Genomic DNA, 129,930 nt, shown 5'->3' with positions numbered 1-129,930 from the left:
CCGCCAGGAGATGCGCCAGTTCTTCACCATGGGGTAGGTGCCCCGCCCGGGAACCGCGCTGCGCTCCTGGGCCCTGAGCACTGACCACCTTAACACTGCACAGAGCAGCGCAGACCACCTTAACACGGCACAGAGCAGCACGGACCACCTTAACACTGCACACACCAGCACAGACCACCTTAACACTGCACACACCAACGCAGACCTCCTTAACACTGCACACACCAGCACAGACCACCTTAACACTGCACACACCAACGTAGAGCTCCTTGACACTGCACACACCAGCGCAGACCACCTTAACACTGCACACACCAGCACAGACCACCTTAACACTGTACAGACCAGCACAGACCAGCACTGACCACCTTAACACTGCACAAGCACCTTAACATGGCACAGACCAGCACAGACCACCTTAACACTGCACACACCAGCACAGACCACCTTAACACTGCACACACCAACGCAGACATCCTTAACACTGCACACACCAGCACAGACCACCTTAACACTGCACACACCAGCACAGACCACCTTAACACTGCACACACCAACGCAGACATCTTTAACACTGCACACACCAGCACAGACCACCTTAACACTGCACACACCAACGCAGACCACCTTAACACTGCACACACCAGCACAGACCACCTTAACACTGCACACACCAGCACAGACCACCTTAACACTGCACACACCAGCACAGACCACCTTAATACAATGCATACACCAACGCAGACCACCTTAACACTGCACACACCAGCGCAGACCTCCTTAACACTGCACACACCAACGCAGACATCCTTAATACTGCACACACCAACGCAGACATCCTTAACACTGCACACACCAGCACAGACCACCTTAATACTGCACACACCAGCACAGACTACCTTAACACTGTACACACCAACGCAGACCACCTTAACACTGCACACACCAACGCAGAGCTCCTTGACACTGCATAGACCAGCGCAGACCACCTTAACACTGCACACACCAGCACAGACCACCTTAACACTGCACAGAGCAGCGCAGACCACCTTACCACTGCACACACCAGCACAGACCACCTTAACACTGCACACACCAACGCAGACCTCCTTAACACTGCATAGACCAGCACAGACCACCTTAACACTGTACAGTCCAGCACAGACCACCTTAACACCAGCACAGATCAGCACTGACCACCTTAACACTGCACAAGCACCTTAACATCGCACACACCAGCACAGACCACCTTAACACTGTACAGACTGGCACTGACCACCTTAACACTGCACAAACACCTTAACACCGCACAGACCAGCACAGACCACCTTAACACTGTACAGACCAGCACTGACCACCTTAACACCAGCGCAGACCACCTTAACACTGCACAAGCACCTTAACACCCCACACACCAGCACAGACCACCTTAACACTGTACAGACCAGCACTGACCACCTTAACACTGCACAAGCACCTTAACACCGCACAGACCACCTTTCACCAGCACAGACCACCTTAACACTGTACAGACCAGCACTGACCACCTTAACACTGTACAGACCACCTTAACATCAGCACAGACCAGCACAGACCACCTTAACACTGCACAAGCACCTTAACACCGCACAGACCACCTTTCACCAGCACAGACCACCTTAACACTGTACAGACCAGCACTGACCACCTTAACACCAGCACAGACCACCTTAACATCAGCATAGACCAGCACAGACCACCTTAACACTGTACAGACCACCTTAACATCAGCACAGACCAGCACAGACCACCTTAACACTGCACAAGCACCTTAACACCGCACAGACCAGCACAGACCACCTTAACATCAGCACAGACCACCTTAAGACTGCCCACTTCCATTCTTCGCTAACGGCTGCATTTGTTGTAAGCAAACACACGCAAACATGCTGCCGGGAGAAGCCTCCCTTTCCGAGAGAATCCGAGCTCTGAATTTCACACCATAGTTTACAGAATTAGGAGAGAGAGAGAGATTCAGAAAGAGACAGAAAGAAAGAGAGGGGGAGAGAGAGAGAGAGAGTCCTCCAGGTGTTCACACTTCAGCTAGAAATTCGATGGCTTGAGGTTCTCTCCAGCTGAAAATAACAGGCGATGGGGCACGAGCCAGAGATGGGCTTCCTATTATGGAAAACAGGGAAGCTTAAACAACCATTTAATTTAGCAACGTTCTGGGAGGACTGATCCAGACGCATTAGCAGTAAGTATGTACTGTATAGAAAGCTGTGGTTAATCTCCTCATTTAGTGTCTATGAATTAGAGGGGCCTGAGGCTTGAGCAATGTCTTCTTTTGGAATTCCTTGTAAGTTGTTGGCTCAGTGAGTAGCTCCGGGTTGTGGCAGATGTGGCTTTTTTCTCAACATAGCCCTGTAACAGTACAGCCTAAAATCATCAGTACAGCCCTACAGCAGTACATCTCTATAGCAGTGCAGCCCTATAGCAGTACTGCAGTATAGCAGTGCAGCCCTATACCTTGCGCAGTATTGCCCTACAGGCCTTGTGCTCTGTACCCAACTGTATCCCTCTCTGCCATTGGCTACCTGTTCCGTCCCCAACTGCATCCCTCCCTGCCATTGGATGCCTGCTGTGTTGCTAACCGTCTCTCCCTTTTCTGTCATCGGGTCCCCTCGCAGGCAGCAGCCGCCAATCCCCATCAGCACCAGCGGGGGGGGCGTGGTCTACCCTGGTGCCATCACCATGGCAACCGCCACCCCCCCCTCCCCGCAGATGACGTCGGACTGCTCCAGCGCCTCCGCCAGCCCGGAGCCGGCCGTCCCGGTGATCCAGAGCGCCTACGGGCTGAAGCTGGAGGCGGGGCCGCTGCCCGGGGGGGGCGGAGCCGTCAACGGCCAGGACGACATGGACATGTACGAGGACTACGAGGACGAGCCCAAATCGGACTACAGCAGCGAGAACGAGGCGCAGGACCCCGTCAGTGCCAACTGAGCCTCGCACCACCTACCACACCCCCACCCCCCACCCCCCCCACCCACCCCCCCACCCACCTACTCCACCCTAAAAAAAAAAGTAAATAAACCCCAGACGCTGTGGGAGACGATGAGATGGGCGCAGCAGAAAGAAACCAGGAAGAGAAAGAGAAGGGACTACAAGGAGAGGAAGAAGGCAAAGGAAAAAAAACAGATTGAAAGAGTGACTCCTTTTTTTTTTTTTAAACGTATTTTTCTGGAGCCTGAGTACAGATTTTCGGCTCTTGGTCTTAAAGTGTTTCTTCATGTGTGAAGCGGTTTGTTTTCATTTTTTATTTTCTTCATTTTTTTTGTTTTTTGTTTTGTTCATGGACATTGTACACAATTTTGATCATTGCCTGTAAAAAAAAAAAATGTCAGATGTCAGGACTTGAAGTTTAACATTTTAATATGAATCCATAGCTCTCAGTCTTACTTTTATCTTATGAATATATTTACATACCGGTATTTCATTTTCTCTTGAATGCTTTTTCGTAGCTTACGTTACTGTTTCTGATGGGGGTTATATTATCACTCAGGTATGCTGTGCCAGCCTACAGCTTGTGAATGTGTTTTTAATCTGAACTATTTAAGAAACAGGAGAGGAAAACACTTAGAAATTTCATTAGAGATACAAACAGAACAAATCTACAGATGTGCAAAAAGCACAGACAGAAAGCATTAGACTCCCAGATTTTCCTTTATTATTATTATTATTATTATTATTATTATTATTATTATTGATACATGTTTTTTTCATTTTGTACAGTTCAGTTTTAACTTCGGATGTGCCAAACATTTCATAATCTTCCTTCACAACACGCATCTTAAATTTCTGTTCAGTCTTAAAACAGACACTGCGAAGAGTCTTAGACAATCTTTTGTATCTGAAGGAGAAGGCATAAAATGGCCGAGATGTCCCTCTTTTTCTCACTTTGTACTTCCCCTCCATTGCCGTAGTCGAGCGCTCTGGCGTCTGCGGACAGGACGGGGGGGGGGGGGGGGGTGTTGGGTGACTGTCCCGAATCTACGGCCCAAATGGTCTTAAGTCTCCCTCCCGTTGAGTCTTACCCTCTTAAAGAGGTCTTAAAACCGGAGACTTTGGTAATGGGTCCAGTTCGCCCAGGGGCCAAAGGGTTCCAGTCTGTGGAATTGGGACAGTAGCGAGAGAGACCGATTTTGGAGGCTTTTGCGGTTGCTGCAATGTGACGGGTGCAGTACAACCTCTTAAACGTCCTAGCCCCTAGTGGGACACCAATTTTTAAATTCCTTGATCTTAAAATCAGATTGTTTTTCTGCACTTAAGTCTGTACAGACGCCGAAAAGCTTGATCAACACAGGAAGTCTTAACGCTGTCCTCTCGGAAGCCTGAGCATCATTAATAAAAGTCTTAAAGAGAAACGGCGGTTTTATTTTCCCCAGAACCGGCAGCTGCTCTTCTGCGTTTCAACACCACTGTGTCATTACAGGTCACTGTTGACTCGATATCCCCCCCACCCAAACAGAGCAGATTACAGTGTATGTTCTAAACAGAGAAAGAGACGGGGGACTAGGATTTTGACGTTGTGAAGAGCTTGCGGTTTGTTTCCATGGTGATAGTTCACCGTGAGAAGGTGAGTGGTCCGAGGCCAGCCTTTGGCTTTTGGTCCGTCACCCTTTAACTCCCCCCTCCCACCTTCACCACCCCGCTTCCTTCTCCTCCAACGCCATTGAGGTCCTCTTAGCCTTCCAAGTCTAGCCAGCCACACCCTCCTGGTCATCCCTGCCCATAGGGGGCGCCATCTGTCTCTGAGCTCCGTCAAGGAGCGCACGGTAAAAAAAAAAAAAGAAGAAACATAGTGGGATATCCGCCGCGTCGATCTTTCGTTCGTTCGCTCGCCTTCGCTCGCGCGAGCAGAAGTGCGCCAAGCTCCAAAAGGGGGGGGACGAGAGAGTATCGCCTGAAACTCGCGTTTATGATGCGCGATTCGTCTTACCGTACGCGCGGTACGGTACGTCCTTCGACCAAGAGCATCGTAAAAATAATTTATAAAAATAAAATATGGATCATCACTGTTTATCTGCTGTGGCTGGTCACTGTATTGCGTTACATTCAGTAAAAAAAAAAAGGTACTGATAGCTTTCTTAATTTTAAAAAAATTTCCATGCCCTCAGAGCTTCGGTTGTTGTATTATGATCGACTTTACGCTACCCTTCTTTAGCAAACAATGTATTTATTATGGTATTGAACAGTTTTAAACATTTCAGAGTAAGATCTCCACGATCTCCTTGATTTAAATTTACTGTGTTGTTTATTTTCGTGTTATGTTTTGGATGTTTGGAGGTTGGATTTTTCTTTTACAAACTGAATTTATTCTTCCCCCACACAGGCCGATATGTTGTGGTTTTACAGATCTACGCTGTTTGCTGGTTCTTTTGTTTGTATATTCTCGAAGGCCATGCCAAAATAATATTTTGCAGGCTGGTGGTACACCTAAGGACTGTTTTTGGGACTGAAACTTGATTGCGCTTGTATTACAAAAACAAACAAAAAAAAAATAAGAAAAAAGTTAATTCACACAGATATATTTCATAAGTGTTACAAGCACTGGATATAAATGGTATTTTTTATCAGTTCTGATTAATGTGAAGCTGTTGTATGAAAAAAAAAAAAACAAGTTACCCGTTTGGACTCATGTGAGCTTGTTCTCACAGTTGCCAGATTCATTTGAGTCATTTTTTTCTGTCTAGTTATTTTGTTTATTTATGCAAAAAAAAATCATGTTATGAATGGACACTTTGTTTTGGCTCCAGAGCTGCCTGGCCAACCTGAGGGGACTTGTTGAGGTGCGGACAGAGACTGGCCAACTGAGATTTGCTGGACTCCAGAAATGCAGTTTTTTTTTATTTTTTATTATCCCGTATGTTTGTGTTGCATATTGTATTTGAAAGCTATATAGTACATATGGATATTTTATAGTATTTATTAGCCAGTCTTGGCTCTAAAAGTGTCAGTGCAAACATGATAAAAAAGGACAATCAAAATAAAGATTAAAACAGTGAAATTTAAACCCGGAATTGGAGCTCAAAACAAAGTTTGTTCAGTTTTTTTTTTACCTGATAAAATTCACCATCTCATCATAGGTTTTCTTTTGTAATTGTAAATATAACATAGGAAAATAGATTTCTATTTTTGTTCATGAATATGTAGTGAAGTATAAGTTATGTATTTTACTGTTTTTTTTCTTCTTTTTTTGTTACATCAGCGTATGTAATAAACATGGCAAGTCACTGTACCTTTTAAACGCTGAATTTACAACCATGATGGAGAGAGTGCAGTATTGGGCCCTGTAGCAGAGACGGTTTGGCTCCTCCCTTGTTTGTGTTTAAAATACGGCTTCCTGTTCAGGCAGGAAGTAATTCAATATGAGTGTTCTCTGGGGCATTCATTAATACATATGGAAAACCGGATTCGTACCCTACAAAGCATTTGAGATAATTCTAGCAATTTTTAAAAAGCAGCCTAATCCCTTATTGGCAATACAAATTTCACTTACATACAAAAACAACAAAAAAAAAAACCCCCTAAGCAATCGGAACAATGTCAAAAGATTCCTTGCGGTGGCTGGTGTACACAGCAAGCACTTAACGTGTAGATGTTTTCTATACAGAGTGTGTGTTTACAAGTAATGTAAAAATAAATAAATAAAAAAGACTTGATCTGATCTCAATCGCTAGACTGGTAAGTTGTATTTTAAGCAGCAGTTAAAACTAAAATTGTAAAATAATTAAAAAAAACAAATGTAGAAATACTTTTTAAATACAGATGTGCATGCATTGTTTGCATATGGTTCTTTTTGTTTTGTTTTTTTGCTTTTTAATAATGGAAATGAATGGGTGATGAGGCTAAACGAAACAGACACAAAAGTTTTTTTTATTGAAAAACGCAAGTGAGGTTCTTGGTGAGCTTGTGATATGGGCCACGTGCAAATATGTATCGGTGTGTGCGCTGCATACGGCAGCGATGTGAGGACACTTTCTGCCCGCCCTACTCGGTCCCCTTCGTGATTTCGATCTGACGTCACGCTAGCCTAGCGTCACGCTAGCCCGGCCGGCTGCTTGCGAGCAGCTTTTCTTCTTGTCGTTTATTTTTCTCCATTATGGTCTTCGCCTGTGTATTTAAAAAAAAAAAAAAAAAAGAACAAAAAGAAGACAGGTGGATGAAGACAAGTGTGTGTGTAAGCTGTTACTTGCAGAATTTACTGTAACCCCCCCTCCCCTCCCCCCCCCCATCTGACCCCCCCCCCCCCCCCCCCCCCCCCCCCCCCCCAAACATTGAAATTTGTTTATGATGTATTATTGTGAGATTTCGTTGTTTATTTAAATCAGCACAATTCACGGACATGCTGGACTGACATGCTAGCTGCTGTTCAGAAGAGCGAAGACTTGCTGTCGGGGGATGACCCGTGCTGTCTTCTATGGTACTTTGCTTTTTATTTTATTTTATTATATTTGAGTTTTTTTCCCAGCAACGGCACTTGTGGCTCTAGGCTTCTGTCTCTAGGGCTGCTGACCAGGCTCTTATCAGAGTAGAAATTGTGTTCTCAGCAGAGGTACCATGGACATTACTAGAGATAATAAAATTAGTGTCTGTTGCTGCTTTGACAGAAAGAAAAAATAATGTTTTAAATCTGAAAATGTACATAGTTTATCAGAATATCTTGTACAGTCCAAGTGTAAAGTTTTTAATTGAACTTAAAAAAGGTTGCCATCACATTTGTGTTCATGCCCTTTATACAGTAAAAAAGACAGCTATTTGCTAAGGATATTATTGTTTTAAAACAAAAAGAAAACAATACAAAAAAAACTTGTCTTTTTTTCTGTTTTGTTTCTGTTTTGTTTTTTGTTTTTTTTTTTGGGCTTGGCTTCAAATGTAAACCAGCAAGTCATCGGTTTTCATGTGCAGTATTGTCGTGAGATAAACTTAAAGGTAAAATAATTCTACAGTGGTACGTACAGAGACCTGTCTCCTGTTTTGTTAGTATTAATATATCAAAGACAAAACACCAGTTGAGTGACACATTCAGGTGTATTTAGACACCTTAGCTTTGTGTACAAATTCTTTGGCCTGTTTTCCCACAGGATCAATTATTGACATTGTATTGTATCACCATCAAAAATATGTATATACATATGTACATATATACACCTGTCCAGTCGACGGAACATGGCAGGGGAGGGTTCTTTTTTTGGGGGGGAGAGGGTAGGTATGTGTTACTGCCTGTTTAAGCTCATTTTACCTCAAGAATACCCTCCTTTCCCTAAAAAAACAAAAACATCAACAAAAACCCGTCTCACCATCACTCCATCTTTTGTACTGCTGTTGACACTTACAAATTAAAGAGAAATTTTGTTTTAAGATCTGACCCTTTTGTGTTCTTGTACATGCGTTATTTTCATTGTGTTGTGTTAACTTTAAATACAGGAGCCTATCGTTTAAAAACTGGCTGGATCAGAACTTAAACAGGAAGGATTATTTTCCTTTCATAAAACAATATCTGCCAGAAAGAAAGTAACTCAAACGGGGACACACAAATAACTTTTAAATGGCATTCTGATTCGGATCTGAATGCATTTTCTGTTGAGGCTCAAAACTTTTATTGTTTTGCAGAAAGATTCACTCACAAACTACTTATTCAATTAGTAGAATTTTTATTTTAACTAAGGTAAAAAAATGATGTAATTGCGGAATCACAGCTGAACTTACGTATTGAAATGCGAATATTTAAATAACCATTACTTTTTCGTCATTTGTATGAATATTACATTTACGGTCTTCTCCATATGATTTGTATAGGCAAGATGCAAATTTGTCGGGACACTGGTGAGTGACCAAGGTCATTATAAGCACGAATTCTGTACAACTTTAAGATTCTCAAAAATAACATTGAAAGGGTCACTGCAACACCTGACGCCAAGCAATGCGGGAGGCGTGGCTATGTATATTATAATTTAGGGGACATATTTAGCTAATTTATGCGATTGGTCTGGATTTATATACGAAAATATATAATGCGAACTGCCAATAATACGGAGCAGGGGATATTAGTATTTATTTAATAGTATCGTGGCAATTGGTTTAAAAAAAAGTGTTGAACCTTGAAATCAATTTCTCCGCAGCTCCCTTTTCCACGTGACCAATTAGTTAAGTTCCTCGTGCAGCAGCTGACGTCAACTTTAATTTGTCCGTTTGAGACGCGTCATATATACGGTCCGTTTTCATGATTAATTGTTTGTACGTCTGCTCGAGTGTACTTTTCAGTATTGCAAACATAATAATAAAACCACAACTGTATGTATTTTTCCAGGTAAATATACTAATAGACTACGTAGTGTTTTTGTTTTTACCTTGAATGTAAATTAGTGTGTGTGTCCGCTGTTGTTACGCGTTTTGAATTGTAGCTAGTCTACCTTAGCTAATGACGACGAATATTCTCTTTGTACAACAGCGGCAGTGGTGTAAACTGCACAGAGACTGACAAAATAAATATAACTGGAAGATTCATATTTGCAACACCTTAAAAGTAAGCCGTTGCCTTGAAGTTTTAATAATGAGAAACGAACTACCCTTAAAGGAAACTCAGTGTAGATTTTAGGCTATCACTAAACTGGGTTTGCACTAAAGAAACTTTAAATTAGAGACAGATTAGCCCCACTCCAACGCATTCTCCTATTTTTAAAGGTAATTGAACTACCGCAGCAAATCGTTAGTCGACGTTACCAATTCAGATAGCGAGCAATTGTAACCTACATTAGCTAGGGGAAAAGAGAAATTATACTCCTAATAGGCTATGAATGAAACCCATTTACCACGGGTGGATAAACAGTATGAAGCTAATACTTTCGCTGCTTCAGAGTCTGACTTTCAGGTAGTACAGCAGCAGGTGAAAAGTAAATATGTAGTTCCCCAAACCCGTTTCTTTCTTATACGAGCTGATCTTCTGTGTTCAGTTTCTTTCATTTTGATGACTCATGTTTAATCGTGGAGAAAAAGAGACGAGATGTTAGTTTCCAAACAGCCGTATCCACGGCGCCTTAATGCAATCGTTGTAAGACTAATATAGCCTATTTAAAAATGACACACACACGCATATATAAGGCAGTGCTACTATGAATTAAGTATTAAATCCCTTTAAATTTAATGGAGTTCCTTTAGATTTAACGGGTTGAAGCATCGTAACGTTGTGAAATTATCTGTATCCTAGCCTCCATTGCTTCAGCGACTTTTGCACCTTCAGACTCACCTGTGACTACCCAGAAAGTGTATCGTCTGGTACATGGCCAACCTCACCGTCTTGACTTTATGGCCGTTGTACTAGCTTTACTATATTGTTCCGTTTTAACGGAAATAAAACTTTAATTTTAAATGTATTTTTCTCTTACTGTGTGTTCAGCTCGGTGAACGTGATTGAAGGCACTGCGGGAGATGTAGTCCTTTGGCCTGCGCCCACCCGCCGCACATCCCCGAGACTGTCCGTCTTGGAATCGCCGCTTCGGCTGAGCAGCGCAGAGACACGGCGCGTGCAAGAGGTAAGTACTCAGGGGCCTACGCCCACTGAGTCTTCTCTCCGCCGGGCGGCCACCGTGGCCAGGACATGTGGTACTGTAAAGCCTTGTTGGAAATAAATCGCTGTATGCTGCAAGCGTTTATTCATCTGTCGGACTCCTGCCAACTGTCTCCTCTCTGCTGGCACAGGTTGCCGCTGTCGTTCACTCACAAAGAGCTGAGATCCCCTGGTTTAATACTGTTTAAATATCGCGCAGATGAGTGGCGCTATTCCAGTGTTCCAGTTCGCTATTCGTACAGTTAAGAACTGAGGGGTTTTTGGTCTGTGATTGTTCTAAGTGTGCTCTAAACCACCGCACCATAAACCGAAATTAAACGACCGACTCAAGCCAAGGACAATTATATGAAAAAAACTGAGTTCCAGCAGTGTGTGTGGGCGCGCGCACGAAATAAAATGCTGCTTTGGGACAGCTGCTTTTAAACAGCCTCTAACCAGTTTAACATCAGAGCAGAGAATAATAGAATATATAGGCTGATACACTTTTTATCCCCAGAGGGAAAAACTACCTTGTCACCAACAGCACGCGTAAAATACACAAACCAAGCAGTTAATACAGATATAAAATATAAATAACATGTATATATATTCATATAAATATTCTGGGTATGTTGACAGTCACCCCGTTGAACAGTTGCGTTTATGGATGGATTTTGAATTTGCCGGAATGACGGGATGCTGCCTGCCTGTCCTCTCCTGCTGTGTGCTGCCGCGCGTACAGTATGACAAATGATCAAGAATAAAAGAAGTGCGTAAAGGGACTGTGGAGGCCTGTTGGAAAGCCATCTTAACGTGAGTTTTGTTCTTTCCATCAATCATTTGTATTCCCCTGCGTGCTGCACGCGGTGAGCTCGCGCGCTCGTTCCTTTGGAGAGCACGTGAAAAAGCTGCACTTAAACTTAAACAGTGCGAATAACGGGCGCCCGTGTTAGCTCCTCCAGCTTGGCGTCCTCGCGCCGGGTGGAAAATTAGACACATGCTGCTGCACCGTAAATCTTATTATAATTCACAAGGCTAGCATCACCGAGAGGAACGCTGTGTGTGTGTATGTGTGTGTGCGTATCTGCGTGCGCCTGCCTGCATACGCGTGCAGTGTGCCAGTGCCATATTAATCACATGAAATAAATTATAGTAATTTACACTTCTGTCTCCGCCTCCTCTTTATGGTTTAACATGTTTTACTGTCTGTGCCGTGCGAAAGGTGGGTGGGAGACTGCGTAAGGTCGGAGAGTGATGAAGCACAAATTGAGTGGACTGTTTCGGTCGAGCTGTCACAGTGGGAGTGCAGCGATGTGGCGTTTTAAGCGAAAGTGATTAATACTGGTTAGCTGTGCTGTGCGCCAGCGACCGAAGCTGCTATTGCACGACCCCGATGACTAGACATATCGGAGGAGTCCCGCGGAGCAGTATTTTTCTGTTCTGGATATCTGCCTGTGTTTGAGACCTTCCAGAATACGTTCGGCGCGTGCGGCCCACCGTCGTCATCTTCAGCCGTGTTGCCATTTGAGTTCCTCGTCAGATGCGAGTCGTAGCTTTATTGTTTAGCGTTGTGCTGTAGAAGGGGGTTCCTTTAGACGACTGGCCTGTGTGGCAGTATAAAATAGCATTTCCATCGACTGACTATTTTCCACTTATTTATAACCCAGAGGCCTCTGTTCTAAAAAGAATGTTCACATCGGAATAGCTGCTGAAGTGCTCTGATGCAACAGCCTGCTTCAGGGACAGCTATCGCTAAAAACATAGCATCATACAGTATATATATACTTACGAGAAAAAGGCATTGTACATTGAGCAACACGTTTTGTTTTGTTTTTTGAAGCTGAAGTTGGGGAAATGTATTTCTTTAGTTTCTAAATTTATGGAGTGAGTGTATTGCGGTTCGTCTGAATAATGTGTTGGTAATGTTCACGGATATAATACTGATCCAAATGCTTAAATGATTGAAGTTGTTGGTATGTTTTTAAATCTCCATTTTTCTGAAGCTTTATCATGAATTGTGCAGCAGTGTGTGAAATATTTATGACTGTATATCCTCTCTGAGTCTGTGCACATCGGGGCTGTTTGTGTGATTTCTGAGTTATGCACGAAGGCCTATGTTTGTTGATATTCCAGAAGCCTGATTCCAAACACAAAAGCTCAGTGACCTCACTGGACGTCCGGTGGGAGGCGGGTGTGCGTCTCGTGAGGGCCAGGTGCTCACACCGCCCCTGAGCCCTGCGTGCGCACCTTTATCCCCAAACCGTGCATGTGCTCCGTTACCCCTGAGTGTGCGGCGTTACCTTTGTGTGTGCATAGTTACCCCCTCAGTCTCATGTACACACTGTCACTGAGCCCTGTGGGTGCAGCGTGTCCTCTGAGCCCGGCGTGGGGATCTCGCGCTCGTGCACACACACACACGGTACGTGAGGCTGGCAGGGGCCCAGAGCGATTTTGTGCTCCGCGGAGGTGAAGGACTGGAGGAATGTGGCCACTCTCACAGATGGTTTTAAATGGATTAGTGTGGAATATGAGCTTCCAGGAGGCCTGTCTCTGTGCCAGCTTCCTCAGCCCACACGCGCTCACGCCTTCCCAAAGTCCTGCAAGGTTAAACTCAACTTTATTATACACAGGCACCGGCTGATTTACTCCTGCCCCTCCCCCCATCACACCCCTCCAACACCACCCCTCCCACGTGTGTGTGTGTTCCTGAGCGTGGTGGATACTGACTTCCTGTGTTTGGACGGGTACCTCTGTCATTCCCACTGTTTTATTAAAGCCCGGACATTCCAACGTTTCACTTTCAATTTTGTTTTCCAAACCCATGACCCCCCCCCCTCCCCCCCCCCCCCCCCCCACCCTGCCCCCCTGGGTCGTGTCCTGTTGTAAAACGTGGCCTCTGTCATGAGCTGTTAGGCTGTTATTTTCACACAATTTTTTAAGATTGAGCAGGTCAGAGCCCCTGGGCTTCGGGGGTTGGGGGGGGGGGGCGGCATCATCTCTTCCTCCTTGATCTCCAGCCTTTTAAAAAACGGTGATTGTGGAGCTCTGACAGATTTGGTCCACACTGAAATGGCAGCCATGATGTTTTGGCCTGTGTTTAACTTTCCCCTCATCTCATCTGTGGCCTGGCATGGGTGCCCGTCCTGAAGCGGTCACTCAGAGAGGGAAGCAGGGAAAAGAAAACGAGGGAGAGAGTTGGGAGGGGAGAGGGAAGAAGGGAAGGGAGGGGAGAGGGAAGAAGGGAAGAGGAGGAAGGAGAGTTGGAAGGAGCGAGGGGTAAGGGAAGAGGGGAAGGAGGAGAGAATGAAAGAGAAGAGGAAAGAGGGAAGGAGAGAGGAGAGAAGATCAGGAGCGGAGACGTGCATGATGTGGTGCGTAGCCCATAGGAGAAGGAGGAAAAACTCTAGAAGGGCCTCAAAATGCCCAGGGTGGAGTTACCGTGGGAACGCAATGGGACAGACCCAAATGGTGTTCTGGGTTGAACTTGTCACTTGTTTGTGCTTAGTTGTGAAGAATGCCTGAAAGACCTGCTTTTTTTTGTCAGCCAGCTGGGATGCTTTGGTAGATTTTTTCAACGGAAGGATGTTTTTAAAAAAATAATAATTAAAAGACATCCTGTGACTGCGGCCATGAGCTCCCATCCTAAAATTGGGCTCCAAAAAAATGGATGACGTGCGGGGTGACAATGGAATGCAGTGAATGAGTTTGGCTGTGGGGGGGTTAAAAGGGGGGGGGGGCAGGTTGTAGCAGGGGGATGTATGCAGTAAACTGGCTCTGTTCAGGAGAACGCCCTTCGTTTTATGTTCTTTTTTAAGTGAGTGGAAGGAAATTTGATGTAATGCAACCTTCCCAGGATTCCAAACGTACATAAAACAGTAAATTGCTCTCGCGGAGAAGTAATGTGTGGAAATGGGGGGGAGGAGGAGGAGGAGGAGGAGGAGGAGAGGGAGGGGAGCAGCAGCAGCAGGAGTGGGTGAGAGTGTGGAGCTGGGGAGACGGGGGGGGGGGGGGGTGTGGGGGAGAGAGTGACATCACTGGGATGGGGGTGGGTGGTGGTGGGTAGGGGGTGTGAAACTTTAGGGGGGTGGCTGCTGATCAGACACAGGCTTGCCGGTTGCCTTTCATACATTAGCCCCCTACAGGCTGCTGTTGGTACAGCAGCTTTTGGCACAGAGCCCTGGTTATTTATTCTGAAGAAGAGGCTGTGCGTTTGCGTACGTGTATGCATGCGTGCGTCTGCCTCGCTCTCCTGTTAGTATAACGGGTGAGGAGCTGGTCTTGCAACCTAAAGGTCGCAGGTTCGTTTCCTGGGTAGGACACCACTGCCGTTGTACCCTTGAGCAAGGTCCTTAACCTGCATTGCTTCAGTATACATCCAGCTGTGCAAATGGATACAATGGAAATGCTGTGTGAAAAGTTGTGTAAGCCACTCTGGATAAGAGCGTCTGCTGAACGCCTGTGATGTGATGTAAAAGTTTAAGCTGAGCCAATCAGAAGCAGCGCTGAATGCCCCGTGCAGGCCCGGCGGTTATGACGTTCTGATAGGCCGCTGGCTGTGTGACACGCCGGCTCCTGGTCAGTGCCCTGGGTCGCTGGATCACTTCCGCAGCGTAAACATCTCGTTTACACAGAACCCCTCTGCCCCACGCTGACATGTATTACTCGGGTTTTCGATGCGGACGGCAAAATAAACTTTTGAAAGTGAATCTCAGCGGGGCGTAAATTCAGAAAGTGATTTTTTTTTTAATGTATCGATTCAGCGCCGCTGCACTGCCTGCATTTTTCTGCGTAAAAGTTAATGGATGTTTTAAAAAATTTCACCTCTTTGGCTTTTTGAAGATTTTTAAATCCCCCCCCCCCCTTTTTTTTTTCTTCTTTCCAATTTGGAATGCTGTGTGCAGTTCTCTCTGTTCCCCTGTGTGCAGTTCTCTCTGCTCTCCTGTGTGCAGTTCTCTCTGCTCTCCTGTGTGCAGTTCTCTCTGCTCTCCTGTATGCAGTTCTCTCTGTTCCCCTGTGTGCAGTTCTCTCTCTCTGTTCCCCTGTGTGCAGTTCTCTCTCTCTGTTCCCCTGTGTGCAGTTCTCTCTCTCTGTTCCCCTGTGTGCAGTTCTCTCTGCTCTCCTGTGTGCAGTTCTCTCTCTCTCTGCTCTCCTATGTGCAGTTCTCTCTGTTCCCCTGTGTGCAGTTCTCTCTCCCTGCTCCCCTGTGTGCAGTTCTCTCTCTCTCTCTCTCTCTCTCTCTCTCTCTCTGTTCTCCTATATGCAGTTCTCTCTCTCCCTGCTCTCCTGTGTGCAGTTCTGTCTCTGTATTCCCCTGTGTGCAGTTCTCTCTGTTCTCCTATGTGCAGTTCTCTCTCTCTGTTCTCCTGTGTGCAGTTCTCTCTCTCTCTCTCTGCTCTCCTGTGTGCAGTTCTCTCTGCTCTCCTGTGTGCAGTTCTCTCTGTTCCCCTGTGTGTAGTTCTCTCTCTGCTCTCCTGTGTGCAGTTCTCTCTCTCTCTCTCTGTTCTCCTATGTGCAGTTCTCTCTCTCTCTGTTCTCCTATGTGCAGTTCTCTCTCTCTCTGTTCTCCTATGTGCAGTTCTCTCTCTCTCTGTTCTCCTACGTGCAGTTCTCTCTCCCTGCCCTCCTGTGTGTTTGAGTGGGCAGCACATGACGTCTGAACTCCTCTGCACGCAGCGCGATGCTCCCTGCAGCTGCTCCCCTTAAACATGAAACAGTGCTCTGTGCTGTAGGTGAGGAAAGCTCTGAGATCCCGCACACGTATCCAATTATCGGGCTGCTGCCAAACACGCTGCCCGCACCTGTTGCGGCGCGGATCAGAACATCTGTTCTGCGGCACTGCGCGCACACTCTCTGGAAACCAGACTTAAAATGCCGAAATCCTAGAGTTCGACAGAAGACCGCATCCCAAGGCTTCCCCTCTGCTTCTCCAGTCTTCATATTTCATATGGCCTACGTTCTTTTTTTCTCACCACAATACTGAAAATAAGTTTCCATTCAAAGTGCGTCCCCTCGTCAAGTTTTTTTTAAAATTGGATAATCACTGCTTTGTGAAAGAAAAAATGCGATACTGTCAAATATATGTAATCTCTTCTTGGCGAAGAGTGGAGGAACAATGCATGGTAAATGATGCCGTGAGGATCAGAAACAGTCTGTTTTGTGCAGACACGGAGAGGAAAGGCCATTGTGTTTAAGGGGAATAAGGGGGTATACTGCTCATTGTGTTTTAGGGGAGTAGGGGGGTATACTGCTCATTGTGTTTTAGGGGAATAAGGGAGTATACTGCTCATTGTGTTTTAGGGGAATAAGGTGGTATACTGCTCATTGTGTTTTAGGGGAATAAGGTGGTATACTGCTCATTGTGTTTTAGGGGAATAATGGGGTATACTGCTCATTGTGTTTTAGGGGAATAAGGGGGTATACTGCTCATTGTGTTTTAGGGGAATAAGGGGGTATACTGCTCATTGTGTTTACAGGGAATAAGGGGGTATACTGCTCATGTGTGCAGTGTTAGCAGGCTCATTGTTCCCATTCAGGCGTACACTTTTTTGGCTATCGCTGCCTTTTCCCCACTAACCTTCTCCTTCACACCCCAGTTAAAAAGTTTGACACGCTGACAAGCTGATGTTAATTAGACGCACTTTAAAATCCTTTGTTCGCTTACTTCCGTTGCACACATCCAGAAACTGGTGGCTTTTTAAAAATCATTTGCTCCTCTTGGGTGATCTGCTTTTGAAACCAAGCTTGACCGTCCAGGCACAATTCTATTTTGTATTTCACTAATAATACTTAACTTTTCCTTTATTTTTTTTTTACCAGCACATTTGGCTCATGTTCAGGAGAATTGTAAATCATTGTTACACAGACAGACACTGTCAAACATGAAGTCTGCTCTTTGTGACATGAAAGAAAATGCTATGGCTGATTGTAGCAGTGTCATGCATCCGTTAATTAATACATTAGTGCAGCTTTATTAACATTAATATTATTAACATGCTTCTCTGTTGCTTTATTAAAAGCCTTTGTTGCAACCAGAGGGCTGTTCAGTCCCAGTATTCTATTAGAGGAAAGAACAAATACTTGTATTGTGTAATGAATTAGTGACGATTGGAAAGATCAAAACATAATTTATTAGTACTTACGAACTTGACACCAAGGTAAATCTTAGGGGATTTTACGTGGAGGACTCCAGAATATATTCTACCATTGTTTTGTGTTTAAAAAAAATAAAATAAAAAAAAGGTTTTACACAGTCCAAACTGGACCAAAATCTATCCTTTATTTTCTCTGAAGTTTTGCTGTCTCCACTGAAGCTATTACTTGGATCAGTCTTTAGAGCTGTTGCCTTTCTCCGCAAATCAGTTACTCTGCGGTATGTTAATGGGGGAGAATATTAGGATTCTCTTGATGGCCGTACAGTAAATAAAAGCTGTTTCATGTCATGAATGCTTCTGGCAATTTTTTGTACAGGGTGGGAAGGAACAGCCTTCATTTTGTAAGATAAGCCTCTGGTCCGTACTCCTTTCTGAAAAAGATTTGTACAGAATGTCTGTACTTACATCACTCTTTTTAAATTCAATTTGAAATGATTATAAGAGATTTGCATTGAAATCCAGAGAAGAAAGGTTAATGAAAAATCCCATTTTCTACTTAATTCTAAAGGCCTTGGTCTCTTTTTTTTATGTTCTGTCTTTTAATTAAATGTCATGTATTCAACAAATGATGTACCATAGAAAACGGTCAGATTGTTTGCCTTGAAGGCATAGTTGCGGCCTTGATCAGTGTAATTGTGCGGCACTGTAGTTCCAAAAGTTGTTAAGAACTGCATTGTTGTCGCAAATGTGTTCCCTCTGACATGACCTGTCATACAAAAACTGGCCCCGACACCAATCGCAATTGTACAATAGTTTAGCCTTGTCTCTCCTGTTCATTATACCAAGTACAAAACATCTGAAGGCAGTTAAATTACCCTCCACCCTGGGGTGTCACTGCCTTTCATTCTTTCGTCCAAAAAAAAAGAAGTAATATTACAATTTAAAAATGCCCCTTTAATGCAATGTTAAAAGTGTTTATTCTCTTTCCGCTCGGAAGCGGCGAAGTGCGAACATTATTAAAGTTAATGTCAGCGCTGCTATCGAGTATTGGACTGCCGATTGGTGCAAGTCACAATTTGAGGGGGTAATTCTTTCTCTGTAATATCAGTTTAAAAACAAAAGTTTTATCTATATAAATGCAAACATACAGCAATCCACATACTAAGCTGGTGATTAGTCAAAGTTATTGGGTTTTTGGAAGTCTCCTTAGGCACTGATTATCTATTTGTAACCTTGAGTTATAAAGAGAGACTGCAGTGAACCCAGGATTGCTGCCTTTTGTAAAGAGGGAGTCAATTAAAATAAAAATAGTTCCGAGAAGTTCATATTTTAAAAATCTGGTCAGTAAATTAACTTCTCATATATAGTCATAGTTCTAGATCTAGGTCATACTAGATCTAGAGAGTTTATATATTACTATTGACAGCATGGTAAGATGATCTATAAAATATTAACAATAATGAATAGAATCTTCCTTGTCAGCAAAAACAGACCCAGAAACATTTCCTCTGTATAATAAATGTCGGAGAAGCCTTTTGGACTGTTCCTTGGCTCATGTTCTTAAACCTTAAACTAAACTGTATCATAGCTTGGCCTGGATTTCTAATTGAAGTTTTAAGATGTGGGCCGAAGGGTTTGAATGTTTAAAAAAAAAAAGGGAAGGATGACATCGTGATGGAAGCTTGCTGGTTTTTCTCATCTCAGTAAAAGCGCTTTTCATTTTAGAAACGGACCTCGTGGCCACCCCGCAGTCTCAGTGCAGCAGTCACCACAGCTTCTGTTAATGTGCAATAATCATAATCGCGTCCCAAAGTGAAGTGTGGCCCGGTTGTGCCGAGAAGAGGAGCAAAGGTGATGTTTAAAGAACTGAAACCCATTCAGATGTAGATCTCAAGTCTCCAATTGGCCTCCTTAAACTTGTAATCAAATTTTTACTTTAAGACATTGATGTTGGTAAACCTGTCATTGCAATTCTGCTGCAAAGTTTTCAGGCTTCATTTCCAGTGTGTGTAGAGGGTGTAGTGTTTGAATTGACTGCTGCTATTATTATTATTATTATTATTATTATTATTATTATTATTATTATTATTAATGTGCCATTCATGCAGCAACAGATGAACTGTCTAGAGGGCCTTAACCTGATCTGCTCATTCATTTTGGAGTTTGTTTATGTAATTTCTCAGAGCTGATTCTAATTAATAAAAATAAATTGTAGCCGGTAAGATTTTAAGAATGACTTATATTAGCTTTGATAATTAGCATTTGGCCCCTTTAGGCTTTATGATCCCTCTTTGTTCCTGTAGCTTTAAACTGGCCTAAAATAAGGAAACATTTCAAGGATGCGGATTTAGGAAGTGTGCCAAATCAAGTTTTATCTTGATTTTTTTTTTTGTCCCAAGCCTATTTTAGTCATGTAGAAATACAGAAACTCACTGCTCCACAATTGTCCAGGCTATTATATTTTCAGTGTTTCTTGTATGTAAGGGAATGGGAATTGTATTTAACATTTACCATCTGTTTAATAGTGATTTAATAAATATGCTTAATCTCAGGTTATAAAAATCCTTCTGATACCTGCCATTTTGTATTAGTGTGAATTAATGTTACTGTGTCGCTTAGTAATGATGATAGGATGTATGTAATGTCTTTATTGAGCAGCTGAATAGTGGTATGACAAGGTAACACAGGGCATGGTGTCATTCCTTTTTTGATTAATCAAGAAGTTTCATAGCAAAGTACTCGTCTTTCTTCTTAAAGTAATAGTTGAATCTTGCCCGGGCGTACCTGAAATTCAAACAAAGGGAAAGTCATGAATAAAAAAACGTATCATTGTGTTGCTGTTTAATTTTCAGTAGTATAGTGTAGGTTATATTTTAAATTTACGCTTTATATTGCGCTAAACCCTGTATTTCCATCAGTACTGGTGAACATTTTAACGGTTTAGATGCCGCTACAGTTTGAAAGCTTCTGATGATCCGTGAGAGTATATTGAAGCAAGCGTGTTACCAACCAAAACACACAGTTGCACAAAATTATTTTTGTTCTCATGAAAAAGGTTTTTAAAATGACAAGCAACCGACAGGAATTTGGCCGTTGTCTAAAAAGTGTTAAAGGATTTTAAGACAGCCTGCTTGTGAGCACGCTCGTTGTGCTCTTTCTGTGTTTACGGCATTTACAGCTTAGCGTCTCGTGGGTAGGGTGAAACCGTTCCGTAGTGAAGCAACCATGGAAAATGTTTCAAAGCGCTGTACAGTGTGTAAGAGAAAGAACCTCTCCGTCTCACGGAAAGGTTATCAAAAGCCAAGCAGTGCAGGCGGCGGGGGAAAAAAAAGGTTCCTAGGAGTTCATTTGGAAATGTATTCAAAAAATCTATGCCTTAAACACCCCCCCCCTCCTCCCGCCACACTCCGCCCCCCTCACTCCCCTCACTATGAAGTATGAAGATTAGAAGTAGAGTCACAGATTTATCTGAATTATCTGTCGCCCGGTGTCAGTGATCATTGGTGTGCCACAGGCCTGTCGCGTCACGTCAAAAGAGACGAGACCTAAATGAGCGGGACACGTCCTTTCAACCCCCGCTGAAGTAGCTGTGAACTCCGCCGCCGCGCTTTGATTTAAAAAAAAAAAAAAAAAAAAAGATTAAAAAAAAAAAAAACGTACTCATTTACATAGACGTGGCATGTTGCCATGACGCTTGCATTCAGGGGCTGAACATTATTCATTTAATAACCATTATTACAAACTCCTTTCAGTAATGCCACATGAAAGTGGTTCCTTTCAGATACAAAAAGGAAGTGATTATGGGGGGAGAGAGAAAAAAGCAGAAGAAGAAAGAAAAAAAAACCGCTTGTAATTCACCGAGCGCTCGCTCACTCGTTCGGCTTTCTCTCTGGAGCTTGCGGGAACGACGACGACGTTGGCGTGCTAATAAGGTGATGAAGGGGTGGGGGGGGAAGGAGCGCAAGATGAAGGTGGGATGAAGTTAAATGTTTAGTAATGAAAGAGTAGATTGAGACTGTAGAGATGAACAGAAAGATTGAATGAGAGCAGGGAAGAAGCGAACAGGAAGCAGATGGTTGCGCGACAAGCATCTGAATACATTTAAATTTAGCGTATTGTACGACAAACATTTGAATGTATTTAAATATGGTGTGTTGTGGTGTTTCACTCCAGAACTCAGAACGCCAAGTTCAGACTGTTCACACGCACATCCTCACACACACAAACACACACGCTCACAAACACACGCACATGCTCACAAACACACGCACTCACATGCTCGCACACATGCGCACACACACACACACACTTTCTCAGTTTTAAAGTCTTGTTTCCAGGGTGTCATGAGAAGCGAGCGATGGGCCTTTTTTGGCCGATCTTTGATCTCTGCTTTATATTTAATATTTGTATGCAGAGAGAGGGCAGGCATTTGAATTTGGTGTTTATTGAATATAAAATCATGTAATTATGAGGTGCCCCATTATTGGAGTTTTATTTACAACTAAGAAAGAGGTTTACAGACAGTACCACAGGCCATTACCTTTACCAGCAAAACATTCCCCAGGTATAAGGTGTTAACCAGGTCACCCTATACTTCCACGTCAACTGTTACCTCCACACCACCTCCAGGCTCCTAGCCCAAGATCTAAAGCATCAACTCTAATAATTCACTGCCACTAAAAATAAAATTAAACCCTTTTCTTACGAGAATTCTTATGAGAATTTCTATTCTTGAATTTTAAATATAGATTCATCATATAAATATGTTCATCCATCATATGAACCTTGTGATTTCAACAGTGGCTTAGATTTGAAAGTAATTAATGTTTCCTTTGCCAAATGACCATTTAAAAAATAAAAATAATAAACAAACATTTGTAGCCTCATTTTGCTAAAAAGAAATCAAAATGGCCGCCATTTTGCAGCCGTCTGTGTTGCACAGTGTTTTCCCCGTGGTGTTAATGTGGCACTGATGTGTTAAGGTTCAAATGGGATCAGATGGACTTCACTATCCTCTTCCTGAGTAGATTTTGCGCTGACCGTTTCGTCGTGCTCCCGATTTTTTTTCCCGATGGCCCCGTAACTATGGAGAAGAAACCCTGCCTGGAGACCAAGGCCATCTCCCTGTGTTTTTTTTTTTTCTCCTTCACCGTTTCCTCTTTAGACGCTTACATACGCGTGACAGGAGTAAGCTAACGTTTGTTTGTGTGTTCGCACGGGGTCATAGGCCCTGTTGTCCACATGCATTTTTTTTTTTTTACTGCAGTTAAAGCTGCCTTTTATCAGAAGAAAGAGATCGCTAGTCGTATTTGTTTGCGGGCTGAGAGGTGCATTGTGGGATTCCGTTCCGGCAGTCCTTGAGAGAACGGCTCCCGTTTCTGAGCCGCGGTCTTCGGCTCGGAGGTGCTGAAAGGTGCGAGAAGTGAAAGGGTTTTTTTGAGGCATTGTGTTGTGTCACAGCTGCCGTACACCAACGAGGTGTGAGTGACAGCGCCCTGCCGGTGGTAACCGTGGGGACCGCGGTGCGCCGTGGCGACGTGCGGCTGCGTTCGGTCGAACGGCTCACCTTTCCGGAGAAAAGCGACCTAAACACAACCGCGAGTGGCTTTTTTTTTTTTTTTTTTTTTCACCACCGCGGAAATTCGGTCTCTCCCGTTTTTTGTGGTTAAATGGCAGCTTTTGCGGCTGTCACCTGTGCTGTTCACCTTCGCTGTAGTCGCACCTTAGGCTGTTCGCGTGGTCCTGTTTCATTATGAGTAAAACCCAGAACCCCTCCCAAATCTGGAACATAGCCTGAAGTGTAAATATATATATATATATATATATATATAAAATGAGCGGTTCTGGATTTTACTCAGGGAAGTTATCCAACTCGGTAATCCTGCTTCGTGAAATACCCCCCTGGTCATTTGTTTGAGGATTCCTCTGCATTTCAGAGTTTGAGATTTCATTTGGCACGGCTAGGATTTCTCCACTGATAAGTCAAGCGGTGCGGCGTCTCCGTTTACGTCTGTAAAAATTCTCCGCTTTTACTGAACGTGAGACGCAGCAGACGAGGACTGCAGGATGAGAGTTGTGTGTGTGTGTGTGTGTGTGCATGCGTGCGCATCACTGGACTTCCTCTCTCTCTTTCTCTCTCTCTTTTTCAGTTTTGTCTTTACACTGTGAGCGTGATATGAAATTAATACAGCCTAGATGTACCAGACCACCCCCCCCCCCCACTCCTGTAAGGGTCCTTATAGGGCTCTGGTTCTGCCTGTGCACCAGTGCAGGGCAGGAGGGAGTTTGAGATGCTCTCACCTGCTGCAAGTGCTGTTTTCTACAGATGTAGAACAAGGATCAAATTCATGCTGGTTCAGGGTAGTTTAGTGGCATCTCTCTTAAAAGGCCCTCTCTCTCTCTCTCTTACACATACCATCTCAGACACTCACGCGCACACACACACACACACACACACTCACACACACACACAGTACTAGGGCTATTTCTAGTGCTTACACACAGACTCCAGTGCTATTCAATACAATGTCACCTTGGACACACTAGCGACAGAACGGTAGCTTGGAGAAATTCGTAGACTTGTGAGAATATGTATTCTTAAAAATATATTATATATATATATTCCTATACAATGCCACTCACACTGAAAATGAATACTGTTCTCTGTGATGCATGGGCCCTGATCCTGAAAGGAGGTACGTCATACAGCAAATGACTAAAGATGACTATTCTCTGTTTTGTTGTAGTGAACAATATGTCTCAACGTGGAGCATCATACAGTATGTGATTTGATCAGCAGTACAGTCACCACTCCTCTTTGTGTAACATACTGTAGGTACTGAACACAAAGTCGACAATAACTCTTGTATTTTTTATGTGTTGTATTGAATTTTGTTGTTAGATCATCATACCAACAGTTCACATTGATGTAATGTCAGAAGGTTTTAATGGCATTTTTAAATAGCCCAGAATGTCTCCTTTGTTATAGTTCTGATCAGTTAATAATGGCAGAATGTTTTTGCTTAAAAAAAACCTACTGGCTAGTACAGTAGGTTTGAGGCCCAGAGCATTTCTCTCCTGCATTTCAGTGAAATGGTGTCCAGTGTCTTACAGCATACGGCAAATTTGGCATCTGTTTAAACCAAAAGTACTGTAGGCGCAAGTGTTCTTTTTTTTTTTTTTTTTGTTGAACAGGAGAGCCGTGTCTGACAAGCGTAGCTTAATGCAGCTGCCGCGTTTTCACAGCCGATGCCCAATCCGACGGAGCGAGAGAGACATCCTGCGAAAAACGCGTTTCTTGATTGAATCACAATCGTTTTGATTGGCCGCCGGGCCCGTGCGGTTCTAAATTGGGAGGACGCTCGGTTTTAGTGCTTTGAAAGGGCGTGACGGCCGGCTCAGATGGGGGCACGGCAGGACTGGCCGTGTGGGTCGGTTAATTGGACCTCGTGTTCTTGCTCTGCGGTAGAATCGCCCAGTGACTCACTGATTGGCCGGCCCTCATGCTGACACTTTCACGGAACCATGGGTATTCGCCCAAATCATTTATGGGAGACGTTGTAAGACTTCTGTTTGAATCCTTTTTTAAAAAAAATTTTTTTTAAATTATTTTATTACTAACGGTAAGGTGCCTCGATATTCTCTGACTGACGCGAGAACTTTAATGGACAAGCAACGCTAAAAGAAATCACCCCATCATTGAGCGAAACCTATTTAAGTGGAAATTAGTCTGAGGTTTATTTAAAAGTAATATTAAGACTCTGTGTTGGGTTCTATGCCCTCTTTCACCATATTTAATATTTTTAATAAAAAGCATGTAAGGTCAACCTTTTTTCAACAGACTCCAATTTTTTCTTGCAAGGCGGAAGAAATAAAAATATGATAAAAGGCCCGGAAGAGTTGGTGAGTAGCAGAAATGGTGAGGACAGTGAAATGTGAAATATTATTTGCAGATTATGCGCAATAGTCCAAAAGTTTAATCTGGGGGAGAAAACAGACTGGTGTGTCTTCTGGGTTTTTGAAATCCAATAATATAAATAAATAGTTAGCGAAGCAGTGAAGTGTCAGGGACTGATCACCTGTCTGCTGGTTCACATGCACCTTTAACCTCTAAAACATCGTGGAAATCGTGGCTATTGCTCTGCCTGTTTTGGACATCAGTTCTTATGTGCTCTTGAACGCCCCCCCCCCCCCCCACCCCAACAGCAATGTGCAGATTAGGACTGTGGTACTGCTGGTACTGTAACCCTTTAAAAGGAGTGTTGATACCCTGTATTTCTATGGTTCCAGCACATTATCCTGCATGTTTTTTGTTTTGGTAGCTCTGTCTGTATAGCTACAGTGAAGCTTTTCAGCTTTTTTTTTCTCTCTGACCTCTGACCCCTGTGATGGGGAGGGACAGCGCAGAGGATCCGCTTGGATCGGCAGAGCTAAGCTCTTATTTTGTTGGAGGTGCGAACCCTTTCAGACGTAATATTCTCACTCGAGCTCAGTAGCAGTTCTCTGCACACATTTCAAAAAAAAAAAAAAAAATTTTAAAAAGAGGGGTTAATATTAATTTGCACCATCACCCGGTGTGAAAAGAAGGCTGACGTTTGATCCACTTTTGGGGAGCGTGTAGAAAAAAATGATATCAAGCTGATGGTTCTTTTCATGCAATTGCAAAAAATGTGGCTGTTTGGCTGCTAAAAAAGCAAAACAAACTCAAACGGGGGGGGGGGGGGGGGGGGGGGGGGGGGGGGGGGGGGGGGTTCCTAAATCTCTCTGTTTTGTGACACACGCTGTTTAGTGTTTTCATATTTATCCAAGTAAAAAAGAAAAAAGAAAGTTTTTTTTTCCCACCCCGCTGCGCTGCGGAAGGGGGAAGCCGAAGTTTCTCCCCCCGCCCCCATCGTCGTCGCCATTTGGCTTCGATTAGGCCGCCGCCCGCAGGCGCCCCCCCGCCCCCCGCCGGCCCTGCCGCACGCCAGCCGCACCCCAGCCGGCAGTAATTTGCTTTATAGGGATCATATGGCCCGGGGGGGGGGGGGGGGCTGGGGGGGCTGGGGGGCTTGAAAGGGCCGGGTCCTCTGAGGAGCGCGTGCGGGTTTGATGAGCTTCCTGCCGTTTGAGGGATTTTTTACTCCTTCCTGTAGCGGAGTCGGACACTCGCGGTGCACGCGTCGCGGCGGTGGGGCGGGGCGGGGCGGGATGGGGTGGGGCGGCAGCTCAGACCCATTAAAGCACAATACGCACACTGTCTTCCTTCTCTCTCTCTCTCTGTCTGCCTTCTCTCTCTCTTTCTCTGTCTGTCTGCCTTCTCTCTCTCTTTCTTTCCTTCTGTCTGTCTTTCACATATCTCGGGTTGCGCTTCCTGTGAGGGGGTGGGGGGGACGGGGGTGTAGGGGGGGGCTCTGTGAAGGGGGATGACAGGCTATTTAGATGTGCTACTTCAGTTTGCGTTAGCGGCGCGCGGCGTTGGGAGCGAGGAGGTGTACCCCCCCCCCGCCCCCCCCCCCACCCGAGGGACCCTCTGCCTCCCCGGGCCTGGAGAGACGCATTGCTTACCTCAGGAAATCAAAGTCAATTGTGGAGTATCTGGCTTGGAGGAGCGCCCAGAGCCCCCATTGAAGGTGTGAAACCTGTAGGGGGGGGGGGGGGGAGGGAAGGAAGAGGAAGTCTGTTATCACAGAGCAGCCAGGGAGCGAGGAGGCAGGGCTGGCCCGTTTAACAAGGCCTTCTCCCCCGTGTGTGTGTGTGTGTGTGTGTGTGTGTGTGTGAGAGTGTCTGCCTGTGTGTGTGTGTGTGCATGTCTGCCTCTGTGTGTGTGTGTGTGTGTGTGTGTGTGTGTGTATGTGTGTGAGAGAGAGAGTGTCTGCCTGTGTGTGTATGTGTGTGTGAGAGAGAGTGTCTGCCTGTGTGTGTGTGCATGTCTGCCTGCGTGTGTGTGTGTGTGTGTCTGCCTGTGTCTGTGTGTGACATTTGCTTAATTGAAAACAAACAGGCAACATAATATACGGTGACATACGTGTCAGATTTTTGTCCCTGGAGCCATGGTGCACATAAACACATGTCAGTCTGATCCTGATTGAGTGGTCAATGCGGAAACATCATATGGTCTTTGCCTTATTTCTTATTTATTTATGTATTTATTTATGTATTGTTGCAGTTTGGGGGGGAGGGGGGATAACACAAATAAATCACATGGAATTGCTAACTGGAGCAGTCTTGTGTGTTTCTAAAGCTGCTTTCACGAGTACTGCTCATAGCTGAAGGATGGAAAGGGCCACTTCTCGCTGCTGAACAACCTTCCTGTTCGGTCGCGGCATGTTCTAGAAGCTGGGCTGTGCTTCTGCCGCTCAGTATTTCTGACTAAATAAAATATCCCACAGAGGGTAGGCTGTCTGAAGCTGTGGCCAAGCGGTCGGCTCAGCTAATCAGCACAGTGGCGCCGTGCACCTGAAGGACCAATCGGATGAGGGCAGACTGAACCTCAGCTTAATTCTACTTGCAAAAGACTTAATTTGGAGCTGAAGCAGATTTGGTAGTCTGAGTGCTTAATGTTTTATTTCTTAGGGGTTTGCAATGTGTTGTTGCTGCAGTACGCCGTTTCTAAATCAGTGCGTCAAATAAAGTGTCAGTCAGTGTTACAGTTTCATGCGTTTACCTGTATGCACAGGTGTTTGTGTGTGTTTGTGTCCGTCTGTGTGTGTTTAAAATTTTTTTAAAAAGATTCTGAAGCGGCTGCATTTTGAATGAGCAGTGGCTCCAGGGAGAATCCACCCAGTGTGCGACCTTTGACCCTTTAAGCTTCTGGAGTCTCTTAAAGGGGAGGGTTCAGCGTCTGTTTTTCAATGCGCTTTTTAATATTTCCCCTTTCATGCTGCGTCTCTGACCTCGTAGAGCCATCGGGGGCAAACCTCAGATCCCACGCACGTCAGGATGAGTGACCGAACACACCCTCATTCTGCGCGCGAGTGTATGTCTTCATCGATGGGGCTTTGTGTGAAACTGGAATGGAAAATTATATTCTACAGAAGGGTGAAATTGGAGGCAAAAGCCATTAAAGTATGTTGAATTTCATATGTATGTATATATATATATTTTTTTTTTCAATAAAGGAATTTGGTATTTCACTTTTTTGTGGGGTATATGCTGTAATATAATATTTTGAAGTAGTTTATGACATTTGCACAAATGTATTATGGTCACATGCATGCCTCTTTCAGATGAAGTTCTGAAGAGAAACTTGCCTCAAATGAGTTTCTATCTTGCCACATCTACACTACTTGACCAAAAGTATGTGGGCACTTGACATCCAACATCTTCTCCAAAATTATGGGCATTAATGTGGAGCTGGTCCACCATTTGCTGCTATAAGGACCTCCACTCTTCTGGGAAGGCTTTATACTAGATGTTGGAGTATTTCTGCAGGGATTTGCTTCCATTCAGCCAGAAGAGCATTAGTGAGGTCAGGCACTGATTGGGTGACTAGGCCCGGCTCCCAATGGGCTTTCCAGTTGATCCCAAAGGTGTTGGATGGGTTTGAGGTCAGGGCTCTGTCCTGGCCAATCAAGTTCTTCCACACAGTTCTCGACAACCATTTCTATATGGACCTCGCTGTGTGCCCAGGGGCATTGTGATGCAGAAACACGAATGGACCTTCCCCAAACTGTTGGGGAAGCACAGAATTGCCAATAATTGGATTGTATGCTGTAGCATTAAGATTGGCCTTCACTTAGAACTAAGGGGCCTAGCCCAAACCATGAAAAACAGCCCCAGTCAGACCAAGGGGTGTCCACATACTTTTGGTCATATAGTGTATCTTATCTTGTGCTGTTGACAGCGCCCCTAAATTTCCTAACAAAATCAATGCAGATGTCAGCCCCGTGGCCCAGTGATGTCATCACTGCTTTATTTGACAATGGGAATCGGGCCTGGAGTAAAATACGACCGTGTTTATGTTTTGGCAAGTTGTTGGCCTTTCCCACTGCGGGGCCACTGCCAGAATCTGCCAGACAGGGGGGTTGGGGGGGTCGGGGTTCCCAAATATCGCTGACAGCGATGACGTCACAGAACCGCAGTTTAATGACCTCGGGTTGTGGGGAAGCTGGGTTGTTTCCCTGGGTTACAGTGGCTCATCTGACGTCCCCTGTGACCCGAGGTTGAAAGCCCAGGGGTCAGAAAGGTGAAGTCCTGCCGCGGTGTTTCTTCCTCCCACAAACTCAACCAGCTGAGTTCACCAGTTATTCCTGCCTCCTGGCTGTGGAATTGTGCTAATTAGCAAAGCCAGATGATTGGAAGCTAAAAAACTGGGGAGGACTTTTTTTTTTTTACTTTAAGAAACCTGGATTTCCCTCATCTGCCTGTGACCGTTCTTGTCCCAGCAAAATGACATTCAGGAGCGTCCTTTCCTGGGGCCTCTTCATCAACACTCTGTTTCTGGGGACTTATGCCCTGTAATCGCTGTCCTGTGGCCTTTCAGCTGGGTCTGCAGTATGATGGGCTGGGATAGACATGAGTGGGATTATTATTATTATTATTATTACCCAGCAAATTTTAAACTGAAAACAGCTCCTCATTGTCACAGTAAACCAGATGATTGTTAGCTGCTAGTGCCAGAATAGGACAAAGAAAAATTCTTCAATTTTGTCTGGTTACTGCAGGAAAGAGAGTTTCATTGAAATATACTTTTGCATATTCTTTGTTTTAATGTTTATCTATGTGGTTAGGCAGCGTCTACCCCAGAGCCTTGTCTAACACAGGAGGTAAAATCAGATTTAAATTTGATATCACCACAGGCTTCTGGCCATAGATTTCACTGTGCCAGTTAATTATGTTAAGATATATATACAGTATTATTTATGTAGACACTATTATTTATACAGGACCACTTCAAACCTCTCAGACAATTCAGATGTATTCTGGCTAATAAACTATTTTTTGAAATAGGACTCGGGCCCCAAAAATGTTAAAGTTGCTCTTCAAACCAAGTGAAAACTTGGCAGGAGACTAAAGCTTCTCTTTCTAAGGTTCCAAACCAGGAACCAGCCTATAAAAATACTTGCACTATCATCCATTTTCAATCAATCAGTGTAAGGCCCACTTACAGTAACAGGAAAAATTAGGTTAATGTGCACTCTGTACCAGTGTTTCCTGTACTTTTGGTTTTTTAACTGACCGAATTTCTGCATTTCTGACATTTTAAATTTCCATATTGTAATGGATTAATTTTCATAAATTCAGACTCTTTCTTAGCTGCTTAATTTTTTATATTTTTATTTATCTTTTGCTATCAAAAAAAAAACTGTAAACTTTTGAGTTAACTATTTTAAATCCTTTTTTCCAAGGAGTTCTGAGTATGAGGTTCCAAGGACAGTAGACATTCCTCATTCTCTCAACTTGAAAGAACGATTTGAGCCCTCTCTTGTAGCCCAAAGGATCTCTCCTCCTTTCCTACCATTTGAGGGTTTCATTGTCTGAAACGATCTGGCTGGTGTTGGGTCCCCTTCCTCCCCATCAGATCTATTGCTTTGTTGCATTAATTTTCATTGCTTTGTTACATTGCGTTACATTACATTGTGGTGCAGTATTACGGTTTCATTGCTTTGTTGCATTACTTTTCATTACTTTGTTACATTGCGTTACATTACATTGTGGTGCAGTATTACGGTTTCATTGCTTTGTTACGTTGCGTTACCTCACATAACATTGCATTGTGATGTTGCATTCATTTGATTGCTTTGTTACATTGCATTACATTACATTGTGGTGTTGAACTATGCGGTTGTTCCCTGCACTTGGACCGGTACTCTCTAGGGGTTTCGTCATACTTGTTCCTGGTTATGGTTATACACTTTGTTGTACGTCGCTCTGGATAAGAGCGTCTGCCAAATGCCTGTAATGTAATGTAATGGTGCAGTATTACGGTTTCATTGCTTTGTTGCATTACTTTTCATTACTTTGTCACATTATGCTGCCATACATTACATTACAGTACATTACATGTGTTTAGCAGCTGCCTCTAAGCAGAGCCACTTATAACGCTACAGGACAAAAAAGCCCCTCAACTTGGCAACGGTGCTGGGGTGTGCACTGCGGGCAAAGTCTGTACCCCCAAATCACGCCCCCCACCCACCTCAGGAACGGGCTTCAGGCACATTCTGTGGGACGTCCGAATATAACAGCCTGGGGCGCTGGAGGGGCGCATGTACTGGGCGCGCACACGGGCTATATCGGGACGGGATTGGGCGAGAGGTCCCAATTTAAATCGGGTCCTAATTTAAACCAGCCTTCTGGTGTAACAGCAGGGTCTGTGTAAACCGCACAGCAACCCTGTGCTGAGGATTCAAACGATACGTCTACAGCTCCACAGCCAATACATCTACAGCTCCAGAGCCAATACATCTACAGCTCCACAGCCAATACATCTACAGCTCCACAGCCAATACATCTACAGCTCCACAGCCAATACATCTACAGCTCCAGAGCCAATACATCTACAGCTCCACAGCCAATACATCTACAGCTCCAGAGCCCGATAAACATTCACACACACACACACACGCGTGTGCACATACACACACGCGCACATACATATACACGCACACGCGCACACATTCACACGCGCGCACACACACAGTCACACACACAATCACACGTGCATGCACACGCGCACACATTCTCACACATTCACACATGCGCACACGCGCACATACACAGTCACACACACAATCACACGTGCATGCACACGCGCACACATTCTCACACATTCACACATGCGCACACGCGCACATACACGCACACATTCACATGCGCACGCACACGCTCACATACACACACACACACACATTCTCACACATATGCACACACACACACACACACATTCTCACACAGTCGCACACACATTCACACACACACACTCTCTCACACCAACAAACATTTAAAACATGTGACCTCAACCGCCTCATCTCCCAGCCTGTTCACACAGTGCAAAGTGGTCATTGGTCCAGACACCATTTTCAGGGCTGTCTTCTTCCCGCATCCAATTTACAGCCTGATTATGAACATAAATACATTTTTTTTGTTACAGTCAGATATATATTTTTTAATGGTCTTATAAACTACACAGCCAGGACTTGCGCATGCATGGGCATGTAGTGATGTCTTGGGCAGTGTGCATTTCAGTAATAAATATGAAACCAAAATTGAAACCATGGCACTCATGCAGCAGATGGTATCCATATTTCAAGGGCTGTCCCAGTGGATCTTGGAAAGCCACAGCCCGTTCATAACCGATGCTTGAAAGGCACAATTTATCCTACCTATTTTCACTCTGGTGAAAGAACATGTGGTGAAAACATTCGTGTTGAAATCATACGTAGCCTGCTTCACTTGAAATTGAATTAACATTGGCGCTAGACGGCAAGGCCTAGAGCGTGGCGATTTACTGTTTTGAGTGCTTTTCCTCTGGCCAAAACAGAGGCTAGAATGCCTACAAGGGAGGTCCTCCTTTTTTAATAAGGAACAGCGCTGTCCTTGTTTTAATCGCAGGGCCTGAAAAGGCAGCACCTGCGTGTAAAAAAGGCGGTCGAAGCGGAGGAGGGGGAGGACAGACAGGCCGTTGTTGCAGAGAACAGGTCAGCTGTGCCAGCCTGTAGCGCTGAAGTGCCGTGATGTCACATAATACTCCGTTTCCTGTTGGAAGTGCGGACCGAGCGTGCCGCCAGGAAGGGGGGGGGGGGGGGGGTCTGGAAGGGACTCCTGGAACCCTCCCCACCCCCGTTTCATAAAAAGCTCACTTTTGCCACATTCTTCCCAGAATGCCTCTCTGCTCAGCCCCCAGCCGTTTGGCCTGCTGAAGCCCGGGGATCCGATTCACGGCGGCATCGCGGATGTAATTTGGGGGGGGGGGAAGATCGGGGGGGGGGGGGGCATGGTGAGCCACGCCCCCCTCGGTGCCAGATGTCACAGCGAGTGCGATCACTTCAGGCTGGGAGGGGGGGGTGGGGGTAGGCGGAATTTTTTCTTTCTGCTGGAAACCTGTCAATTCAGTTCAAAATTTTCACTGAACAGAGCCAGTCCAGCCAAACTCAGTACACGGCTGTACTCTAATTATGCTGGAAACCAGCTTTGTGTGAACGGTAATAAGCAAACTCATAACTCATCTGGAGTCAGGCCAGCGTGCTAACGGAAGGTTCTCCCCCCTCACCTGTGCCCCCCCCTCACAGAATACAACAGGAGAGAAGTGGGGAGAACTGGTCCTGCATACAATGCTAGACCTTGAGATGGGGAGCTGGATTGGTGGTACCCCAAAATAATGCTGCCCCTCATCCCTCTTTGCCCATCCTGCCCCCCCCCCCTCCTCCCCCTTATCCCTGGCTGTCTGGCTGACGGGAGTGGGGGTGCATGGGGAGGGGGTGTGGGGGTCATGTTTCCTCTGTGACTTCCTCCATGTTCCTGGTGGCGTTGGAGTATTTCAGTAAAAGGAGACTATTTGCGGCAGAAGGTCTGGGCCCTTGTTCAGCACAGCTGTGGGGCCTGGCGTCAGAGAGCATCTAAACAGCAGCAATTGGCCCAGGTTTCCAGGGGAAGGGGGGTGGGTGGGTGGGGGGGGGGCGTTGTGTCTTTAGAGAATTTTGATTTTTTTTTTTTTTTTTTGGAGGAGGGGAAGAGAGAGAGAACGATCTTAACTAAACTTCCTGTGAGGTTTAGAGCGCGGTTCGCTCGCATTTGTTTTTCTTTGAGTCACCTGCGGTAAAAAAAAAACAAAAAAAAACAACAAACCATAAAACGCGCTGTAATTTTTCGACGCTGCAGAAAACACACTTGTTTTGTACATTTTTTGGCACGCCAGCTTATGAAGTGCTTTATACTTATTTTTTTATTTATTTTTTAAAATGGTAAACATCCCTTTTATGGGGGGAAAAAAGTCTAACGTGTGTGTGATGCCGTAAAAAAAAATAACCTTAGATACGCGATACGCCATGAAGGCATCGGTCTGCCCTCTTCTGTGGAAGCCCGTGCCAGCGCTGAGGGCGCTGCGTTTCCACAGATTGAGTTTTTTGGGTTTGTGAAGAAGAGGCCGGGACGCTGCGTAATTGAAGAGTCGGCTTCTCTGCGCGGGGCGGTTTTTAAGCCTGATTTCGTCCGCTCGAGCTGCGCCGCGTTTTTTTTTGAAGACGAGGAGCCGTTTTAATTTACCCTCGTTGCCGTGGAGTGAGCGCTGCGGCCTCTCGTCCTGCGCCTCTCTGCGCGGCTGGTTTTTTTTTTTTTTTCTCTCCTCGGGTTGCCAGACCACACAAGTTTAATGTGGGGAGCTGGTGCAAGTTGTAGGTACAAAGGAAAAAATATCAACTTCAAAAGGCTGTCTGCAGAGCCAGCGGCTCCTGTGCTGAGTGCAGCCGCTGCTGCGCGTTGAGCTCAGCTTCTGTGAGAGCTCTGTTCAGGCAGCTGCTGAGCTGGGGATGCTGGCTCAGAGCATTTGCCCCTTTGGTTTGATGCCCTCTGATGTCTGTGCTGGGGCAACTGGGGCAGTAGCTCTCTGTGCTGGAGTAACTGGGGCAGTAACTCCCTGTGCTGGAGTGACTGGGACAGGAGCACACTCAGCTGGGGCAACTGGGGCAGTAACTCCCTGTGCTGGGGCAACTGGGGCAGTAACTTACTGTGTTGCGCTAACTGGGGCAGTAACTCTCTGTGCTGGGGTAACTGGGGTAGGAGCACACTCTGCTGGAGTAGCTGGGGTAGTAACTCACTGTGCTGGACTCACTGGGGTAGTAACTCACTTTGCTGGACTCACTGGGGTAGTAACTCACTGTGCTGGAGTAACTGGGGCAGTAACTCTCTGTGCTGGAGTAACTGGGGCAGTAACTCCCTGTGCTGGAGTGACTGGGACAGGAGCACACTCAGCTGGGGCAACTGGGGCAGTAACTCCCTGTGCTGGGGCAACTGGGGCAGTAACTTACTGTGTTGCGCTAACTGGGGCAGTAACTCTCTGTGCTGGGGTAACTGGGGTAGGAGCACACTCTGCTGGAGTAGCTGGGGTAGTAACTCACTGTGCTGGACTCACTGGGGTAGTAACTCACTGTGCTGGACTCACTGGGGTAGTAACTCACTGTGCTGGAGTAACTGGGGCAGTAACTCACTGTGCTGGGGTAACTGGGGAAGTAACGCCCTGTGCTGGTGCAACTGGGCCTGTAGTTCACTGCTTCTTGCGCGATGTACTGCTGAAATGAACAAATTGCTCAATTTCCTGCCTCATACAGAGTCTTAGGCTTTTCTCTGTGATATACTGTGAAGACCAACGTGTTCTGGTCAAAAATCACTTCTGTGATTTTTCTAATGTGGATGCACAGAGGCATCAGATCTAGAGTGTCGGTGGGTCTGCGTTAGTGTGCTGTGTTCTGTTGGAGGTTTTCAAGTGAAAGCTCCATATGGAAAGAATCCTTATTCCCTGTGTGCAAAAAAAAAAAAAAAAAAAAATCCCTGATGTTGCTTAATAATAAATAAGCAAATAATCCCCAATGTAAAACCCGTATAAAAACCAAAACTGAAAACATTATTGACCCTTGGAAAAAAAAAAAAAAAAAAAAAAAAAAAGAGGTCCCGTTTAACACAGAGTTCATTGTTGCACTGTCAGCGCTGTCAGTGCTTCTGCTGAAGTGGGAGTAAAACATTACAGACCTGCACCTGTTCTTTATTAGGAAAGTAAACTTGGCGTGTCCCAGAGCGGGGGCCGAGCAGCCAGCGCCGTGTTTATCCTCCGAGTGGATGCTCCGCTCTCCGGGAGGAGCACAGCCTCCCAGAGTGGCAGCGTGCCAAGCAATGAAGCGAAGCCCTACAATAACAGATGAATTATAGACGTGCTAAACAGAATGTTTCTGTGAAACTCCATTGACTGGAAACAGATTGCTGGTTTATACCAACACGCGGGGAGTTGGGCGAGTGCACCTTGTAAATACGCTGTGAAAAAAAAAAAAAAAACTGCTTTTAATTTAATTTCACGAATCACATGCCTTCTGCTGAAGTCAAATTTGCTGGGGTGCACACACACGCACACACATACATACACACACATGCGGGCACACATACATGCACGCACGCACACACACACATGCACACATACACGGACAAAATCCCGGCCTTTCGAGACTGATATCTGAATTCTGTTTGAACGGGGGGGCTCGGTCCTCTCCCGCTCTCCTCCTGTATTGTGTAATATCATTAGTGGGGTGGGGTGGAGGGGTGTCGGAGGAGGGAGGGGAGGGGAGGGGAGGGGCTGGGGGCGGGCGGCCCTGTTAATGTTACTGCAGTGCAAATGAGAGAATTAGATTTGGCCTGGCACGCCACCAACTCTCCGCATGTTTGCAAACCTGGCATTAATGAGCTACAGGAGATTGCATGATTTACACCGTGTGGCAGCCCTTCTGCGCCCGGTGGAAAAAAACTACATCTCCAGGCCATAATTAAGAGAACTGTGACTCAACAATGAAGTCATAATAATGTCACTTACTGTAGTCGAATTAACGAGAGGGAGCCTGTCAGCCAATTAAAGGCACAGTCACCCAGGTTACAGAGGCACAGTCAGCCAGGTTACAGAGGCACAGTCAGCCACATTAGAAGCACAATCAGCCACAGTCTCATTTCAGAGGGGGGCAGAATGTTGGACATGGGGACCTGGCTTTTCAGATGCTGTATAATAAGGGATCTGTCTCAGACATGCTGTATGATCAGGGGTCTGTCTCAGACATGCTGTATGATCAGGGATCTGTCTCAGACATGCTGTATGATCAGGGATCTGTCTCTGACATGCTGTATGATCAGGGATCTGTCTCAGGCATATGCTGTATGATCAGGGGTCTGTCTCAGACATGCTGTATGATCAGGGATCTGTCTCAGACATGCTGTATGTTCAGGGGTCTGTCTCAGGCATATGCTGTATGATCAGGGATCTGTCTCTGACATGCTGTATGATCAGGGATCTGTCTCAGGCATGCTGTATGATCAGGGGTCTGTCTCAGACATGCTGTATGATTAGGGATCTGTCTCAGACATGCTGTATGATCAGGGATCTGTCTCAGACATGCTGTATGATCAGGGATCTGTCTCAGGCATGCTGTATGATCAGGGATCTGTCTCAGGCATGCTGTATGATCAGGGATCTGTCTCAGACATGCTGTATGATCAGGGATCTGTCTCAGACATGCTGTATGATCAGGGATCTGTCTCAGACATGCTGTATGATCAGTGATCTGTCTCTGGCATGCTGTATGATCAGGGAGCTGTCTCAGACATGCTGTATGATCAGGGTTCTGTCTCAGACATGCTGTATGATCAGGGGTCTGTCTCAGACATGCTGTATGATCCGGGATCTGTCTCAGACATGCTGTATGATCAGGGATCTGTCTCAGACATGCTGTATGATCAGGGGTCTGTCTCAGACATGCTGTATGATCAGGGGTCTGTCTCAGACATATGCTGTATGATCAGGGGTCTGTCTCAGACATATGCTGTATGATCAGGGGTCTGTCTCAGGCATGCTGTATGATCAGGGATCTGTCTCAGACATGCTGTATGATCAGGGGTCTGTCTCAGACATGCTGTATGATCAGGGGTCTGTCTCAGACATGCTGTATGATCAGAGGTCTGTCTCAGACATGCTGTATGATCAGAGGTCTGTCTCAGGCATGCTGTATGATCAGGGATCTGTCTCAGACATGCTGTATGATCAGGGGTCTGTCTCAGACATGCTGTATGATCAGGGAGCTGTCTCAGACATGCTGTATGATCAGGGATCTGTCTCAGGCATGCTGTATGATCGGGGATCTGTATTCCTTTAAGGAATGATCCCTCCGGTATTCCTTTAAGATCCCTCTCGTGTTCCTTTTGCGTCTGGCTTTCAGCTCTTTCAAACAAATCTCCTCATGTGTACACAATGATGCAATAATGATATAACATTAAGGTCTTCATTTACCATCTGTCTGTAAAACAAACCAGAAGCAGTAGTCTCAAAAGGCTGTTTAGGCTCCATTAACAACAAATCAAAACATTATCTGTTACTAAAATGTTATGGCTAAGTATGACAGACTAAACGCAAACAACCCGGCCTTTATTACGGTTTAAGGCCAGTTCTAAATTTAAACTCATCATCCTCGCCTTCGGAGAATCAATTTGTCATCTTCCGTAAGCGGGACGTTTGATGACCTGCCTTTCGTTCACCCGTTTAAATTACAGGAGCACGCATAGCCGTCCGCGTTCGCACATTGACAGCTATTGGCAGCAACGGGTTTACCGACAGCAGCTGCGGGTGTTTGATTCATTTATTTATGTCTCTTTTTTCCCTGTGCCTACGGCGCGCTTTTGGGGGAAAAGAACGTGAAAAATAAATACGGAAATTAAGACGTGAGATTTGGAAAAGGAGCGGGGGCGTGACAATGGAGCTAAGCGAAGACAAAAGGCCCCACTGAAGAAGAAAGTGATTTTACCCCCCCCCCCCACCCCACCCCACCCCCCACCCAACACTCCTTCGGTCCGCCGCTCCTATTCCACACGCGGGCGCAAGCTTTCCGCCACATTTCCCTTTTTTAAGAACACGTCTCCGCCCCCCCCCAAACGCCCCCCCCCGCGACCCTCTCTGCCGCCGGATCATCACGCCGCTGCCCCCCCCCCCCCCCCCCCCAGAACATCTGCACGCTGTCATACGCCATCTCGTTCATTTCTGCTTAATCTGCTCCTGATACGCGCTGCGCGGGGAGGCAGCTGCTGCCGCGGACCGAAGGGCAACCTGTGCGCGGAGTGTGTGTGTGTGGTGTGTGTGTGTGTGTGGGGGGGGGGGGGTGTGTGTGTGTGTGTGTTTGAGAGAGTCTGTGTGTGTGTGTGTGTGTGTGTGTGGGGGGGGGGTGTGTGTGTGTGTGTTTGAGAGAGGCTGTGTGTGTGTGTGTGTGTGTGTGGGGGTGTGTGTGTGTGTGTTTGAGAGAGGCTGTGTGTGTGTGTCTGTGTGTGTGTGTGTGTGTTTGAGAGAGGCTGCGTGTGTGTGTGTGTGTGTGTGTGTGTGTGTGTGTGTTTGAGAGAGGCTGCGTGTGTGTGTGTGTGTGTGTGTGTGTGTGTGTGTGAGAGAGGAACTGTGTGTGTGTGTGTGTGTTTGAGAGAGGCTGTGCGTGCGTGCGTGCGTGCGTGCGTGCGTGCGTGTGTGTGTGTGTGTGTGAGTGAGAGAGAGAGAGACTTTGCATGTGTGAGTATGAGAGAGAAACTGCGTGTGTGCACGTGCGTGTATGTGTGTGAGAGAGAGGGACTGTGTGTGTGTGTGTGTGTGTGTGTGTGTGTCTGTGTGTGTGTGTGTGAGAGAGAGAGAGAGAGGGGGACAGTGTGTGTTGAGCTTACCAGTGAAAACTTGCAGACCTTCACGTACAGCTGCTGCACCTCCTCATTAGAGACTGCCGCTGCCAGCCCCTGCATCTGCTTGTAGCTCTGCAGGTACGCAGTCAGCCAGTCCCTCTGCAGCTCCACACTGGGGTACAGGCTGTAGTCCATGTTCTCCACACCTGCGGATTTAAAGCCGTACAGCATATATTAGTTTAATAATTTTTATCCTTCTCATGGCATTGGTGCATTGGAATCGCTGGTCCCCTTTAAATCCGAAGCTGGAAGAACGTTTAAAAACGGCACTGACCTGCGAACTCGTTGAAGTGGTTGCCGATGTCGTACGCCTGGTAGTTGTAGTCGGCATACTCGTAATCGATGAACCGCACTGAACCTAAAGGATAAAAGCAGCCACATTCGCGCGTGAAGGACACTTGTTATTACTTGTTATAATACCTGTTATAACAACTTCATTTCACTTCAGCACTTTTCTTTGGGCTTTGCTTTCATTTTAAAATGGAGACAACATAATTAAAAAAAAAAGACACATGAAAAAGGCACTGAGAATGTCTGTGTAACACAGTGGGGATTGGAGGCATATAATGGCGCTATACAAGCTGCTTTTTGGAGTTACTTGAAATTATTGGATTCTATTAGTTTTTCCTTGAATCCTAGAACGTCCTAATACCAGCAGTTCTCACTGGTCATCAGAAACCTTTGTATTTCAAGTCCTTTGTAGGAATTACAGATGATGCAACTGAAAATATAAAAGCCTTGGGAAATCTAAAAGAGGGTAAATTGAAATGAACTTTCCGTTGTTAAAAGTATTAAATAGTAGTAAAAAATCCTTAAATCAAGAAGCCCTTTTTTCATATTAGAAAAAAATCAAAAGCAATCATTTTCTTTTACAAGTTGAAAGGCAAGTGGCTTTATTTACTGCAGTTTTAAGTGCATTATTTATATGTACAGGCACGTATGGGGTGCGTAGTTTAGTAAATGTCAAGGTTGTTTTACATCAGTTTGAATCACTTTAAAACCAGAACACAATTAGCCAGGGCTTTCTGTGCAGGTCAAGGCAAACTTCAGGTTTATAAAAATGTAATCTAGATGTACCTAATTATAAAATCTTTTTTTTGAGGGACAAAGACAGCAGCCACTAAGAAAAATACAGTGCATAAAAAATCAATGAAAACAATGACACGTGACATAATTACTACTACAATAATAATATTAATAATAATGCCATAAACAGGTAACTCGTGCGATGATGCAGTAAGATACGCTCGTCTTAAAGGGCAGGTTTACAGTCGCTGTCACGACAGGTGCAGTGTGGTGTCTTTGGACCGTCTCTGGAGTGTTTGCGCTCTTGTGGTTCAGACAGCACGCTCCAGAACCAGAGCCGGTAAGAAACCAGCCAATCAGCAGCCAGGGTCAGGACAGGAAGTCACATGGTCTCAGACCGCAGGACCCCCGCCGCCGGGTCTGAGACCGTGTGACTTCCTGTCCTGACCCCGGCTGCTGATAGGCTGGTTTCTCACTGGCTCTGGCTCTGGAGCGTGTGCTGATGAGCAGTGCCGCTAAAAGCTTTGGGTGGCCCTGGGGCTAAACGGCGCGCTGATGCTAACGGTCGCTGCCCCCTTCCTGCCCCCGCTGTCTGTTCTTAGATGCTGCAGCCGTGTAAGGCTCACGGGGGGGCAGTTACGCAGTTTAAATGAATCATGACGCCTGCCCCCCCCCCCCCCCCCCCCCCCCGGACCATCTCTCGATCTTAATGCACCCTGACATCTGCCTTCTGTTCTCATGGTGACGATGGTGTGAACACTGGAGAAAACGGACAGGATAAACTGGCTCTGGTGCTGTATTCAGAGATGGCCTTTCATTTATTTTATTTGCTGTACTCGGTGATGATGATGGAGTTTTTTTTATTTTTTTTATTTTTATGAGCGGCTGGACTTTTGTAAGTGCTCGGTTGTTACCCAGGTTCCCTTGGGCTCAGTAGGAGCTGAAAATGCAAGTGACCAACCTGCTTGGGATCAGTTTGTTGAGAGTGTTTATTGAACAGGGAAGTGGCAGATGCCCAAGGGTCATTTGAAAGGCATATTAAATATGAAATGTGGAAGGTACGAGGCTGAAAGGTACAATTTATGGAATAACTAATGAGAACGATGCCTTTTCTCTTCTCTTAATAAAAAACAACAGTATGTATCATCCATAATCACTTTTTGGGTTTCCTGATGGTACCAATTCCTGATAAAGTACATGTATGCGCTTAGGAGGGAAATGTGGGATAGGCTATTATCTTGGTGGACAGAAATTTGTTCTGACTCCTTATACTGTGTCCTGGTTCCAGCAGTACTGTCCATTTGGCTGTGAGTTCTCACAACTTCCAAAAATGAACTAATATTAGACTGCTTTACTGCCTACTGGCCACACAGTACTACAGGAGGGCAAGTGACTATTTTACACCCAGAAAGTGGCTATTTTACACTCTACAGGCCACACACAGTATTACAGGAGAACCAGTGACTATTTTGTATTTGCAGTTAATTTTACCCCTCTCACAAGCCCTTACTAAGAGTACGGCTCAGTTCAGTCAATGAGAAGTGATTATGCGGTTTTATAAAAAACGCAAACGAACAGATGTCTGCGAAAATCCCCTCGACGATCTCCACCCCTTCGGCTCAGAGTCTCAGACAATGTGAGTGATTGATTCCCCATGTGCAGCCGCGGCTCATTTTCATTATGATTGCAGCAAGAATGGTGTGATAATGCGGTAATTACCATACGCCCTAACCTGGAATGCGAAAAGCCGTTTTTTCCAGTGGTTATTGAGACCCCCCCCCCCCCCCCCCGGATCTTGTAATTTGACTTTTCTCTTTAGGCATTAAAGAGATCGGTCTCTGAGAGATTTCACTTACTGTAAGCATGTTTTTTTTTTTTTTTTCTGGGTCCAAAGGGTTAGAGGGGGGAAAAAAATTGCTATTCAGCTCAGTAAAATAATATTAGCAAAATACAGTGGATGTCGTCTCATTCTGTTTCCGTTTGTATGAGATATTTAAGGGGACGTTCACTGCTTTCAAGATCAATAATTCTGCATAGTACAATATTTCAGACTAATAGATGTTAATGCTTTAGAACATTCCCAATAGTCCCTAAAATCTCTATGTGGTGTTGAGAGGTGTTTATGGGTCCAGGGTCTCTCACCTTCAGCCTGGTTGTAGATGATGTTTTTGGTGAGCAGGTCATTGTGACACAGGACCGTTGGGGAGGCGATGGGGGCGAGGTGCTTCTTCAGCGTCTCCACCTCGTTCCGGAGAAGATGGAGGCCAGGGACTCCGGGCGGAGCACTGCCGAGCAGAACACAGCGGCTCAATAAGGAGGGAAAGCATCGGGGAGCAGGAGAGAGGAGAAATGACTGCTTTAAGCACATATGTGCGACAGTATGAATGTCACTATTGCTTTTTAACGCGAATATTATATGAGTTCCTAGCTTGTCGGGACCAGTGCTGCACATGCCAGGGATGAGCTGAGGAAAAGATAGTTTATCTGAAAGGAGAGGGCGGCCTGTGCGTTTAAAATCACAGTGCCTCTCGGCGGACGGTAAATACGTGGTAAACACGGCAGGGCGCTCGGTTCTCTGGGGATGCTCGGCCACTTCCTGTTAAACAAAAGCCTGCGCTTCGTTTAGCAGGGATACACTAAGTGTTGTCCCACTTTTATTTTCGATTTTCATAAAACCGGAATGCGGTTTCTTATCAGGGCTAATGCGCCGAGCGTAATGAATGACGTGCGCTGAATGTTTTCGCCCTCTTTTTTAGAAACGACAAAACATCACTTAAACCGACTACATAAATAAATACGAGCTTTTACTTCTGCGGAAAACGATCTCCGAACAGGGGAGGTAATTTTGCGAACTAACTCTCTGTGTTCGTACAAAATCGTGCGCTCATCTAGAATAGGTTTTAACAGGGATGTCATTTTGCAAACCAGGCCTGTGTCGCCTGTGTTTGAAAATATTGAGTGCTGATTTGAGATCTGTTCCCTCTCTGTTCTCGTAGTGATTTCTTAACCGGAGGACGTGGGGTTTAACAGTTGCAGCTCCAGCGTCCCTCCTCTTCCTCCGTTTTAAAATGGCCGCCTTCACAGGCCACGGTGCGCAGTGTGTAGAATGACCCCAAAACAGCCATGCGGTGCGTTCGCTAAATTCCGAAATTCACTATCAGTACATTTAAAATGCGTTTTCTTTCAGGGGAATCACGGCGCGACGGTGTCTTTGATGCAAACTCCTCCTCCGTATCGCTGCCAAACCCCCCCCCCCCCCCCGTGAACTGTCAGATTAATTAGGAGGAGCAGGCGTGTACCGGTTAAAATCGTAATGCTAATTTAGCCGGTGCTCTGCGCTGTCGCTGTGGGTGGCATCGACAGGGCTCCGCGTTCGTGCAAACCGCTTCACGTCGGCAGCGTCACCTAAACGCGGCCGACGTGAAACAAATCGAAAAAACCGAGGAAAGGCCCTGCGGTAGGCTTCAGACGAACGCTAACTCGTTAACGACGAAATAAATTAGCGTGTACGAACACACGCGGGCGAGACCACGGTAGAACCACAGTGCAGTCTCCTTCATCGGTGCGGAAGTGAGACTTCTGACTTCTTCAGTAGTACACGACGGAGTGTAGCTTCAGTAGTACACGGACGGAGTGTAGCACAGTGGGTAAGGAACTGGGCTTGTAACCAAAAGGTCGCAGGTTCGATTCCCGGGTAGGACACTGCCGTTGTACCCTTGAGCAAGGTACTTAACCGAAATTGCTTCAGTATATATGCAGCTGTATAAATGGATACAATGTAAAATGCTATGTAAAAAGTTGTGTAAGTTGCTCTGGATAAGAGCGTCTGCTAAATGCCTGTAATGTAATGTAATGTAATACACGTACACACGCACACAGAGGTTTCTCTAACGCGCACGTTCTGCAAACAGACGCCGAAGTTTGATTTGCTTGGACGTGCCTCAGGTTCGGTTTTCACGAGTCGTTCTACGGAAAGTTTTGTCGACCTGATTACAGAACTGGATGAAAAAGTAATTAGGACAGCACTGGACAGAATTTCACAGTCAGTCCTTCAACGATATTTTAAACATGCTTCGTTACAATAATAGTTTTGCCCATTAATGGCATGTGTTCTGTTTAATTGCTTGATGTTTGGGGTGGTTTATTGAACGCATCTGAAAAGCATGATTCGAAGCATGATCATTATGCATTAAAAGAACTGTCAGGGACAAAGTCATGGACATAGTTAAATTATTCAGTTTTGCGTCTGGACAATCAAATCAAATTTGTTTGTGTTGTGAATTTCACCAAAAAAGTTCATCCCTATAGGGAGTGACAGTGTGTTTTACTGCAGAACTGTGTCTAAAACCCTCTCAAAGGTGAGCCTGGGACAGAAATGGGGGGAAAAAACGACAGGAACCTCATCAGAGGACCCCATCCTCCACTGCTGGTTCAGGGTTAGAGTTCACAGAACAAAGGCTCAGTGTACTTGTAGTTTTTTCGGCTGGACCGCAACAGCGGGGCCAGCCCTACAAACACGAATGTCTGTGACTTGAGTGACCGAGTGAGTGAAGTCGCGCCATTGGTCGGCCGGTCCAGCCACATGCTAGGTTTTGACCTGGTCTTGTTTATGAAGCGAATGAATCGCGATCTCCTCGGGGTGAGATACACGATGTACCCGCCATGGCTGCCGGGTACTGTTCTCTGTGGAATTTGGGGAGCCAAAATTGGTTTTATTGGTCTTACAAAAATCAGGTTTCATCTATTTGAGCGCTCGTTTGCGGTCTAGTTCCGAGTTTAAAATAACAGCATTCACGGCTGTATGAATTGAGACGAGATGTTTTGAAAAGTCTGATTGCAGTCACAATCTATAACAGTCTCGCGCGATTCAAGATGAGCCAAAAAGTATAAAGTTTGCATTGACCTACTTACATTTTTTTCCAGCTTTCTAAATGTTATGAAAATACTGTGTGACTGAAGTGGAAAACCGAGAGCAGCTCTGATTCAGACATGACGCTCCCTATTATGTCTTTGTCCTTGTCATCGTTATTGGTTCTTGCAATTAAATATTTACATAAACGTGGCTGTTCTACAAAAAAAACACATATTTCTGTCTATCTCTTCCATAAATAAAATACCAAAAATACGTTTCCACATTTTAGAAAAATGAAATATGAAACCAATTGAATCCCCCCCCCCCCCCCCCCCGTTTTGTTCCTCTGAAATGTCATGTGATCCCAGCTATTTCCCCTGCTTTAATTAATTAGCCCCTATTTTAGTGCAGGTCTCGCTGGAGAGAGCCTTTGCGATCAGGTGTATTTCAGTCTGGTTAATCTGTCTTCAAAGGTAAAGTTTAGTCAAAGTAATTGCAGTCCTCATAGGCTCACTGGTAGAGAGTTACAGGGAAACACAATGTTAGATGTTAGGAGGCCAAAAATCTCACGTTAAAAAAATGCTGCATAAATGTCTGGTTATGGAGCGTGCGTCCTGAAACAGCTGACTGCTTTCATCGTGAGATTCCCGATTGGGAGGGCTGGATACTTCCTGGGAAGCCATGCTAAAGCATCCGGGATCGTGTGTGTGTGTGTGTGTGTGTGTGTGTGTGCGTGTGTGCGTGTGTGCGTGTGTGCGTGTGTGCGTGTGTGCGTGTGTGCGTGTGTGCGTGTGTGCGTGTGTGCGTGTGTGCGCGTGTGCGCGTGTGCGTGCGCGCATTGTGTTTGTCTCCTATTCCTATTAAAATGATTAAAAAATTTTTTTTTTTTGTAACGCATCCCTTTTTAAACGGAACAGAAACCACGGGACGGGTGATTTAAACACCGTTGTACCTGTTTATGTTTTGGAACAAACAGTGAGGGGATGCGTTTATACACACCCGGCGCACATAATTTAGGAGTGAGTGTTGAGAGGGGGGCAGTTTCCTGTTTACGGGGCGTCGGATGCTCCTCGCTAATACACTAACTCATTTTGATGGAGTGTCTGCTCACGTCATTTCATTCTTTCACCACCCCCCTCCCCCCCTCCCCCAGCCCCCCCCCCCCCCACCCCATTTTTTTTATGCAGACAGGAGATTGATTTTCATATGTTTTTTGTTTTTTTTTGAGCCTGGACCACGGTCAGTCATAGCGGTGGGTCCCGCTGCTAATTGTGTTTTTGCGGGGAGAGGAGAGAGGAGAGGAGAGGAGAGGATGGACAGAACGAGAGCTGAAGGTGCAGAACGAGAGCTGAAGAGGCTGAACGGTTGCTGCTTATTTTCGCCTCTCTTCTCTTTTCAAGTGTTTCTGGGCCCTTAGATTTTTCTTTCTCGAAGCATAAAACATGTTTTGAGGGCTTTACTTTTATGCTAATAAATTGGGAAAAATCTGCTGCTGAATGCATTGAAAATACCTTTTTTAAAATAAGAAAATGAAGGCTCTTGACCTGTGGAACTATAAAATAAAAACCCTGAAGTTATTTAAAATGTTTTTATTTTCCTTAAATTTGAGGCACATTTGAGCAGGTCTTTAGAGGACAGTTCCCCTCCCAGCTGAGTGTGTGCGTGTGTGCATGCGTGTGTGCGTGTGTGTGTGTGTGGGACGGAGTGTGGCACAGTGGGTAAGGAACTGCGCTTGTAACCGAAAGGTCGCAGGTTTGATTCCCGGGTAAGGACACTGCCGTTGTACCCTTGAGCAAGGTACTTAACCTGCATTGCTTCAGTATATATCCAGCTGTATAAATGGATACAATGTAAAATGCTAAGTAAAAAAGTTGTGTAAGTCGCTCTGGATAAGAGCGTCTGCTAAATGCCTGTAATGTAATGTAATGTGCGTGCGTGCGTGCGTGCGCACATTATTAACCAGGAAAATAAATCTGAATATGTGCTCACATTTAAATTTAAGAAAAATCTGCACATGGAGTAATAGAACGCCTATTACCTGGCCCACCTACAACAGAAGCATTGTTCTGAGCTAGAACCAAATGCACATTAATTTTGTTCACACATTCGTTTACCTAATCTCAGTCACACATTGATAAGCCGCCCGGTTCGTGAAAGGTAAATGCTCAGTCTCCCCGGGTTGCTGTGGGTCTTAACAGAGCTGCTGTTATTGGGGTGCACGGGGAACGGGGGGCTACAGGGACCTGTCTGTCACAGGGCCTGTTTTGAAGCCACACTCTCGGTGGAAATGTGCCCCCCCCCCCTCCCTTTGTACCTCTTCTAGCTAAATTTGGGTTGTTAAAACATGAGGGGGAGAAAATCCCCAAGTGAAAATTTTTTTTTACGGACCATTATAATAGTCCGTGATAAAGAGAGATGTCCGAGATCGGGAGTTGCGTTTTGTTTTATTCATTCCATGGCCGCAGCTGATTGAATAGGGGTGATTGGTGATGTATTCACTCACGTTTAAATTAATCGTTTAAATTGTGGATGATGCCATTACAGTGAGTATAAAATCTCTTTTATTAAAATAAACATCAAACCTTTAGTCTCATGTAATATGTTCATAAAAACGTATTGTGTGCATATGTAGCACAGTAATTATACATTCATAATTTGATTATTTTTAAATATATATATATATATATATATATATATATATAAATGTAATGTATATATGCAGTAAGGATAACGGATTGGCATACCAACATTGCTGTATGTATGTGGTCTGTTGTCCTTTGTCTTATTGATGTTACAGAAAACCTGTTCGGGGCATGAAATATGTAACACCGATTGATTCCTTGCGATTTTAGCCCGGAAAGTGGGGCAGAATGTTGAATTAATAATCTGCTTTCATTGAAAAATTTATCAGAAGGATTTCTCTCATAATTGTGTTGTACAGCGGTTAATTATTTGAGCTTTCTGCGCCCCCCCCCCGGAGGCCCGGGGGGTTTTCGCTGGAAATGCAGCACGTGATAACTAACACGCCTTTCTCCACGCCTTGCCCTGGGTGACAGTGTAGTATGATGGCTAAGGAGTCGGTCTTGTAACCGAAAGGTCGCAGGTTAAATGTTTTTACTGCTTAAATATCGAGGTATGGCTGCGACAGCGTGCACAGTGCCTGGGTTTCTTGCGTGTGAGATGGCGTTGGAGGGTTACGGAGACGAGATGAAACTTAAACACACTCCAGGAGTTTATGTCTGTGTGTGTCTGTGTGTGTGTGTCTGTCTGAGGAGGGGCAGGGCGCTGGTGGTGAGAGGGGATGTGCCTGAGATGCTGCTGTATACTGGAACAGCTGGAGGAAATGAGCTCATTTGTGGCCTTAAATCTAACCAGCCGAAAAACAGAGTATTTCATTTGTACCATGCTCGTAAAATGGCTTTTAATTAGATGACCATAATAATCAGTGAATACGGACTCTCTTTTTTTTCCCTCTCACTTTATGTCTCTCTCTCTCACTCACACAGTGCACACACAAGAAGGGCATACACTCAGTGAAATATGTGAAAGCACATACTCACAAAGAGATATACACATTCTGCCTGAAATGAAAACACAGACAAACCACACACACACACATACACACACACACAAAGGCACATGCACTCCTTGAAATACACAAAAGCTCACACAAAGAGATATACACATTCTATCTTAAATGAAAACACACACACACACACACACACACAAAGACTGCCACCAGCCTTCCTGCCAAACCCCTTCACTATCGAATCTTGCCGTGGTGTTCTCTTTTGTCTCTAAACCAAATGTAGTGTACATTGTCCGAGGGTTGTGTACAATGGCGGTGTGAGCGGGGGTGGGTGGGGGTGGAGGGGGGGGGTGGGGGGGCCGGTTCCAGCGGCTGAATGGCGGCCGTGTGGCCGGCCGGGCCGGTGAATGCTATCTCGGGGCCCCAGAGTGCCGAATTCATGGCGTTCCCACACCGGGGCTCGGGGCGGCTCTGGGGAGACGGGCGGCGGCGGTGGCGGTGGCGGCGGCTCGATAGGAAGCGTATTCTCTCTCTCTCTCTCTCTCTCTCTCTCTCTCGCCGGGTCGGTTCCCCGGCAGCGTGTCGCTAAGCGTTTCCGGGGGCCTTATCAAACCGGCGGACGCCTTTTTTTTTATTTTATTTTTTTAGAAAGCCCGGGGCGAACAAAAGCGCCAGGCCGCCGCACTCCGGAGTGCAGAAATCTTCCCTTCCCATCAGCCCCCTGCACCCCCACTCCCCCGCCCTGCCCCCCCCTACCCCACCCCCACCACAATCTGCCTCTATCTGCCCCCACAGAACTGCTGCTCTGTGATCTGCCCCACACACGCCGCTCCACAGACAACGCCTGAAGAGAAACTTCCATTCCAAGATGGAGGACAGTTGCTGGTTGAGGAAGCTTCCCGTCAGTTCCCTCAGTCCTCCGCCTTGGAACGGAACATGGAGGCTTCTCTTCAGGTGAGCACTCGACTTTCAGATGAGTACAAATCTAATGATTGAAGGGCGTTGCCAAAGAGTAAAGCGTAGAGCAAAAGTTTGCGTTTTTTTGGGTTAGGCCCGAGGAATTTCACACCATGCCGCCTGTTCTGGCCAGCAAGGCTAGGGCTGATGAGGTTGTCATGGATTTTACAATATCAAATAAAGCATTTCACTTATTTTCTGTCAAAAGCACAGTCGCTTATCACTCCATAGCACCCTCCTACTAGCTCATGTTCACTCAGTAGGCACAAAGCAACTAGGCCTACCAGATCAAAGCTGCACTCTGAAGCCCACTGCAAGAGCCATGCTAATCTAAAGATGCTGTGAAATGTACAAGATATTCAACTTATAATCAGCCTCTGCCCGCTTTCCATTTCACGTAGTATTGCTGCGAATGAAAGGACATAAGCCTTAATAAGCTGGTGGTTGTCTACCATAGCCCTTAGGTTATTTTATTTTTGTTATAAATAGGTCGTTTTTACATGCTCAAAATTCGGTGTACTAGAATAGGCTGAAAGATGAGCTTGACATGATCATTAAATTGTTGTTAAATGCACTTGTTCTGCACTACAGGCTAAAGCCAATTAATGCATCGTCTACTTTCCAAATCGACCTTTTCGCTGTGGTGAATTACTTATTAGCCTAAAATAGTTTTATTCCATCTTTTTTTCAGTTACAGTTGATTTCTCTTAATTTAGAAGAACAGTGTGTTTCAATGAACAACGGATGATACAAGATAACGACAGCTTGTATTCAGAAAGATTTACACACACACAGAATACACACAGATGCAAATAGCCTTTTAAAACATCTATGATACTTTCAGATAGTTTTTAAAAAGTGTGCAATTATGTTACGTATTTTTAAACATACCTGCCTATCATGCTCATATTGATGATCAATTTGGTCAGAATCAGTTGTACAGAAAAACTGAGGATGTAGAGGGTGTAAATAACAGTTAAGAGAGAGAGAGCTGTAGTAATGGTATTGGAGGGGAGCAAATGTGTGTGTGCGTGGGAATGTGCATGCGTGCGTGTACGTGTGAGTGCGTGTGTGCGTACGTGTGTGTGTGTGTGTGTGTGTGTGTGTGTGTGTGCCTGTGTGTGTGTGGGCATGTGTGTGTGTGTGTGTGGGAGAGATGTGGTGGATTTATAGTTCAGCACTCTGAGGGTGCACCTGGCCCAAGAAGACCATCATTTCCTCTACTCAGGACCCAGGACCTCTTCCAATCTCTCTCTCCCTCTCTCCCTCTCTTTCTCCCTCTCTCTCTCCCCCCTCACTCTCTCTCTCCTCCCCCTTGCTCTCTCTCCCCCCCCTCTCTCTCTCTCTGTCTCCCCCCTCTCTCTCGCTCTCTCTCTCCCTCTCTCTCTCTCCCCCCCCCTCTCTTTCCCTCTCTCTCTCTCTCTCTCCCCCTCCCTCCCTTTCTCCCCCCCCTCTCCCCCCCCCCCCCCCCCCCCCCCCCCGCTGGGTGGCTCTTGCGTGGAGAGGTCTTGTGGCGGTGCAGGGTAATCTGCGCACGCAGCCGGCCTTTCATGCCACACAATGACGCCACGCTGCTCGAGGCTCATTAGAGACGTTTCCTGCCCTCGCTGCCGCTCTCGCACATTGTATCTGCATAGATCTGCAACCCACAATAAAGCAACAATGATTTTCCAATAACCCACCACCCCACCCCTCCCCCCAATACGGCTGCAAGTTCAAAATGCAAATGAAGGGCATTTTTCTTGTACTTGTTTGTTAAAGGGAAGTTCAGTGGTACAGAGCATCCTCTAGCACAGGCCAATGCTGCAGCTGTGTCCTCTCCAACCCCCCACCCCCACCCCCACCCCCACTCCCCATCACCTCTCTCTATCATGGCCTCAGATCTCACCAAAGCTTCCTTTTTTCTTTTTCTTTTTTACACTTGTTAACTCAACAAAGGCAAAGGCAGTTGACCTCCGAACGGGGGACTAATTACCTGTGTCACTTTTCACTGCGTATGAACAGGCACACATGCTAACGCATGTTTTAAGAGAAGAGACCTCGCACAAGCTGCCACTTCACAGGCAATAAATACCTGTGAGTTTTTTTTTTTTAATACTTTCTTTTAAAAAAATGTAGCACACCTGCATTTTCACTTCTGTGATTATTTGTGCCGTTATTATTTTCAGCAGTGTAACTATTTCCCCATTTTCACTTATTTCAGTAGCATTTAATGTGCAGTGTATGTTTATTGAGGGGGTAGTCTGTGGTGTTGGGGCCAGTTGTTTGTAAGTGTAAAACACGTTTCTTTCTTGGTAAAATGTACATCACTTCCATTGTAGAGAAGTATCATATGCTACCTCCATCTACTGGAAGCCATGGTGCACTACAGCTCCACTGTCGGAGTTGAGACTTGTTCTTCTGCTCCAATGTTTTTAAAAAATTAAAAAATATGTCTCTTAAATGTTATTTGACGCTGGTTTTTAAAAAATGAACTTTTATTATGTGAAACACAGAGGCAAATACTGAATAGATTTAAGATGGGATAAGATCTTAATTTAGGTGTGGACTAATTGTGTAAAATTAAGAATATTAAGTAGCTATTAGTTTTTAGCTTCATGAGATTTTTTGTTTTTTTTGCTGTTATTAACAAATTTGACATTTTGTGACCATAACAAAAGACTGTGTGTCCGTGTATGTACGTGCAAATAGTGTAGTGTGTGTGTGTGTGTGTGTGTGTGTGGCAATTATCTACTCCTAAAATCCTTTTCACATTCAAATTTTCGTAGCCAGTAAGTGTCTGTTCACTTGTTTTAACTGTACGTAGAATTTACTTGCAAATTGCATTGGATACGAAACCTGCCTGCAAGGGTACCGTTGCTAATTAATTACATTTACATTTTATTTGAAATGTATAAATTTATTTTCTGAGGTGTTAACTGATTAATATTTTTTCATTAGTTCTCTTCTGTCAGGCGGGCTGCTCTTACAAGCGAAACCGGCTTTCGCCGCTCAAGACTTCACATTTTCAAAACGGCCGTTCCAGCGATTTTCTGCCAAATGTCGAAGAAGCATTTTCAACACTTGCTGCGCCTGTCTGCCAGCGCGAGCGCGGAGGTGAAAATCTGGTAGGAGGCGTAGCTATGGGGAGAAACGCGTCTTCGGTGCGGCGGGAGTTCGGAGACGAGTCGTTAAGTAACGGTGTTCTCGCTCCGCGTGGCGTACGATGAAGAGGGCAATCACGAGAATGTACGGAGGTGACAACTTGGAGAGGAGAGAAGCCTGTGGCATGTGCCGCGTGGAGAATATTGGAAAAATATCACATCTGGGCCTTTTTCTGATTCCTGTTTATTTTGCGGTTCTGACAAGCATCCCTACAAGCAGATGTAGAAGAGCGTGTTTTATTTTTTTTTTCCCTTTCTGTATGTCCGTTAAATTACAAAATCTTGTTTTTTCATGATACCCCATTAAAATATTGAAATGTGAGAGCGCGCTGTCTATTTTAGGAAAGTTTGAAAAGCAAATCTAACTTTGCTGTCACGTAGTAGTATTGCGCAGGCCAGACATATGAGCTGTAATGCATGGCTGTTCTGTTCTGTAAGACCAATTGTCAGTTCACATGTGCATTTACAATGCCTTTCTGCAATTTAGAATAGAATAACAGTTTTTTTTTGTGGGGGGGGGGGGGGGGATGCTCTCGCCAGAGCAATGGACACAGGTGATGTTTTTACATCCTAATCTGTTAATACAGCAGTATATTTTTTATTTAAGCTATTTAGCACCAGCAGTTACTCCAAGGTCCAATTAGTGAGCCTGCCGACATTAGAGCATCACTCCGTCCGCACACGCACAGCACCGCTAGGTCTCTCAGGTCTGACCAGGGGGTGCTGGCTAAAGGTTGAGATTTAAAGGATGTTTAAGGGGTTTCATGAAACAATTGCCCCAATACTCTTGAACTGCCTCCCTTCGGACATACGGTCTGTGGACACTGTTGGCACCTTTAAAAAGCCACTGAAGACTGGCCTTCATGTCATCTTTTGCTTCAGTTGTCTCTGTATGTGTGTTTATGTTAGACCATTTTTATTTAGCTATTTCCTTGTGATTTTGCTCTAGAAAGGCGCTATATAAATAAACTTTACTTCCTTACAATGGCAGTGCCTCAGCTTGGAATTGAACCTGCAACATCTGCGGTAAGAGGTCACTTCCCTTACCATTGTACCGCACATTTTCAAAGCTAACTGCCGGGAAAGTGTTTTGTTGGACTCGCTAGGATATAGATCCATGTTGCGTTTAGGATACCTAGCAAAACACTTTTTCTAGTTTTTATTTTTCAGTGGAAAAACTTCTGGTGTGCTTTAGCACTTTGTATGAGAACATACTGTTCGTTGGAGCCAAAGGTCCTTTGAATCCAGGACATTTTTGTTTTCTCAAACCTGTTGTTGTGAGTTTTGATTGTGAAGCTGTCAGTGCGGGGGTGTGCGATGTCTCATCGCTGACGCGCAGCGTGAACCGCGGACCTGAGCCGGCTCATGAAAGAATGCATGTGTTTGGCCTTTGATATCTCCAGATCGGCACCTCGGCGCGTCAATACGTTCGAGAAATAATTGGGTTTCGTGTTCGCCGCGGATCAAAAATTACAGTTTTCATTATTGTGTCCCGTTGCACCGTCTGTTTAGCATTATAGATTTTTCATTTTTATTTTGTGGGCCAAACCTCGGCACTTGCGGAAAGCACACCCCGATGCCATTGTGTTGCTGTGCTGATGGGCCCTGTCCAGCGAGCTTCATAAAGGCCTGTTCTACATTCACACCGCCCGAAGGCAGTTTCCCTAATCATATTAATGAGGAGTGAAACATGAAAATCTGCAGCAGGAACGAGGTTTCGGCACGAAGACGAGTCCTATTTACTCCATACTCCATACTCATCCAGTGGCCTTCATCTGGGCACAGAAAAATCAACCCCAAGGTCTCTATTGATCAGCCTTGAATCTGCTTTTACAACATGGCGCCATGGTTATTATGAATCGGTTTGATGGATGAATAATTTTATAAAGCGCGTGCTGCATTAAGTATTTACTTTTAAATAAACAATTTCAAAGGGGGAGGCCAGGCTGTGATGCCCTTTGTGTGACTTCTAAGCCTGCTGGTGCTGGGAAAGGCGGTCAATATAGAAAACTGGTTAGTCTTTCTGTGGCTTTCACACAGACTCACCTGCAAGACTGATTCACACAGGCTCACCTGCAAGACTGATTCACACAGGTTCACCTGCAGACTGATTCACACAGGCTTCGCCTGCAGCCTGATTCTACACAGGCTTCACCTGCAGCCTAATTCACATAGGCTCACCTGCAGACTGATTCACACAGGCTCACCTGCAGCCTGACTCACACAGGCTCACCTGCAGCCTGATTCTACACAGGCTTCACCTGCAGCCTAATTCACACAGGCTTCACCTGCAGCCTAATTCTACACAGGTTCACCTGCAGCCTGATTCTACACAGGCTTCACCTGCAGACTGACTCATACAGCCTCACCTGCAGACTGACTCATACAGCCTCACCTGCAGAATGAGCGTTGGCACAGCAAACCCAATCACCGCTCATGTCGCAAAAACACCATGGAAACGGGTTGCCAAAATAAATTGGGAAGCGCTCGGCCCTGTTCATCGACTGCTGTCACAGGGAGGTACTTTAGCAGTACCATCGCAGTGATGGTCTGTCTGTGGGCTGAAGCGCTCTCGCTGTGAGGCGTGTTATCGCGTACGCGGTTTGAGGATTGGCTCGCAGGCCGGCGCCTCTCCCTGGGCCCTGGTCTCTGAGGTAAAGGCTGGTTCCCCATTGGCTAATAAAATCCCCCAGCACCACGGAGATACGAGCTCGTATTTATGGGTCTGTTGGTTAATGAAAAAAAGCAGATGTGCTTTTTGGACTACCCCCCCACCCCCATCCACATCCAAGCATTAATATTTCAGAGGGAACCCTTACTTAAAGCAAACACTGCTGAACTTTTGACTGATAAGGGGGAATCTTCAGAGGAAGCAAGTCTGGTCCCTTGTAGCGTCTGGAAGTCTCTGTCCGTCTCTAGGCCCTGGCTGTGCTTAGCGCGATGGTGTTAGCGCTGCTAGCTAATGACCTTCGCTGTGCACTTAACGTACGTCGCTTCGGATAAAAGCGTCTGCCAAATTAATGTAATGTAATGTAATGCTACGTCCGCTCACGTCCCCCGCTTGCTTTCCCGCTACACATCTTCCTCGGGCCTCTAAGGGTGAAGCCACACGTCCTCCGACGAAATCGCCCGGCGTCGCTCTCGCCTCTCACTATCGGTCGCTTGTGGTGAGCGTAATAACGTTTTTTTTTTTAAACGGGGGGACAATTTACACGTCGGAACTGATGAAGATTAAACCTGTGTCTTGATATGCCCCGGAGACAAGCTACTGACATGGAGGAGAAAAAAAAAAACGTCAAAAAGCCCAAACCATTCGACACTGAAGCAGCTGCGTAAAAATACTGTCAGGACCGACAGGAATGATGGAGAACACTGTGAAAATAAGACCCAGGTTGAAAGAAAATGGAAGTATCCTTTAAATCTCAACAAGTCTGAGACTATGTGTAAGCAAGGATACAGGATCAATGTACAGGATACAGGTGAGGCTACCTGTATTTTAATTGTGTTCTACTGTGCTGTAACTGCACTGAGCAGTAGTCCACAACGCGCACTGACACAACCCTCCCTTACCCCCCCGCCCCCCCCGGAAATACCCCCCCCCCCGGGCCTAAGGCCTCCGCTGTGCAAGATCAAAACACGGAAACGGTTTTTAGGAAGAGGCGACGCTCGGCCCCCCCCCCCCCGGCGGCTGTGCTGTGTGTGTGTAAAAGTGGTGACCCCCTTAATTAAGAGGGGTCACTCAAATCTAAAACACTTAAACCGGGACCCATCGCCCCAGCTTCTGTCTTTCGGTTTCCTGGAAAACAAAAAAGGTGGAGGAGGGAGGGAGGGAGGAGGGGGGGGGTGGGAGTCACCCTTTGTAGTGTGTTTTAAGAGTGTGACAGTTGAGGGGGGGGTTGAAGGGGGGGGTGGTTCTGCTCCTCTTCCTGTATTCAGCCACCACCTTCCTCGGAAAAACCCAGCGGGAGTCGCGACTACGAGACCGCGACAAAAAGGCGACTAATTCAGACCAAACGTGCCCCCCCCCCCCCATCCCCCTTTAACATTCAGCCAGGGCTTCATACAGGAGCCCGAAAGTAGAACCTGGCAGTAAAAGTGAAAAGACTCCCTGTAAAGGACTAATAGAAGTTGAGACGTCGTATTCTCTCTCCGCCTAAGGTCAGAGGAGTGCTTTTCAGCTCCGATGTCTGCTTGGAAACGTCCGTCCTTTTTAAAAAAAATAAATATATATATTCTTACCACAGATAGGTCGGCAACTGTAATTAAGCTGAAATTATGACTTATGGAGAAATGAATGCGAAGAAGCCACACAGAAGGTTTTGTGTGAGAAATTAATGTGCCCCCGTGACTGTCTGTAGTCACTGTAAAGGCATGAAAGAGAAAAGGAGGGTGTTCGGTGGAAACGCCGATTTGGCGTAAAATTTAAAAAAAAGAGTACGTGCCGAACGAATCGAACCCAGGCGTGGTGACGTGCGCTGGACGCTGCGCCGTTTATACAGCAGAGAGACTCAGCGCTGTCTGGCTGAGGGGGGCGGGGGGGGGTGCCTGGTCTGAAACTAAACAAGGAAATTTGTGGAGGATGAGTGTCTGAACCGCAGGCAAAACCAACAGAAAGGGGTGGGGGGGTTGGGTGGTGGGGGGTGTGTGGAGTTGGGGTGGGGGGGGGGAATCCAGATTCTCGCTTCCTCTATTTCCCAGCCTGGCACACAGTACAGACAGCCGGCTACGCTAACAGGAGCGGAAGCAAATGAAGACCTGCTTTTTTTTTTTTTTTTTTTCCTCTTCATCATTTGACTTTATGTTGTGTATTTTTTATACACAATAGGGGCCTTTCGTTTTAAAGTCCCTGAGATGAGATTTTCTCAAGGCCTTTCACCGCCGGGCCTTTTGTTACGGCTTTATCATCGGGATCTCGGCCCTGCGCTTAATTCAGCCTGAAATTACAGCAGGCCCCCGTTGGCATGCCTTTAATTGATTGCTTTAATTGATTGGTTGAGGGGCGTGGGTTGGGGGGGGGGGGGGGGGGAAGGGAGGAGGCGGGGGAGGGTTTGTAACTGGCTGAAAAGCAGTTTATCTTAATCAGTTGAGAGCAAATTTAGAGCTGTCCAATCGATTTCCTCCAGCTGATCACCACTGTTCTCTCTCCGACTGGCAGGAGCAAGAAAGCTGCTATCCCATAATCCCTTGGGGGGCACAGGGGTGTTGGGGGGCGGGGGGGGGGGCGCATTTCTACCTGTCATCTGGGCCCAATCGGTGGGGTTTACCTGAGGTAAACCCTGAGAGGTGCCGAAACAGTACCTGACCATATTAAAGCTGGAATGGACTGAACGCCTGGGTTCACAGCGCTGCAGATACGGTGTTTTGGGGGATTTTTCTAATTCTAGTTGATGGTGAAAGAAGCCTGTTTCAGATGACTGGAGCTGTAGGAAAGACAGCTCAGCACTCTGTAGGCGTCACACTGTCATGATTAGCATTGTGGTTGGAATGAATGCAATAGTGACTAATGCTGTGACTAATTACTTCAGTACGTTACTCCACCACCAAGCTAGCCAGGGCCTTTCCACCACGCGCCCACCAATCAGGGATGCCGAACGTGGCGAACGGTTCAGTGCGAAACTTTCTGTTCAGACCTTAACGGAACATTCTGCCATTCACCTGAGCCCCGGGGGGCGGGGTTTTAGCTGTTCACCTGAGCCCCGGGGGGCGGGGTTTAGCTGTTCACCTGAGCCCCAGGGGGGCGGGGTTTAGCTGTTCACCTGAGCCCCAGGGGGGCGGGGTTTTAGCCGTTCACCTGAGCCCCAGGGGGGCGGGGTTTAGCCGTTCACCTGAGGCCCAGGGGGGCGGGGTTTAGCTGTTCACCTGAGGCCCAGGGGGGCGGGGTTTAGCTGTTCATCTGAGGCCCAGGGGGGCGGGGTTTAGCTGTTCACCTGAGCCCCAGGGGGCGGGGTTTTAGCTGTTCACTTGAGCCCCAGGGGGCGGGGTTTTAGCTGTTCACCTGAGCCCCAGGGGGGCGGGGTTTTAGCTGTTCACCTGAGCCCCAGGGGGGCGGGGTTTTAGCTGTTCACCTGAGCCCCAGGGGGGCGGGGTTTTAGCTGTTCACCTGAGCCCCAGGGGGCAGGGTTTAGCTGTTCACCTGAGCCCCAGGGGGGCGGGGTTTAGCCGTTCACCTGAGGCCCAGGGGGGCGGGGTTTTAGCCGTTCACCTGAGGCCCTGATCCTGTTTGTGCGTTTTAGACGCGAGGTCTCCCAGCCCAGCCCAGCTCAGCTCACCCCTGTGGAGCTGGCGTCTCCCCCTCAGCGGTTTGGACCAGGTGGAGGTACTCTGAGACCTTCTCCCAGAGGACGGGCTGCGCTGGGGATCCGTTTCTGGGCGGGATCGAGTGCAGCCTGGCCATTTCAGTCGCGATTAGCCTACGGAAATAAAAGATAAACAAATAAAATAAAAATCCTGTTTGGGAATACCGTTTCTCAAATGACAACTTATTGTATTGAGACGTTTTATTTTACAGACGGAGTATAGCCTGTTTTGCCTCTTCCTGCTGAACAGCGAGCTAAACTGGCTCGCTGTTCAGCAGCGTTCCGCTGTGACGGAAAGCAGGCAGTGCACTCTGGGTAAAGTATTTGGGCGGGACCCGTAGCGCGCGGTACACTCAGCAGACGGCAGGTCGTCCCTGGCTTTGGTAAAGCAGCTGAAGGCCGCTTTGATTTAGGGCCCCGCCGACCTTCATGAAAGAAGTGTGTGTGAGATAAAGCTCCGGGCTTTCTCCCACACTGCTCACACACACACACACACACACACTGCTCACACACACACTCACACACACACACACACACACTGCTCACACACACTCACACACACACACACACTCACGCACGCACGCGCACACACACACTGCTCACACACACACACACACACACTGCTCACACACACACACACACACACTGCTCACACACACACACACTGTGCACAAACACACACGCACGCGCACACTGTGCACAAACACACAAACACTCACGCACGCACGCGCACACACACACATACACACACACACACAGGCACAAACACACACACACACACACAGTGTGCACAAACACTCACGCACGCACACGCACACACACACACGCACACACAGTGTGCACAAACACACACTCACACACACTCACACACACACACACAGTGTGCACAAACACACAGACACACTCACACAGTGCGCACAAACACACACTCACACACACAGATGCTCACACACACACACACAGTGTGCACAAACACACAGACACACTCACACACAGTGCGCACATACACACACACACACACACACGCAGACGTTCACACACACACACACACACTCACACACAGTGTGCACAGACACACTCACACACACTGCGCACACACACACACACACACACACACACACACACACCGCAGAGCAGAAAGGCCCAGGCTGGCGGGTAGCTGATGGAGACGCACCCCTGGCTCCTGACCCGCCCTGTCTGTGTGGAGCCCCGCAGGCGGAGCTGAAGAGTGATTGCGTGTGAACCTGGCCGCACGTCCGCTTACGGGACAGTGGTCAGATTCGGCTGTGACCCCCTCCTGAAAAATGAGCCCCCCTACAGACCCCCCCACCCCCCCGTCCGCCGCGGTCCTGAGAACCGTGCCACGGAATGCTTTCGCAGACTTCTGCTCTCCGTCAGGCCCCTCGAACCCTGGACTCTGCCGCAAATAGACGGAGCGGGACCGAGTGCTTCTGTGACGCCCGTCGGGGAGAGACGGCCCCATTCCCATGATCCTTTGGTCAGGCGCCTACTTCATAATCCTTGATCGCGCTGGACTGGACTGGTACCGGCTTGGGAACGCTGAGGATGGGGGGGAAAAAAAACGGGAACAGATCTGCCTCCATGCTGAGGAGTCTGGGCTGGGCGATACTGTTGATCTCTACCCTCCGCTCTCCTGCTCCTTTCACAGCTGGGGTCCATTCAGAATTTTGGAATTGGTATCTGAATTTTTTTTTTAAACTCCTGGATGGAGAATTGTAATTTGGAATTAGAGGAAGTAGAGCTTAATCCAGGGATGTTATAAGTAATTCTACTCATTTATGGAAAATGAAAGCATCATTAAATTATAGGCAATTGTGCCTATTAAGTATAAATCTTTAAGTATTAACAAAATAACGTGATTCTTTATTTTATCAGTGTTTTTTATTTAAATCTTCTCCTTGTAAGAGTATCGACATCAACGTAAACGTTATTCAGATGTTAAATAACACATTGGAATTTAATTGAATTAAATTTCATTTTCCTTTTGTTGAAATTATGCATCCTGCTTCCGACTATCTGTAGTTCAGAATTGGCCCCAGCATAGGCTCATGCGTTCGGCTTTGTTTCGCTGTTCAGTGGGAGCAGAAATCACGCACATGTCGCCAAGCAGCTCTCAGTGGTCTGCTCTGGGAAAACTCAAGGACAGCAGTCACCCTGAAATGATCCAGGATCGTCCCCTGTCTTTCCCCCAGTGTAAACCTGCGTGATGAACCGTTGTCAGCGCGCCACATAAAGTTGCTTTATAAATATTCAGCCAGTGGCCATTTTGTGCCGGTCGAACGTGGGCTCTTTTTGGAACGACGGGCTGGGCTGGGCGCGGGACGAGCGGAGGGATAAACGGTACGGTGGCTCCTGCTTGTCACCGCAAAAACCTTGACAAACGATTGGCCCGCGATACCCAGGCACACCTGAGCGCTATCTCCCGCCATCTGGCCCTGTAAAACGGGGCTTTCTGAAATAAGGGGGCCTGTTTACAGGAAGCCGAACGAGCAGGCACGGCGGCTGAGGGGGGGGGTTGGCGCGGGGGGGCGGGGGGTGCGTATCGCGGCGCTCCGGGCGGGTTTTTCTTCTCCGCGCCGGCGTGCTGTAAGACCCAGACAGATTAAAAGCTTTGTGCGAGATCCCAGCCAGGGGCCTTTGTGTTAGCGGCGGCGGCAGCGGCAGCGGCTAACTCTCGCAAAAAGACCACTTCTGCTCTGGGAGTGCATTATGCTGTGCGTTTGTGTGTGTGTGTGTGTGTGTGTGCGTGTGTTTGTGTGCGTGTGTGTGTGTGTGTGCGTGTGTTAGCTCTTGTGTCTATGTGTGTGCAAGCGTGTGGGTGTGAGGGAGAGAGAGCTTAGACACGCGCACACTCAAGCACTACATACATGCGTGTACACACACACACACAGAGCATACGCACACATATACACACACGCAGTGCACAAGCACACACACACACGCACGCACACTCACACACACACACACAGCGCTACAGCGCATCTGTCTATGAATAACGAACAGGCACACACACACACAGTTCTCTCACGCACACACACACAGCGCTACAGCACATCTGCCTATGAATAACGAGCAGCCACACACACACACACACAGTGCTCACACACACACACACCTGTAAATGGCCGGCTGTCTCAGGAGCGTGTCGTCCAGCGCCGCTCCCCGCACAAACTGGTAGCAGATGCCGTTCTGGAAGCTGCAGTAGAGCTGGGGGCCGCAGCCGTGGGCGTGCAGCGTCTGCAGGGTCTGGCGCTCCCTGTCCCGGTCCACGTACAGCTCGGTCTGCCGCCCGTACACCCGCACCAGCACCGTGTCCCCCGGGCCCCCCGGGCCCCCCGGGGCCCCGTCCACAGAGCACCCCATCAGCAGGTTGGTTATCCCCTCTGTGAAGAACTACACACATCACCTGGGATTACACCTGAGCTGCATGGACACACACGCACACACACACAGGTCTAGATTCAACAAGCACTTTTACCCTTATCTTCAACTTAGAAATGAAATCAGAGTTGTTGTTTTTTTTTGTTGTTGTGTTCACTTCACTGTGAGTTGAACTTGTTAGTTGTCTGTAGGCTGATCTGTACGGCTGTCTGTAAGCTGTCTGTAGGCAGGCTGATCTGTAGGGCTGTCTGTAGGCTGATCAATAGGCTGTCTGTAGTGCCTTCTGTGGGCTGTTCTGTCGGGCCGCCTATAGGATGATCTGTAGGGCTTATCTGAGTGCCGGTGTGTTCAGGGCATCACACAGGTATGCGTCACACGGGTGCTTGTGATCTGGCTGCAGTGTCAGATCACATGCTCATGTCATGTATGCAGTGTTCTCTCCTGCACTACCATGTCTCCCTGCTGGGCCCCATCTGCTGCTGTCTCTGCAGACCTCTCCACACACACAGCTCTCTCTGCTGCTGTCTCTGCAGACCTCTCCACACAGAGCTCTCTCTGCTGCTGTCTCTGCAGACCTCTCCACACACACAGCTCTCTCTGCTCCCCGATGACTGTTTCTGTAGAGTGTGCGACTGCTCCCATACAGCATGTGAGATGTCATTCAGAAACATTTACCTTAGACCACAGAGCTACGCTTTCCCGATTCCGTGTGTGTGTGTGCGCGTGTGTGTCTTAGAGAAAGAGAGAGCCAGGGTGTGTGTGTGTGTGTGTGTGTGTGTGTGTGAGAGCGAGAGAGAGAGATTAAAAAAGGGAGAGGCATATTTTAATACCCAAAAGTGACTGTCAGATAGTCTCTGCATTCGAATAACTATCAAAGGGTTTATTGGTATCAGATGTGAAGGCATTAAGTGGGTCACGGTTTCCATCCACTGTGATGTCACAGTAAAAATTCACCAGCTTATGATTATTTAATCATGTTTTAATGGAGAAGGTCCCCACCACAAAATAAAGGCCTCCTTCCAAGCTGAATTATTCTCTAAAATGTTAAGAGCGGTAATTGTGCAGTTTGGAGGACTCGACGAGACCTGCTTCAGAGACCTGTCTGGAAAAATGATCATTTCAGAAAAGATGAATTCATAAATAAGTCGATCAACGACTAATTTGTCACTGTAATGCAGTGTGTGTAGTGAACACTTTCTAATACAGTGTGTGTGTAGTGAGAACTTTCTTATACAGTGTGCGTACTGAAGTGTCACTGTTCCTGCAGATTCTTCCTGTGTATTTGAATTGGTTTTAGAACCATCCCTCCCCCCTCCCTGCCTGTGCTGATAGTTTGGTTCAGCGGTAACAGTGTAAATATGGCCGTCTTGACATTCCATTAAGCATTCATAACATTTGGTTTGAGTACTGCGAGAGCAAACACACACGGTATTGTTGGGCAGAGATTTTGCAAGCAGAACTGACCGCTCTTTGTCACGGAGTTTGCTGCACCTTCAAGACAAGCAGACATTTTGTTGTGTTCATAATTTCAGGCAAGGTTTTTAAATTTTTTTTTTTTTTTTTTATAACACCACGATTTAGGCCTACAGTAAGTGACCATCATGTGACCACTGGCGTCATGTGGTGCGAGTGGATGACGTTTCACTAGCATGTTTTTTTTTTGTTTTTTTTCTCTCCCCTTCATCTGTTTTGGACCGCAAGGCCGTTGGGCAAAGTCTGCATTGGCGTGTTTTTATGTTCAAGTGCTCTGTTTGTTCAAGTACGTGACCTGCCCTATAGAGTGACTCTGGCTGTGAAAACATGTTTCTCACTAAGGCATGCTGCCGTGTTCGGGTTTAACCGGTGGCATATGCTGACCACGCTTACAAAGGTGTAGTTATCTCCACACTGTCAATGCCCGTATTTCGTAATAAAATAGAATAATATTTTTAAGTAAAAAATACGAAAGAAAAAAAAAGCGCATTATATTTACATAATGCTCAATACCTCACAGGCTAGCTAGTTCTCCAAAAATTAGGCTATTAGGCAAGTAATAAAAATGTTTTATTTGCAGTGCAAAAACATATTTGTGTAGAGAGCACACTCTAGTACAGTCTCGGTGTGCAGCAAACATACAAATAGTGTGTGTGAGTGTGTGTGTGTAGTGAACTCACTCTTATAGTGTGTGAGTGTGTGTGTGTGTGTGAACTCTAACAGTGTGTGAGTGTCTTGTGTGTGTGTGTGTGTGTGTGTGTGTGGTGAACTCTCTTTAATAGTGTGTGTGTGTGTGTGAACTCACTTTAATAGTGTGTGTGTGTGTGTGAACTCACTTTAATAGTGTGAGAATGTGGTGCGTTTGTGTGTGTGTGTGTGTGTGTGTGAGAGAGAGAGAATGAACTGTTAATCTGAACTTCACTTGGATTGAGTTCAGTGACAGTAGGACACTGGTCAGATCTGGTGGGCTGCACTACTGCTCATGTCACACACGCGTGTCACAATAAGCAGGCTCCGCCCCCCTAATTTGTGTCTCTTCTGATTGGAGATTGTGGTGGCGGGAGGTCAGGGAACAGCACTGAGGGGAATTACAGGAAGCCCATCAGCTGAGGAGAGGTGTTCAGGTTGGAGATTTGGGCTGGCCTGTGAGCCGAACGCTGCGGCCACAAGTCTGTTAGCCGACGCACGGCGTCGCGCAAGAAAACGCAAAATTATTATTCGTGTGTTTTCTCACAAAGCCATTACATTACAGGCAGTTAGCAGGCACTCATATCCACAACTATTTTACATAGCATTTATAACGCATCCATTTATGCGCCTGGATATATACAAAAGCAATGCAGGTTAAGTACCTTGCTCAAGGGTACAACGGCAGTGTCCTACCTGGGAATCGAACCTGCAACCTTTAGGTTATAAGGCTAGCCTAGACTAGCTCGTTACCGATTATACTGCACTGCCACCCCAAAGACCAAACCATGGCGCCACCATGAGGGAGAGAGAGAGAGAGAGAGAGATAGAGCCATTCTCTTTGACAGCCGGCTTGTATGAATCACGACCTTTGCTGCACGTGACCCCCAAAAGACCAAAAATACAGAGAAAACCGCAGTTAAAAAAACGTCTGTCTTTTATGTGCGCTTCAGAGAGGGGAACAGGCAGTTAACACGGGCAGTAAAACGGGGTCCTCTCTGAACTGCAGGCAGCCCCCTGGAAATTTAACTGTGACAGGAATTGCTAAGGAAGCATCCCGACTTCACAATGTTTGTAGTGCCATTTGTGTAAATCCTCATTTTAAGTTAGGCCAACTAATTGTTATTTTTCTGCAAACTTCAAACCGGAGAGGCTGCTTTTAAAGCTGCAATATAGTTTCCTCAATATCAGAAGTTTTGTTTTTTTTTTCATGATAGTTTTCCCGGTGAAGTCAAATATGTTTTAAAAAAAGGAACTGAATTGTCTTTAAGATTCCTCTTGGAAGTTGCCATCACTGCTGAGATTATTTAATGTCTGCTCCAGGATCAGTGTGAGACTCCCTGCTTCTTATATGAAAAATAATATATAGTAAATAATTCAGTCATATTCATACAATATGCAACTGCGCAGCAAAATGTTCACTGTTAGCCCTTTGAAGAGTAGGTTTTTTGAGGTGTTTCTTTTTTTTTCTTCCGAAATTCAAAGTCGGTGTTCTAGAACTCCAGTGCGTTCAGTCACCAGTAGTGATTGTTACATCAGCGTTAGAATGTTCAGTTAAGAACATTCTAATCACGTGTTTGTGATCGTACATCTGAAAAGGTTAATTCAACTCTACCACAGTCTGTGAGCCAACAGGGGACACATCCCTTTGTGTGCCACATGTATTGTTCTTTGAAAAAGATGCATTTAAATTAAAGTTATTTGACTTTATCAAGTAATTGCTGACATATCACACTTCTTTTGCTCATTAATTTTTCAGTCTAAATATGGCGATAATCTTTTCAGTGTAGCCGCATTGAGTGCAGAGTTGTAAGCGCAGTTTTTTTTGTTTGTTTTGTTTTTTTGTGTGTGTGTGTGTGTGTGTGTGTGTGTGTGATTTCTGGTTAATGTCCTAACTGAGCGCCCGCATGCACGGTGGGGCAGCGCAGAAAGGCATGATGGGATACTCGCGGCGCGGTGCTGACGCCGCGCTTTTTGCTCATGTAACGGCGCACTGAACAGAGACCGAGAACTTCGGCGCGGGTCGTCGCCGGGGGAGACGGAGGCGAGCGGGTAACCGAGCAACCGGAGGGGTCAGCACTTTGGAAGCCGAGCCTCCCCTTATTGACCCCCCAGCCAATGAATTTCAAATGCGGTCCTGCCTTGGCAGAGACCGCTTGCTTTATGTGGGGTGGGGTGGGGTGGGGTGGGGGGTGAACTAAGTCGCACATCAATCACCCAAAATTCATAAGAGCGATTACACCCGGGATCAGTCCAGCACAGCGACACAGCAAATGCTTACCCTATCAGACTCGCAAAAAAAAAAAAAAAAAAAAATGTCTACAGTATTAAGTTCTGGTTCGTTTTTTTTTTTAAATGTATTTTTTAAAATTGATTTATTTGCGCTTTTAAAAAAGCTTGAGGGCAGTGTGGCTGTATTTGTAGACCGTGCGGTCGCACGGTGACATCGGCGCACGTGTCTCGCAGGTCCCTGCAGTCTTACAGCCCCTCACTGGGGTTCTGCAGGTTCTGCGTTTTTTTTCTCACGCAAACCTGCTGCGTTTCGTGCTCTGGCAGCGCTCAGGCCTGTGGAAACGAGTTCGCTTTTCTCTCCTGAGCGAACGAGTTTGGTTTTCACTCCCGAAACGCTCCTTTCCTCCTCTAGGCGAGGTGTGAGATCAGCCGTTTCGTGAGTCTGTGAAGTACTTTTCCCCCGCGCTGTAGCTGCTCCAATGACCTTCGGTATGCACTTATTGTGCGTCTCTTTGGATAAAAGCATCTGCCAAATAAATGTAAATGTGCTAATTTATGTTTCACTGTGTTTTTTACATTGTGTCTGGCGGCTTGATTATGCGTATTCAGTACCTTTTTTGTGTGATTCATTGTGTGTGAATTTTAGTGATTTATACTTTTTTTGAAAAAGTGATTGGTCCTGACACAGGCCCCGCCCACACGCCCCTCTCTGTTAATGCGTTATGATTGACAGCTGGGAGAGGCTGCCATTTGCACTGGAGCCTGGCACGGCCGTGAGCTTTAAGTGGAAAGGGGGATCTGGAGACACTCAGAGGAAGAGGGATATATTCGGAGACGTCCTGAACTGTGAGGGCTGCTCCTGGAGGCTGGACGCCGCTCCTGAGCTCGATCCTCAAATCGGCTCTTCCCATTGGTCACGTTCGTCCTTACTTCATTACTAATGGTGGCTGGTCATTTCACCCCTTACTATTCGTTCTCGTTTGTAACGTCGGTGTGTGTAAAAACCAGTGAGACACACCCCTGGTGAGCTCTCAAGCAGCAAAGTGTAGCTATGTCTTGCACTTAAGCAGAACACTCTCTCCACAGGTGTAAACGTCGTCAGTGAGGGTGAACACGGTGTTGGCTGCTCACTGCGCCGTTAAAAGGCAGCATGCACTCATCCAATATGCCACTGCACAGCAAAATGTTCTGCATTGATCCCTTGAAAAGTAGGTTTTTTTGGAATGTTTTCCAAAGTCGGTGTTCTAGAACTCTCAATTCTTTCAATTACCAGCAGCGGTTGTTACATCTGCAATAGAATGTTCGGTTAAGAACATTCTAATCACATATTTGTGACCGAACACCTTAAAGGGCTAATTTAACTCTACCACAGTCTCTGAGCCAATAGGGGATGATGAGATGTGTAATCCCTTAGGGTGAAATGCACTCTATCAGTGTTGATTTATCACTGAATGGAGTCCCAGCCAGTGCGTGGGATGTAAGTAGTGGGTATGGGATGCTAGGACCTGCAGAGCAGTGTTTCCTCTCATCCAGAACCTGTTTTTGTGTTGGATCAGCCCCCCCCCCCCCCTCACCTGCGTACCACCTGTTTGTTTTCTTTCAGGGTATTATTGAAGTGACCCAGTGGCGGTGGGGTTATTGGGGTGCTGGACCCCCGTGGGGGGGGTCTGTTGGGGGCACTGTGAGGAGGAAGTGGGCGCTGGGTTTTTTTTGGGGTAACTGGAATAATGCTGAGATCTCTCCTCTGTCCCTTTCCTTTCTGCGGCTACTGGATCAGTAAAAAAAAAAAAAAAACCAGGCCGAGAACAGCGCCCCCTTCTGCGCGCACTCGACTGCGGCTTCAGTAAAACATCTCTCAGCTTTTATGCAGCTTTTAATCCGTTTCACTGGGCTGGCTCCTTTCTCTTGAACTCTCACTGCTACGGGCCCGGCCAAAGAAAATACAGTCCAGGATCAGCCTGGGTATGGGGCGGGGGGGGGCGGGGGTGTGCGAGAACAGGGGACAAGGGGCTGCCGAGCGAGGGGTGGGGTGGGGAGGGGGGGTCCAGGAGGGGTGGGAGGGCTCTCTGGGAAGGAGGGTGGGAATTGGCCCTCCTTTTCTCTTTTGGAGACCGACTTGAGATTGAAAGATGTGCTGGTGGCTCTGCTGGGACCCCAGCCACACAAAAGCCCATTTCTCTGGGAGATTGGCCCTCTGTTTGCCCACATGAATAAATCTAACCCATCCCCCCACCACCCCACCCCAAGTCAGCGCTGCGAATTTGCCAGGGGACACCCCAGCCCCCCCACCCCAGTCACTGTTGGCCTTAGACTCTGCTCCCTACACAGAGAGAGAGTCTCTTTTGGCGCGCTTCTCCACGCGGATCTGACGACGGAAAAGAAGGGGGCGCGTTGAGTTTGCACTGTCAAACGGCTACTCTCAAACTCCCAGAGTGCACTGCTGCCCCATTGACGAGCTGAGCCGCGCGTGAAACTGACTCTCTGTCTCGGTGGCTTGAAGCTGGACTGTGAGTCAAGCGTTGCTGCCAAATACGCCATTTCGTGCCAGAATTTTAACAGGCTTCCAATTCAATAATTTAGACCATTTTTTTTTGTTTCTCCCCCCCGCCCCCCCCACCCTATGTGTTGATGAGAATGGTGTTTTGCTCACACCCCCAGCAGAAGCTGTGGAAATAAAGCACACTCTGCACCTCACAATGCATGCACTGTGAGCTGCGTGCAAGACTTTCGGCGAAGGGGGGTGAGGAACACACTGAGCGCGCTCCAACACAAACACAAGCTGGGCCGCTGAGGCGCTCACGGGGGCGGCTATGTGGGGATGCCGGGGTTCGACCGCCGAGCCGCCTGTGTACACAGCCCGTGATTGGCTGCCGCCTGCCACGTGGCTGGTGATTGGCCAATGCTCGATGTAGCCAGATTGGTTGATGGTCTGCACGGCCTGGGAATGGTCTGTGCTGTGTCGCACCTACCCCCCCTTTGCCCCCCAGGGAACACCCCCCCACCCCCTACCGCCCACACCTCCTAACTGTGGTGTGGTGTCATAGTGGTGAACTCAGCTGCAGGTTAACCTTTTCCTGTGCGGCGAGGTTATCTGGGTTTCTCTGGAAGCACAACTGGTTGACGTAATAGAAGCGCACGTTAGCCTGAGTGTTTCGGAGCCTGTTGTTGAAGCTGTAGTGGAGCTCTGTGGTGTTTGGCTGTGTAGCGTAGTTCTTAGCACAGGAGAGTGGTGATAGCAGGGTGCTGGTTTTGAGTCTCAGGTTTGACTCCTGCTGTGAAAGGCTTCTTCTGTGTGTGTGAGCCTGGATGAAATGCAGTTATGCCGTTACTCTACGGGGGAGAACTTTGCTCTGTGAGCAGAGCGCTGCGCTGCGCAGCCCGGCGCGTCTCCCCCGGCGCGTCACACACTTGCCTTCAGTTTGATGTCGGCTGGCTTCCACTGCGGCCGCAGTTTCTCCAGCAGAGCCAGGACTCCTCTCCAGGGGGCGCTCTCCTCCACGGACACATCCAGGTGTAGGTGTGCGTCTCTGCCTTTCTGCGTTTCCCCCCCGGCTTCCATCTCCGCCGTTCTATTGCCCTCTGCTGTTCTACTGCTGTCCGCTCTTCTCCTGCCCTCCACTGTTCTGTTGTCCTCCGCTGTTCTCCTGCCCTCCGCTGTTCTGTTGCCCTCTGCTGTTCTATTGCCCTCCGCTGTTCTATTGCCCTCCGCTGCTCTACTGTCCTCTGTGAATCTATTGCCCTACGCTGCTCTGGTGTCCTCTGCTGTTCTACTGCCCTACACCGCTCTACTGTCCTCCACTGCTCTCTTACCTCTGCTGGCCTCTCTCGGTTCTGGGACCCCTGTCTCTCTCCGCCCAGCCGGCCACGCCCACAGCGGCCTGTCAAAGTGCAACGTTCTCCTGATGACCCCCAGAGCAGCGCTTACTCATTAACCTCACTCTCTACGGGACGTTCCAGCTCCATACGAACACATATAATCTAAATTAGCACCCTCATTTAAATACTATTTAAGCCAGTGGTTCATATGCAGAATTCTCTATCCATGGTGCTCTAAGTGAGTGGAGTTATGTGACATGGTGAAGAAGGTGAAGACACCTGTTAGACTAAAAATCTTAAATAAAAATAATCACAGTGTAAGTCTAAGTGGAGGCCAGGAGGAGGGGCATCTGATTGGGGATATGGGGCTGTCTGGATGGTTAGGGGAGGGGCCCCATCGGCCTGTCCCGTTCCAGTGCTACAGCAGGGCACCGTAGGGCCCCGGGGCGAGCTGGGGGGGGGGGGGGGCGGTGGGTGGGGGGGTGTCGGGGCAGACTGGGAATGGGGGGGGAACCTGCACTCAGATGCTCTCTGACATAGTGACTGTCCTGGTCTGCAGGGAGGCCTGAAGGTCTGTTAATCTAGTATAGGTGCTTAGCACACATAGATACACACACACACACACACACACACAAACTCGCACTTACACACAAGTACCCAGACACAAATATGTATACACACACATGCACACAAGCACCCAAGCACTCACACAAACTCAAGCACCCGGACACACACACAAACACACACACACACACACACACACACACACACACTAACACACACACACACACACACAAATACACACACACTCCCACAGCCCCAAGCCTGAGGTGGAGTCTTGATCTTTTGGTCATGATGTTGAGATGTCTTGAGACAACACAAACACGGTCTTGAGCTGGATCTTGGTGTCAACCTTCAGACTCTTGGTCTGGGTCTTGGTCTTGGCATATGGTTTGGGGGAAAGATTGTAGTCTCAGACAAGACCAAATTGACACACTCCAGTGTGCTGAAGACTGTACTCACTCCACAGCACCACTTATCTGTACCATAACATCGCTGCTGCAGAGAATTTACTGACTGACGGACGGAGTGTAGCACAGCGGGTAAGGAACTGGGCTTGTAACCGAAAGGTCGCAGGTTCGATTCCCGGGTAGGACACTGCCGTTGTACCCTTGAGCAAGGTACTTAACCGAAATTGCTTCAGTATATATCCAGCTGTATAAATGGATACAATGTAAAAATGCTATGTAAACGTTGTGTAAGTCGCTCTGGATAAGAGCGTCTGCTAAATGCCTGTAATGTAATGTAATGTAATGACTGAAGTGTCTCACTGCGTGTATGGGGTCATTTTGCATACTTTTGCTCCCTTGGATTGATGAAAGCGGTCATGGACTTGGTCAAAGGTCTTGGTCTCGGTTTTGGCAAGATCTAGTAAGTCTGCTGGTCTAGGTCAGGATATTAGTCTTGGTGGGGGGGGGGGGGGGTGGCGGCAGGAGAGGGGGGTTCTAGTCTTGACTCCAGCTCTGATGCATGCACACAAACATACGTGCACGCAAACGCACACATGCGCACACACACACAAACTCATAAACACACTCGTAAACACACAAAGACTTTTTTGTGCCCGTGTGATTGTGCCGATAAACCAACTCGGCTCTCGCGTTATGCAAATTCATGCGTTTTCGGAGCGATTCATCCTCGTCCTCTGACGAAAAAAAAAAAGGAAAAGAAAAATAAAACACAAAATGGGAAATATCCGGAACAATGTCTCTCCAGTCGTGATTAAGCTGATGGCCCTATTATGGCGAATCAATAAGTGCGTTATTTGGCTGCACTTGAAGTGGGACCGTCGGCGGGAAGCTGGCGGGATGCCAGCCCCTCTCGCTCCGAACGAGCACATGCAGGTGCGTCTCCGCTCGCCTCCGTTCGCCTCCGTTCGCCGGGCGGGAGCGAGGGATGGGGCGATGGAGGGAGGGAGGGAGGGAGGGAGGGAGGAAGAATGGCTCCGTGACAATGGCGGCCAGCGGCCTCCTTGGCGCCATTGTGAGCGAGCGCTCGTTTAGGAGTATTCTCTTTGTCGGGGCAGGTGCTGTTATTCCGCTGTTTACCCCCCATCCCCCCCCCATCTCCCCCCCCCATTCCCCCCTCCACGCGACGCGGGCGGGCAGGCGGGCGGGTGCAGAGGGAGGGAGAGAGGGAATGAAAGAGGGAGAGACAGAGAAAGAGAAAGAGGAGTCTACCAGACTAGGAGTCTGATTCCTGTTGCATTACCTGAGGGGGTGGGGGGGTGGGCCTCAGCTGTGATGTTCCCCCCCCCTCACCTCTTACCGTCTGGTCATCTGAACAAAATATTTTCAGTCTGTGATAAACCAATCTATGTTCTGTGTTTAAAAAAACATATTCCACTTATATCCTCGTCTCACCTAGACTTGCTGACTTGCTGAACCAAGCTTTGGGTAATTGTAAATAAGTCTAAAAGACAAACTAATTTATCTGCATGCTACTGTTGATTTTTAATGATAATAATAATGATAAGTAGAGATTACAGATGCATTATATTACTATGATAATACCTGTACACCTGTTTGATGCGGATAGATGGACAGACAGGTGGACAGACGGAACAGAATACAATAACAGCGTAAGCAGGGTAAGAATATTTGCGCAAACCGCCATCTTGCTTTTTCATAGCAAAGAACACTTGACTAGATATTTGCATCAGCCTGTGCCAAATGAGTCTTTTTTTTTTTTTATGCAGATGAAATATTTACAATATTTATGCGGTATATTTTTGTATTGTGTCAATTTACTAGTCTCTGTGTTTACACACGAATTGTTCGGTTGTCGTCGCTCTGTTAATCTGCATTAATTCCGCGTTCTTCCGGCTCCAGGATTCAGATGTTGTTTGGCTGCCATCAAAAGGCCCCTCCGTCAGAAAAGTTCTTGTGTTTCTGAAGGAGAGCCGAACGTCAGCATTAAAAATTTAGGGGCAAAACATCCCCTCGCAGACGCGCGGCGCAGTGTGGGAGCAGATGTTCCTTCAGTGATCTGTAAATAAGCGGGACTGGAGACGGGCTGAGAGGAGGTCCTTAGCTATGCAGGAAGCCGCACGGCCTCGTTTCTGAGCTGACACCGGGAAGCCGGGGAGGGAGACTCGGTGGCGAACCGTTAGGGCACGCGTTTGATATCACTCCCTCTCTCTCTCTCTCTCTCTTATATTCCTCTTTTTCCTTCCCCCCTTTCCTCTCTCTGTACACCCTCCACCCCCCCCATCCTGTGCTAACTAGTGCAAATACAGAGGTTGAAGAATACTGGAAAATATATTAATCATTGATTAAAAATACGACAAAAAATCAACAGAGCTCAAGAGCTTAAAGGGAAAATTTGAGACTAACGAAGTTTTTCTTTTATTTATTTATTTTTTTGGAAAATGAAAGCTTAGTTTTTTTTTCTTTGCCAGTTGCTGGCAAAATTTCTATAGAATAGACTTTTTTTTTATTCAGGAATAAAATGTAAAATTCGTAAAAATTCAGGAATATGGCATGGAGTCGACGTGCGCTTCTCCACGCTTCATATTTAATGAAATTTATAACAATTGTTCTTCAATCAGATTAAGTGCTTGTTTAAAATGCAAATATGTTCTTTTGTGAGGTGCTGTAATTAAACAGAACAATGCTGTGTTTTTCATCTTCTGTTACCCGATACTCATCAGGGCCTTTGAACAGGAACAATGATTTGACCACCTGGTCCTGTTACTGTAGGGAGATTTATTAAAGTCTCCGTCTCCATAGAAAATCAGCGTGTGATTGGATGGGTTTGTTTTGGGTCAGTCTTGTTTTTCTAGCACTAGCACGACCCGCAAAGCCACTTGTGCTGATTTATATATTTATATTTCCTGTCTTGAACAGCCGTGTGTAGAGTAGTCAGAGTTACATCCATTTAGCTCATTATTTCTTCCTTCCGCACGCTCAGATATTTTAATATTTTTGTCTTTGTAATGAATTAATGCAGCCCTTTCAGCATTGTTTCGCACGTGGGCTGGCAAATCTCATAATTGCAAGGCTGCTGTCTTTTGTGTCCTTTGTTTATACGGCTTTTCACTTGGTACTTTCACTGTAGATATTGAATCGTGGGCAGTGTTGACGCGGAGGTGTGTGTCTGTGTGTGTGAGTGAGGCATGGCCAGATCAAGCTGTGCGTCCTGCTTTTTGTTTGAGAAGAGAATGGGGTGACATTTCTGTTTTATTTTCTGCAGCTAATTGATTCTACACAATTTAACATCTTTCTCACGCTTTGATGAGGTATTCTTTATGCCCCCCTTTAGCCAAAGGGAATTTAAAAATTACTGTCGAAATGTATTTTTTATTATTTCATATTTTCATTGGGTACATTTTTAATGCAGGTTGTTCTATTTTTTGTCCTTCGGTTTGTTCCATGACTTTTGAGCTCACTGCATCATCAAAATACATCTGAGCACAATTCAGTAGTTTGCTCTCTGGTATGTAATTAATTTACTGTGCTACCAGTTATGTTGACGTGACTATGAGCGATTTGAATAACCCTTTCTCTGTTAAATGTGGTTGTTCTTGACCATCTTACGTTTGGTATCATCGTAAGTTACAGTACATGGCCAAAAGTATGTGGACACCTGACGTCCAACATCCCATCCATAATTAATATGGAGCTGTTCCACTCTTTGCTGTTATAACATCCACTCTTGCATTAAGATTTGTCTACTGGAACTGAGGGACCTAACCCAAACCATGATAAACAGCCCCAGACCAAGCGATGTCCAGATACGTTTGGTCATATAATGTATCCTTGAAGAGAGTGTCAATTGGAATTGCTTACAGATGGTCAAATGGAGACATTTTTGGAAGACAGTTCAGTGGGTGGAGCTTCAAATGGACTCTTATCGTTTACCAGACTGGTGATGAACGCAAAACGTGGACCGTTTCTCAGACGGAAGCCATTGTGATGTCCCGCTCTGCCTCGTCCCACAGAGCCTGGTGGGGCCGACATAGCTCAGGAGGTAAGAGCGGTTGTCTGGCAGTCGGAGGGTTGCCGGTTCGATCCCCCACCCTGGGCGTGTCGAAGTGTCCCTGAGCAAGACACCTAACCCCTAACAGCTCTGGTGAATGCGAGGCATCAATTGTAAAGCGCTTTGGATGAAAGCGCCATATAAATGCAGTCCATTTACCATCGAGCCGACCTATCATTTTGTGTCTCAGTTTAACTTAATCGGGGCTCCATAGCAGCCAGAATGTGGGGTCTGCCATGCGGGACAGCACCCGATGACGTCTCATTCCGCTTCGCAGGTAAACTAACGGGATTAAAACTTCGATCGCCAGTCTCTTTGCGTGTCCAGCGGTGAACTTCCCCCCTGAGCCCGTCGGGCGTGGCCCGCGCCTCTGGGTGAGGATCGCGCGGCGCCGCCCGTTTAGCGTGATCGCTGGCGCCTGATGAAACGCCTCGCATCGGAGTGACAGCCACCATTTTGCTCGGGGCCGTCCGATGGCGGGTACTCCAGAGGCGACGAATGTGCAGTAATTACGCGGCTCGACAGACCTTGTGCAGTTTTCATCTGCCTGTGTGTGTGTGTGTGTGTGTGTGTGAGAGTGTATGTGAGTGTGTGTGCGTGTGTGTGTGTGTGTGGCTGTATGCATGTATGTGTGTGTGTGAGTGTGTGTACTTGTGTGTATACGCGTGTCTGTGTGTATGGCTGTATGTTTGTGTGTGTGCACGTGTGCTTGTGTGTGTATGTGTACATGCATGTGCTTTTACGTCTGTATGTGTGTGTGATGTGTGCATTTGAGTGTGTGGGTGTTCGTGTGAGCGCGTGTGATGTGTCTGTGAGTGAGCAGAGTGAGAGAGGGAGCGAGTGCGGGGTTGGTCTGAACACCTTTAGCTGGTTGACTGTCATGCTGATCTATGAACCTGAGTCCTGTTCTCCCATGTACAAATCTGTGCTATTCTGCTGACCATTTACCATTGTACACTGCAGACTTACTACTACTACTACGGGTTGCAGGTTCAAATCTTTACCAGTCCTGCTGAATTACTCACTAAATATCCCACTGTGTAGCTGGAAAATCTGGATAACGGAAGGGGCCAAGAATAAGAATTTTAAAGTGTCTACAGAAGTCAACACCTGCATGGAAATGTAACTGTGTGTGCACGCAATATGATTCTGTTAAATTCTTTGCTTTCAAATTTTTTGAACGGTTTTTTTTGTATTATTATTTTGGTTTGTGTGTTTCTGAGGGGGGTACCTCTCGACTGACACATTTGCTGGAGTATGTGAGCAGCTGTGCTAGCCGCTGTGAATCGGCCCCGCTCTACTGAAAGCATTAAGGAAGGCGAAGCAGCCATTATGACCCAATGAGCCGCAGTGCTCTGGAGGTGCCGTGTGTCCTCTCAGTGTGCTTCTAATGCGTTACTGCGCTGCTCTCTAAAAGCAGGGACACCTGACACACCCCACACTCAGCTTCACACTGGAGTGTCCTCTCAGTGTGCTTCTAATGCGTTACTGCGCTGCTTTCTAAAAGCAGGGACACCTGACACACCCCACACTCAGCTTCAAACTGGAGTGAGTGTGCGTGTGTGCGTGCACTGGAGTAACTGTTCAGTGTGTGTGTGTGTGTGTGTAAGCACTGGTGTGAGTGTGCAGTGTGTGTGTGTGTGTGTGTGCACTGGAGTAACTGTTCAGTGTGTGTGTGTGCGTGCACTGGAGTAACTGTTCAGTGTGCAGTGTGTGTGTGTGTGCACTGGAGTAACTGTTCAGTGTGTGTGTGTGCGTGCACTGGAGTAACTGTTCAGTGTGTGTGTGTGTGTGTGCACTAGAGTAACTGTTCAGTGTGTGTGTGTGTGTGTGTGTGTAAGCACTGGTGTGAGTGTGCAGTGTGTGTGCACTGGAGTAACTGTTCAGTGTGTGTGTGTGTGTGCACTGGAGTAACTGTTCAGTGTGTTTGTGTGTGTGTGTGTGTGTAAGCACTGGAGTGAGTGTGCAGTGTGTGTGTGTGTGTGTGTAAGCACTGGAGTGAGTGTATAGTGTGCTTGATTGAATTTTATGTAGCCTACTGAATATGGTCCCTCACAAAAACCCTGTGCAACTTGTTCAACCATGTTCACCTTGTCAAAAACTGGACATTAATAGAGATCATCACTGTGCAGACATCAACATTTCAGCACTCTGGAGCTGTAGATTATCAGTGTCTTTCCCCCTGAGTGACAATTGCACTTCCGAGTTCAAAGAAATGCACACTGAACAACTAAATGTCAGACTAAAATAATAACTGCCCTTGAAGCACCGGATCTGAGTTCAGTATTTTATCAAGCGCAGTGCATATTATTATGCGTTGCAAATGACATCGCGTCTGTCCAGTTTTCGAATCCCTGCGTTGGTTCTTTGATTTGTTGGCTCACCCTCTCAACATATAATGGCAGGTTTTCAAGTCTAAACACGCTTTAAGACGAAGTCCAATTTTCCTGCGTGGTTCGCCTCATCAAGATCGCCGAAGAAGCCTTCGAAAAACGACGAAAAGCCGAAAATGAGGACCGCGGAGAACTTCTGATTGGGTTCCGGCGAGCGCGACAGTGAGTGCGCGTCGGGCGGCCGGGGGGCAGCGGGGGTTAATGTAAATGAGCCGCGCGCGGGAAGCGAGCCGGAGTGAAAAAGAGGAAGCGACTCGCGCGTTCTCACGGGGGCCGGGACGTTCTCGCACCTGCAGCCCCCTGAACCGCGTGGCGGTGACAGGCTGTGGGAGCCGCCGCCGCCGTCCTCACTCACTCACTCGCTCGCTCGCAGCCCGCTAATGACATGCAAATGAATTTCCTCTTGTCCCCGGATCATATCCTCCGTGCTAACACATTACGCCACCGTGTCACTCTCCACCACCCCCAACCCCCCCCCCCCCGCCCCGCTCCCGATTGGCAAGCGCGTTCATTCGTTGGGATTAAAAAAAGAGGTGCTTCGAATTTCAAAATTCTAATTTTATAGTTGGCAATCAGATATTATAATTTCATTCTATTCTTTTGAACTCATAATGTATTATTATTATTATTATTATTATATTATTTTTTTCTGGGGAAAGTGTGACAATGTCTACAGTTAGAAGGAATACACACCTACACTGACAGTCTTTGTTTTTAATGATTAGATTTTTTGTTTTCATCATGTGTGGTTCGTGCGTAAATTTCAGTCGGATTAAAAGTTTATTTATTTATTTTTTTTCCGTTTTCATTTTTGGCACACGTGCAGGTTAGGTCAGTATTCTTGACTGGAAAATCACATTGGAATGAATGTAGCCTATAATGTGAACCACTCGTTCTTAACCCTGATTAAATTTACGTCGTGCAATGAAGCTTCCTTTGAGGGCGATCGTTAGACTTCTGTGTTCGCCGTTAGAAATGCAGATGCAGAAACTGCCTGTGCTCTGGAAACTGTCTCTGCTTAAAAAAAACTGCTCGTGTTAGTCACAGCGCAGTGGGTTTCGCTGCGCTGAGAATTTATTTCATTATAATTTCCATAATTATTAGCGCTCCTTTGAAAAGGATGCCGCTGCAGTCAAATACGCTTGACCCGAGCGCCAAGCATCCGAGTGCGCGCGGAAAGCCAGGAGGGATGCGGGTAAATGCGCATTCGCGAAGGAAAATTGAATCATTTTGCGGTTTAGTGATCAAGGAGGCGTCTGTTATTGAGCCAATGGTTCGATTATGGGCGGGAGAGTTACACAATATTTAGCATTATCGGTTGCGTTTTATTTGCTACATGACGCGCATATGGGAGTTCCACTGAGAGCTTTCCGTTCAGACAGGGCTGACTGCACTGTAGTCTTCAGCCAGCTTTTCCATTTCGGTCATAAATCCATAAACAGCCAGATTCATGTGTGTTTTCTTCAGGCTTAATTAAGCTCAGTTTTACACCAGGACATGCGTGGGAGTTGTCTTATTTAGAGAAAAATTACAACAGACTCCACAGCACCTTAGGACATGTGTGAAGGGGGTTCAGCTCTCTTGGGTATGACTGACCCTATTCCTCCAGTTACCATTTTGCCCACAGGCCCACCATTCGGTCTGTAAACTAACCCATTCCTCCAGCAACCGTTTGGTCTGTAAACTAACCCATTCCTCCAGCAACCGTTTGGTCTGTAAACTAACCCATTCCTCCAGCAACCGTTTGGTCTGTAAACTAACCCATTCCTTCAGCAACCGTTTGGTCTGTAATCTAACCCATTCCTCCCCGCAACCGTTTGGTCTGTAAACTAACCCATTCCTCCAGCAACCGTTTGGTCTGTAAACCAACCCATTCCTCCAGCAACCGTTTGTTCTGTAAACTAACCCATTCCTCCAGCAACCGTTTGGTCTGTAAACTAACCCATTCCTCCAGCAACCGTTTGGTCTGTAAACTAACCCATTCCTCCAGCAACCTTTTGGTCTGTAAACTAACCCATTCCTCCAGCAACCTTTGGTCTGTAAACTAACCCATTCCTCCAGCAACTGTTTAGTCTGTAAACTAACCCATTCCTCCAGCAACTGTTTGGTCTGTAAACTAACCCATTCCTCCAGCAACTGTTTGGTCTGTAATCTAACCCATTCCTCCAGCAACTGTTTGGTCTATAAACTAACCCATTCCTCCAGCAACTGTTTGGTCTGTAAACCAACCCATTCCTCCAGCAACCGTTTGGTCTGTAAACTAACCCATTCCTCCAGCAACCATTTGGTCTGTAAACTAACCCATTCCTCCAGCAACCGTTTGGTCTGTAAACCAACCAATTCCTGCAGTTACCATTTCACCCTACTGCCCTGCAGGGGATGCCATCACTGCCTGTGAACCCCATGAAAAGCCAGGTGTGCATGTGTTTACATGGCACGCAGATCCCAGAGATCGTGAGGTACCCATTAAAATTCTGAGAAAGTTTATCTCGAAGAGCATAAAATATGATCAGAAAAAGAAAAACACAGAGAGAATTTGTGATTCCTTTTTCCCTGATGGAGTGATCTTCTGTCTCATATCGTACATCTTTTATTTCTCCTGTAATATATCTCCTATAATGGGGGAGTTGTTATGTGGTGAGAGTGTGTGCCCCACGGACTGAGCCACACAGTCTCCCCCTTTTTAAAAAAAAAAAAAAAACGATCCTCTGAACACAGGTAGTGTCCAAACCCTGGTCACTCTTGTGTCATTGTGTACATTCTTTAGAAAGCCCCCCCCCCCCCCCCCCCACTTATCAGCTAATAGCCGTTATCCTGATAGCAATGCTTAAGTACTGCCTGTGCTACCCCTGTTCCCCTCCATTTTACAGCTAAATATTAGAGGTCGTCCATTATGACAAAAAAAAAAAAAAAACAGATTTAAGCGCAGACATATATATAAGCATTAAGCTTTTTGTGTAGTCTTGCAATTTTCACCTTTCAAGCGGTGATGTTACTGTGTGAAAAATCATATAGTGTAGGAGTTATTTTAGTTGAGCTACAGTATATTTATATTCACGTCCAAATAGAATTCAATATGTCATTCAAAAGCATTTTCCCAGGAGAATCACTCCCTCCTCTGTAATTCCCTCAGACATTCTGTGTGCAAATGCAGTAATAGAAACATTTATAACATCAAAAGGATTCAATTTTCTTTTCAATCACCCAACTGTATGAATGGCTTTTTCCATTGAATCCAACAATGAGAGGCCCATTACCACCAGCTAAAATATGGGGTGCCTTCCCTGCTTTTATGAAAGTATGTCAAACAATTTGCTGTATCTTACATTTTTTTTTTTTTTTGTTCTAAACTAGCATGGCTGCCTGAGAGGTTTGTTTCTTAATTTTTTTGTCGGGCAAAATACCATTTTTATTTCAGACAGGCGAGGTAATCATCACTGGGGCACATATTTCTTAATCCCGACTGTTACTTTCTTTAATATACTGACTCCGTTTCTGCGGGTTTCTGCGAGACCCCGGAACAGACGGCTGCGGTCGGTTAATTGCGGCTGGTAAATTATAACGAAAGGTCGATTTGCATAGTAAGCAGGTGATTGCTGAGCACCGAAAGGTTCCTGACGCCAGGCAGAGATGTAAACCGGCTAAAAAAAAAAAAAAACATCAGGATTTAAAGCTGCAGCTCAGTCAGGCTGTGGGTCGATCAGAGTTTATCTGTGGAGTGCGCAGGGCAGAATGAAGGAGTTGGACACATAACCAGAGTGCACATGGATGGGAGTATGAGGTCAGTGAATGTAAAGGGGACCTGCAGGCTGGTGATGTCATAAGGACAGCGTTTCCACCACACAGGTGCCTTGTTGTTGGGTAAACGTCTCTCGATTTTGCTGTGAAAGGCCAGTGACATGGGGGGGACCGTTGAGCTCTCTTCTAAAGAGCGCTGTGACATCATTTCTATGCGTGAACATAAATGTCGGGAGGATTGCATTTCTGCAGCGAATAGCCCAAAGTACCCCCCCCCCCCCCCACTGTAGTATTTTTATACCAACTGTGAGGAAAAAACAGAATAGAGTTCAAGTTCTGAGGTTTTGTCTCTTGTCCTCACAGAGATTTGATGTATTTAAAAGAAGTATGTTATCAAAATCAACAACAAAAAAAAAAATACTCGGGTAATATACAAATTATTATCATTTTCAGATATTGCATTAAAAAAAAGAGCCATTTCTGTGAAATGACTTTTTCGATGTTTTCCAGAAAGTCCACATATTTACAGCATATTGCAATTTATTCCAACTGAGTGAGTAAATCGGAGGGGAGAATGCAGAGTTCACAAAGCACTCACTGAAGGGGGGGGGGGGGGGGGGGGGTGGATGCAATTTGACAGGTGCCTTTTTAAAAATAAAAATCTCACTCTCAAGCACTTAATTACATCTGGACGCTTTTCCAAAGTAGTCTGCGTGCACAATGGAGAAGAAGCCAACCACACCACACAGTCTATTTATACACCGCTGACATGGAAGAGTGTCAGGATAAATGTTTCATCAAGTATGTTAATGTGAGCAATTACAACCCATACCATTCGGATGAGGAAATTATGAGGGGTTTAAAAAGGAGAACGTGTCAGTCAGCAATCTGTGCTCTGGGTCACAGTCGGGCACAAAAAAAAAAAACATAAGAACATAAAAAAAAAGATCTCTACAGGATGAATGCCTGGCAGAAGGGCACAGACCCTGAATCCTTCCACAATGTGAACTAGAAAAATCAATACGACTTTCTCATGAGCCTCGATGAATATGCCTGGGCGCTGAGAGTCGAAGCACCCCGACTGGCGCAGGTGTGTGTGGAAGGCGTCTAACCTGCGGTAAAATCCATACCTGCTTATGCAGTCGGCCGGTCGGGTTTCGCCGCAGCCCTGAAACACTGTGTGAGGTTCCTCCGCCTTCTGCACCCAGCAAACAGAGGAGCTTCGCTCATCCCCATCCCATGCTGAATAATTCTGTGATTAGCGCCAGTGTCTATCGATTTATTTCGCCTGTATCTTATACGTGCGTGCTTTGATGCTGGTTGCCACATGTTTATTCTGGTTGGCCATTTTGTTCCGTTGCGCCGCCCCCAAAAAACAGCACACAGTGGATGTGGATGGAGCAGGTAGGCTGAAAGCTTTGGGGAAACCTTGACGACGGCGACTTTAAAGAATATTACTTTATATCACCGTTGCGTTATTGATCTCTGCATACTGTTTGGAGCAACGTGCCAAATTTATTCCGTTCGGATCTAATTTATCCGTCAGTGGTGCATGCTGGTCTCATCTCGACCCGTGCTGCTCGGAAACCCTCCCCTCAGCGTCTGAGTTTCCCCCCCTATTGGTCCATCAGTAAGACCTTCCCTGAATGGCTGCATGAGAGTCATGTGATGTGTGAGAAGTACTGCAGTCACGTACATAGACGCACACTTCACAAGCAATGCATACCACTTAGTTACTTGTTATATTGTTAAGGCTCTGTTCCAGTGTGTGGATGGGCCCCATGGTCTGGTATCTGTTAAGACTCTGTTCCAGTGTGTGGATGGGCCCCATGGTCTGGTATCTGTTAAGACTCTGTTCCAGTGTGTGGATGGGCCCCATGGTCTGGTATCCGTTAAGGCTCTGTTCCAATGTGTGGATGGGGCCCATGGTGTGGTACCAAATTCACACGATGCCTTTGCCTGTGGGGTTCCTTATAATTGGTCACAGTGTCACCCAGGGAGGGAGGGAGGAATTTGGTTGGCCAAGATGAGGTTGGCCTCTTTTACAGAGACACAGCTGGGACACCTGAAGTGTCTCCGGGGGGGGGGGGCACACTCGATGTGATCAGAAAGTTTATGATGCGTACACATCTTCAGGAACGACGCAAAAGCCACTAAATGCATTCATCTTACATCATCACAATTCATAGTGCGTGTGCATCCCAATTAAAAATGCTCCCGTCTCCAACCTCAGATGTATCTGCTGATATAGTCAGCATGGTGACAGTAATCTGAATTCATTAAAGTTCAGATATGTTCTGAAATGATGATCTGTGTTCTGGGCTGTAAAGCAGATAATGCGTAACTAGTACATTAATTAATGCTGTCATTCTTCTGTTGTACCTGTGAATGTGTTATGCATGCATAGTGAATCAGTGGCTTCATAAACACTTTCCTCAAAAGACGTTGGATGTTTCACGCCTTTGACAGATGTAAACGTCACTTTTAAACTGTCACTAGCCAATGGGGGACTGGTGTTGGAGATGGGCACTGGCTATAAACATGGGCACATACATCGGGATTGCATCAGTCGTTACGTGCGTCTCCTTTAACTGAGAAATGAATGAATGGATGAGTGAATGAATGAATGACTGAATGAATGAATGAATAAAGCAATACATGGTTGAAGTGTAATATTTTATGGCTATGGGGGCTCTGTAACAGCCTGAGATGTGGGACTTTTGTTGAATTTTTTCGAGGCTGATGTTTATGAAATGGGGGGGGGGGGGGTGGGGAGGGGGGCGTTCCGGGGGGAGCGACCGGTGGCCATCTGCCGCATGCTCGTCGCATGGACAGCTGCAGCCCACTGCGGCGGCCGTGTGCACAACTGTGTCCGAAAGTATTTACGCCGCTGTAATGCCTTTTACAAGAAGGCCAGAGGAACAGCACCCACTCTCGGGTTCTCCTGGGATTTAAAAATGCCATCAGCCTTTGACATCCCCCTGCCCCCCCCCACCCCCCAAATTCAGCCCACCTGGTCCAACTCTCTCCCCATCCCAACATTTCTGTCTGTCCCTAGGATTTATTCATCTGTGAATTGTGGTGTATGCTGTGCTTTCCTTGGTAGTAAAATGATAGTAACGCACAATGATGTTGTGAATTGTGGTGTATGATGTTTAGTGTGCTTTCCTTGGTAGTAAAATGATGGTAATGCACAATGATGTTGTGAATTGTGGTGTATGATGTTTAGTGTGCATTCCTTGATGGTGAAATGATGGTAACCCACGGCGACGCTGGTGAAATGATGGTAACCCACGGCGACGCTGGTGAAATGATGGTAACCCACGGTGACGCTGGTGAAATGATGGTAACCCACGGTGACGCTGGTGAAATGATGGTAACCCACGGTGACGCTGGTGAAATGATGGTAACCCACGGTGACGCTGGTGAAATGGCAGTTAGGCCCGTTGATGCGCAGCCTCAGCCGAGCGCCAGTTTAAATGGTTATTACTGCGCAGACCACAGGCTGCCGGTCCCAGGTCGCCCCTCTGCTGCAGCGCGCGGTTCACGGTGCCTGGAAGACGGTACGCCTCATTCAGTAACGTCAGATCTGAGAGAGAGCCGCAGAACGTGATAACCATGGCAACATGGGGAGAGAATGGGCGAGAAACGCAGACCGTGTGAAGCGTTGCAGAGGAGATGTAATGGAGCGGCCTGTGATAAGTATCACAAAGATCCAAAGCCGCACACACACACACACACACACACACACGCACACAGACATACACACGCACACACATGCACGCATGTAACACACACAGACATACACACAACACACACACAGACATACATGCACACACACGCACATGCACACAGACATACACACGCACACACATGCACGCATGTAGCACACACGCACACGCACACACACGCACACACACACAGGCTGACGAAAGCTCTGCTCAGCAGATCACTGACTGTGACCTCATACTTAGTTCCAATTGTTGCCCTTTCATTGTCTGGAGAGCGGGGCTGTCATCTTCGGTGTGCAAACGTGTCCCACCCCCAGCCCCCAGAAGGATCTCCATGCTCTGTTAGGTCCTGGGGGGGGGGGGGGGGGGTTGTGTGCAAACTGAAATATGAACAGGGCCACACCTGACATTGTGTTCCCCTTCTCACACATCGCAGGCTGGCAGGTGGCGTCCCAGGTTGCCTGTGTGGCACACTAATGATTCACATGCAGCAGGAGGAGCTCCCTTCGTTAAATGCACAAAGGTGTGTTTTTCTCTGTTTGAATCACATCCTTTTTTATATCAGCTCTTTAGCTCCTGCTCTGCCCTGCTGGAGCTGATTTGGCTGCAGCTGGTGTTTACAGGATGTGACTGATGCTGCTGTTCTAAGCTAGGATTTAAAAGATGTGACCGCTGATCTAAGCTGGTGTTTAAAGGATGTGACCTCTGCTCTGGCTGCTCTTAGCTGGTGTTTAAAGGATGTGACTACTGCTGCTGCTCTGGCTACTCTAAGCTGGTGTTTAAAGGATGTGACCGCTGATCTAAGCTGGTGTTTAAAGGATGTGACCGCTGATCTAAGCTGGTGTTTAAAGGATGTGACTGCTGCTCTGGCTGCTCTAAGCTGGTGTTTAAAGGATGTGACTGCTGCTGCTGCTGCTCTGGCTGCTCTAAGCTGGTGTTTAAAGGATGTGAACACTGATCTAAGCTGGTGTTTAACGGATGTGACCGCTGCTCTAACCTGGTATATAAAGGATGTGACTGATGCTGCTGTTCCGGCCTGACTTTTATGTGTTGTGTGGGACTGTGTTTGTGGAGCTGCAGCCATCCAGGTTTCATGCAGGTGGATCTGGGAAGAAACTCCTGTTAGGAAGGTGTGTTTGTGGCACAGCCTGGTGTCGAACCCTGGTCACCTCAGCGCCAACTGTGGCTAGCAGTCCTGCGGGGGGGGGGGGGGGGGGGGTCACATCTCCCAGGGAGTGAGGGGTTCAGCCAGCAGTCTTATCACTGTGCAAGCACGCCCCCTTCAGGAGAACAGGCTACAGTCACTGCATCTCTGTGATGGGGCAGATTTATTGTAAGTGGCAAGAAAAGGGAAAATTCATGGTTGTCATGTGGTTAAAAAGGTGGTGTCTGTTTAGAATCTCAGAACCATACATTGGAAAGCCATTTATGTGTTAGACTTCCGTTCTGTCTCTTTTAGTTGGCAAAGTGCACGTGTGTATCCCAGAGCCTTTGTGCTCAGGGGGGGTGTGGGGGGGGCAGAAGTAGGGTTGGGGGGGCGAGGTGGAAGTGGTGGGGGGCAATCCTGAGGGCCTGGAGAGCCGCAAGGGGGCTGCTTTTTATATTCACCTCGAAATCAACAAATAGTTTAGGTCCCGGAGACCGTGTGCAGCGAGCTAACTGTGTAATCGACTGCTTTAATTGATCAATTAAGTGCTGGGTAACAATGAAGCCCCCGCACGCCCCGTGGCCCTTCAGCTCTGGGGCTGAGCCACCCCTGTGCCAATTCAAAGCTTTATTCTCATAATTTGAGTCCATTTATGCAAAATCTGAATGGAAACCAGGCTAACGGAAAAAAAAAGTGCTTTACCTGCTGACTGGTTGGGGACCCCCCACAGGGCAGGGCTCTGTCTGTTCTGGCGTCACTAGCAACGGGAGTGTTACAGTTGGCTTTTGATGACGGCGTCTCATCGTGCGGTGCTGACCCCTGCTGGTGGGTCGGGTACCTGCAGGTCGGGCCTGATTGAGGTGAACGTGAAGCGTCTTCCTCTGACTGGTGTCTGGGAGGAGAGCGCGTCTGTGTCTGCCACTCGCGAATCCAAGATGGAAGCTGCAGTGAGCACAGCAGTGTGAGCATGATCGGGCATTCCACACTGAGGAGAAAAGGCGGGAAAAGTGTTTTTTTTTGAAGTGGCTCCGCAGCAGGGTTTTCCTCTGGTTAACAGTCACAGTAAATTACAGTCACTAGGCAGACACTCTTATCCAGAAGGTATCGCTTCGCATGGACCCGTGTTCATCAAACAGCAGCTAGGATAAATGTGCTCAAGAGCATTCCAATGCTAACAACAGCACTTCTCAGTCTGAGCCAGACCTGGGTCAAACACGTATTTGTTTCGGATTCAAATACTTTTCTGTGCTCTATTGATCTTGCCTGGTGTAATTGAGCCAGCTGATATGATCAGACGGTGAGAGACTTTGAGAGACTTTTTGAGAGTATTCCATTGGTTCCAGTACACCAGACAAGATCGTTAAAGCGTAAAAAAGTAAGTAAGCAGAAGGCTCTCGTGTTTAATGTTGTACCAGTTTGGAGTTCAGGTTTGCTTTTGATCACATAGAGTTTAATTGTAACAGAAATTTGAACCAGGGGTGCCCAAATATTTGCGCCCCACTGTACGTATTTGACCCAGGTCTGATCTGAGCGGATATATAAACATGACCCTACGGGTGATTCACACCCAATATGTAAGACTCCCTACTGCTGAATCTGACCCTGTATGCAAATGTGACCTTAAATGAAAATTTGACCCTACAGATGAACATAGCTGACCAAGCAAAGCCCTGTTAGAGACCCACTGTGTCGTTTCCAGAGTGAAGATACTGTAGTTTTTCTGGTTCGAGCGAGCAGCTCAGCAGACAGATTTGCACGCTTATGGGATTACTTGTGTGCTGGAAAGGGATTTGAGCCAGGCGCATCCCACTAATGTCCACATCTGCATTTCTGACCGAGCTGTCCGCTGATGATCTCTCTCTCTACGTTCAGCAAAGCCAAGACTGGATTTAAACCAGCCCAGGGGAAACGTGCTTATGCACCATTTTTTCTTTTTTTTTACTGGCCTACAGGAAATCTTTGTTTAAATGTGAAATTGTCTGGATTCATCTAAAATGGAGCTGGCAGGAATTATCGGCAAGTGGTTTAGAGCGCATGCATTCAAAAAAAAAAAAAAAATATATATATATATATATTTTTTAAACAAGGATGAATGTTGAGTGGAAAAAGAAACGCTCTCTCTCTCTCTGGGACTGGTCTGGAACTGAGGGGAACTGATGCACAGCTTGCTCCCCATTCCTCTCTCTCTCTACCTCCCCCTCTCTGACTATCTCTCTCTTCCCCTCTCTCTCTCACCCCCTCTCTAACTCTCTCTCTCTCTGTCTATCTCCTTCCTCCTTGTTCTCTCTTTCCCCCTCTCTCACTCTCTCTCTCCTCCTTGCTCCTTTGCTCTCTTTCTCTCTCTCCCCCTCTCTAACTCTCTCTCTCTCTCTCTGTCTATCTCCTTCCTCCTTGCTCTCTCTCTCCTCTTCCCCCTCTCTCTCTCTCCCTCTCTCGCTCTCTCTCTCTCTCTCCCTCTCTCCTCCTCTCTCTCTCCCTCTCTCCCCCTCTCTCTCTCTCTTTCCCCCTCTCTCCCCCTCTCTCTCTCTCCCTCTCGCTCTCTCTCTCTCTCTCCCTCTCGCTCTCTCTCTCTCCCTCTCTCTCTCTCTCCCTCCCCCTCTCTCTCTCTCTCTCTCTCTCTCCCCCCCCCTCTCTCTCCGCACACACACACACGCGTGCAGCGGGACACACAAACACAGGGACATTGTTTCCGTGCGCCGTGAGTCATGCGGTGCTCCGCGCTCTCGTGCCCGGAGCGCGGCTCGCGCGTCACACACACGTGCGGCGCGAGGGTAACCGCGGCGACCAGAGGACCTATTAAAACCAGCGAGCGGGAGCCCAGAATAGGAGCAGCCGGAGGGGGGATTTTACAATATGGCCCTCGGGTCGGTTCCCGCCCCAGTCCTGCCCCACCAACAAGTCTGAAATTACACCGCGCCGCGAGCGGCGTTTCGCGCACACCGCCGCCGCCACTCCCTGTCATTTCGGCCGGCGGCATTGTATATTGTTCGGCTTCGTGAAACCCGCCCAAAACCGCAGCGCATGAGGTCACCTCCAGGGGGCTTTGACAGCGTAATTATAAGCCTGGTTTTTAATGTCTCTCCCCCTCTCTCCACGCGGCGGGACAGAACTGCCTGTTCTGCCAGGCGCCCGCTCCCGTCCAAAATTCACTCATCGTGGCAGCGGCAAAAATAACAATATCGTCCCCGACCGCAGCTGGAAATATTTACGAGCGTAAGAGATCACTGGCTTTCCTCGTGCAGGCGCAGGCAAAACGAAAAGTTAGAATCTGCCGGTTAAAAAAAAAAAAAAAAAAAATTAGCTCATGAAAACGCACGATTTCTGATTCGCTTTTCGAACTTTTTGAAGGAAAAACGAGGCTAGAGCGGCAGTTTCCCTCGGCCGTGAACGTTAACGCCGCAAAGCGAAAATGGAGAACGGCACGTTGACTGTGTAGGACCCGGGGTTACTGCGGGGTGCTGAAAGCATTTGTCCAGAGGCCCAACCACGTAAATATCAGTGTCCTGGGATGGAGGTAAACCCTCATTCAGTTTTACAACCCATCATTATTTGGGATTTGGGGGGCCGAGCTACTGTATATAGATTTTCAAGATGTCTAATTGTGAGCGGTCTGATTTCACAAGCAGATGAGCTCCTCGTTTGATGGTACTGAAGACCAGAAGAAGAATCCGCGGCGCGGTGGCGTGCCGTGCGCCAGCTGTGAAATGGCGTTTAATGGCGATGCCGCGTAACCGTATCCACGGGGACCGAGATGAGGTCATCGGCGTCTGCTGGAGGGCCGCCGGTTTTTATTCCAGCTCAAGGCCTAACGCGGTAACTGGAGCCGCCATTTTGTTTTGTTTTTCTGGACAGGGTCCTCCGGAGCATGGAGCGGCCATGTTTGGCCCTCATACAGGAAACGCATCAGAAACTGTGGCCTGTTTATAACTCTTATGTGGTTGGAACGTCCTGGATTAACACAGCGTGGAACATGCCGTTATGGTCTTTAATCGATTGAACCTGCCGGTATTCTTTCTGATTGGTCAGACATGCCGTTACTGTTTCTGATTGGTCGGACAGGCTGTTATTGTTTCTTATTGGTCGGACATGTCGTTATTGTCCCTGTTTGGTCGGACATGCCGTTATTGTTTCTTATTGGTCAGACATGCCGTTACTGTCTCTGATTGGTTGGACATGCCATTATTGTCCCTGATTGGACGGCAGTGAGCACAGGAAGAGGGTTGAGCTAGCGATGGGAAAATGCACTGCTGTGTGCATTTGTACTAAATATAAAGCTTAAGCCTGTTTGTTCACGTGTTTGTTCAATCTCTGTAATTTATGTTTCTTTATATTCCTCTCCAACTCTGAAAGCAGATGGCCTGTGTGTTGTACTCTTCAGTGTGGAGGCACGCACATGTATGTGTGTGTGCGTGTGTGTGTGCGTGTGTGTTTGTGCGTGTGTGTGTGTGTGTGTGTGTGTGTGCGCGCGCGTGCGTGCGTGTGCGTGTTTGTGCGTGGCGTGTGTGTGTGTGTGTGTGTGCGTGTTTGTGTGCGTGCGCGCGCGCGTGTGTGTGTGTGCGTACGTGTGCGTGTGTGTGTGTGTGTGTGTGTGTGTGTGTCTATGCCGTTAGCCTCTCCCGTGTGTGTGTGTGTGTGCGTGTGTGTGTGTGCGTGCGTGTGCGTGCGTGCGTGCGTGCGCGTGTGTGTGTGTGTGTGTGTGTGCGTGCGTGTGCGTGTGTGCGTGCGTGCGTGCGCGTGCGTGCGTGTGTATGTGTGCGTGCGTGCGTGCGTGCGTGTGTGTGTGTTTGTGTGTGTGTGTGTGTGCGTGCGTGTTTGTGTGTTTGTGTGTGTGTGTGTGTGTGCGTGCGTGTGTATGTGTGTGTGTGTCTATGCCGTTTGCCTCTCCCGTTTGTGCAGTGTGTGTCCTTCCTTTGGCTGTTCCCCATCTCAGTGGTAAGTCAGCGCTGCGTGGAGGCAGAACTCTGATGGACTAGCAGCTGAGTGTGAACTTTCTCTTAGGACACAGGTAGCCTATTTACAGTGTGTTTTTACTCCATGCTCACTTTTAACGCCTCCTTGTAGTTGGCTTTTATATTCCTCTGTTGCACTGTGGGATTTACTTTAAATGAAAAGTTCATTACAAATAAAAAGTTATTATTACTATTATTAATCATAATAATTAATTATTCATTATTATTATTGTTATAAAAAGAAGGCTGGTAGTCCAGCTTTATCCCGTTTGCATGTTGTAAGATTGCAGGGTCTCACATGTCCGGCTGAACAGCTCCATCAGATTCAGTTGGTGGGAAAAAAGTCCACATGTAGCATGTATTTGCTAATTAACAAAACTTGGGCTAAATTGAGCCTGGTCCTGACCAAACCAGTACCAAATCCAGCCCCTCACCTGGTCAGGTCCAAACCTATGCCAAAATCAACCCCCAACCCCTCACCTGGCCCTGACACAAGCCAACGCCAAATTCAGCCCCTTACCTGGCCCTGACCCAAGCCTACGCCAAATTCAGCCGCTTACCTGGTCATGACCCAAACCTGTACAAAATCCAGCCCCTCACCTGGTCCTTGGGGAGTGGTCTCCCGAGCCCAGTGTTCTCCCCTCTCTTCCTCCCTCCTTGCCTCTCGGCATGATGGGCCTAATAATGGAAGCTCGGTATTTGTGCAAGATGGGACGCTGACGTGAGCGGAGAGGGACAGGGGAACTATTTAAATATTCGCCACGCCACGCCACATCAGCCCTAATGGCGTCAGAAACACACCGCTGCCCTGGCTAAGCCCCTCCCCCTCTCCGTCCACCCTCATTAAGCAAGTCTTTCATTTCCAGGGCTAATAGAAAATGCAGGATCGCTTAATCATAAATGCAAATGACCTGTCTGTTCGGATGAGTTTTTTATTTCTTGTGCGTAGCACTGACGCTGATACAAGGCTTTGTAAGGTCGAGAGATGAAAGGTGGGTGGGGGTAGGTAGGGCGGGTTGTCTTTATGCTTTATTATTATTTTAATAGAGCAGAATGTATTCTACCCCTTTCATGAATGTGTGCGTCCGTGAGGAGGGTAACTGCCCCACTGTGTGGGTCCATGAGGAGGGTAACTGCCCCAGTGTGTGGGTCCATGAGGAGGGTAACTGCCCCAGTGTGTGGGTCCATGAGGAGGGTAACTGCCCCAGTGTGTGGGTCCATGAGGAGGGTAACTGCCCCAGTGTGTGGGTCCATGAGGAGGATAACTGCCCCAGTGTGTGGGTCCATGAGGAGGGTAACTGCCCCAGTGTGTGGGTCCATGAGCAGGATAACTGCCCCAGTGTGTGGGTCCGTGAGGAGGGTAACTGCCCCAGTGTGTGGGTCCATGAGGAGGGTAACTGCCCCAGCGTGTGGGTCCATGAGGAGGGTAACTGCCCCAGTGTGTGGGTCCATGTGGAGGGTTACTGCTCAAGTGTGTGGGTCCATGAGGAGGGTAACTGCCCCAGCATGTGGGTCCATGAGGAGGGTAACTGCCCCAGCGTGTGGGTCCATGAGGAGGGTAACTGCCCCAGTGTGTGGGTCCATGAGGAGGGTAACTGCCCAAGCGTGTGGGTCCATGAGGAGGATAACTGCCCCAGTGTGTGGGTCCATGAGGAGGGTAACTGCCCCAGTGTGTGGGTCCATGAGGAGGGTAACTGCCCCAGTGTGTGGGTCCGTGAGGAGGGTTACTGCCCCAGTGTGTGGGTCCATGAGGAGGATAACTGCCCCAGTGTGTGGGTCCATGAGGAGGGTAACTGCCCCAGTGTGTGGGTCCATGAGGAGGGTTACTGCCCCAGTGTGTGGGTCCATGAGGAGGGTAACTGCCCCAGTGTGTGGGTCCATGAGGAGGGTAACTGCCCCAGTGTGTGGGTCCATGAGGAGGGTTACTGCCCCAGTTGGCTGCTCAGGGTCCTTGCAGGAGTGCCCTCACAGGTGCCTGTTCACAGGGAAACTTCACGACTGGGCTGTGATGAACTCCATTTTTTAATGATTTTATTTTTCATTAGATATGCAAGTTTCAACCTTAGTTTTAATAATAATTTTAGCAATTTCTTCTTCAAACTAAATTAATGTCTGCAAGCAATTAAGGGGTGAGTTAATTAGATATTCACTTTACTGTTTTTAAGACATCGAACCCATCAACTAACTAAGCCGCTCGCTTGATATAAAAAATCATGAGTATTTACTGATATTTACTCTGCACCAAAGGATATTAGCATATGTTTTTTTCTGTGAACATACATTTTTATTCCATGTTCTGGTTTTTTCTAATATTGAAAAATTAACTTTTTTTTGGATTGACTGCAAGCATAGTAAGTCAAAATGAGTATTCTCTTAGCTTATGTCTCAGTAGAAGGAGGTGATAATGAAACGGCTCTGTCTGCTTCTGATCCGAACGAGAATGCAGAAATTAGCTGTGGTTGGACGACGCAGAAATGATCTGTGTTTGGGAGAAGCCAAGCGGCACCACAGGACCTGAGCCTAAAAATATAGCGACCGAATGTTGAAGCAGGGAAAAGCAGGGGTGTACAGAAGTACGCTTTTCTGAGCCGGGAAAACATTTCCCCTTTCATTTTCATTTGACTCATATTTCTCTCGCTCAGAAAATGGGTTTGATTCGCTGATGCATTGATGATTCCCAGATTGTGTGTGTGAAATCCATCTGTGTTTTTTTTTTTTTTGGGGGGGGGGGGGGGGGCATGGCGCACCCTCGGGTTAGATGTGCTGTAAGGGCCCCTTTTTTTTTGGCACAGGCACAGACTGGGCACCGCGTCACCGGGTTCTCCCAAAAACCGCAGGGCGTGTGTTCAGGCACCCTCGCTGAAATGAAGCGGTCCTTGCTGAGCGCGTGGTGTTAATGGCTCCCAATGCGAGGAGGAACTTCACCGGATCAGATGAGTAGATAACGGGCGTGAGAGGGGGGGGGGCCACGTGCTCTCTGTCTGAACCGAGGGGGGCGGGGTGGAGGGGGGGGGGCGAGGGGGGCGATTGACGACGCACCCGGCGTGTCGGAGCTCGACGCGCGCGTGGGAAGCGGGGGAGGACGCGCGGCGCTGCGCTGCGTCTCCTCGTGTTTACGCGGGGCGCGCTGATCCCTTCTGATTCGCCGCTGAAGTCAGCGACACGGCGCTGACGGGCCGCTGGCAGGCCCTCAACACGACCGTGCGGGATCGGGGGGGGGGGGGTAATTACTGTACCGCCAGGACGGAGAGAGAGAGAGAGAGAGGGAAGGCCACAACACGGAGGGGGAGGGAGGGAGGAGAGAGGGAGAGAGGGAGAGATGGAGAGATGGAAGGCCACAACAAGAGGGAGGGAAGGGGAGAGAGAGGGGGTGCAGGGAGAGAGAGAGGGAAGGAAGGCCACAGTATGGAGGAGTGAGAGGGAAGAAGCGAGAGAGAAGAAGAGATGGAAGGCCACAACATGGAGGGGGAGGGAGGGAGGAGAGAGGGAGAGAGGAAGAGGGAGAGATGGAAGGCCATAACATGGAGGGAGGGAGAGTGAGAGAGAGAGAGAGAGAGAGAGAGAGAGGGAGGGAAGGAAGGCCACAGTATGGAGGAGTGAGAGGGAAGGAGCGAGAGAGAAGAAGAGATGGAAGGCCACAACATGGAGGGAGGGAGAGAGGGGGGGCAGAGATGGAAGGCCACAACACATAGGGAGGGTGGGATAGAGAGAGAGGAAGAGTGAGAGAAAGGGAGAGAGAAAGAAAGGGAGTGAGAAGAGGTCAGAGAGAGAGAGAGAGAGAGAGCAGAGCTGAATGCTGCCCGCTCACGTAGTTATTCTCCTGCCGAACGGAAGCTCTCCGTCTTATCGGGGCACGTCCAAAAAGTTTTTGTGAAGTGTTGCGCGGCAGCGCTGCAGACAGATGGGAGTGTGCGGAGCTGCGGTCGGCTGCCGGGGCCATTACTTATTCATACGGGCTCGGTAAATATAAACATCTTAAAAAGTATGTCCCTGGCAGTGGGCTCTCCGGGAATCAGCAGATGCCTTGTCAAGCCCCTGTTTATTCAGCTGGGCCCGGAGTTTACTATTTATGAAAACACTTCTTTCATACCTTCCCCTATTCTATAGCCATTTGTCTCACGAGTGCTCAATTTCCTGAAAACGATTTGGAGGTGGGGGGTGAGGAGGAGGAAGGGGGGTGGGGTGGGGGGGTGGGGTGGGGGGGTTCGGGGGGTTGCTATGAACAAATCGGCCCATTTCGAAGGCGCGGCTTGATTTGCTCTTGGAAATATTCAAGGATGTGTTTAGTGTATTTTTCAGAAATGTGCGCTTTTATGTGTCGAGCCGGTGTGTGGCATCACGGTGCTTTTTTTTATTGCTGCTGCTCTTGTGAAAATAGGGGAGTGTATATAAAATAAAACCCGGCATCATGCATCCTCGTAGAAAAGGCACGGGTGTCCTTACACCTGCTCCGTACAGATGTCTCGGACATAAAACGGCGGGCATATGGCGCTGTGCTACGCGTGCATCCATGGCAAAATAAAGCCCCACACGCTGGGGTGCATCTTGAGTTTCAGTTGGGGTTGGGTGGGGATGGGGGGGGGGGACTGGACAGCCCCGGGTGACCTCACTCTCCTCACCCGGTCCTCCCGTCCTGACACAGGCACACAGAGCAGCGCTTGACCCAGCAAAGAGGCGCCCAGAGGAGCTTTTGACCCAACGCAGAGGCGCACCGAGCAGAACGCTCAACACTCAACCCAACACGGATGCACACAGAGCACAACAGCACACAGCGCTTGACCCAACACAGACGTGCACTGATCAACGCTCAACCCAACACACACACACACAGAGCAGGCAGCGCTTGACCCAACGCACACACAGAGCAGGCAGCGCTTGACCCAACGCACACACAGAGCAGGCAGCGCTTGACCCAACGCACACACAGAGCAGGCAGCGCTTGACCCAACGCACACACAGAGCAGGCAGCGCTTGACCCAACGCACACACAGAGCAGGCAGCGCTTGACCCAACGCACACACAGAGCAGGCAGCGCTTGACCCAACGCACACACAGAGCAGGCAGCGCTTGACCCAACGCACACACAGAGCAGGCAGTGCTCGACCCAACGCAGACACGCACAGAACAGCGCTCGACCCAACACAGACGTGCACAGATCAATGCTCAACCCAACACACACACACACACAGAGCAGGCAGCCCGCAGGCAGAGAGAGAGAGAGGGCGAGAGAGAGAGAGATAGAGAGAGCGAGCGAGAGCGAGCTGCTGATGGATCTCCGGTCGTTCGCAGAGCCGTCACACCCAATGACACATTCACTGGCTGCCGCCGCAGCTCATTGGATAAGGCGCTCGCCGCGCCATCCCTTACCCTGAAAGATGAAAGCTGGGCCCAGGATGTCATCCAGCAGCAGCGGGAGGGAGAGGCCGTATTAACATAAAGCAAAGTGGGGGGGTGGTGGGGGGGGTCTCGGGTGCCGACACCGGCAGAGAAATGCATCCCGCCTTTTTTTCTTTTGCTGCTTTCTTTTTCCAAGGGGGGCTTTCAATTAGACATACGTCATAATTAGACGGCGTGTGTCAGGCTCCCGTGTCTGGGGCAGGGACACCCACACATCCGTCATCCTCACTGGGGGCTCTCAGGAAGAGCAGCAGCGCCCCTGCGTCCGATTCCTCCGTCCCGCGGGGGTAATCCCCCAGGGCTCAGGGGTGTGTGGATCTGGCTTTCATTTTTGGGAAACTGCTCGTCGTCTCCCAATGGGATCGGCGTCTGTAAGAGTGCTCCGCGTTAGCTTCTGTCTGTTAGCAGGGGATGGATCAGGCCTAATTTTAGAAGGACAAGGCTGTGACTGAGCGTGCTCACATAGGCTCGGCTCGGCTGTGACTGAGCGTGCTCACATAGGCCCGGCTCGGCTCGGCTCGGCTGTGACTGAGCGTGCTCACATAGGCCCGGCTCGGCTCGGCTGTGACTGAGCGTGCTCACACAGGCCCAGCCTGGTGCAGTGTGGAGAGATGGCCAGGAGCCTTGGTTTGATGCCCTCTTCCCCCCACACACACACACACACACACACACTGCACAAACAAGCGCTTTCCAGCTTGGAGTACAGCAGCGCTTCAAACACACAGTCACACCTCATCCCAAAGTGCAACACACACGGTGTTGTCGCACACATCATACAGACGGCCGTGTCACACACACACACATCACACACACACGCACGGCTATGTCGCACACATCACACACACGGCTGTGTCACACACACACATCACACACTCACGCACGGCTATGTCACACACATCACACACACACACACATCACACATTACACGAACGGCTATGTCACACACACGGCTAACCCTAACTCACTGTCACTGTGGCTCTCGTTACCATGGAACTTGTAGCCGTGATGCTTGTTACCGTGGCACTTGTAGCCATGGTGCTTGATAGCAAAAATGTTTTTTTGTCAGGATCTAAACTTGCTCGTCCTGTGTAGGGTTGTTCTTTTTTCTTTTTTTTGCGCTAGGCACAATGTTAGATGCAGCCCTTTGTGGTCGTCTTTTTTACCCACATCTATAATTTAAGCTTGATTTGGTGCAATGGCGGGGTGTCCAGTGCTCCACAAAGATCTGAAACGGGCGAGCGAAAGGAAAATGTCAGCACACTTATGAAAGCCATCCAGCAGAAAGTAACACGCTAAATCAGCGCTAAGTATTTTTAAATGAACTCAGCCTGATTTAAAGATGTGGTTCCTACTTGCTGCAGCAGCTGAAAGCTTTTAAAAGTCCACTAATACAGTGCTACGTTTCCCTCTCCAATGAGATTACCGCACTTTGGCGTGCGGCTTTTCCTACGATCTTTCGTCTCAAAACCTGCGGAGGATCTATGAAGAAGCCAGGGAGGTTTATTTAGCACGTAGCCTTGAAAGGGAGGGTCAGTGACTTCTGTGTTTGGCCACGCGGCCCAGCAGATGTGCAGCGTGTGTTTATCGCGCGTCCAGCCTGTTGCATCCCTCTCGCTATGGGAGCTGCCCGAGAGAGAGAGAGAGAGGTCATTCCCAGTTCAAACGTGTAGAACAATGCAAGAGTGCTCTAAAGATGGCTTAAAATGTAGCACAGTGGGTAAGGAACTGGGCTTGTAACCGAAAGGTCGCAGGTTCGATTCCCGTGTAGGACACTGCCGTTGTACCCTTGAGCAAGGTACTTAACCGAAATTGCTTCAGTATATATCCAGCTGTATAAATGGACACAATGTGAAATGCTATGTAAAAGTTGTGTAAGTCGCTCTGGATAAGAACGTCTGCTAAATCCCTGTAATGTAATGTAATGTAATGTAAAATGCACATTTAACCCGGGGAATCGGCTGCCTGTGCGGTGTGTAGTCCTTTAACAGAGCCCCTTTTCCTTTTAAAATCACCCGTTCCCCTGGCAGGTCTGAATGGGTGCTGTCATGGTGTTGACATAAACTGCAGGTTCCGTGCGCTCGGTTTTCCATATAGACCAGCCACAGCGCCCACGGCGCTGTCACGTCACCCTGTAATGCCCCGTGCTATCCCAGCATGCACCTCTGCAAGACAGCCAGTGGATCTGTGATCTGTCTGGCCTGCAGCAACTGTGTTTAAGGCAAAAAAAAGATAAACATTTTTTACATTTCTTTTGTTTATGAAGGAAACCTGCGCGTCATAAATGTGTTCTGTAGGCCGCAGCCCCTGCCCCCGCTAATTTTATTTATTTTTTCTGCTTTGTTGAACGGCTGCTGAAGGGAACGAGCCTTTTCTCCCTCCCCCGACGTACCCCCCGCCCCGCCAGGCATCGGACTATAATAGACTCGGGCACGTGGACCAGTGCACAATGAAAGCCGTTGTGATGTTGTGTTCCGTCACAGGGGCAGCACATGTTCCGAGTGCCTTCTCCTTTTTCCTTTTCCGTTTTTGTTTATTTATTTATTTTTATTTTTTTTTAAAGCTTGCTGCCCGTGTATAGCGAGCGATTTACATGGGGGGCATTAATGTAACTGTCATGTTCTATCGAGGGGCAGCGGTGCGGAACGGCTCCCCGACAGGCCCGGCTGTGCCCGCGGACGCTCTCGGCTGGAGAGATTGAGCCGCCCGCGCTGCCAAGCTAATGGAATTAAGTCAAGAATTCCCCCCAATTTACAACAGCAAAAAAAAAAAAAAAAGTGGGGGGGGGGGAGGAGGAAGGGGGGGTCATTTAAATAAGGATTGGTTTGGAAATAAATGGGAGAATATGAGGCGCAGAAAGCTATTTGAGAATGTAATTTGTTTGTGCGGTTGATGCAGAGAGGGTGAGAGAGAGAGAGAGAGAGAGAGAGAGAGAGAGAGAGATAAGTCAGCTCTGGGAAACGCGCGCCGTACATCCTTCCTGCCTGCCGCCTCAGCAGAACTGCAGCTCGGCCTAACGGAGACTGATGGAGCAAAGGCCTCGGCTTTTAATTGGAGAGCGTCTGTTTTTCATGTTTTTTTGTGTTTTGTCCTTGTTACGGTGTTCTCCCGCTCCCCATGTCCATTTTAGGAGGAGAACTGTTACAGGTGGTGCTCAGCACTCAGCTCAGAAACCGATAGTGCTGCCGAGGTCTCTAGCGCAGTCTCTAGCGCAGTCTCTAGCGCAGTCTCTAGCGCAGTCTCTAGCGCAGTCTCTAGCACAGTCTCCAGCACAGTCTCTAGCACAGTCTTCAATGGAGTCTCTGGCGCAGTCTCTAGCACAGTCACTCGTGTAGACCAGCGTAGTCTTCACTGCAGTCCTAGCCCAGTCTCTGATGCAGTCACTTGCGCAGTCTCCCATGTAGTCTACCTTGTCTTCAACGCAGTCTCTTGTACAATCTCTAGCACAATCTCTGGCATAGTCTCCAGCACAGTCTCTAGCACAGTCTTCAATGCAGTCTCTAGCACAGGCTGTGGCGCAGTCTTGAGTACAGTCTCCAATGCAGTCTCTAGAGTAGTCTTCAGCACAGTCCCTAGCACAGTCTCCAGCACGGTGTCTAGCACAGTCTTCAACGCGGTCTCTAGCTCAGTCTCTAGCACAGACTCTCATGCAGTCCACCGTGGTCACTGGCCTGGTCTCTAATGTGGTCACCAGCGTGGTCTCCAGTGTGGTCCTGCAACATCAGTCTCCACTCTGCAGAAGGCTGTTTGCTTGGTCCGCCTGGGCAGGGCTGTGAGTGGAAACAGGTCTAGAGAGGGCCGGCTGATGAGCCGTGTACCTGGCCGTGTATCTGTGCGTGTACCAGCATCCTCCCAGGACCGCGTGTTGCTTCCGTTCAGTTAAACGGTGGTGGCGAAACACAAATGCTCTCTGAAGGTAAGAGACAGGACATGGGCCGGTAAAGATGGTAAGTGTGGGTACGCCCCACAGACCCCCACTTTGGGGACAGTTACCGGAGCACAGGACTGGATATTCACTTTAGGGCTGGGAATGAGGAAGGACTGCAACCAGACTGAACCTCATACTGCATTCACCACAAAGTTTATACACTCCTAACCTCATACAATGTTTAGACACTCCTAATTTCATACAATGCTTATACACTCCTAACCTCATACAACGTTTAGACACTCCTAATTTCATACAATGCTTATACACTCCTAACCTCATACAACGTTTAGACACTCCTAATTTCATACAATGCTTATACACTCCTAACCTCATACAACGTTTAGACACTCCTAATTTCATACAATGCTTATACACTCCTAACCTCATACAACGTTTAGACATTCCTAACTTCATACGATGCTTATACACTCCTAACCTCATACAACGTTTAGACATTCCTAACTTCATACGATGCTTATACACTCCTAACCTCATACAACGTTTAGACATTCCTAATTTCATACGATGCTTATACACTCCTAACCTCATACAACGTTTAGACATTCCTAATTTCATACAATGCTTATACACTCCTAACCTCATACAATGTTTAGACACTCCTAATTTCATACAATGCTTATACACTCCTAACCTCATACAACGTTTAGACACTCCTAATTTCATACAATGCTTATACACTCCTAACCTCATACAACGTTTAGACATTCCTAACTTCATACGATGCTTATACACTCCTAACCTCATACAACGTTTAGACATTCCTAATTTCATACGATGCTTATACACTCCTAACCTCATACAACGTTTAGACATTCCTAATTTCATACAATGCTTATACACTCCTAACCTCATACAACGTTTAGACATTCCTAATTTCATACAATGCTTATACACTCCTAACCTCATACAACGTTTAGACATTCCTAATTTCATACGATGCTTATACACTCCTAACCTCATACAACGTTTAGACATTCCTAATTTCATACAATGCTTGTACACCCCTAACCTCATACAACGTTTAGACATTCCTAATTTCATACGATGCTTATACACTCCTAACCTCATACAGCGTTTAGACATTCCTAATTTCATACGATGCTTACACGTTTCTAACCTCACACAGCTCTATACGTTTTTAACTTCACACAGTATTTATACATATCATATCATATATTAGCTGCTTAATGGAAATTATTAGGCCTGATGTTCCTGTATTTACAGCACAGTCTAATCCCCCCCATCCCTCCCCCCACCCACCCCCCCCGACCATCCCTTCCCCAGTCCCGGTGTGTCCTTCCTCTAACAGAAAGTTTCTCTCAGACGGAAGCGGTACGTGCTCTCTCAGATGGCTGGGGGGTGTGAAATTGGTTTCGGCGATGGCCCCTCGATCAAGAGTCGTTATTAGCAGGGGCGTTGGGGGGGGGGGGGGGGGGGGGACCGCGACCGCGGGGAGGGTCCCGACACTGCGCCTCAAATTCACCGCGCGCCTCTGTGAGTACCGCCGCCCGACGGGGGAGCCCCAGAAACAATTTCAGTGCGAATCTGCCCCCCCCCACCATCCACCCCCCCCCCCCTTTGGACACGGGAGCGAAGGAATGGGAGAGCTGTGTTGCACATTAAATGTTCGGAGCCTTGTTTTCCTGTGGGGGGGGGGGGCGGCGGCGGCGGCGGTAAGTGGACTGCATGCTGGGGGGTGCTCTTTTAGCGCTGATTAACTCTGAGGACACACGCAGCCCTGGGACTGGAGCCGGGCCTGGCAGCAAAGCTTTCTGTGTGAGCCCAGGTCTGCTGTATGTACAAACCGGCGAGTTTGTGTCTCTGCGTGTTTCACTAGAGGGGGGAGGGGGGGGGGGAGGGGGGAGGGGGATGTGGCATCACCGTTATTGACAAGATGTGCTTCTATCTTTACTGTACAGTACGTCTTAAATTTTTTTTAAATTCACTGTTCATTTGTGGGAAGATAACAGCAAAATTGCCCTGTACATCAATACTGTTCATTTTCCTTTCTGCAACCTCCATTACCATGTAATATATATATATATATATATATATATATATATGTATATATATATATATGTATATACACACACACACACACACACACATATATATATACACACACTGAGCTCCATAATGTTTGGGATGAAGACATATTTTGCCTTGATTTGTAGCTCTGTACTCTATAGTTTTAGATTTGTAATGAAACAACTCACATGTGGTTAAAAGGCACATTTTCAGCTTTTATTTAAGGGCATATTTACGCATTTTTTGGTTTCAGTGTGTAGAATTTTCAGCACTTTCCACACATAGTCCCTTCATTTCAGAATGTCCTTAATGAAGGTACAAGAGAGCTTTCAGTATCTAATTTTTATTCTAGCGTTTAGGAGTCTATTATTTGCATTTGTGAACATGAGTACCAGAGTTGTGCCAATGAAAGTCAAGGAAGCCATTATGAGGCTAATAAATAAGAAAAAAACTGTCAGAAACATAGGCCAGACCTTAGGCTTGCCAAAATCAACAGTTTGGAGAGTAATTGGTGTGCTCAGAAAGGAAGATCTCAACTGAATAATTCTCACCATAATGAAGAAAAACCCCCAAACAGATGTCCAACAGATCAGAAACACTCTTTAGGAGGCAGGCCTGTATGGGTCAGTGCCTACTTTTCGCAGAAGACTTCACAAACAGAACTTCAGAGGCCACACTGCAAATTGCAAACCACTTGTTAGCCACAAAAACAGGGTGGAGTACAGAGTCAAATCAAGAAGAAATGTGTGTCCCAAATATTATGGAGCTCGCTATATATATATATATATAAAAAAGACATGCTGGTTGTAAAAACATTTTATGTGAATGAGGGTGCAATCGGCATTCCTCAAATTGACAGATATGAACAGTGTTCCTTCTATGAACATGTCTCTTCAACTTCATCATAGCTTCAGTTATGCATTATTCTTTTATGCTTTATTTTCACATGCAAGGTTGGTGATGCTTCAGCTCACGTTTTATACAGAGGAAGTTATTAGCCCCCTGTCATGGGTAGATGTGAATTAAAAAACCGAGTATATGTGCTGTGTGTTTTTGTCTATAAACAGTGTGCATTGTGTTAAAGGCCTCGCCGCAGTTAATTTTCCATTAATGATTCATTAACGCCCCCCCCCCACCCCTGCCCCCCCCCCCCCCCCCTTTAATAATTTATAATGATTTGCGGGGCCTGGTCTTAATTACTTCCAATGATTTCAATTTGGATCGCAGCCAGCCATCAGTCTGCCAGTCAGCGAGAGCTATTATAACCGCACGTCTCCAGCGAAGCTTTGGCTAACGGTGAATGGTTTGACTCTGTGTGCGCGAGGACACTTATCCCAGTGATGGAGAGCAAGCTGGGGGGGGGTGGGGGGGGGGGGGGTTTCCGTGAATGGGGAGCACACTGCAGCAGCCAGGGAAGGTTCCCCCGCGGTCGATCAGTGACGTCGGCCCGGTAACGGCGGCGAACGGGCCTTGGGGCCTGCTGCCTTACGGAGCGCGTGTTTCGGGGCACACGGGTGTGTTGAGACCAGAGGAGCCCGCCCGCCCCCCCAACCCCCTTGCCATACCAGAGTGCTAGGTGTGCAAGTACATGATGCAGACACAAGCCACTGGGGAGACCAGAGAGAAAGAAAGAGAGAGAGAAGGAGAGAGAGAGAGAGAGGAGGGGAGGGGGCTCAAATTCATTCCAAGTTTCTGACTCTGCTTGCGCAGGGAGAATGACGGTCATCTCAGTGCTGAGTTCGATCTCAGTGGCGCCCTTGGATCGAGCCACATCGCAGTGCGTCTCAAAATGTAAAAAAAAAAAATACGGATCTGCAGGTGTTGCGGCTGGAACCTACCTGAAGTTGTTTAGAGCTGTGCGTCTCAAACGTTCTGAGCCCGGCGCAGCCCCCAGCAAACAAACGGATTTTACTGTGATCCACCCCTTATTTAAAAAAAACCAAGCCTCACATATGTTAACATTGAGGATTGAAATGTTTTGAGCAAACGTCACAACAGCTGCAGGTACACTGTGACAAGTGCTATGCCTTCAAGTGGTGCAGTGTTTAACTTGATAGGTGTGAATGTGGAAAAGTGCATAATATACAGAAACTTGGTGCAGAAGTCTTCACGCAGCTGAAAGCCCCACCTCCTGTGAAGAAGTAACAGTTAGCATAGTGTTGCTGCCGCCGGCGCGTGAGAGCTAGCGCGGACGTCATGGGCACGCACGCACGCGCGCGCGCCTGTGATTTGTTATCGCGGCATTATTAAAGCACGTTACGGGAGTGGGTCATTTTAACGTGGCTGATTAGCCCCGTGGCTTTCAACGCGCAAGATTGACTGAATCCACATAAAAGCGCTTTTAACGAGGTGCCGCCGTTAGCATTAGCGCCTGATTGTTCGCGTGTCGGTTTGATGCCGAGCCTGGCTTGCTGATCCCCGCTCACTTGTCTCTCGTTACACCGCTTTAATTGTCACTCTTGTCGCGCGGTTTCTCTCCCTATGGATAAGATTTAGCACTTCAGCGGTGTGAAACATCCCCGTCGCCTGAGCTGTCATTCAGCGGCTACCAATCCGGGAGAACTTTAGGAACAAATATTAGTAATGATGAAAAAAAAAAACACGGATTTGGGCAAAAAGAGTCTTTTGCAGTTCTCTGCAAAAATGTCTGACTGAAGTGTACTGGGCGCGCATGTATGGGGATGTATACGCCGCTAATTACTCATTAGCATCGTAGCACAAAGCCCTCCCAGAAAATCAGCAGTCCTGTAATTTTCATCTGTGTTTTAATAAGCATCTACAGATCCCATCTGTACAGATACTTCCCCTGCTTCGGCATTAATCTGGTTCCCTGCCCCATTACCGACAGGGCACGCTTCAACCAGAGAGAGAAGAAAGAACGAAAGAAAGACTCCGCGTACCTCTCCTTTTAAGTATGACGCTTCGAGTGCATCATTTAAATGTAATTTCGTGTTCTGTGAGAGATTTATTCAGAATTAGATATAATAAACAAAGCATATGCCTCCCTGTGCATACCAATAAAGTGAGAACATGTCACATTCCTACCCTGGCAGACCCGACTTCAAAAGCATCGCCTTTCCAATGAATAAATAAATATGTGGAAGGTCTGATTATCGTGGTCCTCAGTGAGTGTCTCTTGAATATATGCATAGCGGGCATTGACGGATCGGCTAATTAACCGTTTCTCTGCGATATAACAAAGTGGGGTCCGCTCCAGGCTGTTCCCAGCAGGTGACAATGACACTAATGTGTCACGAGAGTGTTTATAATGAAAATTGATCCTGAATGTGTGAAAAATACTGTTGATACCTCCCAATTTCAAAGTGGCAGCCATTTTACCTTTAATTATGGAGTGATTTTGGCAGCCAGGAGAGAAGGCGAGGCTGAATCATTATGACATTACAATACTGTGTGTGATCAGCTTGGATAGTGTGCTTTTTTTATGCCACATCTTTGACAAATTCATTTTTTTCCTCAGTGCTTGTAATAATGATTCTCTGCAATGAATTGAGCTGTAGATAAGCTAAAGGCTAAATGCTGGTCTGGTACAGGTAAGAATAGCCTACTTAGCCTGGGTAACTTCTGTGCTAACAATAGTTCCATATGCTGATGAGGCCAACATTTTTACAGAAAAATGTAATAAATAAATTTAAAACAACTTTATTTATAAACTTTATATACAGAAACAATTAGAAATTGATGTTCACAAAGAACCAAAGTAGGCTAAAGCAATGATAGGTTATCCCGCAGTGATATCAGGATGTTGGCAGAATGTTCCAGAGCGCTTTGGCTGAGGAGTTTTGGATATTTTGTTGCCTGAATGAGAGAGGCCTTCTATGTGGGACAGCACTGAATCTGTCCCAATGCTTGGGGAAAGGATCCCTACAGTAACTGCCTGAAGACAGAGCCCACTGTGCCCCCCTACAGGCCACGAATGGGAACTGCAGCTCCCCTTCACATCGCGAGTCATCCCCGCCAGGCGCGATTACATTATCAGAGGGCATTGTGGGTGATGAGAGGTGACAGCCTTGGGAAGTGAGGGACCAGGCGCCGCTCTGATCCAGCTACAGACGCGCAGGTTAGCCGCTGCTCTCCCGCCGCAGCTCTGATCCCGCTGCACACGCGCAGGTTAGCGCCTGCTTCCCCTCCGCCGCCGCCGCGGCTCTGATCCAGTCCCACCCAGCCGTGGGTGGAGCCGGCAGCAGCCCATGGCCCGAGGATATTCTCTTCTGCGCGGCGCTGGATGCTGTTTGAAGCAGCCCTGCGGGACTCTTCTCTCAAATTCCCAGTATCACAGAAGGGGTTTGTTTTCCCCATTAACTCCTTGATACTGTCTGCAGCCAGGAAGGCATTTACATGAAAAATAGAATCCGGGCTGACACTCTCCATACGCTGGAGCTCGGGGGGGGCGGGAGGGCAGCCGGCATTGTTGCGCCAATCACCCAGCGATACCCCCACCCACCCCCCACAATGGTAGGATCACCCAGCGATGTACCCCCCATGATGGTAGGAATTTACACAGCTTTGCTCCCTGCTCACTTTATCTAAAAAAAAAAAAAAAAAAAAACACCCATTGAACAGTGTAGCTTATCCATTAAAAATCTCAAAATACTGGGATAAAGTGATGCGGCTATACTTAAGGAAGGGAAATGTGCCCATCTTGCGAAAATGTACTTGTGTCTTGTGTGTGTTTTTGTATTGTCAAATCATAGGATCTATAATGTGTCGGACGGTGCAGTACGGAACGGTAATATAATAATAAAGTGTCCAATGGCTGACTGAGGAGAGCACCTCTTCATTTCCCTCCGTCCCGGTTTTCTCCTCTTCCGCCCGGTGGATAATTAAGAGTGGCCGAGCACTCTTGTTTCGCCCACAGCAGTTCACGTGCGGGGATTTGCAAAGCGCGGAGCCGGTAGGTGTTAGCATGTGTGTGTGCTGGACCAGCGGGCTGTCTTTCTGTCTGTCTGTCTGTCTGTCAGCAGGAACAGGGCCAGACATGGCGTTTGTTGACTGGACAGCGACTTGACAGTTTTAATCTCTCCGACACCTGCGTCACATCTTTCAGGACCCAGGTTTCAGTAATTAGCATCGGTATGTTTCAATATAATGCATGCATCTAATAATTACTGTACTATTGACTACAGTGCTAATTACAGTAGGCCTACTAATGTTTACTAGCTTCGGCTTGTTTTTAATGTTATCGTTGTTTATGGGCCGGCAGATTTTATATGAATGGCTGCTATTTCGATGGCATTGTTGTCGTTTAAGAATGGAATGCAGATGTTTATATTTGTGTAAAAAAAAAAAAAAAAACATCCTAAATTGAGGGAGAGGAGAGACGGAAGTAGAGAGAGGAGAGACAGACAGAGACAGACCGAGAGAGACAGAAAGAGATGGTGATGATGATGATGATGAAGGCTGTCCTTGGCTTGCAGTGGGGGTGTTGCGGGGCTCATTTGAGACCGGCCCTCTCTCTGAATCTGCTTTCCGCGCGCGGTCGGCCCGCTCGGCCGCCACAGGCTCCTCGGCCCGCCACAGGCTCCTCTCGGCTATCGCTCGCGGCGCTCCCTGTGGACCCGGCTCTTTCCACTAACAAAATGCAAAATACAAAATTAATAAAAACACCCTTTGAAACTGACAAATACGCCCGAGGCAAACTATCGGCCCGCCGGCTGCTTAAAATTTAATCCGTTTTTTTTATTCTTGCCCCCCCCCCCCCCCCCCCTTCATTCCACCTCCCCCCCCCCCACTTATTTTCTTCAGCCGTACTCATATTTTTAATAACACAGCACGGTGCCTGCCTGTATGCGCAAACTTTCTTCCAACAAAAATTACATGTTTAATGGGTCCTGACAGATCGCGGACTCTGTCTCCCCGGAGGACCTCTCGATAATAAAATCAACAGATTCGCTTTATCTCTTAACCCTGGTCCCTGTGCAGTCTACCCACTGCACTGCACACTCAATTCTCTCTTTTGACAATTTGCCACCACTATTTTTTTTTTTTTTTAAGAAGAGCCTTTTTAAAAATAAATTTAGAAAAATTGCACGGGCGTCTGCCGCATCGGCAAAATAAAATACTCAGAACTTGGCTCGCTCTGGGGGGGGGGATTCTAGAACCTTGTCAGAATTCCCTTCGCGTCGTGTCAGAAGGTGTCCGAAAACAAAGAGGCTGATGTGAAATGTTGTGATCGTCGCGGCGCGGCGGAAAGATGCTAATCAAGTGAGGCCCCGCCCGCGCCCCCCCCCCCCCCCCCCCCCCGGCCCCCGTCTCTTTTTTTGGGCTGGCGGTAATTATGCGGCCCCCTCATGTATAATTGAGTCAGTGCCGGGTTACCGAGGGAGACGGCAACCGTCTGGACTCCGCGCTCGCTGTCTGTCGGCGCGGCGATAAAAAAAAACAAATACTCCCTACGTCAGAGCGACCTCCGAACAGAGACATCATCGCCGGTGACCCCGGAGACGCCGCGGGGCGCTAACTCGCAAAAAAATCCCCCAGCTCTGTGTGAGAAAACAAAACCGGCTAAGGGCCCTGTCACCGTGCGCGTCTGCATAACACCAGTCAGTAAACTGCACTCGTTCCAGTTCACAGGCAGGCCTAAACACCTTTCCCCCAAACTGCACATCGCTGAGTGAGCGCCATTGAAACATTGCCAATATGTGGTCTTTTGAAAACATAATGATGTCAATATATTTAACTGCAAGGTTTTTAAATTGTTTCTGTGTGGATTTTTGCACATTCTCCCCATGTGAGCGTGTGTTTCCTCAGTGTTTGAATGATGGGGGGGATTGAGCGGGACCTGACCCCCCAATTAAGACTTGGACCCCCCCAAAAGAGGTAAAAACAACAGGTCGGGGGGTCGAAACATTTATATTTCCTTCTTACCTGTAATCATAAAGGTTACAGTATATTTCCCACCAGTGGTGTCACTAGGGTTGGTGTCTAGTGATGCCACTGATGGTAAATATATTGTAACTGGAACACTGGGTTTCCTCCGGGTACTCCGGTTTCCTCCCTCCGTCCAAAGACATGCAAGTAGGCTGATTTGAGACTCTAAATTGCCTAAAGGTATGAGTGTCTGAGTGAAGGGTGTGTGTGCCCTGCGCCAGACTGGCGACCTGTACAGGGTGTATTCCTGCCTCTCGCCCAATGCACGCTGAGTTAGGCTCCAGCAACAGGCGGCATGTGTACCCTAACCAAATATGTATGTCACCGTCTCAAAATGCATTAAAATGCTTTGTCTGACTCTGTACAACAAATCACTCCCACAAGAGTAGCACAATAGATCTTCGGGCTCAAATGATCTGATAACCTTTTCAGATGCATTGTATATGGTTACAGGACATTACTGTGTTATACTGTTCAGCTTCCCATGATAAAATGAAATTATTGCGGTAGTGGTTCGCAATTGCAAAGCAACGTTCTCTATTTCTTGTGTGAAGGCCTGAGCCAATGGGGATGTTGGTACTGATTAGTCAAGCGGAGAATGGTGGAGATGTCAGAATTGACTGCACAAGCAAAGAAACAGTGGAGATGTTTGTATTTATTACTCAAAGAACCAGTACATTACATTACATTACATTTATTTGGCAGACGCTTTTATCCAAAGCGACGTACAAAAAGTGCATTTCGTGGTCATAGACAACTGCTAAACACAGGTTCAGTAAGGTACAATACTTATTTTGTACAGCTATTTCTAGCCAAGAACACAGTTTAGTTCACACAGTGAACACTCCAGGGGTCATCTTATGTTCGGTAGTGAATGTTCACATGCTAATGTCTGAACTGCAGTACACCTCTACCACTAGACCAGAGCCTACCTTGATGTGACTTTAGGTTGTGGGCTCCTCTCAGTGTTTGTGAGTGTGGGTCTGAGTATGTGTGCCTGTGTGTGTGTGTGTGTAGGTGTGAGTGTGTGAGTATGGGTGTGTGTGTGTGTGTGTGCCTGCCTGTGTGAGTATGGATGTGAGTGCACGTGCCTGTGTGAGTGTGTGTGCTTGTGTGTGTGTACCTGTGTGCCTGTGTGTGTGTATGTGTGGGTGTGTGTGTGCCTGTGTATGTGTGTGTGTGTGTGTGTGGGTGGGTGTGTGTGTGCCTCTGTATGTGTGTGTGTGTGTGGGTGTGAGTACGTGTGCCTGTGTGAGTGCGTGTGTGTATATGTGTATGTGTGTGTGGGGGTGTATGTGTGCCTGTGTGTGTGTACCTGTGCCTGTGTGTGTGTATGTGTGCCTGTGTATGTGTGTGTGTGTGTGTGGGTGGGTGTGTGTGTGCCTCTGTATGTGTGTGTGTGTGTGGGTGTGAGTACGTGTGCCTGTGTGAGTGCGTGTGTGTGTGTGTGTATGTGTGTGTGGGTGTGTGTAGAGTAGTGCTGGTGGTCTGTAGCGTGAGAAGCAGCAGCAGCTGACATTCCAATTCGGTAGAAAAATAGGAGCGCATTAAAAAAAAAAAAAATGATACACTTCGCCACAAGTAAATATTTCTTATTTTATACGGCTAACACCCACTTAAGGCTTTGATTGTAAGAGAGCTGGAATTTGAACGGTTCTCCTCGGACAGACGAAGGCTACAGCTGGCATAAGTGGTCAGGTGTTGTTCACATGTCACATTGAGCAGAACTTGGAATGCCGTTAAAATAGTCTGTTTGGAAACATATGGATTCCTCAGATGCCTCCGTTGACCTTCAGCATGTGGGGGGAAGGAGGGGGGGGGGGGGGGGGGGGGGATACTGCATAAAAGACTTTCATCTTTTAAGACTTTGTGTTGCTGCAAACAGCCACAAATGGGGGTGTTGCCGACCAGCGCGCTGAAGGGTCTGAGCACCCTGAGCATTTACATTCCTGCCCTGAGCATCCCGCTGGAATTTCCATCTCTTTCTCGCGGCGATCGCGGCGTTTCTTTTTCAGCCGCGGTTACAGGCGTAGAAATAAAAAAGCGCGCCGGTGTTCCTGCGCCTGATACGACCCGTTTGTACCGCGAATCATCCTGCAGTTATACCGCGTTTCAAACACGGACCACTGGGGGATGATGCAGCATTTGAAACAATTGTGCAGAAACGCTAATGGAGATTATTGTTTCATGATTTCTTTGTGAATATGTAATTCTGGGTAAATATGGGAATGGAAGTGGGCTTACTGTACATTATTCTTTTTTAATTCGCTTTTTTTTTTTTTTTTTTTAAAGCCTATACTATATGTACTCTTTAAGTGTTGTGACACAATTAAAATCCTACTGGATGATTTTACAAATTTTATGGAATGGAAGAGATAAAAACTAAAAAATGAAATTTGCCCATTAGTGTGAGGGTGAATCCCCATCAGAATTTTCTATTCCTTGCAAAAAGCTTCTAGTTTTGTACCTTTTCACCTGTCAGCTATAGCCCAGGATAAGAATCACTCAAGCCATAAATATTAATTTCACAATCTATTATGCACATCTTTTTCTAAATACCACATATAAAAACATCTTTTTTTGTGACCGGTCTCAGTTTTGCATATGCTTTTAGATAATGCACATTAAATAATGATGGCCATAAAACTGCCATTCACCGGGGGTTCCCCGTCTGTCAGTCAGGTTCCCCCAAACGCAGCGTGACATCGCGTCATTGTTCGGCCACGCCGGCACTTTCCCCGCTCCGTCCAATCCCCGCATGCTCAGCAGAATTTTCCCGGGAGAGTGCAGTATGCGTGGAGAAGGTCGGAGCAGCCCTTTCTCCACCCTCCCCCCCATGTCTTTGGAAGAACCCGAGAAAGAACAGGAAACTGAGTCAGCACCAATTTGATCTGTCAGCGGTAATATCAATGTAATAACCCAATATAATAAATAATCCAAGTTTTGGGTCTGAGGGTGCAAGCTAGTTAGTTTCTCCTGCCACTCCTGCAAAGACACAGGCTAACCATAACCCTGGGTGTGGCTACATTACCAGCACAGGCTAACCACAACCCTGGGCATGGCTGGATTAATAGCACAGGCTAACCACAACCCTGGGCATGGCTGGTTTAATAGCACAGGCTAAACATAACCCTGGGCATGGCTGGATTAATAGCACAGGCTAACCACAACCCTGGGCATGGCTGGATTAATAGCACAGGCTAACCACAACCCTGGGCATGGCTGGATTTATTGCACAGGCTAGCCATAACCCCTGGACTTGGCTGGATTAAGTGAACAGGCTAATCCTAATCCCTGGATTTGGAGGGATTATAAGCACTCTGCTGATGGGGCGTGGCCGCACGGTAGGAGCAATGCACCAGGAAGCGCAGCTCTTATCGAGTCAAGCAGGTCAATAATCAAACCGGATAGAGCACGAGCAGAACGGCACAGCGACAAGTGCAGAGAATAGCATCACATCCAGCAGTGCGAGTGCTCATTTTTCTTTTTGTTGTTTTTTTCTTTTTTTTTTTTTTATTCCTATTCTGCGCTTGCCAAGTGCTCGCTGCTCACCGGGCGGTGCTCGAAGCGTTTGAAAAGCGTCTGCTCATCCGCCGTCTCCGTCTCCGTCTCCGAACCCGGGGATTCTGCTCTGCCGTGCGGCAGACTGTTATCGGGCTTTTCAGGCATGCAAATGCTTGAGCGGGAACGTCTTTGATGTGAGCGCTCTTCACAGGGCTAATTACACAAGCTGCGTGAGAAAAACAATGGAAAACACAGGCTGCGCGTGTTCCTGCCCTCCTTCTGTTTACACCAGAGCTTGAGGCCCCAGCTATTCGCTTGTACGCAACATAACAAACAACAAACAACAACCACGATGATAATAATAACCCTCAAACCCTTCATACTCCAAATGAGTATCTGCTGCTTCCTGCGTAGAGCAGCTGAGGTGGCTGGTGTGCAGTACTTGGTGCCCTGTGAGATACTGCGTGTGGGGTTCTGCTGTATGCGCATGCAGTCCCAGATTCAGGAACAGTATGCGCATATAGCTTTTAACTTTTACTTACATCACATGGGTACAACGGCAGTGTCCTAAACAGGAATCGAACCTGTGACCTTTAGGTTACAAGAGCAGTTCTTTACCCATTACCCTACACTGCCACCCTACTTACAAACACAGATTTGCGACTTCAGCCATCACCAAAGTTAACACAATGAAGAAAAGTACTGGACTTGCCATTATTTGCTAGTAAAAGTTAAGAACAAGCATTGATTGGATCCGAGGTATAGTGCGCTGAACATGACTGAGACCAGTTTTCATGTGTTCTACCAGCTCTGACCTGTCAGCTGTGAAAGAACATTTCCATGTTCTTCCTGTTCTTCATTTTTAGATGAGAGTAAAATACCTGAGAACTGCAACATCCTGTACTGACTCTCACCTTCAATGTCTACTTGTCTGGAGTATGAATGACACACTTACAGACTTACTAGTGTTTTCAGAATCCTGGACAGGTCAGCTGTGCATTTCTGATGTGAAACAGCTTTTTAGTTACACAAAAAGACAGAAAGAACACGAGCAAAGTTTGGGTTTCAATTTCTGCATTCGTACTGGAATCCAGCTGAGCTAAGCTACGTCAGTAACTCATTAATACTGGAATCCAGATGAGCTAAGCTACGTCAGTACTACATTAATACTGGAATCCAGCTGAGCTAAGCTACGTCAGTACCACATTAGTACTGAAATCCAGATGAGCTAAGCTACGTCAGTACTACATTAATACTGGAATCCAGCTGAGCTAAGCTACGTCAGTACCACATTAGTACTGGAATCCAGCTGAGCTAAGCTACGTCAGTACCACATTAGTACTGGAATCCAGCTGAGCTAAGCTACGTCAGTACCACATTAATACTGGAATCCAGCTGAGCTAAGCTACGTCAGTACCACATTAGTACTGGAATCCAGCTGAGCTAAGCTACATCAGTACCACATTAATACTGGAATCCTGTTGACCTTAGGGAGACCCCTCCACCTTCTTAGGGAGATGCTCTGCCCCCTTAGAGACACCCCCCATCTCCAAAGAGCCCCCACCCTCTTAGAAAGACCCCCATCTCCAGAAAACTTTCTCCACGTCCTTAGAGAGACCTCTGCCTCCAGAAAAAAAACCCCCAATGTCCAGAGAGAGACCTCCACTGGAACCTCAACCTAAGGCCTCATTGCTGTCAATGGAAACGATCCAGAGAGGTGCGGCACATGGGTGTGGCAGACAGGCGTGGCACATGGGCACGGCGCACGCCAAGCGCGTTTAGCCTAACTCAGTTAGCTCCAGCGCGGGGGGCTACGGGGGGGGCTGCACTGAGAAGGCTTTCCCCAACAGGCTCCAGATTTCCGGCTGTATCCGGCACTTAGGCTGAATAATACATTAAGCCTGTCGCAGCGGAGGGGACCTCCTGCGTAAAATGCCATTCAGCCCCCCCCTCCTCTGGCTCCGCATGATAACACCCCCACTTTGTTCATCGTTTGTAATTTCCCAGCCGCAGAGACATAATGGGCTTAGAATGAGACCCTGCAGCCTCCCTGAAGAGCTCTAGATTTGCGGGGTGAGAAAACACTGCTTGCTTCCCTCCACCCCCCCACCCCCCTGCCCATCCCCCCCCCCAACCCCTCATGTATTAGTATACATAGCGCTCAGCTCTGAGAGAGAAGAGATGCTCCAGTGTGGTCTCTCCTGTGGGGCTGATCCAGTGAGGAGGACTCCAGTGCGGTCTCTCCTGTGGGGCTGATCCAGTGAGGAGGACTCCAGTGCGGTCTCTCCTGTGGGGCTGATCCAGTGAGGAGGACTCCAGCGTGGTCTCTCCTGTGGGGCTGATCCAGTGAGGAGGGCTCCGGTGTGGTCTCTCCTGTGGGGCTCCAGTGTGGTCTCTCCTGTGGGGCTGTTCCAGTGATGAGGACACCAGCGTGGTCTCTCCTGTGGGGCTCCAGTGTGGTCTCTTCTGTGGGGCTGATCCAGTGAGGAGGACTCCAGTGCGGTCTCTCCTGTGGGGCTGTTCCTGTGATGAGGACACCAGCGTGGTCTCTCCTGTGGGGCTCCAGTGTGGTCTCTCCTGTGGGGCTGATCCAGTGAGGAGGACTCCAGCATGGTCTCTCCTGTGGGGCTGATCCAGTGTGGTCTCTCCTATGTGACTGTGTGATGTTTGACAGTTGATGTCTGACAGTTGGCAATTGGACTCACATACACCTTGTCCTTTTAACGATGCCATAGAGACTATAGGCTCCCACAGTCCACAGTCTGGGACAGGATGGGGGGAGCAGGAACTTTTTTTCTGGAAATGAAGGACAGAGGGAAGGACTGGGAAATGTTTCACCTTCTGGCTTCTGCCAGAGTCTGCATGCCATCTGAAAGGGGAGCACTGCAGATGCACGGAGTACGCCACACGTATGCAACAAACGTGTGCAGTGTGAAATCCATTAATTTCATGAAGTGATACTTTCACTTGCACAGAAAAGCCAAGTGTTGCTTGAGAACAGCAGCAGGTTAAGAAAATAGCGTATATTTTTCTGGAAAATAATTTGCCTGTGTGTGCGTGTGAGGAGATCGAGTGTGTGTATATGTAGGTGTAGGTGTGTGTGTGTGTGTGTGTGTGAGAGAGAGACAGAAGTGTGTATATATAAGTGTCGGTATGTGTGTGAGTGCATGCGTACATGCGTGTGTGCATGTGTGTGTGTGTGTGTGAGAGAGACAGAAGTGTGTATATGTAAGTGTCGGTATGTGTGTGAGTGCATGCGTACATGCATGTGTGTGTGTGCAGGTGTGTGTGAGAGACAGAAGTGTGTATAAGTAAGTGTAGGTATGTGTGTGTGTGTGCATGTGTGTGTGTGCAGGTGTGTGTGAGAGAGAGTGTGTATATGTAAGTGTAGGTATGTGTGTGAGTGTGCATGTGTGTGTGTGCAGGTGTGTGTGAGAGAGTGTGTGTATATGTAGGTGTAGGTGTGTGTGTGTGTGTGAGAGAGAGAGAGACAGAAGTGTGTATATGTAAGTGTCGGTATGTGTGTGAGTGCATGCGTACGTGTGTGTGCAGGTGTGTGTGTTTAATAATTGCGCTGCATACCGCTCCAACGCTCCCCTCCTCTAACCCTCTTCTCTCAGAGTGATCATTTATTCATCAGCCTGTTGACGGCCCACCAGGGACCCCCGGAATGCTTTTGACAGTAGAAAAATTTCATTACAGCCTGTAATAAATCACCAAATCAGTTACACTAATAACACACTTTCTGCCCAAATTTTAATTAACAGCTGAAGGTCAGCTAAATGTTTTTAATGAGAGATTCTGAACTGATCCATTTTACAGTGACTCGTTTGTTATTATGTGCCTGCGTTGCCTACAGTGGCAACAGCAGAGCACAGCAACCACGCTGTAACCAAGGCTACGTTTAGCGCCAAAAAAAAAAAAAAAACTGCGAAGGAGCTCGGGCACGCGGCATTATCGGTCTGAGAGACCTAAGCACTCAACGCGGCTTCACAAACAAAACTAACCCCCCCCCCCCAAAAAAACAAAGGTGTTGATAAATCATTCACATTGAAATGAAGGGAGCTGAAAAGGCATCTGGAGCGCGCGCCGCGTACCTTCACTCCGCGCCGAATTAGCGCTCGCTGCGTTACAATGCCGGTAAGTAAGGCAAGAACAGCGGCGCCGCTCCCCGATCTGCCGATAATTTAAGCCTTTTCAGACGCATCCTCCTTTGATAAAAAAACGGGAGGAATCAAAGCCTGGGAAAGGGGGCGGGGGGGGAGAGATGAAAATAAATAAAAAAGTCATGCAAATGACTTTTGTCACTGCGCTCTGATTTTTATTTAAATCGTGAGTGATCATTCTGCCTTTTTTGTCACAGCTGTCATCCCTCATTAATGTGCATTACAGATTGCGTGAAAGTGCACGAGGCCGCGTGTGATTAATTTATACAGCACTCCACGCCGGAGTGAGCCGAGCAGCTGCGGCAGTCATACAGCTTATGGCCGATAAGGGGAGCGTAATGGCTCGGGCCCCGCGCTGTAAATTAGATCGCAGCAGTGTGGCGCTAGTTATATCTTGGAGTAATTATCTGACACTAGAAGGCAACTCTGTCCCTATTGGCTCAGAAAATAAAATGTAAAAAAATAAAATAAAAACAGGTGGTGTCTCACTAGGTACTTGTTTTTTTAAAACCTGCTTGAGGAGCTCATAAAGGCCAAATGATAAATTCCATTGAGTGATAAGAAAACAGAAAACGTTGTTCCCTTTAACCCCATGTCCCCAATATCCGAGAGAACCTCAGCTGTAATGCCAAATGTGTGAATAGGCATTTATTGGTTAATCCAGTATGGGTAATTAAAACTGCTCAGTTCATTCTAGTTTCTAAACAGTTTGAGTCCTCCAACTGCTCATAACACAAAGAGAAGTGCACTTACTGATCCTTTGAACTGCAACGTATTTGTGAGTGTGATCATGGAAGGCTGTGTGCTGCGGCTGTGCTGTACTGGACTGTGCTGTACTTTGCTGTGTTGTGCTCTGCTGTGCTCTACTTGTGCTGTGCTGTACTGTACTGTGCTGTGTTTGCTGTACTTTGCTGCACTGGACTGTGCTGTCGTCATCAACATGCTGTGGCTGTGCTGTACTGTGGCTGTGCTGTGTTGTGCTCTACTTGTGCTGTACTGTATTTGCTGTACTGGACTGTGCTGTGTTTGCTGTACTGTACTTTTCTGTATTGGACTGTGCTGTGGTCATGCAGCATACTGTGGTTGTGCTGTGCTGTACTGTACTGTGCTTGCTGTACTCGACTGTGCTGTGTTTTCTGTGCTGTACTGTGGTCATACAATATGCTGCGGTCATACAATGTACTGTGCTGTGCTCTACCTGTGCTACACTGTGCTGTGCTGTGGCCGTGATACAGGCGTCAAGCAGGGTGCTGTGTCCTCCACACCCCCCTTCCCTCTCTCCCTCTTTTATTCACTTTTAAACCCCTTCACAACATCCCACCATTCCCCTGTACTGCTGCAGGGATGTTCAACTGGAAGCCCGGGGGCCAAATCTGGCACATAGAGGACACACTCCGGGCCCTTTCTCATTAAGAATAAAAAAGTATTTTTCACATGCGTCACACAAACAGTGACTCAGCCCACCTCCTCAGGTCTCCACCTGTAGAGTGCCAGCATGATGCCCACTTCAGACAGAATCATAAGTAACAGGTGCATATTTTACACATGCCACATGGCTTTATGAATAGCGTGTGGAAAAAATGTTTGAGAAGAAGAAAAGCTGGCCACCAGGAAGAAGCAATTGAAGAATGCTTCTGGAGTTTCTACCGTGTGCTAAAACACATTAGAATTTTAAAATAGAATACCTACATTTTATTGATCCCCAGTGGGGAGACTGTACTGCAGCGTAACATAAGAGCAGGCACAAAAATCAAACAAAAAACATGTCATCTAGTAAATGCAGACATTAAAAATTCCCCACAAGCCTTCTGGAACATCTAGAGTTTTGATATTTAATTCCACTGTTTCTTAATCTGTAGCCTATTTTTAAAAAGTAACATTAGCTTTACTTCTATGGTGCATTATGTACGGTCTATTGTTTCTGTAGTATAAATGACCGAACGATGATTTTATATTTCGTATGTTTTACAATTTTTCAATGCAAATAGCCTGACAAAATTGGCATGACAAAATCGTGGTCAATAACTCATATTACGCCATATCGTTTCATCGAGGAAGTACAAGTGATCTCTTGCTACGGGCCTCCGTAGTCCGAGTCTGGAATGCGTCACAAATAGACCAACCTACTCGTTCGTATTCACGTGCATTATAGTCGAATAATTGAAAGAAAGATGATGAGGTGATTGATATTTTATGCTAATGCTGCGTCAATTATATTCAGTTCCTGCTGGGCTGTTTACTTTCTAGGCGAGCAATCGACTAGCTAGCGATAGTTCTAACAAACAATCTTCAGCTATTTATAGGGGTTAATAATGGAAATACCACAAGGAATTGAATGTTGCAATATTATAGTTATCAAAGAATGTCAGATTTCTCCTGTTGGGAAACTCTTATACTGTAAATCCGACGGTACTTGAAAGAAACATAACCCCTACTCCACACTTTCGCTAGGACAGGTGAATTCACCTGCCAGTCAAGGTTATTTGGCTGGGGGAGGAGACGTACGTCATCAGATTTGATGGTTTCTTTTCTCCCGCCTCGTGCGTTGGTTGTTTAATGAAACTATCCAATTCAGTCAAACTGAGTGGGCTAGAAGTCCACCTTAAATATGTTCGTCGTGCGTTAACATATAATGTATATGTTGATAAGTGCAGATGAGTTTTTACTGTGAATAAAAATGTTTTTGGCGCAGTTATGCTGTCTTGCTTTTTTACAATGTTTGATAGCAAGCCAACTAACGTTAGGTCGGCCATTGCGGTGCGCTACCTAGCTAGCTAACGTTAGATGCGAGTAAAGCTACGCAGACAGCTAGCAAACATTTGTTTGAATAGTCGTACTTTAAGAATTTTTGCACAATCAATTGAGGTCGGTAGGCTGTCCGATCATTTCTGATGTTAAAATGGCCTAATCTGACTGGAATAAAGACGGCATAGGTTGTTACTACTAGTTTATATCGTGTGTGGTTGTGAGCAGTGTTTGATAAATTATGCTAGTGTTGTGCTTGCTAGGTAGCCTTCCTTAGTTATCGGCACGTACTGTCTCAATGTGTGCCAATCAAGTAACAAACTGAACTCAATGTGAAATTCACCTCCGTGTGTAATTAAACTTAACTTTTTTTTTTCAGCACAGTAAACTTCACAAATGAGGAGAAACGATCTGCTTCACCGGCCCAAGGGCACCGAATTCATGTTAACGGTAAGGTTAGCACTGTAAATTGGTTAATGATGGCGGAGCCCAGCATTGATTCAATGCTAGTTAGCGGCCATATTTGTTAGTGCTTTACAGTGTCGTAGTTTTGTCATATGACATAATGCAATTCAGTAAAATATCATTTTTGCGAAGAAAAAAAAATTGTTGGAATGAATGTAGGTTAGATTACTTCAAAATTAAAATACTTTCCATTCAAGTTCCATTCATATTGGGCCTACTACGAGCATAGATTAATTTTGCTTAATTTTCTTTGATATTCCAGCGCTAGTGTATTTTGGAGAAATAACACTGCCTTGAGACAACCAAAAATGTCGTCTGACATTGTAATATTGAGCAATTTTTCAGACCTAATTTTTGAGACACTTTTTGAATTTTAGGCGCTTGCTCTCGCATTCGGCATGCAAGTTCCTCTGTGTGTCATCACATTTGAATAGGCCTATTATGTACAGAGGAGCAATTGCGGAACGCGAAAAATTTGAATCAATATTGCTACAGAAATGCCATTGTGAACAGGTATCAAATATGGCATTTTTTAATATGAAAAAATTAAGGAATTGGTTCTGTCAAATGGGCATCGTGTGGTGCTGTACTCAGATCAGCGTATTTAATGTTAATAAACGGGAGGAAGAGAGGGCACATTTGGCCTGGTCAGTCACACTGACTCACTGTACTAGGTTACTGTGAAGCCATGAAAACTTCATAATGCAATATTTGAGATTACAAGATGGAGAGGTGGGGGTAGAGACCACCCTTTCATTTCTCTCTGCATAAATTTGTGCTCATAATTCAAAGGTTGCTGTTTTTGTTTGTTTGTTTTGCTGTATGTTTTTTTTGTTGTAAATTTGCCTCTTAATAAATGTCTTGGAGAGAATTGCTTTGATATTCCAAGCTTGTCCGTGTGGCTTGCATGCATTAAGAGAGAAAGGGAAATGATCAGTGGTTTCCAGGCTCTAATGAGAAGGTCACTGTCTGCTAATTATCCCTGGCAGCTTAGCTTTGGTCCTTTCATAGGCATGAGAAGAGCTCCTGCTGCAGACAGTGTGCTGTATACATCCCTGCGTCTACCTTTGTACAGCACCATGCACACCTGCTCCAGTACAGCCCCGCCCCACACTGCTCACCTGCTCCAGTAAAGCCCCACCCCCACACTGCTCACCTGCTCCAGTAAAGCCCCACCCCCACACTGCTCACCTGCTCCAGTACAGCCCTGCCCCACACTGCTCACCTGCTCCAGTACAGCCCTGCCCCACACTGTTCACCTGTTCCAGCAAGGCCCCGCCCCACACTGCTCACCTGTTCCAGTACAGCCCCGCCCCACACTGTTCACCTGCTCCAGTAAAGCCCCACCCCCACACTACTCACCTACTACAGTACAGTCCCGCCCCATGCTGCTAACCTGCTCCAGCGAGGCCCCACCCCACACTGCTCACCAGCTCTAGCCAGGCCGCGCCCCACGCTGCTCACCTGTTCCAGTACAACCCCGCCCCACACTGCTGACCTGCTCCAGCCAGGCCACGCCCCACACTCTACACCTGCTCTAGTCAGGCCCTGCCCCCACACTGCACACCTGCTTCGGTAAGGCCCCGTTCCACACTGTAAACCTGCTCGCTCTAGCCAGGCCCCACCGCACACTGTGATAACTGTGCTGTGATATCAGGCCCAGTGATATCTCTGCTGCGCAAGAAAGACGTGCTTTTGCTTGGCACCTCTAACATTAATACCAACACAGCCCTAGCTCACTCTTCAACACCCCCTCTTTCATTTCTTTTACTCAGAAATGAAAGAAGGGGAAGACTGGCACATTTATTTCAGAGTAATTATAGTGTGCGAGAAGTGTCTGAGAAACAAATGATCATTTATTTATAAGGAGGAAACAGGATTAAGAATATAGCGCACAGAGAGTATTCCATTATTAATGGCATTCTTTAGGCAGTCTTCATTTGTACACTTCTGTGGTTTTAACTGGGCTGAAAATGAAAGGAAAATGTTTGTGTTGCCGTTTTGTGCTGCTTGATTTGTCAGAAAAGACACCCCCCTCCCCCATCCACTGTGCCCCATTGCCCCACCCTGCCCCACACACACCCTTACACATATGCATACACACACACCGCAACACACAACTCTGCGCTCACACTCCACAGTGCACGACCCACACGTACGTCCACATGCATCACAATGCAGAACTCGACACACACACACACAAAAACACCATGCACAGCAGAATACACAGAAAATGAGTCTGTCACAGGCAAATATACACACTCACTCACACACACGCTCGTATACACATGTACATGCTCATACACATACATACTCATGCATATACACACATGCACACACGTATGCATATACCCACACATACACACACATATGCGTACCCGCACACATACACACACACACCGCTGTTTCTGAGTGTGTGACTGAGCGCTGTTTCATTGTGTGTGACGGAGTGTGTAACGGAGTGCTGTTTGAGAGTGTGTGTGAGTGACAGCGCTGTTTGAGAGTGTGTGTGAGTGACAGAGCGCTGTTTCTGAGTTTGTGTGACAGAGCGCTGTTTGAGAGTGTGTGTGATGACAGAGTGCTGTTTCTAGGTGTGTGGCAGAAGCACTCTGCCTGATTGAGGTCAGTGCGCAGACTACCAAGGCACTGTGATGTCTCCCATTGAGTCTCTTGGTGAAAATCTTTTTTGAAACCGTGAAAGTACAGTTTGTGGGTGTCGCCATGTTGGAGCCAAATTGGAACCAGTTTGGAGCGCAATAGGGAATTAGTGCACACAGCACCCACCTCCATGGTAGCACCTGCTGCTCCAACTCAGCCCAGTGACCTGCATGCAAATGCATATGGAGCTAGAACAGTGGAGAGGAAGGAAGGGGTTAACTGGCTTTGTTCACTGGGCAGGAGAGAAGCCAGTGTTCTTTATGCCAGAATGACTGTGGATTAGAGGCTGAGTTTTAATGGGAACTAATTAGCCAGCCTCTTTAGCCCGGGCATCGTGATCAGACGTGCTGTCGTCGGGCTCCTGATACAATGATCTGCTCGCTCTCGATATGATATTTTATTCCAAAGCAATTAAGCCTCCCACCCCGGGCCCTGTGTTTACCGCCTCGAGCGCACATGTCAAATTAAAGAGCAGCTTATGCACCTCGTATTCAATTACTGCCTAACTGCTGGGGACAATGGGAGAGGGAAGCCTGCTGCAGCAACTCACACACACACACTCATACACACACATACATACTCATACACACACACCACACTCATACTCACACAAACATACTCATACACGTGCACTCACTCACTCATACACACACATACATATTCATACGCAGACACACTCATACACACACATACATACTCTTACACACACACACTCATACACACACATACATACTCTTACACGTGCACGCACTCACTCATACACACACATACATACTCATACACACACACACACTCATACACACACATACATACTCATATTCACACACACACTCATACACACATACATACTCATACACGTGTACACACACACACTCATACACACACATACACACGCACGCACACTCATACACACACATACATACTCATACACGTGCACGCACACACTCATACACACACATACATACTCTTACACATGCACACACTCACTCATACACACACATGCATACTCTTACACATACACACACACACTTATACACACACATACATACTCATATACACACACGCTCATGCACAGACACACTGAAACACACATACATACTCATACACGCACATGCACACTCAAATACGCATATACACACACACGTATACACACATGCAGCAACACACACACACACACTCATACACACACATACACACTCATACACGCGCACACACTCATACACACACACACACGCTCATGCACACTAAATCACACACATACATACTCATACACGCACATGCACGCTCACACGCATATACACACACACATGTATACACACATGCAGTAACACGCACTCGCACGCACACACACTCACGCACACACTCGCTCATACACAGACACTCTCATACACATACATACTCATATGCATATACACGCAAACACACTCACACACACATACAGTCACGCACGTATTTACACACACAGCCATACACAAGTATGCATGCATGCGCACAAATATACACACTCACTCACACACACGCTTGTATACACATGTACATGCTCATACACATACATATTCATGCATATACACACGTGCACATGCATACACATGCACACACATATGCACACACGTATGCATATACCCACACATACACACGCATACGCATGCCCGCATACCCGCACACACACACACACACACACGCAGCGCGCAGATGAAATATGCATGTGTAAATGAGATTAGAGCAGTTTCCCGGGTGGCTGGGGCCCGGGGGCTTTGACTCAGTTGTTTTATGTTCTTTTCCTCCCATTGTCTCTGCACGGCTGCCGCGGAGAAAGGCATTCTGGGACACGACAATCATGTAAAACATAATCACACATCTCAAGCTCTCATGTAAAACATAATCACACATCTCAAGCCTCACAATCTTTATTGAAAGGAAACAAACATTACACACAAGAATAGGCCTAATGAATACGGCTTTGTTCACTCACAGATCTATTTAAAGTTTCAAAAGATCCCATTGACGGGGGGGAAAAAAAAAATCTATTATTTATTGTTCGTCTGAAAATAATTGAAAATCAGATGGTTTGGCTAAAAGGGGTGCTCAGTTGTTAATTGGCTGTTAAATATATGTATGGGAACACGCCTGTTCTCCAGATCGGAGTGTAGCAGCTCAAGTGGCTGTTTGGAGTTACTGTATTTCTCTGCCGCAGTTCAGTCCTAATGATGGCCATTCTTCCTTAAGTGTGTTATTGTGAAGATAGGATGAGAGCTCTGATATATTTTTTACATACTCTTTCCCCCTTTTCCTTTGCCCAACACTGTCAGGGGCCCAGATTACGGTTTACCATAGCCAGCTTTGCCGTTACCTCTGAGAAACCTTAAATATCGCTAACTTAGTTAACTTTGTTTCACAGCATTAACGCAGTTAGCAAAATCGCATTTTTAAACATTTTTTAGGTTGTGTGAAGTTGTGGAAACACAGAGCTCTTGTGATTGTGTGATCGTGTGACCTGCACAGTTAACTTTGTTTCAAAGCATTAACGCAGTTAAACCTTTTTTAGTTTGGGTGAAGTTGTGGAAACACAAAGCTCTTGTGATTGTGTGATCGTGTGATCTGCACAGTTAACTTTGTTTCAAAGCATTAACGCAGTTAAACCTTTTTTAGTTTGTGTAAAGTTGTGGAAACACAGAGCTTTTGTGGTTGTGTGATTGTGTGGTCTGCACAGTGACAGTGCAGCTGGAATGTGGTGGTTTGGTGGACACTAACACACACACATGCACGCACTCTCACACTAACACACACACTCACACACACACACACTTACACACAAACACACACACACACACCCACACACAAACATTAACACACACACATGCACGCACACACTCGCACGCTCACGCACAAACACTAACCCGCACACATGCACACACGCACACACTAACACACACACACGCACACACTAACACACACACTCACTCACACACACACACACACACACACTTGTATGCTTCTCTGTGGGGCTCCCTGGGGCCTGCTGTGGAATAATGACTCTCTCCTCTCTGTTTAGTGTGAATTGATCTCTCGGGGGGGGGGGGGGGGGACTCATTGTCGGGCACATTTGGGATAAAATCCCAGAAAAGCCACAAAGCAGCTCAGATGTGTAAACACACACAGCCGCCCCGTGCACACACACTTATCTCTGCACACTGAATGGCACACACTCACAGCTGTGCTGTCCACCGCTTATTTATAGTCTGACTGTGAGCATGTGTTTTTAATTCAGATTATGGTGACAATGTTCTGCCCTAATCAAGGGCTTCATTCAGAACCATAATAATTATTTTTATTTTTTTCCTAAACCCGTCAGAGTTTTTAAGCTCTTCCTCTTGTGTTTAAAATGATTCCCAAGCGCTCTTGGTCTTTGCCCTGAGGTTCACTGGGAGATTTATGGCAGTATCAAATGTGATTCTGATTATAATCCTGTATATATTTTGATTGGGGTTTTCTCTCTCTTAAGACCTAAATAGTTTTTATTTTTAATTGGCTGCTTCTGCTCAGTTAAAATATGCAGCGGTGGCCAAAGATTTTAATTCTTCCCATGGTCTGTTTATGAGAACCAAGCCCTGTTTTTTTTTTCACTGCTGAAATTAATTATGGCTGTTTAATTATGCTCTATAGCACAAATTATTTGACATTTTTCCGATCTTCAGTTCAGTCCAGCTTTGGTGATCACATGGCCCCTGTTGCCTGGGTGACATGGTGGCACAGTCATTAGCTCCGTTAGCTCACAGGAAGGCTAGCCCGTGTCCTCTCTCGGTGTGGAGTTTGCACGCTGTCCCCGTGTTTGCCTGGGTTTCCTCTGGGTACTCCGGTTTCCTCCCGCAGTCCAAGGACGAGTAGCCCAGGGACTACAGGTGAAAATGAGCCTCTCTGGCTAGCTGGCACATTGTCCCTGTCAAATAAACTAATAATAAATTAATTAATAAATCTTCCTGTTCTTAGCTGACGTGAGGGGAACCCAGCGTGGTCTTCTGCTGCTGTAGCCCATTCGATTCAAGGTTCGACGCATTGTGCGTTCCGAGATGCCCGTCTGTACACCAATGAATGTAAGTACCCTCAGATTAAAGCTGACAGTCTGCACTTTAACCCAATGTTCAGTTTCATTTTATATTCTGTGTACTGGAGTACAGAGTCAAAACAGCATAACTTTTATCAGTCCAAATACTCATGGACTGCCCTGTATATGTAGTATATTATTGTATGACAGATATGAAGAGTGCTGGGCATTGCGTGTACTTTGTAAACGCTTGCTCTGGTTAAAGAGGGAGCAAACATTTCTGCTGCTACAGTGTGTCATTTCACACATGCATCTGTGCCACATGGCCTGCTCTCCTTCTGTTCCACCTCTCAGATCCTCTCCTGAATGATCCCTCCTTTGAGTAGAGGAGGAGAGGAAAAGAGGGAAGGAAGGGAGGAAGGAAGGGGTGTCGAGAGCCAATCAGACAGCAGCGGTGAGAAAAGAGAGCGTTTGATTCGCCGTCCTCCTGACAGGTGAGCTGCTGGGCTTCCGAATCGCGCTTTCACAGCAGTCGTGTCCGAGTATTCCTCCCCCACCCCCCCCCCCCTGCCTCTGAGTGCCCCCCACCCCCCCCCCACCCCCCCCAGCCCCAGCCCCAGCCCCAGCCCCAGCCCCACCTTTGAATGGACCCCCCCGCCCTGCCCCCTCAGCCCCGCCCCGAGTGGCCCCCCAGCCCCGCCTGTGAGCAGGGAGAGGTAATTTGGCTGGAGGTACGGTGCTGTTGCTGCTCGTGCTCAGTCCTCACTTCCACGTGTTCAAGTCAGGACCCTGTCTGCTCCCCTTTCAGGGCCCGTGGAGCTGCATGTTCAAGAAGAGCTTGGAAGAGCAAGGGTGGTAGAGACGGGCTCACATTTAATACAAATTCCACACCAGCTATGCAACTAATGATCGTTTTCACCGTAGATTAATCAGAAGAATATTAATTGGAATATTTGATTAGTCTGGAATTAAGAAATCGAAACACGTCCGCTCTTCCAATGCAAATGCGTAAAATTCGACGTTTGAAGCGATGAACGTTCTTAACTCATTAATTGAATTCAAATGCACCGTATGTGCTCAAGACTGGAGTAACAACTCACGTAGTCCAGGTCTCAGTCCTGTATGTTTTCAGTGAACTTAAAGGCTGTGAGTGTGGCTTGGGTACTACGACTGCTGTTTATGCTAATGGCTGCTTGTCCCAACACTAGTGCTCGTGCAGTTCACTCTGTCCTCACATTGTTACGTGTGATGAGCTCACTAACACACAGCGATAAATTAGTGCTGTTTTACTCTTTTAGGTTAGAGAAGAAAGGACTGGCGTTTGTAACGGTTCACTTCATTCACGCATGGAAACGAACAGCAGCTAGATCTGTGCGATCCTTGTTACCGTTAGCGATGAACGATTTCAAACTGAAGGCTCCTTTTTTCTTTCTTTTTGATCGCTCATGACGTGGATTTAATTATGCAGGATACATCAAGGAAGGGGAGAGCAATTTTTCCCTCGGGTTGTTTTATTGAATTAAAAATAATCATAATGGGTTGTCAGCTTGCTTGTGCTGCCCCTGTTGTCAGAGTGTTGGCTTCCGTTAGTGATCGTTAAAGAAGGTTTGATTATGTTTGATTATGATCA

General features: G+C 47.1%; 2 protein-coding genes and 2 long non-coding RNA genes across 17 annotated transcripts in view; 3 read left to right on the top strand and 1 right to left on the bottom strand.

Moving 5' to 3' along the window:
- LOC118215651 (transcription factor SOX-6-like) overlaps nucleotides 1-3,017 on the top strand; it is a 192,447-nt gene extending 189,430 nt beyond the window's left edge. For 9 of the 11 annotated variants that reach the window (XM_035396568.1, XM_035396569.1, XM_035396565.1 and 6 more), the window contains 2 exons: nucleotides 1-33; nucleotides 2,670-2,982. The exon at nucleotides 1-33 is cut by the window's left edge and continues 184 nt beyond it. In XM_035396568.1, the coding sequence (XP_035252459.1) occupies nucleotides 1-33; nucleotides 2,670-2,982 (346 nt within the window). Of the gene's footprint in view, nucleotides 34-2,669 lie in introns of all 11 variants that reach the window. The other 2 variants (XM_035396574.1, XM_035396575.1) reach the window with 2 other exon arrangements.
- Nucleotides 3,018-9,231: 6,214 nt separating this feature from the next.
- On the top strand, nucleotides 9,232-91,909 carry LOC118214870. 3 transcript variants are annotated; one of them, XR_004762702.1, is made up of 4 exons: nucleotides 9,232-9,349; nucleotides 10,436-10,571; nucleotides 90,858-91,023; nucleotides 91,136-91,909. It is a non-coding gene; the product is annotated as an uncharacterized LOC118214870 (long non-coding RNA). The 3 variants fall into 3 exon arrangements; XR_004762703.1 differs by lacking the exons at nucleotides 90,858-91,023; nucleotides 91,136-91,909 and adding an exon at nucleotides 24,423-24,497; XR_004762701.1 differs by lacking the exons at nucleotides 90,858-91,023; nucleotides 91,136-91,909 and adding an exon at nucleotides 47,154-47,236 and having other exon boundaries at nucleotides 9,234-9,349.
- zgc:113516 (uncharacterized protein LOC541449 homolog) lies at nucleotides 20,305-71,490 on the bottom strand. Its single transcript, XM_035395143.1, has 8 exons — nucleotides 71,057-71,490; nucleotides 62,987-63,264; nucleotides 59,824-59,964; nucleotides 43,216-43,358; nucleotides 40,322-40,405; nucleotides 40,033-40,193; nucleotides 27,223-27,296; nucleotides 20,305-20,460 (listed from the first exon to the last, which is right to left on the bottom strand). Exons 1-8 carry the CDS (start codon nucleotides 71,201-71,203, stop codon nucleotides 20,388-20,390), a joined length of 1,101 nt encoding a protein of 366 aa, XP_035251034.1. The 5' UTR covers nucleotides 71,204-71,490; the 3' UTR covers nucleotides 20,305-20,387.
- A 28,578-nt stretch (nucleotides 91,910-120,487) lies between the features above and the next one.
- LOC118214871 lies at nucleotides 120,488-128,784 on the top strand. Of its 2 annotated transcripts, none has more exons than XR_004762705.1 (4): nucleotides 120,488-120,569; nucleotides 121,515-121,585; nucleotides 128,246-128,349; nucleotides 128,655-128,784. It is a non-coding gene; the product is annotated as an uncharacterized LOC118214871 (long non-coding RNA). The 2 variants fall into 2 exon arrangements; XR_004762704.1 differs by lacking the exon at nucleotides 120,488-120,569 and adding an exon at nucleotides 121,249-121,323.
- Nucleotides 128,785-129,930: the final 1,146 nt, after the last annotated feature.

This window comes from Anguilla anguilla, chromosome 16, assembly GCF_013347855.1.
Source record: "Anguilla anguilla isolate fAngAng1 chromosome 16, fAngAng1.pri, whole genome shotgun sequence".
NCBI classification, from domain to species: domain Eukaryota; kingdom Metazoa; phylum Chordata; class Actinopteri; order Anguilliformes; family Anguillidae; genus Anguilla; species Anguilla anguilla.
This window is presented reverse-complemented; position numbering and strand designations above follow the sequence as displayed.

Bases quoted from the DNA above. Each gene is read 5' to 3' on its own strand.
- zgc:113516 (XM_035395143.1), bottom strand. From the start codon at position 71,203: ATGGAAGCCGGGGGGGAAACGCAGAAAGGCAGAGACGCACACCTACAC. The intron at 63,265-71,056 runs GCAAGTGTGTGA...TGATGTGTGTAG, and splicing joins CAGCCGACATCAAACTGAAG to TTCTTCACAGAGGGGATAAC. The intron at 43,359-59,823 runs GTGAGCTGAGCT...TCTGCTCGGCAG, and splicing joins GAGACGCCAGCTCCACAGGG to TGCTCCGCCCGGAGTCCCTG.